The sequence below is a fragment of the Budorcas taxicolor genome, chromosome 11, assembly GCF_023091745.1.
Source record: "Budorcas taxicolor isolate Tak-1 chromosome 11, Takin1.1, whole genome shotgun sequence".
In the NCBI taxonomy this organism is placed as follows: domain Eukaryota; kingdom Metazoa; phylum Chordata; class Mammalia; order Artiodactyla; family Bovidae; genus Budorcas; species Budorcas taxicolor.
This window is the reverse complement of record NC_068920.1, coordinates 39,498,690-39,628,146: the sequence shown is the minus strand read 5'-3', so window position 1 is coordinate 39,628,146 and position 129,457 is coordinate 39,498,690. Positions and strand designations below refer to the sequence as shown.

General features: G+C 44.1%; 1 protein-coding gene and 1 pseudogene across 5 annotated transcripts; both read right to left on the bottom strand.

Moving 5' to 3' along the window:
- Positions 1–12,171: 12,171 nt before the first annotated feature.
- Positions 12,172–125,447, bottom strand: ADGRF5 (adhesion G protein-coupled receptor F5). Of its 5 annotated transcripts, none has more exons than XM_052648734.1 (22): positions 125,327–125,447; positions 68,802–68,927; positions 59,182–59,236; positions 48,693–48,863; positions 46,243–46,419; positions 46,005–46,114; positions 43,429–43,487; positions 42,046–42,191; positions 38,845–39,066; positions 37,616–37,819; positions 33,799–33,969; positions 32,541–32,660; positions 32,180–32,389; positions 29,081–29,293; positions 26,691–26,843; positions 24,578–24,786; positions 23,565–23,744; positions 19,025–20,410; positions 17,595–17,636; positions 16,657–16,716; positions 15,734–15,818; positions 12,172–13,649 (listed from the first exon to the last, which is right to left on the bottom strand). In XM_052648734.1, the coding sequence occupies exons 2-22, from the start codon at positions 68,901–68,903 to the stop codon at positions 13,570–13,572; spliced, it is 4,155 nt and encodes a 1,384-aa protein (XP_052504694.1). In that variant the 5' UTR covers positions 68,904–68,927; positions 125,327–125,447; the 3' UTR covers positions 12,172–13,569. The 5 variants fall into 5 exon arrangements, with proteins under 5 accessions (XP_052504694.1, XP_052504693.1, XP_052504695.1 ...); XM_052648733.1 differs by lacking the exon at positions 125,327–125,447 and adding an exon at positions 85,614–85,833; XM_052648735.1 differs by lacking the exon at positions 125,327–125,447 and adding an exon at positions 85,614–85,833 and having other exon boundaries at positions 46,005–46,111.
- LOC128057111 (uncharacterized) lies at positions 75,335–75,449 on the bottom strand (annotated as a pseudogene).
- Positions 125,448–129,457: the final 4,010 nt, after the last annotated feature.

The following is a 129,457-nucleotide window of genomic DNA, read 5'->3' as shown; positions in this document are numbered from 1 at the left end:
CCTGGGAGCCTGCCTGGCCCGGCACGGGGGATCACTTAACAAAAGCAAATGAATGGACCAATATCTGAATGAATAACTAAGCTATAGAAACTCTCTGCTTTCGACTGCAGGTAAGACATGGACAATGAAATGCACACTTCTTTTTGTACCAGAATCCAATTCTCAAATACCTGTTTTTCCATCAGACACAATAGTGTTATTATTCTTTGAGGATCTTGTGTGTTAAAGAATTTTAAATAAAGGCTTCTCCAAGCAACAGCATTTGCTTTCCTCCTCCGATTTGAGGGGAAAATCTTTAATAAATTCAATAACTATTTCGTCAGTACCTTCAAAATGTCCAGAATTGTATGTGAATTTGTGTGTGTGTGTCCATAATCATTCAAAAGGTCTTCCTCAGTTCTTTTTAAGTTTTAAAATATATTTGATATACTATTCCTATATAAAATTATCTTATTAACAGATTGAAAGAATCAGGTAGAAGAAAGTATTTGTAGACATGCTTTCTTTCCACAGCCTCTAAGGAGACCACACTGCCCGGGGCGAGAAAGCTGCGAGAGAGGTCAAATAAGGAGAGCTGAGGTTCCCAGCCTCAGTGAACACAAGCCCCAGGAAACGCTGGCTCCGAAGTTCCCTAAAAGAAAATATCAGGGCTTAACGGAGCCTGAGTAGTCCAGGCTATCCCTCGTGTGTGCTCAGCTGCTCAGTCGTGTCCAACTCTTTGTGACCCTACGGACTGGAGCCCGCCTGGCTCCTCTGATCGTGGGATTCTCTGGGCAAGAATACTGGAGTGGGTTGCCATTTCCTCCTCCAGGGGATCTTCTCGACCCAGGGATCAAACCTGAGTCTTCTGCGTCTCCTGCGTTGGCAGGTGGATTCTTCACTACTGCACCATACTGCGCCACCTGGGAAGGTGTTACATTATCAGCCTTCTAAGCGTATACTTCATGGCCGTTCTGGAAATAAACATAAGGGGTTAAGAAGAGTCCCTTTCATGCACAGGCGTGAGAAGAGTCTGTAGCAGGTGCAGCTTCTGCACCCAACACCGACTCTCCAGCCAAAGGTGTGTCAGCACCTTTGCTGCATCAGCACCCAGGAGGATTGGTTAAAACACAGATCACAGGCACTGCCCCCAGAATTTCTCATTCAGTAGCTCTGGGATGGAGTCTAAGAATTTGCACATCTAGCAGGTTCCCAGGTGATGCTGATGCGAGAACTGCTGCTTTAGTGGACAGAAAACAGGCCTGAACTTCAGGCTCCCTGGCTACAGGCTTGAGTGGGCCATCTATTAGTAACTTGCTCTGCAACTGTCATAAAATCACTGATACACTTGGTCTTCCTTTACTAATCTGTCGGATGGAAGTAATAGCTGTCTACCTCCTCCCAGCTCACTTTATTTTATTTAAAACCTGTTTATTTATTTGGTTGTACTGGGTCTTCGTTGTAGCATATGGGGTCCTTGTTGCAGCATCTTTAGTTGCGGAATGTGAGATCTACTTCCCTGGCCAGGGATCAAACCCCAGCCTGCTGCATCAGGAGCATAGAATCTTAGCCACTGGACCACCAGCGACGTCTCTAAGCCCACTTTAATATCTACAGGGTTACAGAGTAATAAAATGGGATGATAGACAAGAGCGTAGAGTTAAAATATGTGCAGAGTGCTGTCTAACTTTCAGATTGGAGAGATCTGCTTTCAGCAAAGCTGGCATCCTTTCATGCTCCATCAGAGACTGGAAAAGGAAGTGGTTCCATGTTTGCACAAAACACTAGCATGGGCTGCCCCAAGATGAAATTATAAAGTGGAATTAAGGTTGGAGATGTCTTAACTTCTCCACCCTTTGTGTCATCTGATTCTCTCTCTCTTGTTTCCTGTGTTCATAACACTCCCCACCGTGGGAGTCTGTCTCCATCACAGGAAAGCAACAAGTGAGGTGGCAATGTGCTCATGTTCTAGGTCAGACGCTGCATTCAGTATCATTCTTGAGCTGTGTGACTCTGGGAAAGTGATTAACCTCTCTATGCTTAGTTTATTCATCTGTAAAATGAAGAGAAAAAGAATACTTCCTCCACCCTGTCAGGGGTTGTCGTCAGGCTTAAATTAAATTCTAGGACAGCACCAAATAAATAGCAAGAACTCAATAAATGTTGGTTAACATAGAGAGTTATCAGCTGTTTTCCATGGAGGGTACATTTCCTGTCATATGTTGTGTCCCTCTCCTGGAGGTTGGTCCATGTTAAGCCTCATCTCCCCTTGTGATTTTGTTTGTTAAAAGGATGTCCTGCACAAGAGAGAAGGGCTGAGAGCTATCCTGAGGGCTATGAGTAATTTCCCAGGCATATGACATTCCCCTGCAGTCGGAAGTCATCTGCCTCTCATGCAAAGCCGGGTCAGCTTGTCCCTCTGCCCCAAGGGGCCGGCCCTTTCGGCAGCTGTACTGTTTACTTCTGAATCTTCTTGGATCACATTTGGCTGCAGAGTCAGTGGCCCCCTCTTCACTGTGTGTCCCAGAGACTAGGCTAAAACCTTACCAGCTGGCCGTGGCTGTTGGCTGATGTGTCCCTAGCCCTGAGACAGCTGCAGAATCAACAAAGCCTGAAAACAAAAGCCCAGCCCAGCAGTAGGTTTCTGTGGGTGAATGAAAAAAAAAAGGAATAAGACCATCCTGGTTCACCCTCTAGAAGGTGCATAGAGGGGGAAGTGGGAAGGTCCCTAGGAGCTTGGAAGGCCCTGGTTTTACTTCCTCAAGTTGCCTTCTACACTCCTGTCTGAAATGAGGGGGCCGGGTGATTTCTGGGGCTGCTTTTAGCTTTGCTTTTAGATCCATAAATAAGACTCTGTCCATGAAGGAGGATAAAAGACAGAAGGAGGGAGTGATCCCAGCTAGTACCTCTCAGAAATGCACGCCTGCCTGCAAACCCATCACACCCAATGCAATTGCGTGCCTGTAATCTGACATCGCTTTCTGCATCATTTCTTTTTCTCCTGCGAGGATCATAATATGAAAGTGTTAGGAGGGCATCAAGAGTCATTCTTCGTGCCTGGTTCTGTCATTCCTTTCATACGTCCGTCCCAAGTTACTTGTCCTCTGCCCGCCGCCTTCCAGGCTCTCACCCAGCAGCTAACAGTAGCTGCACACCTTCGAGGTCCTGCCAAGGTGCTCAGAGGAGGCGCTTCCTCTAATAACCAGCAGGTGGCGATCAAGCCTCAGGAGAAGCCGGTGGGCCCCTCTTGCATTGAGTGGGGTGGCGGGTAGGGGTGGACCGTTTGGCAGGATGGAGGACCCAGGATGATACCCATCAAAAGTGGTTCCCAAAAAGGCGGGGTCCTAAGTCAACACAGGGACGTGGGAAGTGGGAGGTGGCAGCCATCTGCTCAGGACTTGCCCACTCAGTTCCTGTTTCTTTTCATGATGAGGAAACAGCCTGGTGTTTTGTTTTTTTTTTCTTGTTGTGTTTTGTTTGCTTTTTTTCTGGACTTCTGAATTTGCTGTTTAGTTTCTAATAGTCATCAGCATACTTCCTTTGGGACTTGGCTCTGCATGAAAAAATAAAAACCTTGGGATGAGAACGGGCTGGAGTAATCTCCGAAGTTGGCCCATTCGTGCAAGGGGGACACTCATGACCTTTCAGTTTGTCCCCTCAAAGTTTTCAGGTGAAAAGGAAAAAAGAGATGTCTAGATAATTATTTTTAAAATAGACAAGATGCTTGTATCTAGATCAAACCCACACCACATGGAAACTAGTATTTGGAGATAAATAATAGCAGTCTGGCACAGGGCTGGCTTCGGTAATTGTGCCCATCTTTCTTCTTTTTTTTCCCTGTCTGTTCCATATTCAGTTAATTGTAGAGTCATGAAAATTGTTTCCTCTCGAGAGCGTATAAGAGGATAAACTTCGACATCTGTCCACCAGGACATCAGGAAAGATGGGGCGGTGAGGTTGGTAAATGGGAACAATCAGGGGCTTCATCCCCACCCCACTTCCTTCAGGACCTGGGATGGGAACAGAGAGACAGGGGGCTGTGTCAGGCCTGGCCCAGGGGGCAATTCTGCTCTCTGCTCTTGGCCACTGCTTGACACTGGCGGAGATAAAGGGTGATTTGCAATGAGCCCCCAGAGGGACAGGTGGCCTGTGAGTGATGTTGCTGCTCCTGGGAGAGAGGACACCTGGGATCCATCTGATGCTGGGGAGGCCATATTCAGAGCAGGCCTCCCCTGGGAACCCACTCATCACGGTTTCATAGGCTTTCCTGCTTCCCCGGGCTTTCATCCCCTGGGACAGGCCCTCTGACCTGAGCTCAAAGGGCCCTGAGGTAGTCACGGCGAGAAGTCAGTCTCTAGGGGTCCCCACCTGCAGGAGGGCTGAAGGCACCTGGGGCTGGTCTGGGCCTCTGATGGCTCTCCCTACACTGGCGGGTGACAGGGGTCTGGTATATGCCCACTGGGCTGTGTGTGCCTGGGGCAGGGTCATGCCTAGGACTCCAGGAAGACAGACTGGACCCTTGTGGGAAGTACAGAAAATCAATGTAAAGGCATGTCTTGGAGCAACATTGCCCAAAGATTGCCAACCTGCCCATGTGCTTCGGGTCCTTGGGAGAAAAGTCATCTTGTCACCTGCAGGACGATTTCCTTGGAGGAAATCTTCAAAGTCAGTCATTTGTCCCGTGTTCCCTCACGCCCCCATGGGCATCTGATGAAGAGTACCCTACCCACCCTGATGACCCCTGTGTCTCTCCTGATGACCCTTGACACCCAGGCTTAGAACTCCCCAGGACTCTCACTAGGGTCACCAGAGCATACTGTCCCCTTCCCAAAGCTCCCCTGTGGTCAGCCTCTCCCTGCCTTTCAAAGTGATACTGGAAATGATCTTTTGCTTTAAACAGGTTATTTTAATTCTATTTATTTTTAGCTGTGCTGGATCTTTGTTGCTTTGCACAGGCTTTCTCTGTTTGTGGCGAGCAGGGGCCCTTCTTCATTGTAGCACGCGGGTTTCTCATTGTGGTGGCTTCTCTTGCTGTGGAGCACAGGCCCGAGGTCACACGGGCTTTAGTCGTTGCAGCTCATGAGCTCTAGGGCACAGGCTCAGTAGTTGTGGCGCACAGGCTTACTTGCCCTGCAGCATGTGGAATCTTCCCAGACCAGGGCTCGAACCTGTGTCCCCTGGATTGGCAGGCGGATTCTTAACCTCTGGGCCACCAAGAAAGTCCTGAAAATGATCTTTTACTTGCATGATACTTGACGCTTCCAAAACATATTCCTATAAACTATGCTTTGGGAGCTTAAAAATAGACTTGAGAGGTAATTAAAATGATTCCCATTTTTCAGATGGGTAAACCAAGGGCCAGAGAGCTTTTGTGAAGGGTCCAGAAGAATGAGGAAAGATGTGTTCTGTTCCAGGAGCCATGTGCTTTCTGCTACATCCCGCCAATGAGACCTCAAGCTTTCCCTTCAACAAAGCAGGCGATGGGGATCTTCGGGCCCTTACCTCTTCCTGGAAAAGACGTGAAGCTGCCATTTGCCGGGGCTGATACCCCATGCTTGTCAGCGATCTCCAAGGACAGGGTATAAGAGTGTGGCTTTCAAGCCAGCTTGGAGGGGCAGGAGTTGTATGGAAGAAAAGTATTGGGGGTGGCCCAAAATTTCATTTGGATTTTTCCATAAGCTGTTACAAATGAACATGAATGAACACGAACACCAACGAACTTCATGGCCACCCCGAATATTATGGATTTCTGGTCCCTCCAGCTCCCATATGTGCAGCATCTCTGCAGAGACCGGCCCGAATGATGTGGCAAGGCCTGTTTTAAATTCATTTTCCTACCCTGGTGTTCCTACAGAGAAAAGAAACAGCACAGCAGAAGCATTCGTGCCTGATTATGCTCTAAGCTGTGCTCCCTGGGGCAGCAGCTTCTAGATACACGTGGGTCCTTAGCACTGGAAATCTGCTGGGCACCTGTGGCGTAAAGCACACACTAGGTTGTGAACACGTGGTGTTAAAACAAAAAGGAATATAAAATAGCTAATTAAGAATTTTACATAAATTACACCCTGAAATGCCAAGATGTGGGGTCTGTTGGGTTAAATCAAATATATTACTGCAATTCATTTTACCTCCTGACGTTTTGTAAAGTGGCTCCAACAAAATTTAAAATACACGTGGGACTTCCCTGGTGGCCCAATGGTTAAAACTCTGTGCTTCCAATGCAGGGGGCTCAGGTTTGATTCCTGGTTGGGGAACTAAGATCCCACATGCTGTGAGGTTCAGCCAATGAAATATATATATATATATATATATATATATACGTGACTCACCTCATAGTCCAACCAGATCACTCTGCCCTCCCCACATTCCTCAATAGTTCAAAATGTGTTCCTTTGCACATAAAGGATTTTAGGAAGCATATTTTTCTTCCTATTTACATGAATAAAGTATAAACTTCATAAAGTCAGGGTTGGGGAGGAAGGCTTCAAAATACAAAACTAAATGTCTTCCTTTCTGAATGATGTATACATTATTTTACAAAGAAAAACGTCAGGACAGGGACTTTCTTCTGGTCCAGTGGTTATGGCTCCAAGCATCCACTGCAGGGGGCACAGGTTCCATCCCTTTTTGGGGAACTAATATCCTACCTGCCATGTAGCACAGCCAAAATATAAAAATAAAAAAATAAAAATATTCACACACACACACAAAGTAAAAAAAGATATCAGGGCAAATGACCAGAAAATTCCAAAGTCCTCTGACCCATGTAGGCATGTGGTAGCAGCTTATCCCACGAGAGATCGATGAATCTTTTTTCAGAATATTTATCTGTTTACTTGCTTGTGCTGGGTCTTAGTTGCAGCATGCAAACTCTGTTGCAACATGTGTGATCCAGTTCCCTGACCAGAGGTGGAACCTGCGACCCCAGCATTGAGAATTCACTCCCTCCGTGAGTCTCTTCTCCAGTACTCTTGCCTGGAAAATTCCATGGATGGGGGAACCTGGTAGGCTACAGTCCATGGGGTTGCAAAGAGTAGGACATGACTGAATGACTTCACTTTCTTTTTTTATGATCCACTTTTATTATTTTTTTAATTTATTTATTTTAATTGGAGGCTAATTATTTTACAATATTGTATCGGTTTTGCCATACATCAACATGAATCCGCCATGGGTGTACATGTGTTCCCCATCCTGAACCCCCCTTCCACCTCCCTCCCTGGACCTCCCCGTACCATCCCTCTGGGTCATCCCAGTGCACCAGCCCCAAGCATCCTGTATCCTGCATTGAACCTGGACTGGCGATTCATTTCATATATGATGTTATACATGTTTCAATGCCATTCTCCCAAATCATCCCTCCCTCTCCCTCTCCCACAGAGTCCAAAAGACTTCTATACATCTGTGTCTCTTTTGCTGTCTTGCATACAGGGTTATCATTACCATCTTTCTAAATTCCATATATATGCATTAGTACACTGTATTGGTGCTTTTCTTTCTGGCTTACTTCATTCTGTATAACAGGCTCCAGTTTCATCCACCTCATTAGAACTGATCCAAATGTATTCTTTTTAATGGCTGAGTAATACTCCATTGTGTGTATGTACCACAGCTTTCTTATCCATTCATCTGTTGATAGACATCTAGGTTGCTTCCATGTCCTGGATATTATAAACAGTGATGCAATGAGCATTGGAGTACACGTGTCTCTTTCAATTCTGGTTTCCTCGGTGTGTATGCCCAGCAGTGGGATTGCTGGGTCATAAGGCAGTTCTATTTGCAGTTTTTTAAGGGGTCTCCACACTGTTCTCCATAGTGGCTGGAGAAGGAAATGGCAACCCACTACAATGTTCTTGCCTGGAGAATCCCATAGACAGAGGGGCCTGGTGGGCTGCGGTCTATGGGGTTGCAAAGAGTCGGACACAACTAAGCAACTATCAGACAGACAGACAGACAGACAGACAGACAGACACACACACACACACACACACACACACACACACACACACACACACACACAGAGTCTCTTAAGGGATGAAAACGTTTGCAGTCCCAAATATGACCTGCAGGTGGCAGTACTTCACTGGTGGTGGAGGACTCGAAGGTGATGTGCCCAGCATGAGAAGCATTTTGGTTTGGTTTTTAAGGAGTGAGAGGTCTGATGAACAAAAGCTTATAGGACAGGCCAGCACCTGTATGCTCAGATCTCTGCCCTGTTGACCTAAACCTCAATGGTATATTAGCTCCTGGGCTTATTCTACCTGCCACACCAGACACACACAGTGTGGGGAAGGTTGTCAGCTGCAGAGCTGTGAGCCTCTTTTCATCTGGACAAATCAAGCTTTCCCACATGACACCCTTTCCCTGAGTTGTCCACACACCTGGAAGCCATGCCTTTGGGAAAGGTGACTTTGGTTGTATTTGCATATTCAGCGGACAGAATAGGATGAACATATTTGCAGCACACCAGCCATATTACTAATACTGTCCAGAGAGACCCTTCTCTGGGTGATTACACCTAAGGATAAAGGAAAGCTTGGAGGTCACCATGTCTACAGCTCAGACCTCATACAGATTCTACAGAGCAGTGTGGGGTCCTTAACTTCTGTTTTAAAAATAATCTGAAGATAAAACTTGTGTCATCTTCTCCCCTGGACTGTGAGCAGGACCTGTGTCTCTGATGAGATATCACTCCCAGGAGTAGATTACATTACAGGGAAAAGATGAAGGGATCTTGCCGGTGTAATTAAGGTCCCTCATCATCTGGCTTTGAGTTCATCTCAAGGGAGATTATCCCAGGTGGACCAGACCTAATCAGGTGAGTCCTTTAAAAGTGTGTCTGGAGATCTGAGACTGAAGAAGTACCAGAGATTCAGAGTGGCCGCAGAAGCTCTTCTGTTGACTTTGAAGAAGCCACCTGCCCTGTTGGGAGAAGACCGTAGGGCAGGGGATGGTAAGACACCTCCAGGAACTAAGGATGACCTCAGTCCTGGAACTGAGGAGTAGAAATCTGGCAAGCAACTGCTGAGCTTGGAGGAGGACCCTAGCTTTCAGATGAGACCACAGCCCTAGCTGACAGCTTGAGTTCAGCCTGGTAAAACTCTGAGCAGAAGGTAGTGTTAACCATGCCCAGAAACTGTGTGCTAACTACCGGATATGGTTTCCAGCCTCTAACTTTGTGGTAATATGTCACACAGCCATATAAAACTAATCTGGGAAATACAGGACCTGTTGCAGAAGTATCTATTGCTCACAGAAGCCACAGGGCTGTGTTTTCAGCTGTCCATGAAAATGCCAACCAAGCCACATGCAAATGTCAGAACAGACATTTTTTTAAATTTGATTCACCCACAGTCCGGTCCTGAAAACTTTACCCCCAGGTCTCCTGTTTAAAGCCTCTTAAGTTTCTGGGCTCCATATGCTGAGTGGGAACGTGAATTGTGTGAGGAAAGATGTTAGCCCTCAGCTTGTGAGCTTCAGACACCCCCCACCCACGTCCCCACGCCTAGAGAAGAGAAGTGACCATTCGCTGGAGAAGGAGTTAAATTCTGGTGGACGTGGAGAAGTCGGAAACAGTGGCAGTAGCCTATTGCAAAAGTGTAGACAATTTATATTAAAAAAAAGCTTCACACCATCTTTTTAGATATTTTATTATTATAAGCAAGGGAAAGATAGAGATATGTGTTGTTGAGTCGCTAAGTCATGTCTGGCTCTTTGCGATCCCATGGACTGCAGAATGCCAGGCTTCCCTGTCCTTCACTATCTCCTAGAGTTCACTCAGATTCATGTCCACTGAGTCAAGAACCCCATGAACAGAGCGTATGCTGGAATGCTATTAAGACATGATTGAAAATCCCAAGTCATAATTTTAGAAACCTATAGCATCTCACTTCAAAGCTGCTGCTACTGCTGCTGCTAAGTCGCTTCAGTCGTGTCCGACTCTGTGCGACCCCATAGACGGCAGCCCACCAGGCTCCCCTGTCCCTGGGATTCTCCAGGCAAGAACACTGGAGTGGGTTGCCATTTCCTTCTCCAATGCATGAAAGTGAAAAGTGAAAGTGAAGTCGCTCAGTCATGCCCGACTCACAGCGACCCCATGGACTGCAGCCTACCAGGCTCCTCCATCCACGGGGTTTTCCAGGCAAGAGTACTGAAGTGGGGTGCCATCGCTTTCTCCGCACTTCAAAGCTAATACCTCTGCAATGATGAGACACTGTTTTCATGGGTGTTCAAAAACTACAAAGCCCCTCCTTTATTTTGGACACTTGGGGAATCAGACTTCTGCCGGCCTGAGTCACTGACTTTCTCTAGGGGACGTGGAGCCCCATTCGACAGCACCTTCACCTGCCACAAACACAGTGCATTCTGCCCACAGGCCGCTTCTATGACCTCACGACTATTTCCTTTGTCTTCTGAAGTGGTTGTGACCTGTGACTCAGGATAATGTCTTCTGCCTCCTCCGTGCTTGCTGGTTGCTATAATCTTTCTCATCCCCGCAAAACTTTTTTGTTTTAGTCTTTCAACCTCTGTGAAGTTCCCTACACAAACCACAAAGGGCTATGTCTTCCCACAGTCTTTCTTAATTTCTGGCCTTAGCAACCTAGATCCTGAAATCCCCCACGGACTTGTATTTACCTCTTTCTCCAAGTAAACAGTATGACTCGGACGGGAGGGTGGCAGATGTATGACTCATCCAGGAGAGGATGTGTGGCACTGGACTCAGAATGTTATTCTGGGCTGAGACTCCCTCTGTAGTTTGTATCCACTGCTCAGTGGTGGATGCCCTGACCTCACAGCCTCTGAAGCAGCAGTATAGACTCCATTGCAAGAAACTGACTTACCAGAAAGTCCCTTAATGCAAGAAGGTTTTGCCCGGTGGAACCGGCTTTATACACTGAGAGATTTTAGGGACGTGGGCAAGTAGTGGACACTTTCCAGCTGAAGTAGGCGCCGCATCTCACTTTGTGCCAACACCAGAGTTCCCATTCTTTCTTCCCTCGGAAATCTGCTGCCCAGAGCCTTGAAATCATTTCTGTTTGAAAACAGGTGACCCCAGGGACAAGCATGGCTCCCGCTGTAATAAACAGATTCATAGACCACTCTTTTTTACAGTGTTGAGTTCTGTGGCTTATTTCAGGGTATTCTTGGCAAAGAGCGGTGACTGAACCATGTCTCTTGCAGTTGAGCAGAGAGCCAGCATGTACTGTACTTCTTCAGGGTTTTGTTTGCACAGCTTTTCTGGAATGTGGATCCAACACTCTGACTTGAAAGGGGGGAGGTATAGGCACACCTTGAACGTGTGTGTGTGTGCACATGTGTGTGTGTGCACATGTGTGTGTATGCCTTGGGGTTGAGGGAACATGCCTCCATTAATGAACGTTGGCAAAGAACCAGATCCCCATGCTGGGGAGCCCCACTGGAGGTTCCTGTCGTTACAAAGTTCAGGACAACAATTCCCAGAGGATCTTTAAGAAGTGGGTGGAAGGTCAGTGTTTCTTATAGTTTTGTGATTTCGAACAGGAGAACCACAGCCTTCTGAATGCAATGCTTTCCCTGGCTGATCACATCAATACTGTCTAACCTTGTCTCAGTTTTCATGGATAGAACCCCAGAAACCAAATCAGTAAAGCCATTCTTTTCCTGATGTCTAAATCGAACTCAGTTGATCATCCAGCCTAACCTCTGGCTCTGTCTTCTCAGTACCAACTTCTGCCCAAAGTTGATCATTCCCTGGAGAATTCTGAGCTTTATAATCATTTCCTTCAGGGACTTTAAATAATGAACTCTTCAGTTGGGATAATGATGTGACAGTTTGCTGGCAAATGTGGGTGTATTTATGTCACTTGTGAGTATGTAGAAAAAGGAAAAAAAAAAAGGAGTTCATTTCCTTGAAACGTGATTGGGATTTCTGTCTGTCCAATCTCTCCCTTCCCATAAAGAAAAGAGAGACAGAGGTAGAATTTAATTAAAAATAAAAGGAATTGATTTTAAACAGTAAAATTATTAAAAGAAAACTCTTTCAAACCTCAGTGAATAAATGGTCATTGGATCTCAGCCTCTTTGGTCCTTTCTTCCTGATGGTTGCACCCGTTAGATCCATCCTCATGAAGACCACATTGCCCGTATTTTCAGAGAACTCCCACATTTTTTATTCTATTTCATTATGGCCCTAGGATCAGACTTTGATTTGGAATATTTGGTTACTGTAGCTACAGCACATGGTAAACTTTGCTATGGATAATATTTTAATAAATATTTATATTTTTATGAAATGCACACACACACAGGTGAAACACACACATGCACATAGTTCCCAAACAATCTGCACCATCTGTTCATCAAGGTAAAGTGTCATTAGGAGCACAGACTAGCCAGCTGTAGAGCTTTTTCCAGAAGATTTCTAAGTAGTTAGAATAAATGCCATTTAGACAGCAGAAAACTCCAAATGTATATTGGTCTGGGAACTTAGGAACTGAAAGAATTAACACAGAGCTATACAGCACATCCAGGGCCTCTCAATCCACAAAAATAATAATATACAACACTGTAAGATCATTAAAATCTTTTCTAGCATGCACAGAAAAGTACCTGGTTAAAGCTGTTAAATATAATTCATGACAGTTGGGAGGGTCTGTTTTCAGTGCAATATATCACATTTGGAAATGAATGGATAGACAAATATATATATATTTGCTTACAAAAAGTGGAACAAACCAAAACCTAAGGCTGTTCTGCTAAACTATTAATAATAAAAATGTAATCAGCAGGTGGTCAGCTGGGATCTAATAATCTAATCACACTTCCTCTGTCCATTAATTCCTCTTAGCTCCAACCTTAACACACAGTAACACATATGTATGTGTTTAGCATCAGAAGAGTCCTGTCTTCTGTGAAATTCTTGTAAATATTGTCATTCATTTAAAAGCATCTTGACGATATAATTTCCTCCCTATTTTTTCATTGCCTGTTTTTTTTCTTTTTTGATCTCTCTTAGCTAAAACAACACCAGGAAAAGATTCAACTTTCTCCATGGCTAATTTTCAGTTTTCATTTTGGAGTCATTTTTAATTTTCAGTGTTGCATTATCTGAGTAGTAAAAGTATTGGGTCATTAACATAGAAATCTTAACACGTGGTCCTTCTGTTATTCTCTATATTTTTTTCCTGGTAGTTTCCTCCATCCCTCTCTTCCATCCTTCCTTCCTAGAATTCACTGAAGAGTTTCCTAAGTCCTGGCCTTTTACTTATTATTTTAATCAAAGCTTCTCTTTGGGCCCAGGGTGTGAAAAGGAAAAATGTCTCTGAAATTCTATTTTACAATATAGACAGAGAAGTTGGCGTCAGTTTCAATTAAATACTATACACATTTGGTATCACACAGGAGACAGGGGTGGGGCAGCAACATAAACGCAACAATTTCCTTTGGTCTGTCTTTACAAAAGAAAGCCTCTTCCTTCATGAAAAAGTCTCTTAAGCATCTGCTCCCAGAGGCCTGTAGAAAAAACATGTTACCCATGGCTTGGAAAGGATCTCTTTTGCAGAGCACATCCACTGTTTCCCAAGAGATCCCATGGGCTGGATTTTCCTGTCCTTAGTTGAGCAATGAATAAGCACTGGACGTGTTTTCCAGGGATGAACTGGTTGTTTCGGGGGTGGAAACATTGTATGTTCCTAAAAAACAGAACAGCGGCTCAGCTGAAGGTCACACTGCTTCGTGATCACTGGGGTGTGAATCTCTGCTGATCGCCCAGGGGGCGCTGTACTGCAGGAGCCAGGTAAGCCATGCCTGGAAACGAACCCGTGCCTGCCCCCCTCCCCAGACCCCAGAAGTCCTGGAGAACAAACCAAGCTGTTCTCAAGCATGCGTGGCAGCCGATAAGTCAAGCACTAACTACTTCACATCACACCAGCAGCCAGATTTCTACAGAGGACAGGGCGATCTTGACACGGGCAGCCCTCTGCATGCTGCCTCATGCAACAGCCTGGGGGACATCCATATGGAGGAACATCCCTGGTCCCCTTGGGTTGGTGTGACTTGGGGAAGCTCTCAGGAGGGGTCTGAGCCAGGGAAAGGGAGGAAAGTAAAGTAAAGAGGAGATTGCAGGGGAAGAAGAGGCAGGACCAGGAAAGCAGCCGGAGTCAGGGGATGGCAACAGAAGTGCTGAGGGTGGGGGCAGCAGGGAGCAACGGCACAGACTGATGCCAGCGTGGGGGCGGGGCACAGAGCAGGGGAACAGTAGGGGCTGTGTGTTGGGCAGGGGAAGTGACATAGTGCCCACCCTACCATCAGATGGGCGGACTGCCACGGCTAACAGGGTTTCCATCATTGCCTGGGGGAGCCCTTGGGGCTGCTGACAACATAAACCAAAGTTACAGTGATTATGGAGCCCTCGAATAGGCCACCGTGGATCAGCATGAATGACCCTGAAAGGCTGAGTGGCAGCTGCCGGGAGTCTCGGGTCCTAGGACCTCGGGATCTGGGCCTCAGCTCTTGATCTGACTGGTTCAGGAGCAGGGAATACACTTCACTGGCCTTACATAGTGTGTAACTCAGATTCTGTGGAATCATTTCATAGAGTTTTCACTGTTCTCACTTTAATGCAAATGCTAAACACCATCCGGGGCTTCCCAGGGGGCGCTGGTGGTAAAGAACCTGCCTACCAAAGCAGGAGACTTAAGAGATGCTGGTTTGATCCCTGGATCAGGAAGATCCCCTGGGGGAGGAAATGGCAACCCACTCCGGTATTCTTGCCTGGAGAATCCCATGGACAGAGGAGCCTGGTGAGCTACAGTCCAGGCAGTCCCAAAAAGTTGGATACAATGAAGCGACTTAGCACCACAGACACGATCCAGGGACAATGCCCGCCAAGGGGAAATGTTCCAACATACCCTGGATCTCGGATGATTTCACAACAGATCCAACCAAAAGCGAAGGTTCTCCAGTTTCATGAGTAAAACATCAAGCTGAAGCCCCAAATGCCAAGTTCTCCTGAGCTTTAATAACTAATAGGCATTCCCCAAATTCACTCTTATCCAGAGAGCCACAGTCTGGAAGGCTTTCGACACATTTCATACACTTCTTCTTTTGAGAGATCTGTTCAGTGTGGAGGAGCTAGAAGGAATTCTAGTGCCTGTTTTCCCTGGCAGGAGGTGAGGAGTCGGGGTGACATGGGACAGGGCTTTCAGCTTGCCAGAACAGCCGAGACCCACTGCCCAAAGTCATTCACATCCTTCATCTTATGTCTAAACGGAGAAAATGTTCATTGCACATGTCCCTAATAGAATAGCTAACTCGGGTGATCCCTCATACGCAAGGTTTTAAAAATGCCCATGTGTAAAACGAGAACACTCCAAAAAAAGAAAAAAATAGAAATGAAACTCACAGCTTGGGATGCTATGGTAGGATCCTCTAATTATTTTCTTCGCTGTACCATAACCCAGAACTAGGACCTACCTATTCTTATATAACATGAATAGAAGTTTGTGTTTGACCAGGATAGCAATTAACATACAGTTCCCATTTTTACGGTGGATATGGTTTTGATGTAGAGTTCTCTGCAGGCTGAAGGCATTTGCCCTCTGTACCAACCTCCTGGTAGTTTGGGAAAATATAAGCAAGTGTTTAAACTCTGCCCCAAATAAGGCCATTGTGGGTCAATGTTATGAAGTGGACAGTTGGACACTAGGGGTGAGCTGTCCCCCCAGGGCAAATACGTGTAGGTCAACCCAGGAGACATCCAGAGGACGCTACGTACCTGTTTTACCAAACAAATTGTTAAATCTTCTTGATATTGGAGAACTCATAGAAAATACAGGTGTAGATGAACCTATGGATGTTGACTAGAGAAGGAAAAAAGAATTACAAAGTAAACATGTTAGTCCAAGGTCCGGTTTGAATCTGTAAGATGATTTGTTTGCTGCCCTCTCGTGTTCACTGGCTGCATCTTTCATCTCACCTAATGAGAGGGCCTGGGTGAACCTGAATTTCTATTTCAGACAAATTAAGCGGGAAAGCCTACTGGTGGCTCAGACCATTAAGAATCTGCCTGCAATGCAGGAGGCCTGGCTTCAATCCTAGGATCAGGAAGATCCCCTGGAGAAAGGAATGGCAACTCCCTCCAGTGTTCTTGCCTGGAGAATTCCATGGACAGAGGGGCTTGGAGGGCTTAAGTTCTTGGGTGTCAAAGAACTGGACGCGACTGAGTGAATACCACTTTCAATTTAAGCAGGAAAGCCACCTTTTGAAACACTGGAATCTCATCATAGGTATTAGGCAATTGACTTCCAAATACATATTTTACTGTTTGATAAGGCTTATTATCTTCTGACATGTGAAAACAAAGTTATTTTCCAAGAAGAACCAGACAAAATTCATCATTATTCTTCAAATTGTGTTCCCAAGGCTCATAAATGGCCTTGAGTTTCCCCAGAAGATTGCTTCTCATTGAAATTTGGTCTTAGCTTCCAGTTGATACTATCTGTGCTATTGGCCCCTATAACCCCTATTTTAAGATGTGGGGACAGCATCTAAATGCTCGTTCATTGCCATGGTTTTGATTAAAAGGCAGAATCAGGTACAAAGCAAACACAGTGGCATAATCTATAATTATTACACTACACTACAATTGGTAGTGGAGAGAGAGGGGTTTTTCAAAGTCTCTGCAAAGAAACTATTTACCTTTGAGTGCTGTGAAGACCATTTTGACCGTGAATACTTATTCAGCAAGGCTTCCTGCACCTGCAGAGTTTAAGAGACGCCGTTGTCAAATGCTGATAAGGGTATGGAGAGAAAGGAAGCCTCCTATACTGTTGGTGGGAATGTAAATTGGTAACAGCCACTATGGGGACCAGTGTGGAGGGCCCTTAAAAAACTAAGAACAGAGCTACCATGTGACCCTGCAATTCCACTCCTGGGCATATACCCAGAGAGCGATATGGTCCAAAAGGATACATGCAAACCAATGTTCATTGTAGCACTGTTTACAATAGCCAAGACATGGAAGCAAGCTAAATGTCCATTGACAGAGGAATGGATAAAGAAGGTGTGGTACATATATACAATGGAATATTACCCAGCCATTAAAAATAATGAAATAATGCCATTTGAAACAACATGAATGGACCTAGACACTGTCATACTGAGTGAAGTAAGTCAGAGAAGGAGAAATATTGTGTGACATCTCTTCTATGTGGAATCTAAAAAGAAATGAAAAAATGAACTTATTCACCAAACAGAAACAGACTCACAGATTTAAAGAATGAACTTACGGTTGTCAGGAGGGGAGAGTGGGGGGAAGGGATAGTTAGGAAGTTTGGGATCAACATGTATACACTGCTGTGTTTAAAATGAATAACGGACAAGGTCCTACTCTAGAGCACAGGGAACTCTGCTCAATGTTATGTAGCAGCCTGGATGGGAGGGGAGTTTGGGGGAGAATGGATACATGCATATGTATGGCTGAGTCCCTTCCCTGTTCACCTGAAACTATCACAACATTGTTAATCAGCTCTATTCCAATATAAAATGAAAAGGTTAAAACAGAAAGAGGCCATTGTCAACCTAACATGTCATGGTTCGTTAGACTTTTCTAGGAGCATCACTGTCACGGTTCTTACCTTCTGATCCCAGAGGCATCCAAAGAGTAAAATGAATAATCCCTGAAAAAAATTAGAAAGAGGTGCACTGTAATCATATTTACTAATCATATTTTTGTCTAGCAAAATAGAAACTCTTGTTCACATAGCATAGGATTTGTAAGCTACTTCTTTCTACAGCTGCATTTATGGTCAAGTAGATGACAATGATGTGGCAGGTCCACACCAAGGGACCTTCAATGTTATAAGGATATTTTCAATTTCCCTGCTTCCATATGAACTGTAAGCTGGAGGTTCTGCTGGTTTTGTTATTAAACATGCCTCTTATGTCTACAGTAGCCCTCATGGTTGTAATGGGAACGTAGGGCATGAGGTAGAAAAATCAGTCCCTCCTAGTCAAGACATCATTAGATGTGAGCCTTGGAGTTTGGAGTAGCAGAATTTGTGTGGTCTTGGCATGAGCATCTAGGGTGATGTCTCAGCGTCACCTCCAGATGCCCTGCCTACTCACCAGTGCATGGGAGCCTAGGGTTACCATTCATCTATTGGTTGAATCACAATCAAGCATCCTCTCCTCATGCTCCAAAGGCTTGTTGTCTGCACCTCTGCTAAAGCCCTCCTAACAATGTGACTTGTATTATAATTAGTTTTGCACTGCTGGAGAGCAAAGGGAATGTCTGTTTCATTTTTGTACCATGAAAGTGAAGTTGCTCAGTCGTGTCCAACTCTTTGCGACCCCATGAACTGTAGCCTGCCAGGCTCCTCTGCCCATGGGATTGTCCCAGCAAGAATACTGGAGTGGGTTGCCATTTCCTTCTTTGGGGGATCTTCCCAACCCAGGGATCAAACCCAGGTCTGCCACACTTCAGGCAGACTACCATCTAAGCCACCAAGGAAGCCCATTCATATGATGAATGGAGCAGAATTCTTTCAGCCTTCAGCAAATGTTACCTGAGAACCTACTATGTGGTACCAAGCATTCACTTCATTTGTCAAGGTTACCCAACTTCTAGCCTGTTTCAAGCTCTTTGCTGGAACTAGGGATGTACTGATAAGAGAGGTGCTTCCACCTCACCAAGGCAAAGCTCATTTAATGCTTGTGGAAATTAACTGGAGAGGCTGTTTGGTTTAATGGTGGTATTTGCATTTAGGATATAATAGATGGCATCAAGATAACACTGGATAAATAGCAGAATCCAGTGTAGTGAAGGGACTTTCCTCCCATGTGCATCATCAAGGCAGTTAGCAGGGGGGCACATATGCAACTAAATTATAATGCAGGTGATAAGAGGTATGAGGTTCCATGGGAGCAGAGGAACGTGCCTTTTCTCTTTCACTGAGTTCTTTAGGGCCAGGGCCTCCTCTGAACTCAAACCCTTCCTCATTCCTCCCCTTATTTGTGTTTCTATCATTGCAGATCCTCGCTGAGAGTGCTGCCCTGCAGAGCATACCTGGAAGGCATTGAGGAGGGTAAACACAATGTGGAACACAGCGTTGCTCCCCTGGAACACGGTGGCCAGACCGAAACCCCAGGTGAGCCCCAGGAGCGGCGTGAGGACCCCAATGCTCTTGGTGACCTGGAACAGGCTGCTCTTCTCCTGCTTGCTCGGCTTGTCCCCGATGGAAGGCCTCAGGATCTTGGTGATGACCACAACCGTGATGGTCATGTTCACCACCACGATGATCAGGGCCGGGATGACGAAGGCCAGCAGGGCCTTGGTGTCCTCCCAGTTGAGCCAGCAGGCATTCTTCCTCATGTAGACCTCCCGGGGCTGGGTGGCCCCCACCGTGATGACTGAGATGACCAGAGGGCAGCCATACCCCAGGGAAAAGGCGATCGTCTTCTGAATGGACTTGCTTGTGTCGTGCAGGATGAAAACCAGGCGGTAGAAGAGCATGAGGCCCAGGGTCAGCATCCAGAAGAAGACGCTGAGGTAGAAGAAGTGGATGAAGAAGGTGGCGGCCACACAGGCCGTCTCGTTGAGCGGGAAGCGATGGTCGTGGATGGCGGCGGCCACGATGAACCAGACGTCGGCCACCAGGAGGGAAGCGGTGATGTTGACGATGCAGGTGTGCCGCATGGAGGAGGTCCGGTTCTTGGTCACCGATTTCCACACCACGGCCTCCACGACGAGGCAGGCCGCTAAGCTCAAGATGGAAAAGCACAGCCCGATGTAGGAAATGATATCCAGCAGGATTTTCAGGAGCGAGTCGGGGTCTGGGGAGTCGGGGGACATGAGGATGGAGAAGGAGGTGAGGTGTTCACAGCTGCAGGACACACTGTCCTCGGTGACTTCTTTCACATAGCACCCACTGCCGTCCCACCCCCCGGTGTGGTTGGCGAGGTTGAAGTTCCAGAAGACACACTGCGGTATCCCGCCCAAAGGGGGGCTGTTTTTGAAAGTCATCAGAATCCTGAATGGTGTGGTTACGCTGCGGCTGACGGTGGTGGTCATCACCAGGCTGTTGGCAAAGTTCTCTCCCGGAACATCCCGGTCGAGGATGGTTTTGAGAGTTGGGAAAGCCACGGTGACGACAAACGAATCTGGCTGCAGGTGCTCCAGCTGGCATCCACTGATGGTCACGTTGCCCCAGAGGTCAGAGTCTAAGAAGACAAAGCTCTGCCTGTACGATTGGGGGTGGCCAGGTTTTATTACCATGCTCTTCATCTGCACGTTAGGTTGGGAGATGATGCTGTCTTCTGCCCTTAAAACTCGGGAAAATCTTTCCACTGAGTCCAATAGCTGCGAGCTATAATTGGTTTTTTGTTGCTGTGACATCTTCCAGGTATTCAAGGCAGACTTGCCAAGGATGATATTGACCGTGGAGAGGACGTGCTGTAATTGACAAGGCATGAGATCAAACCAACTGAATGTTTTCAATCATAAAAGAGAGAGAGAGAGAAAAAAACAGAACATCTCCTTGGAAACGGGTTAAGTGGGTACATGCAGGCGTGCACGCTCATTTGCTAAGTCATGTCAGACTCTTCTGTGACCCCATGGACTGCAGGCCACCAGGCTCCTCTGTCCATGGGACTTCCCAGACAAGAGAACTGGAGTGGATTGCCATTTCCTCCTCCAGAGGATCTTTCTGACCTAGGAATGGAAACCGAGTCTCCAGTGTCTCCTGCATTGGCAGGTGGATTCTTTACCACTGAGCCACCTGGGAAGCTCCAAGTGGGTACAGGGAAGAAGAAAACAGAAGGGGAAAATGCAGCATCACAGGCTGAGGGGACAATGATCCACCTTCTTATGGGGAAAATTAGCAGAGGATGGACCCCCCCAACTTCAAGACTTTGTGAAATGTTTAGCAGTCGTGATCGTGAGAACCACCCATACAACTCACTAAGGTCAACTCAGCAGGCTGGCAGAGATATTTATTAATTGCTTTATGTTTTATTTTTAAATCTCAAGCCGGTAAAGGCTTTTTGGGTGGGTGGTATTTCACCAGCAAGGGTGAGAGAGTCTCAGAAGACCGTCTCAAATGATGAGTGTTGTTAAAGGCACCTTTCTTTTTTGCTTGACATTTTGATTCTCTCTCCCATAAACTTGGAATTGTCATTTGTGGCTTATCTCCATGGAGAGAAGTGGCTTCTCTCTGCCCTTCTTTGCCTGGTACTGTTCTCTGAAATGATGAGCCCTGGAGTTAGTTGAACGGTGGCCTCCAAAATGACTTGTCCTAATTCCCAAACTGTGAATGTGACCTGATTTGGAGAAAGGGTCTTGGTAGATATTATTAAGGATCTTGAGAGAAAAATTATCCTGGATTACCTGGGTAGGCCCTAAATCCAGTGACAAGTATCCTTAAAAGAGACAGAAGAGGAGGAGATAAATGGAGAAAATGAGTCGTGTGAGGACAAAGTCGGAGGTTGGAATGAGGCAGCCACAAGGCACAGAATGCCTGGAGCTACTAGAAGCTGGGAAGCGAACGTGCTAGTCATTCAGTCTTGCCTGACTCTGTATAGCCCCATGGACTGCTGCCCACCCGCTCCTCTGTCCATGGGATTCTCCAGACAAGAATACTGGAGTGTGTAGTCATTCCCTTCTCCAGGGATCTTCCTGACCCAGGGACTGAATCTGGGTCTCCTGCATTGGCAGGCTGATTTTTTACCATCTGAGCCACCAGGAAAACCCACTAGAAGCTAGAAGAGGTGATCAAAGATTCTTCCCTAGAGCCTTCAGAGGAAACATGGTCCCCAGACACCTTGATTCCAGACTTCTAGCCTCAAGGAGTGTGAGAGAGGAAGTTTCTGTCATTATAAGCCACTCAGTTTACGGCAATTTGTTAAACAGCCCTCGGAGATCTGTATAAGCTCCTTGGACTCTTGTAACCCAAGCTGCTTGCCGGTTGCCTCTGGTTGGGTTTGTCCAGTGAGAAACATCAGCAGGAGGTGAGATGATGAGAGAAGAAAGAAGCTGAGATCTGTTTTTCCTGCATCCTCATTTCTACTGTCAGCATATCTTTGGTATAGTTGTGTCCTTCCCATACTATAGCTCCTGCTCAGTGATCCCTCCTCCAAGGTTATGGGTGCATCCCTCCTCTTCCTGTTAATCCTCCAGGTAGTAAAGGTTTCTAAATGTTTCTGGTCTCTGGTTGCCTCACACTTTTTAAAAAATTCCTAGTTTTACCTCTCTAAGTATCCCTTCGCTAAAGTATCTTCATTTGAACTCTGGTGGGTGAATTCTTTCCTCTTAGAACACTAACTGCTGGAAAAAAAGGAACCTTCTTACATTGTTGGTGGGAATGTAGATTGATATAGCCAGAATGGAAAATCGTATGGAGGTTCCTTCAAACACTAAAAATAGAACTATCATATGATCCAGCAATTCCACTCCTGGGCATATACCCAGACAAAACCATCATTCAAAAAGATAAATACACCTCAGTGTTAATTGCAACACTATTTACAATAGCCAAGACATGGAAGCAACCTAAATATCCATCAACAGAGGAACGGGTAAAGATGTAGTACATATATACAATAAAATATTACTCAGCCATAAAAAGAAATGTAATTGTGTCATTTGAAGAGATGTGGATGGGACTCAGAGACTGTCACACAAAGTGAAGTAAGTCAGAAAGAGAAAAACAAATATTGTACATTAATGCATATATGTGGAATACAGAAAAATGGTATAGATAATCTTATTTTCAAAGCAGAAATAGAGACACAGATGTAGAGAACAAACCTATGGATACCAAGTGGTAAAAGGGGAATGGGATGAACTGGGAGATTGAGACTGACATACCTACACTATTACATGTGAAATACATGGTGAATTAGAACCTACTGTACAGCCCAGGGAACTCTACTCAGTCCTCTGTGATAACAGAAGTGGGAAAAGTGAAAGCGGACGTCGCTCAGTCGCGTCTGACTCTTTGTGACCCCATGGACTATACAGCCTATGGAATTCTCCAGGCCAGAATACTGGAGTGGGCAGCCTTTCCCTTCTCCAGGGGATCTTCCCAACCCAGGGACCAAACCCAGGTCTCCCACACTGCAGGTGCCTTCTTTTCCCGCTGAGCCACAAGGGAAGCCCCCAACTGAAGTGGGAAGGAAATCCCCCAAAGAGAGGCTATATGTATATGTATAGCTGATTTTCTCTGTTGTACAGCAGAAATGAACATAACATTGTAAAGCAGCTATACTTCAATTAAAAAAAAAAAACAAACATTGATTGCATCAGAGGTCGTGTTTAGTGAGAGATTGTTGAGAATCCCACCTTGTACATATTCTGAAAACCTTTCATTCCTAGTTTTCTTAGAAAGCAGGTAAGAATTCATTCTCTTTTAATGAAGAAACTATTGAGATTTTTTAAAAAATCATCTTAAGATCCCGAGATATACACGCACATGCTAAAAGCCAGAGCTGGCAAGGCACTGCTTAGGAAAAGAGAGAATTTGCAGTGGAGAGAAATTATGTTTCTTGACCCCAAGTGCTGAGGGATGAAGAGATGAGAAGCCAGACTCCTGTAAGATGAACAAACTCACCGCCATCATTTCTGAATTCACTTGGGTTGGAACTGTTGAGAACAGGTCCAGAATGTTAATAATAGCTCCCAGGGTCCCAGAAAATGAGTCAACTTCAAGTTTCGCTTGCTTTGTGCTAATGGAAAGATTCCCTAGGTAGGACGGGAGCTTCTCATCCTGAGTGGGGCTCTTAACCAAAGCCTAAGAACAAAAAAGCCAACACAATCAGACAAGACGAAAAAAATATATATATGTGCAACTCATTTATTGTAACTCATGGAATTTGAGGACTCTTGCATTCTCAGCAACATAAGCATGAGAGGTGGAAGTATTTATTTTGATGAAATGAAACATATGTCCTCGCCACATGGCACTCACTTCTACTCTAGGTAAGAGAGGTCAGCTAGCCCCTTCTAGGACTATAGATGACTTGTAAGGATAAAGGAAATCTCAGACCTATAAAAGCATAAAGCCCAATATTTTTCTTCCTATTGATGAACCTTACTTTTTAAAAAATTAATTAATTTTTTTTGGCTGTGCTGGGTCTTCGTTGCAGTGTGAAGGCTTAGTTGCCTCGTGGCGTGTGGGATCTTAGTTCCCCTGAACAGGGATTGAACCTGTGTCCCCTGCATTGGAAGGAGGATTCTTAACCACCGAACCACCAGGGAGGTACCTGAATCTTACTTTTTATTTTGGTTTCTTTCTGAAAAGATTAGAACTATTAGCTTGATATAAAAATTCTTCAAAAGAGGGGATGACTTCACCAACATGACTTTTATCATTGAGCTAACGGAAACCAAGGTGAAGGCGCACAGCCGGCCCTAGGGCAGAACACACACTGTGTTGCCTCTCTATTGGTATTTAAGCAAAATATTAAGCATGTCTAGGGTTGCATTTTCTTTGGAATAAACTTTAAGTGTAGCTTTGAGAGCAACACAAAGCAGCTCAAAGTCCATTTTCCTAAGTGCTAAGAAATAGGCTCAGCTAAACACAGCTCTCCACCAAGAGCTCAGAGTCAAGGGTTTAAGGATCACCTTGGCCAGCTGGAGCAGAGCATTTATTGGAGCAGAGATGCAGTCATTTTTCTCGATCTGCCACTGGGAACCCACGCATCTATAAGTTATGATCCCTCCAATAGGACTCTCACGGCTTCTGGTAATGTTCAAGAACTGGCAAAGCTTCTGGATGACTTTCCCAGGCTCCCCAACACCTAGGATAGGATCCTGGCAAGTGATGCTCTCCCCTGCATTGGAAATGTGGACATAAAAGGCACAGTTGAAAAGAGGAGAAAAGATAGTTGAAACAGGACCGGGCTTAGGTGACATTTTGATATTTGAACTCATCTTCTTCACTTTCAGTTTACTTTCAGTTCATTTTCCTAGTTTCCACACAGATCTGGTTCTAATTTGCACTGGCTTTTCCTCTAAGCCTCATTCCCACCTCCAATCTCCAGGAATTTTCTCTTTGCTGCCTGTAAAATCTAAGCCATGAAAATAACAAGAGCTTAATGTGTACTCATCCAGATGAAAGATATGCAGGTGACCTTGAGTGTTAGGCACACATGGGATCTTCATGTATGGGATTCTCAACTCTGATGCCTAAGAATCACCAGAGGAGCCTCGGAAATACCGATGTCCAGGCTCACTCCAGTCCAAGTAGATCAGAACCTCTCAGGCTGAAATTCAAGCTCCAACAGCTTTTAAAGCATCCTTGTGATTCCTGGGTGCAGCCAAGGATAAGAAGCACCATTTTAATCTAAAGCTATAATTAGCCGTAGGAATTGTAGGCATCCATGACTTGAATGTTCTAGACAATATTTATAAGCATTTATTCCTTCTGGTTTCCCTTAAGGATGACTTGACTTTTCCTCTACCTAAGACCAGACTTCATTGGAAAATGGCATTTGTTGAGAATCTCCATCTCCAGGGAACTTGGACTCTCTGATGAGCAGAACCACCTCCCCATCATCTTTTAGCAATTATTGAGTTCTCAGCCACTGTAGAAAAATCTTAAAATACCTAAGTAATTTTCTATTGGGAAAAGGCTGAGGAATCAGACTTTGCAAGAAGAACGAAGAGGAGAACAAAGGTAAGAATAAAACATGATGGCAGCTGGGCTAAGGTGGGAGGACGGAGGAGAAGTGACCTTGGCTGCCCTCTGGAAGAGGTGTGCTTGGTGGGGTCAAGGGATGGTGACTCAGAGACACAGGGAGCTCTTCATTGCTTCCTACTTTGGTGTCTGGGCCTCAGATACCAACACCAATGAGAAGGACCAAAAATCCCTCAATATCATGGGGTCTTTTATAGAGATGATTTCTGAGGCCAGGGGATTGCTTATGATGCAGGCCCAGAAGTATCTTTTTACCTTGAAAAATAGTATATGAGGTGGCATTGGCTCAGCGATGACAAAGGATGGGAAAGACAGTTTCTGATGTTTTATTATTTTTAAGATATTTTGATGTGGAACATTTTTTAAAGTCTTTATTAAATTTGTTATGGTATTGATTCTGTCTCATATTTTGGTTTTTTGACCCTGAGGCATGTGGGATCCTAGCTTCCCAACCAGGGATGGAACCTACAGCCCCTGCATTGGAAGGTGAAGTCTTACCCATTGGACTGCCAGGCAAGTCCCTCTGATTCTTTTTCTGTAGCTCTGGGAAACAGTGCTGATGGGAGCATAAAGTAGACTAGATATCTGAACTTTGCTGAAAGTCTATAACTTTGCTGAAAGTTCAAAGTGGCCTCAGCCCCACACAAACACCATCCACTCTTAACTGGTGAGGGCAGGGCTTCAACTCTCAGAATCAATGGGTATATGGCTTTATCTGCCAAGCTTTCTTAATCAATTTCTTCCCACCTAATCACTACCAGAGTTAATCAGATAGCCTCTTCTAGCCACCCACAACCGTCTCTAGAGCAGAACTTACCACACTATACGTGATAACATTTTAAAATCACAGGTATCTCTCTCCTAGATGTGAGGCCAAGAAACATAGCTTATTTCTTTTCAATCCCCCATGCTTAGCTCAAGTCTTGCCACATGAAAGAGATTACCATACATTTATTGATGGATGAATGAGGAAGTGAATCAATAAATGAATCTCTGCTCATGACTGTAACATTTTAAAATAATTAAAAGTGCTCTCACCAGGAACCAGGTTAAGCTTCATAGATGGGCTCTGGACTGAATTATTAGCGGCATTGGTAAAGTGACAAAACACATCCACATTTTCTGGACAGGAAACTGAGTCTGCCGTGAAATGGTGTTTGTAGCACACTTGCTTTTCATCAACTTCTTTTACTAAAATGAAATCAAAGAATGAAGTCACAACATAAGTATTCAAAGCACGGATTTTGTTAAAATCATCCAACGTGGATAAACTTGTTTCAACTCTTTTCAAGATTATGTGCCACATTCATCTTCCATGTGGTTCTCAAAATGTCACTTGCCTAGAAGTAACTAAGCCTGCACTGGCAGGCGTGCTGGCCAAAACCTTACCTCCACTATTCACGGCTCTATGCCCACCTAGTTTCGGACCATCAGAATGCTTTCTCAGCATCCTTCTATCTGCAAAACCCCATGATGCTCTGCACTTTTATCCTATCCTGCTTTCACTGCATTTGTTTAGAGGTCACCAGAGGAGAAGACCTGGAGAAGGAATCGGCTACCCACTCCAGTATTCTGTCCTGGAAAGTTTCACAGACTGCATAGTCCATGGGGTCACAGTGAGTCGGACAGGACTGAGCGACTTTCACACTTCACTAAAGGAATAGAGGGTGTCAGAGGATGAGATGGCTGGCTGCACAGCGTCACCGATGCAATGAATATGAACTTGGGCAGATTCCAGGAGATGGTGAGGGACAGGGAGGCCTGGCATGCTGCAGCATATATGGTCACAAAGAATTGGCCACAACTGGGTGGCTGAACAACAACTCCTACCAGACCCTAAGGTTTTAGAGACTAGGCACCTGGTCATATTTATCTTTGCATCCCTGGTGCCTAGCTCAGTATTTGGCACACAGAGAACACTGAACGCATGCGTGTTTACCACAGAACGTTGAAATGCTTAAATATTTCAGTACCCAGATTGATTTCATATCCCCCTGCCATGCGTCCCTCTCCACACTGTCTAGTCTTTAGGGGATTCCCCACCTTTCTGAACTTCTATTGTTCTTTTGATCTGTTAATGCTCATTTTGGGGTATCTAATTTCTATATATTGCCTTTTATGACATATGCTCTTCTAGAGATTAATCTACATGCCCCACTTCTTTGATCTCCTTCTCATTTCCTCCTGTATTCACTGTGTTCTGTATTAAGCAGGAGGTCCCCAAGAACCATTCTTGAAAGTATGAGTGAGCTCCTAAATCCCTGGTGATGGTGTCAGTGAGTTGAGATTTGGGGTTGTGAAGTCATATTTGGTTGACCTTTATCTGATTGAATCCTGAGGGATCTGGGTGGAAGGTACATTCTACCAGACAGGGCTTGAATTTTTTTTGGAGGGGGTCAGGTACCACTGAGTGCTACCAGTAGACCCTCTGAAGTTAATTATTCCTCAGCTTGGAGTTCCTGGACCACACTGGTAGTATAAATTCAAGCCCCAAACCTGGGCAAGACAGTCATAATTCTCAGATGAAATTTTTGCCTTTTATCAGCAATGAGGCCAAGCTCTTAACTCTGGCAGATGAATTTTGTTTTTGTTTTTGTTTTTCCCCTAGATTCTTCTTCTTTTACTAAGCACATCATCATCTGAGGGCCCTGACGTTGTGCTTGCTGGTGGGTGGGGTGCCTTAGTTACTGCCTTGGGATCAAGGCCTTCTGTCTCATACATTTCAGAGCTTTCAAATTCAAATTCAAGATTCTGGGTTTCTGATTTTGGCAAATGCCTTCAGGGCATCCCATCATTAGCAAAAACATTTCCTCTAATTCTTTTTGATTGTTTCTGTTACTCTTGGGGCTGCTCAACTGTGCATTTACAGGATTCTTGTGGTACTTTGCTTGCATGCTAACTCCTGCATAGAGGGAGGGATGATCAGAATATCTAGTCTACTATATGGAATATGTAGAAGGCTCGTGACAGTAACTTAATATGGTCTTCAACAGCCATCACTAAAAACAATGGGCTCCACTCTCACTGACTCTCAAGATTTTGTCACAAACCACTTGCTCAGACGGTAAAGAATCTGCCTACAATGCAGGAGACCCAGGTTCGATCCCTGGGTCGGGAAGATCTCTTGGAGAAGGGAATGGGTATCCACTCCAGTATTCTTGTCTGGAGAATTATATGGAGAATTATATGGTGGGCTACAGTCCACGGGATCTCAAAGAGTCAGACATGACTGAGCAATTAACACTTTCACTTTTCAATGAGCCACTGGCCACATAGCAAAATAGAAGGCAGGAAAGCCTCATGGACTCCTCTGTTATATTCTGTCTGATGGAATCCTTACATCTCTTTACCCCTACTTTAACAGTAAATATGTAGACTCCACGTATATGGAATCTTATGTCCTAACAATTCAGCAGTGGGCATCTTACCAGCAGGAAAGGACGAGGAACCCACTTGAAAAATGACCTTGTAGTCTGAATCTTCCTCAACGCAGCATCTGATGTGACGGGAGCTTCGGCATGGAATTGCAGCTTCCACAGGATCAACCATGATGTTGGACTCTAGAGGCAGCGGGTACACGATGACATCTTTGGCCATGACCCTGTACAAATTCTTGTATCGAAATACGCAGTGATAGGTTCCTGAGTGGAAAGAGGCCAAGATGAGATGGAACAAAAGTCATCGCTCCAGAAAGGCATTAGCTGAACCTCAGAAACATCATGCAGAGTGACAGAAGCCAGACGCAAAAGGCCACATATAGTATGATCCCAGTTCTGTGAAACGACTACAGTAGACAAATATACACGAACAGAAAATAGAGTAGTGGTTGCCTAGGGCTGGGGCTTTGGGAGAGAATGACATAACTTGTAAAGCATATGGAATTTCTCTTGGTGGGGGTGGAGAGTGATGGAAATGTTCTCAAGTCGACTATGGTTAAGTTTGCACAACTCCAGTATACTAAAAGCCACTGAACTGTATCCTTTGAATGAATCAATCCTATAGTGCATGAATTTTATTTAATAAAGCCATTGCAAAATCAAAAAACAAAAACAGGAAGGCATTGGCTGAAAAAGTTAGGAAGAGGATTGGGTTTCCTTGTCAAGCTGGGACAAGCGCACAGTGACCCCTCCTGGGCCCTAGATGAGAAAACGCTCCATCGAGTCCCCTCCTGGGCTCTCTATGCATTTGAACCCATCCTCAAGGAAATATTCACTTACTTTTGAACACAATGTAGTGGCTTATCCAGAGTCAAACAGCCTGTTGGAGTGGGATCGAGTTTCAAATCAGGTTCCCAAGACCTCCTCCAAGGCTCTTTCTTTAACCAGGAGGGAAAAAGATGAGAATTTTGGTGTGTGCTGGGCTGGGGAGTTCTTTGAAGAAAGTTGTCTGTGAGATGGAGCTGGAGCCCTGGGGTCTTGTGACACCCGTCTCTAAGGGAGTAGATGCCTCTGGTTCTGGCACATCGTGGCACCGCTAAGGAGAGCAGAGGGAAGGGGGAAGGAGGAGGAAGTGGATGGTAAACTCTTGGGAGAGCTTGTCCTGTAGACTCTGGGATTACATGTCTGACGCTTATCTAGAAAAGTCTGAAGATGAGAATGGGCTGACTCAACTTTGCAGGAGTGAAAAGAGAAAGCTGCAGCAGGAGTTGCCTGCACGCCCAGTGCTTGGTGAAGCAGAGTGGACTGTGGACAGGGCTTGGGTTGACCTTCATGAAAGCCACCTTTCCCACTGGACTTCACACCAGAGCCCATCAGGGAATGAGCCGCTGCTGGGTCAGCTGCTGTGGGGACAGCCGGAAGTTTATAACAGCATCTACAGTTCAGTAGGACCTTTCAATGTTGCTGACATCCCTTCTCTTTGCCCTAAATTTGGGGGAGTCAGAGCAGCTGCTGGGCAGAGAAAAAACAAGTAGAAAAGACCAGAGAGAAAATGCCTTCCAATTCCCATTGTGAGGGAGGGAACTTAACATTGAATAGAAAAGTGCAGTCAATTTTGATGAGAACAGATGATTTTTAGAACCTGAGTGGGACTATTTAACAGTTCAATATTGTCTGATAGTCAGAAAGGGCTATTGGGCAGAGCAAGTATGAGCTCAGCATAGGAGAAATGGGAATATTTCCCATTCCTGATGGTATCCACCAAGTCCAGCCAGACAAGAAGCAGTTATTTCTACAGTGTTGCCTAAGCTTTCCTTATAGGAAAATATCAAGATGAGCTGGAACTCACAGGATCTGGACTGATTAAGCCTATAATTCATGAAAAGCTCTAGAACAAAGTAGTTAATAATTGGCTTCTGCAGACTTGCCTAGTGGTCCAGTGGTTTAAGACACCACACTTAGTTCAATCCCTGGTCCGGGAACTAAGATCCCACAAGTGCAGAACCCCCACCAGAAAAAAAAAAAATCTGGCCTCGAGCCAGTCACCTTTTCCCTTTGGCTCCGCCATTCAGCAGACGCATACATAACCTCAGGCAGTTTCTCACCCTCTCTGGGCCCCAGTGTCCTCATCTGTGACATGGAGATGATAACGACACTCTCCTCTAGGTTTATTGTTTTAAATTAATTCATGTAGTTAAATACTTAGCACAGCGTCTACCACACAGCAGAAGCTCAAGAAATGTCAGTTATTATCGAAGGGATCCTATCAAATTTCGTTTCCTTTCAAAAATTTGCATTTTCTCTCAACTTAAACAGTATCCAGGGATAAGTAGAAAACAAAAATGTTTTTCTTTCCTCTTTTGGAACCAGGCATATAAAACCTTTAGGAAGAATTTTTATACCTCAGTTGGGTGAAACAAGAATCTGGTAAAAATACTTTAAAAAACAATCCTCTTAGCAGTTTGGAATTATGTGCATACCACCAATGCATAAAATAGATGAATAACGAGGACCTATTGTATAGCACAGGGAACTATATGCAATATCTTACAATAACCTATAACGGGGAAGAAGCTAAAAAAGAACACATGTATGTATATATATATAACTGAATCACTTCATATAAAAAACTGACTCACATACATATATAAAAACTGAATTGCTTTATATTTAAAACTGAATCACATATATAGGTGATTTTATGTGATTACATGGGGATTATATATATCACATATACATGATATCTTCATATATGTGTGTGTAAATATATATATATATATATAAAACTGAATCACTTTGAAACTAAACACAACATTGTAAATTACCTATAGTTAAATTAAAACAAAAAATCTTCTTAACAGCAAAGCACGGGCTCTAGAATCAGAGACCAGTTTTAATTCTTTCTCTACAACTTAAGTTGTGGACACTTAGGCACATTTATTATCCTTGCTGAACCTCACTTTCCACATCTGTAAAATGGGAATAGTGACATCTTCCCCCAAAGGGCTGTTGCCTTGAGTGATGACGTATGACATGCAGAGTGGCTGGGACAGGCATGGCTCAGGCCAGGCCCTTCATGGATGGTAATGATTCCAGTGTATTTCTAGGGGTCCCAGAACCAGGGTGCAGGGTATCTGGGCTTTTACTCACCATTCCACTCCCTGGTTGAGGTCTTCACTGTTAGCACTGACTCTGCTCTGTCAGAATATCTCCTCGTGGTATAAAACCTTTTGTATATTTTAGCTCCAGCAGAAGTGTTCCAGTACATCTCATCATAGTTACTCATATCGCTGATGCACTTTATAAAAAAGCTTTGTCCCTCAGAAACAGAAATTAGGTCCGGAGTTATGTTTAGCTTGGCTAAAAGAATGCAAATAAAACAGACAAAAGAAAACCAACAACAAGTATAACGTTTAGTCTTTCTGGTAACGTCCACATAGAGTGAAATTTCACATGGAGACAGAAAGCATGAGCGGTCCTGACTCTACTGGGGTCAACGCGGCATTGGTACCTTGCTGCTCCGGGGCTTTACTTGTTTCTAGGCTGTTCTTGGTGGTGCTCTGAACTGTACTCATTTCCATCACAAGCGTTTGGGATTCGCGCACTTCCCCTTTGTGGCTGGAATTATCTCCTAATGATCAGCAGGGCAAAAGGTTGCAAACTTAAGAGCGTTGACTTAACCCAAACTCCCCTCCAACCTCTTCCAGGTACCTCAAGGGAGACTTAATGGTTCAGTTCCTATGACCGTATCATTTTCTACTCTTTCAAAATAACTTAAAATGCCCTAGTTATTTTCATTTCTCTCTTTTGTATCTCTTCTCCATAAAAACGTGAGGTCCTTAAGAGCAGGACCCTCTCATGTGTGTCCTCGTTCACATCGCCAGCATCAGCACTGGGTCCAGTACCCAGTCGGTGCTTACCAAGCAGATGAGTGGTTTCTGGAATGACTTGCGAAGCAGAGGGATCGCAGCAGTTACACTGCCCAAATAATTATATCTGGACTGAGAAGCAGAGACACCCAAATTGTTCAGAAGTGGGGACTGATGATTTATCTAAGTTGTTTTTGTGTGATGGGCGCAAAAACATGTTTGCCTGCCCAATTTTTGCAGAGAATGCAGCAGAAGGTTTTAAGTGTCTGATATAGGGGTGAAGTTAGAATGCTTTAAGATATAAGCAGTAGAAATGATACTTTTAAGAGTCCTAGAATTAATTGAAACATTAAAAAAATAAAAAACCACTTGTTACAACTGTAAGATTACCAGGAAATACCAGACTCCTAAAGCTTTCTGCTGCATTCTCTATGAAAAAGATAAACGGGAGAGAAAAGGTGGGAATGAAGGATGGTGGGGAGTGAGCCAACCTATTGCAATTCAAGGGAGAGAGAATGGGATTATGGGAGAAAAAGTAGGCGATAAACAGCATTATCCTTGTGAAGTGAGAGTTGCTCAGTCATGTCCGACTCTTAGACCATGGGATTCCTTCCTTATTCAGTGACTAATCGGAGTGTGAAACCTACTTCAGCTTTTTGCCTTCTCAGTACAATGTAGGCGGTTCCTTCCCTGCAACCACTGCTTCTTACTCTTACCCTTCCTTGTAAGGAATTCATGTGAATTTAAACAGCAGAGATGCAAACCTCTTGGGTGATTTACCCCAACCACCCTCTCACAACCAGGGAAGGTCCGGCTTCACTGCTCATGGATGCTCCCAGTTCATTGGCAGCCCCTGGTTTGAGGGGGCAAGCCCCAAAATACTAGTGAAAGAGTCCTTACCTACAGAGATGAATGTCACTTCTATGTCCTTTCTGCCTCTGGCTCCGTGGGCACTGATGAACTCACACGTGTAGACCACTGTCGTTCCAGACGACCCGCTTGGACACTGAGTCTCATTGGCCATGAGGGTGTATCTGCTGCAGCCACTGTCTGTGTCTATTTCAGCATTTCCTGCAACGACATAAGAGGTTCTCTTACTGTCACAGTTATCTGACTCTGATTTGGTAGCAAAGAAGCCAAATTGGGGGCTTCCCTGGTGGCTCAGTGGTAAAGAATCTGCCTGCCAATACAGGAGACATGGGTTTGATCCCTGATCTTGGAAGATCCCTCATGCCGCGAAGCAGCTAAGCCCGTGTACCACAACTATTGAGCCTGTGCTCTAGACCCTGGGAGTCACAACTAGTGAGCCCATATGCCACAAGTAAGGAGACTCAAGGGCCCTAGAGCTTGTGCTCTGAATCAAGAGAAACCACTGCAATGAGAAGCTTTCACATCGCAACTGCTGCTGCTGCTAAGTCACTTCAGTCGTGTCCAACTCTGTGTGACCCCATAGACGGCAGTTCCCCCATCCCTGGGATTCTCCAGGCAAGAACACTGGAGTGGGTTGCCATTTCCTTCTTCAATGCATGAAAATGAAAAGCAAAAATGAAGTTGCTCAGTCGTGCCCGACTCTTAGCGACCCCATGGACTGCAGCCTACCAGGCTCCTCCATCCATGGGATTCTCCAGGCAAGAGTACTGGAGTGGGGTGCCTCAAACACTGACAATCTTCCAAAAATTAAAGAAAAGAAAAAACCCTTCTGATGAACTCTAACATAAATGCATCTTTTTCAGCCTTAGCTGGAGGATCAATGATATTTAAAATATTCTGATTGAAAAGGAACCAGCTTTTCTCCCCAGTCTCCCAAATGGTGATTCAGAACACCAAACTGATTTCCCACCTTGGGTATATTATTGATACCTCCTGGTTCATAGGTACAAATGTCCATTCATCTCCAAGGCTCATACCTCCACTCATTTTTGGAAAACCTACTTCCTCCACTTCCTTCAGGACCTTTCACTCCATCTCTCTCCCTTGGCTGCAGAACAATGGAAGGTACTAACTGCAGCCTGTAAGCTGGCACTCTGTTTTCCAGGGTAGAGGTGGTAGGCAGTTACAAGTTTATTGCTCAAGATTAAATAATATCCAATGAAGAATTCCCAGGACATTGAGGATAAGTGAAGGCATGGTTTTCAAAGCTATCATCATTATCAGACAGCAGTTATTGTGGCAGATTCAATGTATTCAACTCTGTTTTAAATGTTGACATTTATTATCTCTTTTCTCGTCTTTCAAAAGTCTCACAAAATGGGTACCATTGTCTCTATTTAAGAGATGAAAATCTGGGAGCTGCTTAGCGATCTACTGATTAGGATTTGGCACTTTCGCTGTCCCTGGAGAGTTCAGTCTTTAAGATTCCACAAGCCCTGAAATACCCAAAAACCCCAGAAAGCCCAACCTGTTTGAAAAAGACCACCTTCATCTTCTTAAAAGTTAGAAATTCTGACACTATGGATTACTTCCTTTCCATCTTATCCCTTGCCAGAAGTGCTTTGGAAACCCAGTGCAACCATTTCTGAGATGAGGGGATGCGTTCAGTTCCAACACATGGGGTGAATTATTTAGCTGGATTGCTTTCTCCTGATTTAGAAAAATGGCTGCTAAGAGAACTTGTGGAATTTGGAGAAAGATGGCCCCAGCGAGGGGAGGGCAAAGGAGAAGGAAAGAGGACAGGTGTCTAGAGAAAGCAGAGGTTAAATTCATCAGACAATCCCCTGTAAGGGTCCCCGTGAGGCCAGTCCCAGCTGGGTGGCAGGAAATCCATTGTTCTGTTGTTGGTTGAGCCTGCCCAGGGCATTAAGAATGTCTGTAGCAGGGACGGCCACAGAGAGGTCCCTGAGCATCTGTACTGTAGACTTCCTGGTTCCTTTGCCAGAGGGTGAGGCTTTTCACCACTCACAGTTAAAAGCGTCTAAGTCAGTGTCACAGGAACTGTGCAAGGTCTTTCTCCCACCTGGCAGTTCCTTCAGGATGTCTACACCTCCTCTTCCTTAACAATCAAGGAAGTGGCTAAATGGACCATATATCAACTTGTTCAACAGTTACCAGATGCCTTTACCATTCTGCGGAGTACTTTAAGGTGGAAACAAATGTACTTTGCAAACTAGATGTGCTCAGAAAATGTTACATCTCAATTGATCCTTATTTTATTTATGATTTAATATTGTCCGAATAGGAAAGGCTTTATAAATGTTCTACCACACTGATGGATTTCATGGCTAAAGTTACAATTGCTTTAATGATTTTTTTTTAACTTGAAAGATGAGCACATAATACTGTCATTTCTTAAGAGAAGAACTGCCTATGTGAGATTTCTAGGCAGAGAACAGTCTTCTGTTTCACAGTACAATTTCTGCTGGATCAGCTCATGCCAAGGCTGACTCACCAGGCATGTGTGATATAGTTTGGCCAAGACAAAGACTGTGAAGCAAGGTGAATTATTTTCTTTTTCTATTGTGACATGCTTGGATAAGTCATTGAATTTGAACCTCAATTTCCTTATTTGAAAATGGAAGGAAAAAAAAAAGCCTGCTTCAAACTTGTGGTCAAATTTAAATGTAATTACAGTGATAACAATATGTGCATACTTATAACTGGTTCATACTGTACAGCAGAATCCAACACAACATTGTAAAGCAGTTATCGTCCAATTAAATAAAATTTTTTTCAAGTGATAACATGTTTTTAAAAAATTGATCATAATCATTACACAAAAAAGAGCACTATTGCTATTTTAATTTTTTCTACTTATTATTATTTATTAAAGCATCTGCCTCCAATGCCGGAGACCCAGGTTCGATCACTGGGTGGGGAAGATCCCTGGAGAAGGAAATGGTAACCTACTCCAGTTTTCTTGCCTGGAGAATCCCATGGATGGAGAAGCCTGGTAGGCTACAGTCCCTGGGGTCACAAAGAGTCGGACACGACTGAGCGACTTCACTTTCACTTTTCACTTCTTATTATCCATCAGTACAAACTGAAAGGTGGGGAATTTCAAGCATGATCTCAGATAACCAACAGGATCAGAAATTGACATTGAGAGACAAACAGGTTGATAGATAAAGATAAAGAACCAAAGACACAGAGTCAGATAATAAGTGGGAAGGACAGACACCAGAAGGAGAGACTCAGGAATTTGACGCTCCAAGTCAGGCTTCAAAGCAAAACCCATGACCTCATCTTTGTCTCTTGGCTGAAGAGGGAAAGGAAAGTGAAGTGGGGACGAGATTTTCTGCAGGGGAGATGCCATTAACCTATGTCATCCCATCACTCCCTCTTGAATCTTCTCTGCCAGAGTCTTGTTTACAACCCAGGCATGGCACTTATGGATTTCCCCAATGGCTCAGCAGGTAAAGAATCCACTTGCTATTCAAGGAGCCGCAGGAGACTCGGGTTCAATCCCTGGACTGGGAAGATCTGTTAGAGGAGAAAATGGCAACCTACTCCAGTATTCCTGCTGGGCTACAGTGCGTGGGGTCACAAGGAGCTGGCCATGCCTAAGCACAGAGCACACGAGACACTTATATGTACATATTTTGGGAATTTTGTTCTAGCAAGGCTTAGCTGGAGCTGGCCTTAAACCTAGTACTTCTTCCACAGTCTGAGGTCTAGAAAAAACCCAGCTACCTGACATTTGCTGTTTTACCCACCGCATCTCCACTTTTACTTGGCCAAAAGGCAAAAACCCTATTTGCGAAAGGGTTTCTAACAGGCTCACCTGGAATGCTTATACTCCCTTCCTGCTTCCATTCAATTTGACTCCAATTCACATTCACCTCACTGCAGCAGTTCAAAGACACAGGATTATTGTCACACATCACCTCCACAGCTTCACTTGCCAGTATCTGGATGGGTATAACTTCCAATTTTCTTCTGGATGCATATTCAAAAATATCTAATGTCAGTTTGCAAATGTATTCACCTGTAGCGAATACACAAAAAGACATGGATTATTACTATTACACATGTTTAGTTCCCTAGAAGAAGGATGGCCTCATCTCATGTATCATGGTGGTACTTCATGAAACATCATTTTCAAAAGCATATGAGACTTCTTGTAAGCAACCCTAAAGGAATATTCAGGAGGTATTGAAGGTTGAAGGAGATATTTCTGATGCCACACGGTGAGGAGCAGAGAGATGTTCTAAGGAAAAAGCAGAAATCTGAGTCCTTGCTGGTAAGAAAAAAATGTGTGGGGATGCTTCAGAGGTACAAAGGGAAGATGGGAAAACCTTGGAGAATCAGAAGATTGTGGATCATTTTGGCATCCTATTTAACTCTGTGGCAAAGTCAGAGTCAACAAACACCCGATAGAATCCATGTGTCTGCAGTCCAGTTTCTCATTCAGAGAAAATGAGATGTCTCTGTTGACATCTGGATTATAGTGATGCTATTAAATTTTAGAACGTCAGGTGTAAGAGTTATGCTTCCATGGTTGCTGGGGAGGAACAGGTGGGAGGGATTACAACAGAGAAGAAGAAAACTTGGGGAGAGCAATGATGACTATGTTCACTATCTTGATTATGGTGGTAGTTGCACAGGTGTACACACATGCCAAAACTTATTAAACTATATGTGCAAAATTATACATGCAAGTTATAATTGAAATTATAAATGTAAGCATATTAAGTTTACATATGTACAGTTTATTCTATGTCAATTCTACCTCAACAAAGCTCCTCTCATATTTTAAAAAAATGTTAAAAAAAAAAGAAGCCTGCTTTTTTGTCTTAGGTTCCAGCTCATACACTTGGGTGAATGTGGAAAATTATATTTGTCTCCCCAGGCTAAATTTTCTTGGCTCATTCACCATGGGATTAATTTTCAGTTGTGAAAATTTGAGTTTCTTTTTGAAGAGGAAAAGGCTGTCTACACAAACTACCACAATTTGATTCTTTCTTAGCCCTTCATTCCTTTCCTCGCCTCAGTTGCTGGATGGCAACCCACCCATGTAGACCCGAGTGATGTTGTGGATAATAAGGCGTGACACGGAGGTCATGTTGTTGAGCATGGAGGTGTAGATGGAGACTTCAGTGCTGTTCTGGATGTCGAGGCCCGTTTCCACGTGCATCCAGGACACATTGGTGGAAAAAACTTCATTCTCACACATCAGGGTTACTGTATCTCCTTCAAAGATGATTTCTGGTGTGATGGAGAATTTCGTTTCATCTGGAAACCCAAACAAAAGCTATTAGGATCCCAAAGCAAATGAATGGAATTAATGCTACTCCCCAGTGCTACCACCACTGGTGTTCTCAAGATGTCTCCGTGGTGATGAATGATGCAATGTGTTCCTCACACTCTTTCCCTGGACAGCTGGGACCTGAGGGCCCAGGAGTGACCGAGCCAGCTATTAGGAACATGGTTTTTAGCTTGGGATCTTTGCACACTTAAGAGTTGTCAATGATGCTAATGGGGATCCAGAATCTATTTTCAGTATTTCAAATAGTCTGTCACAGATACAAAGAACTTGTATTTTCTTGTGGTTGCCAATGGGAAGGAGAATAGAGGAGGGATGGATTGGGAAGTTGGGATTAGCAGATACAAACTATTATATATACGTTGGATAAACAGCAAGGTTTTATCGTATAGCGCAGGGACCTATAAACCACAGTCAAGAAGAATGTGAAAAAGAACATACAAATATAAATATAGATAATTGAACCACTTTGCTGTACAGCAGAAATTAACACAACATTGTAAATCAACTATACTTCAATAAAATTTATAAAATAAAAACGCAAAAAAAAATTATAATAGTCTGGTAGAAAACTGCACATCTTATGAAAAAGTCACACCAACTAACTTAAACATCAAGTTTCTTTGCCCCTGATTTGAGAAATATCAACTGTTTGTTACTGATAATTGATACCTCACGCTGACGGAAAGCTCTGTCTTGTGCCTTTGATAAATTAAAAGTTGGAAAACCAATTAATTTTTTACAATAAAGTGTGCTTGGGAAATAAGACGTTTTTTAAAGACCTAACACCGATGGGCCTATAAAAGTGGCAGGTTTATAGACACACAGATCTGAATTTGAATTCCGGTTCTGAGCCAGGTATAGCTGTGTGGCACTGGGGAGCTTGCTGAGTATCTCTGAACCTTGGCTTCCTTGTCTGGAAAATAGGAGCAGTGAGAGCTATCTCGTGGGGGGTGACTTGGAGGGACCGTAGCTATTCTTATTGGTTTCACAGTAAACTTCTCGAGAAAAGTGGCATTAAGTCATTTCAGAGACAGAAATAAAAACACAGTACTCGCTATTTGGGGGCTTTTATGGCTTATATAACATGCAGGTTTTCCCTCTAAGCTGAGCTATGTTTTTCATGAATTCCATGTACTGAGAAAATCTAAGGCGCTGAAGAATAAGGTTCTGGGAGGCATCTTCTGGATGGTTCTTTATGCTCAGGCCACACCCTGTTCTTACTGTAAAGTGAAAGTGAAAGTCAGTCAGTCATGTCGGACTGTTTGAGACCCCATGGACTATACAGTCTGTGGAATTCTCCAGGTCAGAATACTGGAGTGGGTAGCCTTTCCCTTCTCCAGGGGATCTTCCCAACCCAGGGATCGAACCCAGGCCTCCCGCATTGCAAGCAGATTCTTAACCAGCTGAGTCACAAGCGAAGCCCGTTCGTACTGTAAACATGGGACTAAAATACCATAGAATTAATTTGGGGTATGATATTCAAAAAAACCAGGTATCTAAATATCTCTTGCCACATTTTTCGGGCTCCTGAATAAAATAAGATTTCAGATTTCAGTCAACTATTCAGAAGCAAGGCCACCTGTGCATATTTCATATAGTGACCTGAGGCATGCAAAATGATGTTACTTACCCTGAGGGTGATTTGCTCTCAGTTTGTCCCACCCTCTCCTTCCCGAATGATAGGATGTCTAAAAATGTTAGCCCTGAATGTAAAGAGATAGAGTATGAATCCATTGTAAGGATGGTCTCACTCCTGAGAAGAGGTGCCTTTCCTTCCAGCTGTACCTGCAACAGTCCCTTCAGTGCCGTCCCCATGGTGGGCTGTGTTGTTCCAAAGAGGAGTCCCCTTCAGTCGTGAACCATGGGCCTGAGTTACGCACAACAGCTGCCAGTCATCGCTTGCTCGTCACATCTCTGCTCAGTTGACTCCCCTTGCTTTCCCCCCGGTAACAGTAGATCCACCCACCTAGTTACACAACAGAGCCCAACTCTATAGCCCATTTGGAAAATGAGGGAGAGCATCTGAAATGCCAGGACTCTTATCACTGCTATATGTGATCCGAAGCAGTGGTTCTCAAATCTCCCCTGCAGCAGAATCACCTGGAGGGCTTGCCAAAATACAGGCTGGCCCAGGTTGGTCTGGGGTGACCCCCAGAATTTGCTTTTCTAACAAGCTCCCAGATGGTGCGGATGCTGCTGGTGGGGCCACACTTTGAGAACTACTGCTCCAAAGTAACAATGCACCCCTGGTCAATATCAGTGTATCTCATAAATACCTCCCCCCTCCACCATTACAATGTTAGTTCTACTTCTGGGGAGGTTTTGGGTCTGTCAACCCTAATATTCATTGGAAGGACTGATGCTAAAGCTGAAGCTCCAATACTTTGGCCACCGGATGCGAAGAGTCAACTCATTGGGGCTTTTCCAACTGGGAAAGATTGAGGGCAGAAGGAGAAGCCGAAGTCAGAGGATGTGATGGTTGGATGGTATCACTGACTCAATGGACATGAGTTTGAGCAAGCTCTGGGAGATAGTGAAGGATGGGAAAGCCTGGTGTGCTATAGTCGATGGGGTCACAAAGAATCAGACATGACTGAGTGACAGAACAGCAACAACCATCACAATGTTAGTTCTCCTTTTTGAATGTTTTGTGTTTGTTAACTAAAAAAAAATCCTTAAACCAAATGGCTCTGTGGCCAGACGGCTCTGTGGCCTTGTAAAATCTCTCCCTGCTGGGACCCTCCATGCCTGCCACCAACCAAAGGACATGCCAAAGTGGCCGATGGTGGGGAGAAGGCACAAAACCTGTATGCCAGCAACTGGAGAGTTTCTCTCCACAGAGGAAGTCGGCATGTGACTTCTCAGGTTTACACATCATGCTAAATACTGTTACCACATCTAAGTAGAATGTACACACAGGAAGAACGCAGCAATAGTCTACTTACTGCTGTAAGTGACCTGAAAGGAATTGCTGTCCACCTTGTAGGTCTGATTGAGGTTCTGTGTGACTTTCTCGTTCGCTTTATGCATTAACGCAGGTGATGTTGTTGTTGTTGTGGTGATTTCGTACGTCACAACCACACTTCCAGGCCTGGATGGAGACCACTCAGTTCAGTAAAAGCAGTAAGTGACCTGGAAGAGTCTAGATCCTTATGGTTTGTTTGCATAAGAAAGCAAAATGGCAGGAAGAGCTTGGGGACCTTTTTCTTTGAGGGTCCACTGAAATCCACTTATTTCTAAGCTCTAGTTGAAAGCCTGAGGCAGGGTTCAAACACTGAAATGTCTGCAGACAGGTAACATAAATGGCCAGAATAGCCAGATGGGGTGGAGTGAATTGAATCCCACAAGTGGTCAAAGGGTATTAACTACAAGGTAGAGACTGTTGGTTCACAGCCATGCTGACCCAGGGTTACCAGCTATGCTGAATATCCAGTGAAGTCAAAATCCTCAGTGCTTCTGGAAACATTCTTAATTTTTCAATTGGCAAGTGACTTTTTGAGACACTGGGCAAACATACTCAGGGCTGTCAGGGCACCTAACTCCACGGGGAGGCATTACACGGTGTTGTGCAATGTGATAGCCATGGCTGGCTAATTTTATAAAATAAAGGCATATTTGGGACTTCCCTGGTGTCCAGTGGCTGAGACTCCATGCTCCCAATTCAGGGGCTTGGGTTTGATCCCTGTTCAGGGAACTAGATCCCACATGCTGCAACTAAAGATTTCTTGTGCTGCAACTAAGACCTGGCACAGCCAAATAAATAAATGTTAAAAAAAAATAAAATAAGGGCATCATTGAATGACATTATTTCATTTTTGTATTTCTGACCTTCTAGATGCCACATCTTTGTTTGCAAAATTTAGGCATGCATAGAATAACACAAATCTTTTTCTCACCTTCCCTCTAGATAGGTATATCTCTAAGGAGTGAGCTAGTGTTCTCATTATTTCCTTCCCCTTTAAGCCCCGGAAATCTGGCATTGTCTTCACCTCTATCAAACTGTTCCCACTGGGCATCCCAGACGGTGCTCCTCTAACAGGCTTTTGCTTTTTCACTGACCTTTTGGTGTCTGCCGTTGGATGCGTGCATGCGCTAAGTCGCTTCAGTTGTGTCCGACTCTTTTTGACTCTATGGATGGTAGCCTGCTAGGCTCCTTTGTCCATGGGATTCTCCAGGTGAGAATACTGGAGTGAGTTGCCAAGACCTCCTCCAGAGGATTTTCCCACCCAGGGATCAAACCCATGTCTCCTGTGGCTCCTGCCTTGCAGGCGGATTCTTTACCACTGAGCCCACCACTGGATAAAATTACCCTATTATAGCATTCTTACCTGAATCCTGTCACCGTCACCAATTTGAAGCCTGGTAAAATACTGTAACCCTTCCAGAACTGGAAAATAAAGCAAGACAAGTACCATTAATCAAGGTCCACTGAAAGATACGGCAAATGATTTGAAACAGAATAAAAAGTGTGTATTTCTTATCGTGTGTGCATGCTCGGTCACTTCTGATGTGTCCAGGCAAGCATACTGGAGTGGGTTGCCATGCCCTCCTTCAGGAGATCTTCCCATCCCAGGGACTGAACACATGTCTCCTGTGTCTAGTGAATTGAAGGTGGATTTTTTACCCGCCGAGCCACCAGGAAGCCCATATTTCTTATCTCCTTCGGTAAAATGCTCTCTGTATATTTTGCTAAGTGGCCGAATAAGCGCTAGCTTTGTCAAATCTTTGGAGAAGTAATTTCTATTTACCTAGGTCATTCTGGGTTCTCCAGGAAGCAAACGCCAGAGTAAATGTGCAAAAATATTGACTTAGGGAGGCTCCCTGGTGGCTCAGTAGTAATCCACCTGCCAATGCGGGAGACATGGATTCAATCCCTGGTCTGGGAAGATCCCACACGCCTCAAGGAAACCAAGCCCGAGACCCACAGCTACTGAGCTCACGTGCTGCAACGACTGAAGCCCACTTGCCCTCGAGTCTCTGCTCTGCAATGAGACGCCACTGCAATTAGAAGCCCCCGCATCACAAGAAGAGCAGCCCCACTCACTAAACTGGAGCAAGCTCATGCAGCAATGAAGACCCAGCCCAACCACAAACAAATTAAAAAAAAAAGACTTCGGGAAATGCCTAGAGGAAAACAATGAGGAGGCATCAGGGAAGGCAGACAGCCAGCAGACCCAAGTGAAACTGAAGCGGAGTGGGGCGGGGTTAGACGAAATCATCTAGACAGCCTAGAAGTGCAGTCTAGCCTTCAACGGAGTCAGGTGCTTGTTAAACAGATCTGCCCTGCTCATTCACTGGTAGTGGGCAGCAATTGGGAGCCACAGTCAAGTTACATTTCCTGAAGTTGGAGATCTACGAGGTGTCTTCTTGTGACCAATACACTGCCCTGTTCCTCACTAAACATATCACAGCTTTGGTTGAGCCAAGGTGGTTTTCACTGATGTTTTTAACTCCACTTTGTTTCCCTGAATTCCAGCTCCGCAGGAGATTCTATTTGAATCAAGTTATATTTACAGGGTAGATTACACCTGCAAAGTGCTGTGTTAGGGAGCTGGATGGGCAGAATCAAACAATTAATATGTTACTGTCTTTTTTCCTCAAAAGTATACTATGTCGTGTCATATGTGTAGTGTGACTTGTGTGCGTGAGGAGGATTCTCATGCTGTGCAGAACTATTACATGCTGATATACAAATCAGATATCCAAGACCTCTCCTGTATCAGCATTGCATCATGGCACCGATAACAAATATTAACCCCTACTTGACTGGGGTAAGCGGAAGGCTGCTCCTGGTTTGAGGCAGGCGGTTGGCTGCCTGGAGAGTTAAGGGGAGTCATTAAATCAGTCTACCTATAGCAATTTGTACCACACCCAGTTGAGAAGCTCTATTCCAAATGAGTTGATTCAACCAAAGTATTTAGGTTTAGATGAATTAATCCAATGTAAAGCACTTAGAATAATGTCTGGCACACATTTTACATTGAGGGAATACTCTTTAACATGAGCAGATGTTCATATGCATACATACTTTTTCATATTCTTTTCTATTATGGTTGATCACAGGATACTGAATATAGTTCCCTATGCTACCAGTGGGACCTTGTTTTTTATCCATTCTATGTATAATAGTTTACATCTGCTGACCCCAAACTTCCAGTCCTTTCCTCCACTCCCCCTTGGGAGCAAGTCTGTGCTCTGGATCTGTGAGTCTGTTTCTGGTACGTGGCATCTGAAGTATGACACAGATAAACCTATCTACATGAGTAAATTTAAATCTGCCGTAAGTGTGAATGCTTAAGGACCTCTAGTATCGAGTGGTGTGGAATCCTCTATGTCAGACTTAACTGATCTGCACAAAAGATGTTAGGGGTTTCATCAGTGTGATGTGTAAAAATGAATAGAAATGCACCATCTGATACTTCTAGACCAAGGCTTTGGAACTTTGAACAGGTTTTAGTGAGTTAATGCCACCGAATTTTATCTGAATCAATTCTATTCTGGGAAGAATTTCCACCTATATGTCAAGATGATGTCAAAGATGGTAGATCAAGATGATGTCAAGGTCAAGATGGTGTCAAAATGGTGAAGATGATGCCAAAAGTCAAGATGAAGCCAAAGAGGTCAAGATGATGTCAGAGGTCAAGATGATGTCAGAGGTCAAGATGATGTCAAAGGTCAAGATAATGTCATGGGTCAAGATGGTATCAGGTCAAGAAGTCAAAACATCCTCTGAACACAGTATGATTTGAGCAGTTCTTAAATCATCATCCCAGAGGTATAGAAATTGTTTCAACATAAGCTTCATGAATTCTGACAGATTCAAGCAAACAACCCACTGTAAATGCAATAGATTCCACTCAGCTCAGAGTTTGTTGGTGAAGAGACTCCTGGGACCACAACCTACCGCTGTTTCCAGGTCAGTCGTGTAGGACTTATACAGGGCAGAGGAAGAGTTCCTCAGATCTTCTTGAAAGCCCACATTGAGTCTGACCGACATTCTCAGGATAACATCTGCTAAGAACACAGGGCCATATTTTAAAAAATCCCATGTTAGCACAGTGCACACAGGACAGAGAAACATTTTCTTGAGTTGAAAGCAAATGGGCACTCAACAAACAAACATTCAATGAGCAGTTACTTACCTCCCTGGAGCTGGCAAAAAGGTCCCTTGGGAGGCAGTCCCTTAAGGCAATGGCAGTGACGCCCTGCAGAGGAACCATCATGTCCCTGACAAGTGAGATTGTGGAGGCAACTTTCCTGAGGCCACTCATAGCCTGTCTCACAGGAGCACCAGATTTCATTTCCATTAGGTCTGCAGACTGTCATCAACCAGAACAGTGAGGAGAAAAACATGTGTAATTTATAGATTACAAGTACTTATGCTTGTAGGAAATCCTAACGCCACTCCATACTGCCCTTCTGGGAAGTTCAGTGGCTCTGCATGAGGTTCATGTAATTCCCATACATATCACCTTTTGTGAGGCATGGCCATCTAAAAGAGGGCAATGCCAACTATCCCAGCCTCTGCCTACAGTGTTAAGGTGGTAAACAGATTCTCAGACTTTGAGTATATGGCAGCCAACCTGTAAGATGGCCCGAGCCATCCTTGTCTCTGGGTACCCACACCCTTTTATAGATTCCTTTTGGCTTAGTGCTAAACAATCCACCTGCCAATGCAGGAGACACAGGTTCAACCCCTGAGTTGGAAAGATCCCCTGGAGAAGGGAATGGCTACCCACTCCAGTATTCTTACCTGAGAAATCCCATGGGCAGAGGAGCCTAGTGGGCTATAGTCCATGGGGTTGCAAAAGAGTTGGACACAACTTAGTGACTAAACAGCAACAATAACTCATATTATGCTAGGATTGTTCTGGGTGACTGATAGTATATAGCAGAAATGGTGCTATATCACTTCTGAAATTGAGTTCTAATAGACAAAGTGGCTTCCCTCTTGGTTACATGTATTCTCTCTCTCTCTCTCTCTCCCTCTGATCACTTGGACTGAGGGAAGCCAGCTGCATTGATGAGGACATGTCACAAAGAGGCCCATGATTAGGAACTGAGGTCTCCAGCCAACAGCTATGGAGGAGCTGAGGATCTACCAGCATCCACACGCGTGAGCGTGGAAGTGGGTTTTCCAGCCCCAGTTGAGCCTTCAGATGACTGCAACTCAGGCTGATGGCTTGACTATAGCCTCACGAGAGACCCTGAGCCAGAGCCATCCAGCTAAGCTCTTCCTGGATTCCTGGCCCTCAGAGACTGTGTAGCATGATAAATGTTTGCTGCTTTTATTTGTTTGTTTGCTTTCGCTGCGCCATGTGGCTTATGGGATCTTAGTTTCCCAACCAGGGATCAAATCCAGGCCCTTGGCAGTGAAAGCACAGAGTCCTAACCACTGGAATGCCAGGGAATCCAGGGTTTGTTGTTTTAAGATGCTAAGTTTCGGGGAAGCAATAGATAACAAATATAGAATATAATTCTAAACTTGTGCCTTTTATATTCAAGCCAGATGTGAACAGCCCAAGCAGACTCTAATCCCATTGAAAACTGACATTGAAAAATGCTCTGAAGACTTTGAGGTTATATCTAAAACTGGACTAACACCATATTCCTGGGAATTCTGCAGGTGGGCATCAAGGCAAAGGCCCACAGGATGACTTTCCAAAGCAAAGTCGTCTAAGAACTGTTGCTGAAATAGGAGTGACACCCAAGTCCCCTGGAATCCTTGGACACTGCTGCTGTCCTATGAGCCAGCAGTAGATGGGGTGAAGCGGAAACAGGGAAGTCGAGGCTGCTAGTGAGTGTGGTGGGCACTGGTAATTCGAAGGAAACCAACGAGACCCTCTTGGTCAAAAATCTCTCTCTTACTGACTGAAATCCCACTGCTAAAGCCTTCTTGGTTGTTTTGTTTTGTTGGTGCTGTTTTCATTTGCTTGTTTTTGAGACTGATGTGGGGGTGGGATTTGAATAACTTTGGACTCCCACGTGAAAAATGAATATGCCTTAAGAGGATGGCGAAAGTGACCATCCCCAGACCACCTACCACATTCCAGGTATTGTTTAGTGTTTGACACACATTGTCCGGACTTCAAAATACTCAGTTTTGTGTACTAGGATTTAAAATGCCTTTCAGATAACTGACAAGAACCTACTGAATAGCACAAGGAACTCTATTCAATACTCTGTCATGATCTATATGGGAGAAGAATCTAAAAATGAATAGATAGATGTGTATATATAACTGACTCACTTTGCTGTACAGTGGGAACTAACACAATATTGCAAATCAACCATACTTCAATAAAACATTAATTAAAAATGCCTTTCTTGAAAGGATTAGAACATAAGCTGTTGGAAGCGTGGAAGGGGGAGACATAGAAAAGGGGGGTGGAGGAAATCTGCGGTGCTAAGATATAAATATTGGGTCAGTAAGCCTCCTCACCCACCCATCCCATCACCTCCTGTCTGAGGTTCCCTCTTCCCAGGCTGCTCCCCTTCACACCCCACATCCCTCTCTAACAGTAAGCAGCCCAGAGTAGTTTCTTCTGATTAACTCAATCCTCCTCTTTCAAGCAATAGGCCTTTTACTCACCTGTTGACACCTCGATGCTCAAAATGTCGGTAGCTAGGTCAGTGTCATTCCCTTGAATTGGAAAACTGAGGTTGTTCAAGTAAGCTTTAATAGGCTCCAGGAAGGAGGCATTTTCAAAACTGATCTCAACATCGACGGTGAACTCTTGAGCTGCAGGGCTGCTTACGGCAACTGGAAAGAAAGCAGACAAAGGCTGTGAGCACTTACCATGTGGGGAGGAGTGAGAACAGATGGACATTTTAGAACTTACAGCCAGTGAAACTTAGGAGTTTAGGATGAACATATACACACTACTATGTATAAAGTAGGTAACCAACAAGGACTACCATATAATACTATATGCATAACTACCATATAGCACGGGGAACTCTACTCAATACCCTGTAATAACATATGGGGGAAAGAGTCTGAAAAAGAATGGATATAGGTATATGTATAACTGAATCACTCTGCTGTACACCTGAAATTAACACAACACTGAAGATCAACTATACGCCAATATAAAATAAAACATTTTTTAAAAGCCAGTGATGGAGACACGTGGATGCCTGACACATCACCCTTTAAGAAGTTCTAACAAACATTTTAATTTTACGTTTGTTTACTGAGAAAGAAAAGTTTGTTTACTGATCACCACCAAGTCCTCCCTTCATGGGCTTCCTCTCTATGACTTTGCTATTTAGAGGAGAAATGAAATAGATCTAACTGGTATCAGCACCGTGGTCTCCAGGCATTTGAGAGCTTCACAGACCAAGATGAGGACTTGCCCATCCTCTCCATTCTCATAACCCCTCTTGATGTCCAAGGCTGTGTGAGAGCAGATGCTAATGAGACAAGAACAGAAGCAGGGAGACCCAGCAGGGGGACTTGGCAACTGTCTAGGCAATCAAAGCCGGGGTCCTGACTCCAGAATGAGTCAGTACCTTCCTGACACCGTGAAGTGGTCATGCACGTGTTTTGAGAGCTCAAGGATGCATGGTCTGAAGACCTCTGGAAAAAGCTATCTAGTTAATTCCCTTTGTTCTTAGCCTGTGCACGCAGTATGGACTCCTTGTTCTCACTCTGTATCTCCTGTGTCCAGAACATGATAGACACTAGACAAAAGTGAAATTGGCAAATTGGAAAGTAAAATAAAACAGACCTTCAGCAATTCATTGTTTTTCCAAATTGTCTCCAAATTGGTTGCCTGGATGGCATTCCAGATGCGTCTGCTTCCCACACCAGGCAAGCCAGACAATAGATCTATCAGAAGGTGCCTGCATAGTTTTCACTATGACATCACATCTGGGCCACTGGCTGTAAGCTTCTTAAGGGCAGAAACTGCTTCTTTCGCTTCTCATGGCCTTACCCACTCCATCTGGCATGGAGCCCAGCACGTAATAAATTCATGTCCAGTAGATTCTTGTTAAAACTGTGATTTCTGAGTTTAGCCTCAGATTCACCTTTATGTCATAGATAAAATCTTTGGTTCAACTCTTGGCTGAAATACATAACTGGAGCTGAAGCCATGGGCTTAGTTAGTAGCTAATGCAGAGCCTTTGGCAAATAGGAGAATCTTTTTATACAGATGCTTTGAGAAGGCAAGTTGTGGCTTATTTTATTTCGCTGGTCAAGTAAGGAAAAGATTAATGAATACTTGTAAAATTTTTCCTTTCAAAATATAAGTAAAATCTGCAAAAATATAAAATCTGGAAGTATAATATGTCATATATATGACTATATATATTTAAAATGATAATATATATGATATATAAAATATATAATATATAAATATACATGATATGTTATATATAAATCTGAAACCTTAACATTAAAATTTATATCTGTTTTCTAAAAGGGCAAAGAATTTCTCTCATAATATTGTAAGATTTGTTTTAAATATTCCAAGAATTATTTATGTGCAAACTTAAAATGAAATACATTTACTATGGGAAACTCCAACTGATAAATGTTTACTGCAGAAAATGGTAGTATTTGTCCATTTAGAGGTGTAAACTCTTTTTTTCTAGGAGTTTGGTTTTATTTATCAAACTTGTTGAGAACTATTTCATTTTGGCATTCATCAACTTGCTGTAATTAACTCAAACCTTTAAAGATGTCTGTGCACATTTTCTTAAAATTACGAATGCCTCTTAAGCTATGTTTCCTCCATATAAACATGTATTTACAAGTAGAACACAGTGACTTTTAAAACCTAGAATGGAATCTCAGTCTGTCATGATACTGCGGCATATCTTGAGGTTTCCTGTTTTCTTTCTGATTTGCAAATGATTCTATGATGAAAAGCAAGCTTCCTGGAAGGACTGCTAATCTTCTCCTGAGCTGTCCTAACCTGTATGTTGTCTTCTAGGAACGTTTGCAATGTTGGCTGCATGATATTTACAAGGTCTGTTTGAGAGTACATTCTTTTTCCTGAAAGGTAATGCAGCAATGTTTATACTTTCCAGAGGATTCAGAAGCTCCAGGATCCTCTTTGGTGTGGTCAGTCTACTCCCCTCCCATGAATGAATGTAAACAGGATTTCCTGGACACTAGCTGCTTCTGTGATAAGTGAGGTCAGTAACAACCCCACATCACCCACTTTATCACCTGCATCTTTGCCTCCTAGGGTCTGATCCCAGCATGATTTCCGTGCCTGCCTGAAGGCAGTGTAAGCCATCCCTGAGCCCACCTTTCTCTACATGCTCGGAGAACAAGCATGTACTTGAAAAGCACATGGTAATTCCTGGATGTCATTCCCCACTGAAACCAAGGTGGTAGTTCTGCTGAGACCCTACAAGGAGCTGAGCCAAAAGCCTAAAATAATACTAAGAGGGGACTTTCCTGATGGTCAAGTGGTTAAGAATCTGCCTTGCAATGCAGGGGATGTGGGTTCGATTCCTGGTCTGGGAACTAAGATCCCACATGACCCAGAGTAACCAAGCCTGTGCCACAGTTAGAGAGTCTCTGTGCCACCAAGAAAGATCCTACGTGACTCAAGAAGATCCCATGTGCCACAGAGTAACCAAGCCTGTGCCACAGTTAGAGAGTCTCTGTGCCACCAAGAAAGATCCTACATGACTCAAGAAGATCCCATGTGCCACAGCTAAGACTCGACACAGCCAAATAAATGAATATTTAAATACATAAATATGAAAATAAAGGAATAATAAAATAGCTCTGTGAAAGTGTATTCCAATGAGGACTGTTCCTGTGACTTTAGTGAGTTCTAGCCTATGGCATTTGTGTCAGTTTTCTTTTTTGCCTTGCTGAGCAGCACGTAGGATCTTGGTTCCCTGAGCAGGGATTGAACTCGTGCCCCCTGCAGTGGGAACACGATGTTTTAACAACTGGGCTGCCAGGGAAGTCCCTGTGCAAGTAATCACTAAAGCACGAGCCTCTGAGACCCTCTTCTCCTCATCCATATTTTATGTTCTTGACAACTTCTAAGGGAGTTTCAGAATAACCCTCAGCCTGAGCAGCGATTCTCCAGAGACTGATAAGAATGGGGAAATTTTAATAGAGAAATATCTTCTTGAAAATGGTCAGTTCTTCAAACAGGCTCAAGAACTCAGGCGTAGTAACTCAGAAAGCTGTGTACAGGCTGGTCCTTGAGAATCATCTATTCCAGTGGTCCCCACCCATGGCTGATGATCACCACAGGTAGGGAATTCTACACACAAATACTTTGGAGCCTCAACTCAGGTGAGTCAAGGCAGAATCTTTATCAGTTAGGTCCAGAAATCTGTAGCCTGGGCTGAAGAAGATGCCCTTCCTAATTTGGGTCATTTCTCCCTGTCTGGAGTATCATTGTGCTATGGGCAAAAAGAACATGGAAACACCACCAGGCCTCCAGTCCCTGTAATGCCCTAGGGAGAGTACCTGAATTTAAGCGAGGAAGCCCAGATGCTCAGTATCAGCATGACTGCAGAGGGTGCGGTCAGGGGGCGTGATTTGGGGTCAAAAGACCACTCTCTGTCCTCTGCCTCCTCCAAACCTAAGGACTTCCGAGCTTGGGACAGCGAAGCTGGTGGTCCTGCTGAGGCTACAAGGGACCCAGGAGGAACACGACCGACCGTGCCTCCGCTCTGTAAGTGTACATTTTAGATGCCCTTCTGTGCTCCTCACCTGCCTCTGGGCCACCTGATTCCAGACAGTTCAGTGTGCTTTGTCTCGAGCTCCTTCACCCTGGTATTATTTGTCTGAGTTCTCACAGACTCACCGATGCCCCAGTGGAAGGCAGATCATCAATGTCACAGATGCAGGCCTCTCGTCGGCCCTGGGAGGCACAAACCAGGCAGGATTTCCCCTCTCCTTTCCCATAAATCACTGCCTGCCGCACAGCACTTATCTTAAAGAGACATTTCTGGAAAGTTGGCCACAAACTGTGACACACAGTTCTGGGTCTTAATCACAGCTGTTTAAGCCAACGATGCGATTTTTGCCTGACCACTTCACTGGGAAATATGGCTCTTTCAGAAGTGAGAGACGACGTCAATGCATAAATCAACCTCCCACCTGCAAGAGAACGAGCCTGCTGACTTCGCCAGGAAAAATGGGTTCGCTCTGGTTTTCTCTTGACCAGCAGGGACCACGCCTCTTTATTATGGAAGATTTGGCTCTCTGGTTTCTCCCCCTTAGTCCTGTAGCAGGTAAATATTAAAAGCTACCTGTTCCGCTTGTTTCCTGACATGTTCTAGTAGGTAGCAGTCTGGCACCATCGTCTGGCTCTACTATACCATTGTCAGTGGAGAATCAAAGATCCCGGTTCTCCCTTTAGCCTTTAGAAAGGTTTGTTCACGCAGCGGAAAACTGCCAGAACCCCAGGGGCAGATGCGGATGGGGTGGGGTGGGGAGGGTGAACAGCACTATGGCTTAAAACATTGGGCTGTGAAGTCTGAAGAAAAGAGTCAATTCTAGTCGCTTGTTATACACCCAAATAATCAAAGTCAGCACCATATAAAGTGGTGATAGTTCCCCTTACTCAATAAAGCTGCTCTGAGACTCACAGCTACATAACCTTCCCCTAAATATGCTAGCGAGATCTCAGTTTCCTCCTGCAATATATGCACAAGGAAAAGCCCCAGACCACCATCAGTCTCCTGGAATTCCCTCTGCCTGGAGCTCCCTCCTCCCTCCCTTCTTCTGTCCCGTATCTCTGCTCCTTCTTCCAGGCCTCAACCTGGTCACTCTTTGAGCCCACGGGTGCTCACTGACCTGAGGACTCACAGAATCAAGGCATTGTGAAGTTGTTTGAGTATTTTAAAGATCATCTTGGGTAACCCTCTATAAACACTTCTGTCAAGTACTTATTAGATTGGCTTGAATACTTCACATGACATCAAACTCGCCTCCATGTAAGTGGTGCAACCCATCATTAGTCAGTTCTGTTAGTAACTTACATCAAGTTCAGACCTATTTCTCTGTAGCTGCTACTACTTCCTTGGCGGTAGCTTTGCCTTTTGCAGACTCCCAGTGTGTGATGACTCTGCTTTCCGTATTACAAACTTTGAATTTAACTTTGGTCAGTGTATACCCTATCCTCATGACCAGATTAAAAGTTGACAGCAGGCAGTCAGTGAGTTTTATGTTCTTGGTGCCCAAAAGGCATTCAATAAATACATACTAAATACATGTTGGAGACAATTTTTTGCTAAAAAACAAAACAAACCATAACATGGAATCTCATAGGCAAGAGCCAGAAATATATGTTGAAAACTATGACTTGTAACTATGAACTTGGACTTGGAGCCAGAGCTGAGGTAAATGTCCTCTTACCTGGGAGGCTACTGAACTCTGTGAGCCAAGTTTTGGTTGTTTGTAAATTAGAAGCACTATTTTCTTTGCTTAATTGTTGCTAAGGAGTTGAGGTATGAAGACCCCTAACAAAGTGGCATATAGTAGCCACTTTGAAACAGAGTGTAGAAATAGTAATAATGATCATAATAAGGATTATCATTTATGCACATGTCTGCTGGCAGGTCAACAAAACCTCTGATTCTATTCTAATCAGGTCTCCCTTTTGAGCTAGGGAAGCAAACAAACAGGCAGAGAACACCAGCACTGCTTTCTCCTTACTTTGCCACCACCACTGCCGGCTCAGAGCCAGAAATGCCACAAGTTATCATGCGGAAGATGAATGCCAGGAAAACCTGCAAATCTCTTCCCCAGCCTGGAGAAGGCACTGCATTTCCTAAATCCAGATCAAAAAGAGCCAGCACACCTAGACTGCAGATCTGCAGAAAGTTCAGGATTTCCAGGCTGGCAGCTGGCAACCCAACCTGGTAGGAACCTCGCTCTCCCTGAACAGGCACGAAGACAGAAGCACCTCCAGCTCGGGGTCAGGACATCCTGGGGCTCCCTTTCTCCCAGTGTCTTCTTCCACCAGCCGTTTCTTCTGAAGCCAAAGAAGAGTCAGTGTGGACTCTTCAGTCCAGGACCCGAGACGCATTCCCAGTTAACCTCAAAAAGCTGGCTTGGGGAACTTGACAGCTGATGTTGAGGATACATTTGTATTATTTCCAACCAACAAGAAACTTTTTTTTAGAAAATACTTTTAAGTCAGTCCATCCAGGCACTTTGGTTATTCGTTTGTTTTTCGCTGCATGTGCAATCTTAGTTCCCAGCCAGGGATGGAACCCACGCTCCCTGCAGTGGAAGCACGAAGCCCTAACCACTAGTCCCCCAGGGAAGTCCCAAGAAACTTCTGCTTTCAATCCCCTGGAAAGAGTGCCATAAAGACTAAGTTTCCAGCTGACTGGCATGTTTCCAAAATACGATTTTCATTCCAGCTCCGGCTTCTGCTTATAGCCTCCACCTTCCCAGTTACCCAGGCCTGTGTATTCCCTGCTGCCCCTATACCAAACCTGCCCCCAGGTCCTTTTGACTCATTTCTCAAAATGTCTTTCACAAGTGTTCCCTCTGTCCCTTTCGTAGGTCATTCCGGAGACCTGGCCCATGATGGTCAGCACTGCTGAGCATCCTCGCTGGTCTCCCAGCGCTGACTTCACCTAATTCCTTCAGCCATAACCACCGGGCAAATTTTCACTTCCGATGGCTTCCGCCAGTTCTCTCTCTGCGAGCCTCTCAGCTGGAATGGAATCCAGGTCCTGGTGGAACTGAGGCAGAATTCTGAATACTCTGACCAGTGCTTTTTTTCCTCTGCTCTCCAAGAACCACTCTGCTCTAACAGGAAGTATTACGCTATTCTTGTCTCTGGCCTCTGGGTTTTTGTGCAGGCTCTTCCTTAACAGAGTTTCGAAAGAGTTTTCCTAAAATGCTAATGTCACGACATCCTTCCTTCTGCCTTCAGGAGTTATATGAAATCTTCTCTGCACCAAGTGTATAGTTTGGGCTCTTTCAGACACAACATTTTTTATTAAAAATCAAGTAAATTTGTTTTAATTAAAAAAACATTAAAACAAACAAAACAAGTACCCTCTAGATGATGCTATTAATATTGAACAATATGTACTAAATATTATTTAATTCTCTCAACGCCTGTATAGTAATAATATATTTGGAGATTTGTATGTGGGTTTCCAAGGTGGCGCAGTTGGTAAAGAACCTGCCTGATGATTCAAGAGACACAAGAGATGCAGTTTCATTCCCTGGGTCAGGAAGATCCCCTGGAGTAGGAAAAGTAACCTGCTCCAGTAATCCTGCCTGGGAAACTCCATGGACAGAGGAGCCTGGTGAGCTACAGTCCATGGGATCGCAAAGAGTTGGACACGATTGAGTGACAAAGCATGCATATATTTGTGTGTATGTATCTATATGTCGGTTTGGGTATGTGTGATAGATTTTTGATACATAACAGGTGATAGAGGAAGAAGTCTATAGCTCAGAAAAAATGCGAGTATTGATCCTCTCTTGAAAGGTGATTTCTATTTCAAAACCTAAAGCTCTAAATATTTGGTCCAGTGCCTCAAAAGAAAATTTCTTTTAAGAATTTTTTCTCCTGAAACCTCTGTTTGCCTCTGTTTGGTATTAAGGCTCCAGAACACAGACATTCCTGTGTGGCCCTTGTTGGATTTAACATTCCTGTTGCTTTCCTAGTTTTCCTGGGGTGTGATGCTCTTAACTGCAGCTTACATCCTGAGTGTCCGTGACCTAGTGCCTGGGGCTTTCCATGATCAGTTCTTGCTTCAGTGATTTGTAAAAGTACCAAAGCCAAACCATCTGTTGCAGGTGATGAGCTGAGTCATTAACACTTCCAAAATGACTCCAGAGGCCCAAGAGCACACAGGACCACATATTTTAAAAAACAGAAAACATCTCATGGTGATTTATCATTGCCATGATCGTTTTTAATGAAAGCGTGTCTGGAAAAACTATGGAATGTCAAATTCCTAGACGTGGAAGTGGTTTCCTCCCTGACGGCTGACCTCGCAGGCTGTCACCAAGGGTCACAAATAGTTGGAAAGTGCAGGAAGATGTTACTTTTCCAGCTGTGGGGGTCACCAACCATCCCTGAGGAAGCTGGGACTCAACACAGGTGGTGTGATTTTAGGAAGAGAAGTCTTTCAAAATATGTGACTGGGGACCTCGTTGGCCCTGTTGCTGTCATGGGGACGGGAGGGTTCAAGGGGTTGTCGGGGATGGAGTAGAGATGATGATACTTGTTTTAAAGCACAGGAAGTACAGTCTGCTCTGTAGACCAGTGGTCCCCACCCTATTTGGCACCAGGGATCGGCTTCTTGAAAGACAATTTTTCCATGGACTGGGGTTGGGGGGGCTGGTTTTGGAATGATTCAAGCACATTACATTTATTGTGCACTTGACCTCCCTGATGGCTCAGATGGTAAAGAATCTGTCTGCAAAGCAGGAGACCTGGCTTCACTCCCTGGGTTGGGAAGATCCTCTGGAGAAGGGAATGGCACCCCACTCCAATCTTCTTGCCTGGAGAATCCCATGGACAGAGGAGCTTGGGTGTTTACAGTCCCTGGGGTCACAAAGAGTTGGACACGACTGAACAACTAACACTTTCACTTTTTTTCTTGATTTTTATTATTGTTACATCAGCTCCACCTCATATCATCAGGCATTATATCCTGGAGGCTGGAGACCCCTGCTGTGGATCACTTCAGGGAAAGCAAGGAGGAGGGTAAGTGAGAATCCCACAGGGATATAAAACCAGGCTAAAGCAGAAAAGAAAGGGAAGGAAGGGAAGGGAAGGCGAGAAGAACAAACAGTATAAAGTTTTGGTGAGCTTTTTGATAGTTTATTAACAATGTGGTCGAATTCTCCTTTCAGGCACTGGGTAACAGTCAGACCCGGTTATAGCCGATGGAGGGTCTACCAGATACCTCTGTCCTGCGCTCTGAACAAGCTTGCTCGCTCTGGCAGTCCAATGTCTCTTTCCTACCACAAGATTGAACAGATCAAGTCACGATTTCACCACCACGCTACAAGTGAAGAAGTTTCTAGATGGTTGGTCTAGCCACAAAGCCAGCAGACTCCTAGCGAAAAGGGACACAGCCTCTGAATTCACACAAGTGGCTATGACAGAGACACGCCTTCTCTTTATTTGTTCACTGGTTTGTTGAGACATTGGGCTACTGGCCAAGCTACAGAGAGGAAGAGGGTTCAAGGGGGCTCATGTCTCCTGGGAGTGGCAAACAGGAAGCTAAAGAATTGCAATGCATTGGGATAGATGTTGGGCCATGAGGATGTGTCATGGATAATGAGAACCCAGGAAAACAGCCCTCCTTGTCTGGGGAAATTGATGGAAGAGCTTCCAAGACATGAATCCATATGAATTGATTCCCCAGACAAGCAAAGAGGGCGTGGTGGGCGGGATGCTGACTCTGTGACTCTCGCAGATACAGAGATATGTGAGAGGATGATCGGATTTATGCAGGGAAATGACAGCATCCGGTTGATGCTATCACAAGATTGTTGTGATGGAAGGAGGATCTGGTCCTTGGAAAATGCAGCCTCCAGACAGAACCACCTGCCCCAGGTCTCCCATGGGGGACGGGACACTGAGGCTCATCATGCAGGTGTTCACAGCTCTCACCTGCCCCCAACCCTCCAAAAGGCAGAGCCCTGTGTTTCTCAGACCTCTTCTTTGGAATTTAGTGAGGAAATTGGAATGGGAAACAGAGGAGGACTTGGGTCTAGTGGTTAAATTGATCCATGAGATTAAGTGAGGAGTGAGAGGAGCCAAGATTAAAAGAAAAAGGAAAAAGAAAAGAAGCAAGGCTACTGGGTTGAGAGAAGAGAAGCAGGCTTTTTGGTGGTGCTACAGGGCTGCTGGGGGAAGGGCCATGGGGTAATCTTTGGGATCTGAGGAGCGGTGATGGGACAGGACACTTGGATAGAAGGTGTTTAAGATCCCTTTAATGTCACTTGACAGAGAATGGAGTGCCTTCACAGTTACTTCTAGAAATTGAACCCTGGGGTGCTTGGAGACCAAATCATGTAGATCCCAGTGTTTCAAAAAGTTACAACACATGCTGTTTGATGGGACTTACTAGAAAAGATGGTCAAGGAAATGTTTACATACCAGCTCGCTTTGGTCTTACTTGGTCCTCCTCCATTAGCTCATGTTCATGGAGAAGCTGAAAGAACATTTTAGAAAATAGTCAGTGAGTGTTAGCAATGTCTTTTCATGATGGTTTTCTGCTCACAGGCCCAGGAATGTTCAAGCTGAGCATAGGGCTGCGGCTCTAGGTCAATACCTCGTGCCCTGTGAATGGTGGGCCACCAGCAATGGGAGGGTAGGGATGCAATGGATTGGCCTCTGGGATATGACCTTGGCATTAACTTTTTAAAGACCAGTCACTAGATCCAGAAGCGGAAGAAATCAGCCTATCTGAGTCTCTCAGGGTTCCTGCAGCTTGAGGCCTGTCAAGAAATATAAATTATGCTGCTCTCCGTTGCACTGGGGCTTGAATCCTGAGTCATTCAGGCGGCACTTCAGACGAGTCTCACAACCTCTCTTCTGAACTCCCTCAGCCTGTCCCCACCCCAGTATTTCTGCAGCCTTGGGACTATTTAGGTGATGCATGCTTAGAAATTATTTTCTCCTTCTCAAGCCCTTTTACTCCTAGATGGTTTTATGGTTGCTTTTTGGGTCAAGGGCTTTGAGACCCAGCTCTAGAGCCAGACTGCTAGGCTAAAGAGCCGTGCCCCTTACTCGCCTGCGACCTTGAAGAAGTTATTTAGTCTCTTTGAGCCTCAGTTTTCGTTTCTGTAAAACGGAATAATAGTGCCGACCTCATAGAATTGTTATGAGAATTAAGCCAACTGCAGTGTGGAATATACTAAGCTCTTAAAAACATTAGTTATATCATATAGTATGTTCGTCTCCAAGGCAAACCATTCACTATCACAGTTATCCAAGTCTATGCCCCAACCAGTAACGCTGAAGAAGCTGAAGTTGAACGGTTTTATGAAGACCTACAAGACCTTTTAGAACTAACACCCAAAAAAGATGTTCTTTTCATTCTAGGGGACTGGAATGCAAAAGTAGGAAGTCAAGAAACACTAGGAGTAACAGGCAAATTTGGCCTTGGAATGCAGAATGAAGCAGGGCAAAGACTAATAGAGTTTTGCCAAGAAAATGCACTGGTCATATCAAACACCCTCTTCCAACAACACAAGAGAAGACTCTACACATACACATCACCAGATGGTCAACACTGAAATCAGATTGATTATATTCTTTGCAGCCAAAGATGGAGAAGCTCTATACAGTCAACAAAAACAAGACCAGGAGCTGACTGTGGCTTATTGCCAAATTCAGACTGAAATTGAAGAAAGTAGGGTAAACCGCTGGACCATTCAGGTATGACCTAAATCAAATCCCTTATGATTATACAGTGGAAGTGACAAATAGATTTAAGGGCCTAGATCTGATAGATAGAGTGCCTGATGAACTATGGAATGAGGTTCGTGACATTGTACAGGAGACAGGGATCAAGACCATCCCCATGGAAAAGAAATGCAAAAAAGCAAAATGGCTGTCTGGGGAGGCCTTACAAATAGCTGTGAAAAGAAGAGAGGCAAAAAGCAAAGGAGAAAAGGAAAGATATAAGCATCTGAATGCAGAGTTCCAAAGAATAGCAAGGAGAGATAAGAAAGCCTTCCTCAGCGATCAATGCAAAGAAATAGAGGAAAACAAGAGAATGGTAAAGACTAGAGATCTCTTCAAGAAAATTAGAGATACCAAGGGAACATTTCATGCAAAGATGGGTTCGATAAAGGACAGGAATGGTCTGGACCTAACAGAAGCAGAAGATATTAAGAAGAGGTGGCAAGAATACACAGGAGAACTGTACAAAAAAGATCTTCATGACCCAGATAATCATGATGATGTGATCACTCATCTAGAGCCAGACATCTTGGAATGTGAAGTCAAGTGGGCCTTAGAAAGCATCACTACGAACAAAGCTAGTGGAGGTGATAGAATTCCAGTTGAGCTATTTCAAATCCTGAAAGATGATGCTGCGAGAGTGCTGCACTGAATATGTCAGCAAATTTGGAAAACTCAGCAGTGGCCACAGGACTGGAAAAGGTCAGTTTTCATTCCAATTCCAAAGAAAGGCAATGCCAAAGAATGCTCAAACTACCGCACAGTTGCATTCATCTCACATGCTAGTAAAGTAATGCTCAAAATTCTCCAAGCCAGGCTTCAGCAATACGTGAACCGTGAACTCCCTGATGTTCAAGCTGGTTTTAGAAAAGGCAGAGGAACCAGAGATCAAATTGCCAACATCCGCTGGATCAAGGAAAAAGCAAGAGAGTTCCAGAAAAACATCTATTTCTGTTTTATTGACTATGCCAAAGCCTTTGACTGTGTGGATCACAATAAACTGTGGAAAATTCTGAAAGAGATGGGAATACCAGACCACCTGACCTGCCTCTTGAGAAATCTGTATAGAGGTCAGGAAGCAACAGTTAGAACTGGACATGGAACAACAGACTGGTTCCAAATAGGAAAAGGAGTACTTCAAGGCTATATATTGTCACCCTGCTTATTTAACTTCTATGCAGAGTACATCATGAGAAACGCTGGACTGGAAGAAACACAAGCTGGAATCAAGGTTGCCGGGAGAAATATCAATAACCTCAGATATGCAGATGACACCACCCTTATGGCAGAAAGTGAAGAGGAGCTAAAAAGCCTCTTGATGAAAGTGAAAGAGGAGAGCGAAAAAGTTGGCTTAAAGCTCAACATTCAGAAAACGAAGATCATGGCATCCAGTCCCATCACTTCATGGGAAATAGATGGGGAAACAGTAGAAACAGTGTCAGACTTCATTTTTTGGGGCTCCAAAATCACTGCAGATGGTGACTGCAGCCATGAAATTAAAAGACGCTTACTCCTTGGAAGAAAAGTTATGACCAACCTAGATAGCATATTCAAAAGCAGAGACATTACTTTGCCAACTAAGGTCCGTCTAGTCAAGGCTATGGTTTTTCCTGTGGTCATGTATGGATGTGAGAGTTGGACTGTGAAGAAGGCTGAGTGCCGAAGAATTGATGCTTTTGAACTGTGGTGTTGGAGAAGACTCTTGAGAGTCCCTTGGACTGCAAGGAGATCCAACCAGTCCATTCTGAAGGAGATCAACCCTGGGATTTCTTTGGAAGGAATGATGCTAAAGCTGAAACTCCAGTACTTTGTCCACCTCATGCGAAGAGTTGACTCATTGGAAAAGACTCTGATGCTGGGAGGGATTGGGGGCAGGAAGAGAAGGGGACGACCCAAGATGAGATGGCTGGATGGCATCACTGACTTGATGGATGTGAGTCTGAGTGAACTCGGGGAGTTGGTGATAGACAGGGAGGCCTGGTGTGCTGCGATTCATGGGATCACAGAGAGTTGGAGACGACTGAGCGACTGAACTGAACTGATAGTATGATAGTTAAGAGTTAAGTACTCTGCAGACATTGCTTCAAATCCTAGCTCTTCCATAAAATGGCTGTGTGACCTTGAGCAAGTTACTTAACCTTTCTGTTCCTCAGTCCTCACCTGTAGTATACAGATACAAATAGTTTGCCTCATGAGGCTGGTGTGAGGAGCAAATGATTAATCAATGTAGAACACTAGAATAGCTTTAGTGACATAGTAAGTGCTGTTCTGGGACACGGCATCACACTGTCTGGGGGCACCATTCACACAGACCACCCCCTGCCCCCCAACTGCATAAACCACTTGCTTCATCTCCATAAAGCTCATCTACTGTCAACATGGGCTTCTTTAAGAACTGACATTGACTGGCTTTGCTGCTGGGCTCACTGCCAGCTCTGTAGCTTATAACGTCACCTTGACCTGATACGGGGCTCCTAGCTCATCCCTGCCTCCAAGTGAGTTTTCCTGCGATGAGTTTCCCAACCCAAACTTCCTTTAAGTCTCAGTAGAGGAGCCTGATAACCCCCGCCTCCAGGGTGTGTAGTTTACCTTGAACTCCCATCACCCCCCACCACCGCTGTCCCCTTACCAGAGAGCACCACCTGAGACAGAGCTTGTTTTGCCCTCCGTGGTCTCTGCCATTTTTTCCTAGTTATCTCCCATCTTAATGATATCAAGAAGAATAATTCCTAAGACATCTTCAACACCCGGTGCCAGGCACTGTTAAGTGCTTGGTGTGTGCTTGTTTATTCTATCCTCATGACAATCTAAGGTGTAGATACTGTTATCATCTGCATTTCACAGATGAGAAAACACAGGCGCGGAGAGGTCAAATAACTTGCCTAAGGTCACACGGCCTTGAAATGGCAGAATCAGGACTCAAACCCAGCTAACCTTCCTCCTAAGTCTGCACTTATCCACACAGGCACAGCATCATCTTACCAGGCGATATCCTGGGAAAGCATGGGGAAACTATTCCTCTCGGTGACCCCGTCTCTCTTAACTAGTACTTCGTCTCTTTCTCTATTGCCTCTTCCACCCCTGCCTTCTTTTCAGCGACTAGTATTAATGTCCACAGGAAATGTGAAGGGACCTGAGAGTCCACAAATGTTCTTGAAGACGTGAACAGAGGAATGATGACTGATGTTTGGGATGTGCAAGCTCAGGCGCTGCCTCCTTTGTTGTGAGGTTATCTCAGCTCTACCGAGATGCGAACGGACCAAGAAATAACAAAGTCAATGTATAAGGCTGGTTCCTGCCCGACTTCCCCGGGAGCCTGCTCTGGCGCTGAGCCTGGGCAGAAGGAAAGGTTCTTTGGCTGTCTTCCTGCCTCCATCCTCCCTGGGATTCGGGGGAGGTAGGGGGAGCCACCAGGAAGCTTTCTCTGTTCACTCTTTGTGGGCTTGCTGCAGGGGGACTCAGCCCAGGAGAAGGTGACTACCGGAGGTCACCTTTGGGAAGCAGGCCAAGGTTTCATTTCCTCCATTTTCCAGGGGTCGCTAGAGAATTAATGACTTGCCACTGGCAACAGTGGATTAAAATCAAGGTACATTTCAGTCCTCTCTTGTAAAGCACTTCTAATCTTCATGAGCATGAGACTCCTCTCCCTTCCCTCCCCCAATCAAATTTAGCAGGTCTCAGATAGGGTAAAGAAAACTGCTTTTTTTAAGCAGCACATCCCTGGACAGGAGGCCAGTTTTTGAGAACCTCTGCTCTTTAACTACTTCTTGAATCTTCATGGTGATTATCTGAAACTTTCACGGAATACCTCTAATTAAGTGCTACTTCCACATAGCTGTCACTTACTGGCTCCGTTGTTCAGTGAGGATTCACAGCTTTTTATGAGAATAACTGACTTTTGATTTTAAACCCTGTAATCACTGAGTTGCTTGCTTTTTTGGAAGGAAAGCTATGACAAACCTAGATGGTGTATTAAAAAGCAAAGATATCACTTGGCTGACAAAGGTCCATACAGTTAAAGCTACGGTCTTTCCAGTAGTCACATATAAATGTGAGAGTTGAACCGTAAAGAAGGCTGAGTGCCAAAAAATCGATGCTTTCGAATTAGGTACTGGAGAAGACTCTTGAGAGTCCGTTGGACAGCAATGAGATCACACCAGTCAATCCTAAAGGAAATCAATCTTGGATATTCATTGGAAGGACTGATGCTGAAGCTGAAACTCCAATACTTTGGCCGCCTGCTGGCCAAAGAACCAACTCACTGGAAAAGACCCTGATGCTGGGAAAGTATGAAGGCGAAAGAAGAGGGCGGCAGAGGATGAGACGGTTGGATAGCATCATCGATTCAATGGCCAAACTCCAGGAGACAGCGGGGGACAGGGAGGCCTGACGTGCTGCAGTCCATGGGCTTGCAAAAAGTCAGACATGACTTAGTGGCTGAACAACAATCACTGGGAAAAGACGGAGGGAAAACATACTAAAAGCACTGAAGCCTCTGGGTTGTTCACTGGTGATGCTGGTGGGGGCAAAGATCCTCGGCCACCCGGATTTGACTAAGCACCGAGAGTCAGGTCATGGGGCCTGGATTTCAAGAAGGCAGGTGCTGGAGTCACACCAAGAACTGATCCCTCTGCCTTTTCTTCTCTCTAACTGGAAAAGTCATTCATTCATTCCAAGCCTCACATTTTGAAAAACAAGGAGCATGAGAAGCGTGATGCGTCTCTGGCAGTGCTGACAGCCCACGTGCCCATCTGGCCTGGGCTCATAGGGGGACAGTCTTGCCTGCCTGAGTCTCACGTCGCCCCAGTTCGGGGAACTATGAGGCTGCACACAGATCCTGCCAGGGTCTCCCAGTGCTGAGTACGATTCCAGACAAAACCCAGAGCCTCTGCCTGTCCATGGAAAGGTACCCACATGGGTATCGGAGGACAATGACCAGCTCTGCCCAGAAGGGATTTCCTGTTTGCCAAGCTTCAGTCAGAAGATACAAGGTCACCGATTCCAGGAAATGCCCCACTTGTTGAACTTTACAAGTAATGGGAGGGTGGGGAGTGGCCTGAAAAGGGAGCAGACAGACAGTCAGGAATGAGAGATGGCATTTTTAGAAGTGAAAAAAAAAAACAGGGAGCCAGATGTCAAACAAATAAATAGTCACAGATCTCACCCAGTTTTGCATCTTTGCCTCACTTGTCTCAGCAAGGATTCCATTAAAATATCTTCTTCCTGGGCATGCAAACCCAGGTTTATTTGTACCAGAATAGTAAAAATAACCACCAAATCTTATGCATTTGCTGTGTGCCAATCATGATGCTAAGCCATGTAGATCTGAGAACATGTAATCCTGAAGAAGCTGAAGAATGAGACACTATTTATTTCTCATAGTATGTGAGAAAACAGGTTCAGGGAGATGAAAAAAATGAGATGGAATTTCCAAAGTTAGTGAGCATTAGAGCTGGGCTTTGGCCTCAGGGTTGATCCCAGCGTTGAGAATCTGCAGCCCTGCTGCTCCCAGTGTGATCACTGGGATGGGAACAAGAGTAACTAGTCAGAAGGCAACACCCAGAGACCCACCCTCCGGCTTCCTGAGCTGAAATCTGCACTTTAAGAAGGTTCCCAGCTGGATTCATGCACACATTGAAGTTTAAGAAGCTACATCATCAATCACACTTCAAAAGGCTGTCTAGCTATATTTGCACCCCCCTGTTCAGAGCAGCATTGTTCACAGCAGCCAGGAGGTGAGAGGAACCCAAATGTGCATTAATGGATAAACAGATTAACAAAACGTAGGATATACATACAATGGATCCTTATTCAGACTTAAGAAAGGAAGGAAATTCTGATGCATACTATTAATACAACAGACACATTTTTACGACTTTACGCTAAGTGAATAAGCAAGTCACAAAAAGACAAATACTGTATGATTCCACTTGTATGAGGTACTCAAGAGTCATCAAAATCATGGAGTGGGAAAGTAGAACAGTGAGCTCTAGGAGCTGGGGTCCTGTGGGGGGCTGAGGGGGTTTTGTTTAATGGATACAGAGTTTCAGTTTTGCAAGATGGTTTTGCAGATTGATTGTGTGACAATGTGAATATATTTAACGCTACTGAAATACACACTTAAAAATGGTGACAATGGTCATTTTTTTTTTAACAGGTCATCACTGTATGTTATACTGCGTGTACTGTTACAATAGTAGCTGAGTGGCAACCTAGGGCCATATAAGCTGATAAGGCAGTTTCAAGGGCATCTCTCCAATGGAGGTCTTCAGTCTCTGAACTGGATGAAAATATTATATCTTGAAGGCAGATCTAAAGGGGGAAAGGGGGGCTCTTTAGGATGGTGGTGGGAATATCCAGGAAGATATCCTGGTCCACCAGGCTGATGGAGGAGCTCTGTTATGGATGTTCACGAAGGTAGAGCTGGCACAGTGGAAGGGCATTGCTGTAGCCAGGAATGCTGGGAATCTCTGGAACAGAGGCAAGGCTGACCCCATTGCTAAGATCAGGTCAGTCTCTGGCTTTCTCCCCATATGCATGGGGTAAGTAGACTTCTGTACTGACCATGCACATCCTCGGGAAAAGTAATGTTTCCACCTTCTATTTATAAGAGCAAGCTGCTGCATAGAATTGCAAGGGTTGTATCCTGCATATTGCAATTTGGAAGAAGACAGACAAAGTATACTTCCCAAAGTATGAGAGAAATAAATAAAAAGACAAGACCTAGGTCAAACAAAGAAAGATACAAAAACGAAAAAGAGGAAAGAAATGCATAAACCCATAAAAAAATCCTGAAAGTAAGAGCAAGAATTTTAAATGACATCAAATGTAAAAAAATTATACTCCCCAGTCACAGTCAGATTCAAAGAAAGAAAGAAAGTGAAGTCGCTCAGTTGTGTTCGACTCTTTGCGACCCCATGGACTGTAGCCTACCAGGTTCCTCCGTCCATGGGATTTTCCAGGCAAGAGTACTGGCGTGGGTTGCTATTTCCTTCTCCACAGGTTAAAAGAAAAGAATCTCAAACATGCATTGTTTATAAAAGAACCAGTAAAGCAAAGGGATATACTAAAAGCTACACAAAAAATAAAGAATAAACATCAACAAACACAAAACCAGAACCAACAACTGGAATAGAGGACAGAGAATTAAAGTTGAGAATCTCCAACCAGGAAAAGAGAAGACATTTTCTGATGCTAACATCTATCAGTGAAAAACTCTAACAGTCGTGACAGACTGAACGAAGTAACACTGAAATATCTTTTTCAAAAAGTCAGTAGAAAAAAATACAAGAAGGGAAATGATAATAGCAAACAGTGATAAGGCCTTTTTACATGTGTCAGGCACTAGTCTAAAGCATTTTGTAAATATTAACTAATTTAATTCTCATCAGTTCAGTTCAGTTCAGTTCAGTCGCTCAGTCGCGTCCGACTCTTTGCGACCCCATGAATTGCAGCACGCCAGGCCTCCCCATCCATCACTGACTCCCGGACTGGACTCAAACTCTTGTCCATCAAGTCGGTGATGCCATCCAGCCATCTCATCCTCTGTCGTCCCCTTCTCCTCCTGCCCCCGATCCCTCCCAGCATCAGAGTATTTTCCAATGAGTCATAGCAATCAGCAAATCAATACTATTATTTTCATTATTTTATAGATGAAAAAGCTGAGACGCAGAGAGAATCACATCTGTCCCATGAGATTTCATAATCAGTAATAAGCCCCGCTTTGGTGCATGGAGTAGCCTAAGGAAAGAAGATCCCGGTGATTCCCACAAGGAATAAGGGGGTGAGCTAAACTCCCATTAACTTCCCAAGGACAAAATGACCTGGCTAATTTGTTTTACAAAATCCTGGGTGATCACCCATGGCCCTTTCAACTATATCGATCTGTGATTATAACACAACACAAATTAACACCTCTTGAAATGTGTTTTAGTCTGATGCTCCTGGTTTAAAAAAAAAAAAAATTCCTTTGAGGACACACGTCCTGCTCTGTCCTCAAAATCTGCTTTTATCAATGGCGCTGTCAGTTTCATAGGGTGGAGCTCCAAGCCTGGAAGTGGTAAATTCATTAGGGAGGGAAGCCAGGGAAATGTTCCCTTGACACCGCCACTGATTCCAGAGTATGACGTGCTGCACCAGGGTGTTATTGTCGGATGAATACCACTTATGGTCCACCACTCACCCCTACCATTTGTGACATGTTCTCAAAGTTCCTGAACATTTGTATAAAGCAGTTTCTGTTTATTTTTTTCCCAGGAAATCAGAAAAAAAATGTGACAGGGAAATATAGCAGACATGGATTTACTCACCGAATGATAAACAATAGACTCTAAATTCAAACTCAGTGTAGCTTGGGAAGAATAAATCGCAATAATCACAAAGCACAAAGTGGTTCTCCTTGGGGACTTCATGTCTTCAAGTTTGAGTTGCCTTGCCTGCAATGAAAATAAAGATGGCTTAGAGAAAGAGTTGTTTATTTATCAAACTTACAAAAAGACTAGGAAATGCTGACTCCAGGGTCACACTGCAAACGGGCATTTTCAGTGGAGGGGAGAAGGGAAAGAGCTTAAAGGCATCAACTGTAGAAAACAGTGTCCGCTCCAGACCCTGGGGTGATGAAAGGATAATATCAGGAAAGATGGTGGCTGGGGAAGACCAGGGATGGTACCTGCGAATGGAACAAAGATAGCAGATCTTTAGGTAGGTTTCCTAGAGACAGAGAGAAGGAGAGAGAAGAGGAAAGAGAAAGGAGAAAGAGGAAAGACTACTCAGTATGAAATACTTTTAACCTTATGGTTCAGTACATATGAACCAAAGGATTCAGAGAACAGTGCTTTCCTTGCCTGCATGCATCACACTCTGATGTTTTCAATTCTGTTCTATTCTCTTACCCTATGTCTTCTTTTAAGCCTGGCAACAGTCTATTAAATTGACTTTTGTGTGTGCATTTCATTGCTAAGTCCTGTCTGACTCTTCTGCAACTCCATGGACTAAAGCCCGCCAAGCTTCTCTGCCCATGGGATTTCCCAGGCAAGAACACTAGAATGGGTTGCCATTCCCTTCTCCAGGGGATATTCTTGACCCAGGGATTGAACTCACATGTCCTGTATTGCCCGTGGATTCTTTACTACTGAGTCACCAGGGAGGCCCCTAAATTGACTTTAAGACCCATGTTAATGGGCTCTGCCCTATTAGTATGAAAAATCCTAGAACTGGTCACAAAAATACAAGATATATTTTAGAGATTTTTAGAGTATATAACATAGAATATTAATAGAGACTATATCATATATTGATTCTTGATTGCTATCTCTTTACAACGCTGGTGATGATAACAAGGTTTTTTTGATGACCAGATTAATCACGGTTGCATCTGAAAAGTAGAGAATCACATGGAATAATCCCAGATCCTATGGGTCTAGGGGCCAGGACAAACTACTTTTCTTTCCTTAGTGACTTTTTAAAATCCATATTTTTGTGAAAAGAATACTTGACAAAGGGGCAGGAGGTAGGAACCAAACTAATTGCATCTGGGGCTTCCCTGGTGGCTCAGTGGTGAAGAATCCGCCTGCCAAATGCAGGAGACGCGGGTTTGATCCCTGGTCCAGGAAGATCGCACATGGCACGGAGCAGCTAAGCCCGTGGGCCACAACTGTTGAGCTGGTGCTCTAGAGCCTGGGAGCCACAACTACTGAGCCCACGTGCCGCAACTACTGAAGCCCGGGCTCCGCAACAAGAGAAGCCACACAATGGGAAGCCTGTAAGCTGCAACTAAAGAGCAGCCCCACTCGCCGCACTAGAGGAAAGCCTGACCCGCAGTGAAGACCCAACAGAGCCTTAAATAAGTAAACAAAATTACAGGGGAAAAAAACTAATCTAATTGTATCCTTGAATAAGTCATTTGTCTTCTCTGAATCCAGTTTGTCTATCTATGACATGGGAATACTCAGACCTCCTCTAATTCTCTCGTTGACTTTTCTGGGGCTCAAATGTAATTAAAAGCCATGCAGAGCTTCAGTGATGCCAGCTGCAGTGGAACCACCCTGACAGCAGAATCCAGAGGGCAGCCATCAGGAAGGGCAGGCATTGGTCCAGGCATTGCCATGAGCATCAGCGGACTTGGCCAGGCTGGCACACGGAGAGACAGCCAAGACTTACACGCCAGCAAGGGTCATGTTTCAATCACCAGTTGCTGGCTGCCTCCTTTTCCTCTTCCCCAGTGGGAGAGAAGGAAGCATAAGGCCCTGGAAAACTGACCCAATTTGCAGATCTGGCAATGAAATGCATTTTTTAAATTCTGCAACTCAATGGCTTTTGGAAAATGCTTCGCAATTTAGGTTACAGGAATAATTTAAGGCCAGATGCATCTACCATAGGGAAAGCACAGCAACTCATTCCTTGCTGAAAAGCAGTAGCCTTTGGTGGGTATGGAGCAGGCGATTTAGCCTGGGGGTAACAACTGTCTGGGGGATGAATCAGGTATTTCAGAGGCAATTTAATCTTTTTAGGCATCCACTTTCTGCCTGTACTAACTGGTTCCATTTTGAAGCAGTTAATCAAGGAAAGAAAAGTTAGTAGCTTCAATTAATGAGTCTCCCTTAATACTTGAGAGCCAGGAAGGGACTCAGGTATTAAAGGGATTGGAGTTGACTGCACATCTTTTCATCACTTGGTAATATTGGCCTTTGTCAGCTAGCAAGGATTACCTTGGTCATGATAATGACCAAATGGTCACACCCTGCCCCCCAAAAGGTCATGTCTGGTCCCTTTGAATAATAGCCACTGGCCAATGCTTTCTGCTGTCCCCAACTTCCCCCACCTTCCTTGGACATAGTTCTTGATTAAATTGACATCTTTTTCTCTGTTGACCTATTTTGTAGCCACAGAATCACAATTCAACAGAAATACAATTATAGAAAGGACCACACTGTGGGGAAGTGGGTGTTCTCCGGATGCAGAAAAAAGATAACAGCTATGTAGAATCAATTCAGTTCAGTTCAGTCGCTCAGTCGTGTCCAACTCTTTGCGACCCCATGAATCGCAGCACACCAGGCCTCCCTGTCCATCACCAACTCCCGGAGTTCACCCAAACTTATGTCCATAAAGTCGGTGTTGCCATCCAGCCATCTCATCCTCTGTCGTCCCCTTCTCCTCTTGCCCCCAATCCCTCCCAGCATCAGAGTCTTTTCCAATGAGTCAGCTCTTCGCATGAGATGGCCAAAGTATTGGAGTTTCAGCTTTAGCATCATTCCTTCCAAAGAAATCCCGGGGTTGATCTCCTTCAGAATGGACTGGTTGGATCTCCTTGCAGTCCAAAGGACTCTCAAGAGTCTTCTCCAACACCACAGTTCAAAAGCATCAATTCTTCAGCGCTCAGCTTTCTTTACAGTCCAACTCTCACATCCATACATGACCACAGGAAAAACCATAGCCTTGACTAGATGGACCTTTGTTGGCAAAGTAATGTCTCTGCTTTTGAATATGCTATCTAGGTTGGTCATAACTTTTCTTCCAAGGAGTAAGCGTCTTTTAATTTCATGGCTGCAGTCACCATCTGCAGTGATTTTGGAGCCCCCAAAAATAAGTCATCAGTTACATAATAAGGGTAAAGGGAAGGTCCTCCACTTAAAGGAGGAAGGCCATTGTTTTGAGAGAGAGGTAATATTAAAAATATTTGACAACCAGTATGGCATGAGCCTGACCCATATGAACAAGTATACCAGCTGAAGCTCAGTCCTGCTTTCAGGGTTCCTACTATGTTTGGGAGGAGTTCTGAAGATGAACTTTTCTCACCTACATCAATAATGTCTCAGTAACCCTCCAGCTGTTTTTATCAGTGAGGAAGCTAGTGGAGGCTGTTTAACTTGGCTAACGGGAAAAAATTCCCAATCCATCTAACGAAAAGCTCAGAGTAGAATTCCACCATCAAGGTGATATATCTTGAGTAGGGCCCCCCTTTTTTGTAAATCCCCAAGACGTTCCTATTTATTCCAAATTCCTGGAATAAATGTGCTCAGTTGCTCAGTCATGTCACACTCTTTGCGACACCATGGACTGAAGCCCACCAGGTTCCTCTGTCCATGGGATTTTCCAGGCAAGAATACTGGAGTGGGTTGGCGTTTCCTTCTTCAGCATAAATGGCAGACAACAACTAAAAGACTCAGTGACAAGCAGAGACAGAAAAAGAGAATTATCTTATGTCATTCTCAATTTCTTTATCCTTTGAAATTATAAATTCTGGACACTGTCTACTAAATCTCACCAACCTATATGAGCCTGCTGTGTCTTAGAAAAAGCTGAGAGGTATGACCTCATGCTCAGCAGTAACCTTGTGATGGATGAGCAACTTCCTGGTTCCTCAGACTCCATTTTCCTGTCTGTGAAGTCAGAAGATGGGGGAGGGGAACCAAGCACCCTGACATCATATGCCGGGAAGAAGTGGCAGTGATTCTCAGCACTACTGCTCTTGGAGGACAAAGGTCTAGATTACTTGAAGGGTCTTAAACCACATTCTCTCTCAGAGGGATTATGCACCAGGAACATTCATTGTGAAACTGACCTGAAACACATCAGGGAACTGTTCTCCTAAATCTTCTGAACAACCAGGGCTTCAAATGAACTGGTCTCTATCCCTTCACCAGCTCTGAGCAGCCCAATTTTGATTGAAGGGGTGGGAGGAGAAGTCAAGGGGTTGTACGCCTTGCAAGTTACGAAGACTGTTCATGAAATGGCCTCATCTGTGAGGTCTGATGACCCAATGTCATCATCAAGATGTGAGTCCAAGCTTAGTATATAGAGGGTAATAGTGAGGCTTGTTCTGGAAAGGATTTCCTAAGCTCTACACAGCTCTGCCCTGCTGTGCTCTCAGGTGTCCTCAGCCCCTCTTCCCTGGGGACCCCAGCCTTAATACTCTCCTTGGCTCCTCCTGGGGAGAAAGAATGCAGAAGGTAAAAGAAAGCCCACATTTGATTACCCTCTGCCCAGGTGCCTCCTCCTTCCTCCAGTTCAGGTCTCTGCTTCTGGCTTGGGTCCAAGCACAACTTTCCCCTTAATATCACCCTGGGTAGCACCACCCTAGAAGGAAGCTCGCTGGAATATTTGAGCATCATCTGCTTAAATGGTTCTTATCCTTGGCTGCGCATCAGAATAAGCTCCAGGGGAATTTCTTTGCTTCCTCTCTTCATTTGTTGCTTTAACATCATGTCAGATCAACTGAATTAGCATTTCTGGTGGGGGCAGGAGTGAGGGGATGGCTGTATCCGCCCCAGCTGTTTCTGATGCAGACAGAGGTTTGAGGTCTGCAGGTCCCTGCTTTCAGCATCCCATTGCCCTAGCCACACTCCTGGCTATCACAAGCCTATAGTCCTCTCTCCACTAAAGATATTACATAGAAACAGAATCTTAGGGGGGGATGCATTTAGGAGGCAATCAATCAATGGTGGATGAATGAATGGATTCATGGGAGTATACACTCAGAGGTCATCTACCCAATAGTTGATGCAATTCAGCAGCCAAGGCTGTTACTTGAGGTTGTGTCATATATTTCACGTAGTATCAAATGTGGTGCACAGTTACAACACGACAGAGAACATTCCATAGGCCTAAAATCGTGCTAAGTCAAGCATGCATGAAATGAAATAAGTTATGTTCCTTGTCTCGAAAAAGCTCTCAATCATATCAGGAAGGCATGAAACAGACTGAAAGAAAAATGTGAGCTTAAAAGATGCTATTTACTGAATGTCTACTAGGTACCAAACACTGCCCTAGATGTAATTATTAGTATGTTCGTTCACTTAATTTGCCTCACAATAAGACTTGGAGGTAGGTGTTTCCTCCTAATTCATGGATGAGAAAATGAAGGCTTTCAGAGAGGTTACTAGACTTATTCAGGTTGCCCAGCTAGTAAATAACAGTAAGAATTGCCCCCGTTTGGGCCTGTCTCTGGGGCTTCTCTGGTGGCTCAATCAAAGAAGAAACCACCTGCAATTCAGGAGCCCTGGCTTCAATCCCTGGATCAGGAAGATCCCCTGGGCAAGGGAACGACAACCCACTCTAGTATTCTTGCCTGGAGAATTCCACGGACAGATGAGCCTGGTGGGGAAAGTGAGCTGCAGTGTGAAGTAATAAGATGACTAGAAAAAGTTGGCCTGGGGGAGTTGGTTGGATTTTGGAGTGACCACGGTCACTGACCAGACCCTGAAGGATTGGCAATGCTTAAACATGTGATGGGGGAAAGAAAAGAGAATTTCAGGCAAAGGAGAAGACCATAAGTGGAGAGGCTTATCCCTGTTTAAAGGGAACAAAACATCCCAAAGGGTGATGTTTAGCTGTCCTTTGAGCGCTTAGTGGACGTTACCAAGGGTAGCTTGTCCAACCACTGTGATGAAGGCTCGGCCACCATCCCTGAGAGCACATTGTTCTCCTGAACAGTCACCATCAACAAGGGAAGGCAGAGCTATTTTATGCTCTGCCTTGGAAAAAAAAATGAATGTAATGGCTTTAGGGCCCCAGTAATTCCCTCTTTCCTGTAATAGACTATAGTGGAAAGAACACCAGCTTTGATGCAAAACAGGCCTGTGTTCTGATTCCAGTTTCACCACTTATTAATTGTGGGTGAGACATTAACCCCACAGAGGCTCAGTTTCCTGATATGAGTAATGGGGATCACAGTACTGGCCTTGCAGCATTGTTGTGGAGATTAGAGACTTGTGCCCATGAAGCTTGAAAAAGCCTGGTCATGGTTGAATTTGTTAAGGTCTGATTTGTGCCCTCCAAAATTAATATGTTGAATTCCAGCCCCCAGCAGCTCAGAATGTGACCTTATTTGGAGATCAGGTCTTTAATGAGGTCATTAAGTTAAAACGAGGTCATATGGGTGGGGCCCTGATCCAATATGACCAGTGACCTTATAAGAACAGATACTATACTTGATCTTAGCCCAAAGGCTGAGAGATGATGAACAGTCATCTTATATAAGAGGAGGAGATTAAGACACAGACCTACACAGAGGGAGAACCACGTGAAGACACAGGAGGAAGACAGCATCTCCAAGCCAAGGAGAGAGGCCTCTGAAAAAACCGACTCTGCTGACACCTTGATTTCTGACCTCCAAGCTCCAGAATTGTGAGAAAATAAATTTCTGTTGTTTTAGTCACCCAGTCTGCAGATCTTTATTATGGTATTCTGAGAAAACTAATACAAAATTCAATAAAAATGATACTTCTTTTTATTTTTTATCACCCAAGAAGTGTGAGTCTGACCCTTTGGTCTGCTACCCAATATTTATCATTTATACTGTGACTGTTTTTATGAAAATCAAAAAATGGGTTATCTGACTATAGCACAAAACATACACAGTTAAAAATGAAAGACAGATTAGAATTAATCTTTATGCAGAGGTAGAGAACAGACTTGTGGGCACAGTGTGGGAAGGAAGTGGTGGGATGAATTGAGACGGTAGCATTGACATATATTCACGACCATGTGTAAAACAGATAGCCAGTGGGACATGCTGTGTAACACAGGGAGCTCAGCCTGGTGCTCTGTGATGACCTAGAGGGGTGGGATGGGGTGTTGGTAGAGGGGGGCTCAAGAAGGAGGGGATCTATGTATACAAATAGCTGATTGACATTGCTGTATGGCAGAAACCAACACAACACTATAAAGTAATTATCCTCCAATTAAAAATAAATTTAAAGCAAATGATTTGCTAAGGAAAAAAGAAAAAGAATTTGCCTTTCATTTAAATACTACCCCCAGCCCTCTACACACACACACACACATACACACACACACACACGTCCAATTTTTTTAGATGACAAAACTAAGACCTGGCAATGGCTGTGTGTCTCAAAGGCAGCTGGGAGCTGAATTAGTCAGGGCTAAAGAGATTAATTAAGGATTTCAAAAAATCTAGATAATAATATGGTCCTATAGCAGACAATGTATGACAACTATATTGTCCTATAGTCGGACAAGTCATTTGTCATATAATGATGGAGAATAATTATCAGCAAAGATGATGATGGTGATGGTGATGACGGTGATGGTGGTGGTTACGGATCACGGGTTTTAGATCAGTTTCAGGCCTAGAGCTATTTCAGTATTCCTAGTGCTATTACATCTGTCTCAGGCCTAATGCTGTAAGAGGCACTTCAAGAATTATGTCATTTAACCCTCTCAATTAATCCTATAATATCACTAAATTATCCTTAATTATTCCATATGCAAATATGGAATGGAAGGTTAGAAGGATGAGTAACTCACCAAGGTCAAAGAGCTGATACGTAGTAGTGACAAAATTATAAACTTGGCCATCTATTCCTTTGGGAAAAAGGTACCATTTGGGCTAGAGATCTTCTTGGGGGATTATCAACAAGTGCAAAGCTTTCTCTATGTGAACCCTAGTCCAGGCAACTGAGTTCCAGCCTCACCTTGCTACTGATTCATTCATGATCTGGGGCAAGTCACTTCACCCCTCTGCATCTCAATTTTCTTTTTGGCAAAGCCATGGAGTTGATGGCCCTTGGTGATTTCAAAATTGAGGTGAAAGACATGGACTCTGATGGTCCCATTGCTGTTCAAAGAGTCTAAAGTTTCTCACAGTTATTTCAAATCCATTGTAACTTCACTTACGTTTCCAAGCCTAATCATAACTCTCTCTTGCATTTGTCTACTCCACCTCTGACTGACTCTGCTAGCTAAGCCTTCACTGCCCCACACAGGCACCACTGCGATGGCTTCCCTTCTTTTCCTCTCTACCCTACCATCTTCATAGATGCAAGATTGACCTTCTGCAAGCACTCTTCACACCTGTTACCTCTGTTCAGCTCTTCACTGCTTCCAGAACAAAGACAATGGTGTTTGCTGATGCTGGAGGCCCTCCATGACCTGGATCTTATTTTTCGGATCTGGCATCTATCACATTTTCACGACTAAAGCTGGTAACTTTTTCATCATTTAAAATAGGGCAAGACAGATCTTGAGCTAGGAGTAGTTTTTCTTTTAAAACTAAGACTATGGTCTAGGACTTCCCTGGCAATCCAGTGGTTAAGACTCTGAGCTCCCAAAGCAGGGTACAGGGGTTCGATAACTGGCTGGGGAACTAGATTTCACAAGCCACATAGCATGTCCTAAAGATAAATAAGTAAATAAAAATAAAACAATAACAACAAAAAGACTATGAAAAAAAGGGAGGGGGACAGAAAATGCAAGCAGATACTTAAATAAACATTGAAAGAAAAACACTGTAGTCAAACCTTCACAGCTGATGTTTTATTCACTGACTCCACCAGCCCCATAGGCAATAGTGAATAGAGAAGCAGGGACTTTGCCTTCAGATATGAACCTGAATTGAAAGTTTCTTTTTTAGCCTTTCTGAAACTTGGCTTACTTGTTTGCAAAATGGATTGTTGATAATTAAATAATAAGTAAAATGAATAAATAAAATAGTGCAAGAGATCTTTCCATTGTCCATTCAAAGGTAAAAATATGAAAATTAATCTTTGAGATGTAAGAGTAATTATTTGCTCAAACTATTTTTCACTGTTTGGCAAAACCAAAGTAATCCTGTGATTTACCTGATTTCTGAATCTCCATTTTTTTTCCTGCCCTTTTGCCTCAACATTATTGCTGCATATTCAGTTCTACCCACCCTTCAGTGCTCAAGAAAATGACTACATCCTGGTTGGAGATTCTCTGCTTTGTTCAACTATAAACGGGAGGTCAGGTACATAGAACACAAGAAATCTTGTTAAAAAGTAGAAGAGAAAGAGTGGCAATTCTTCCCATAGGTAAACTTCCTGGTTTCAGATCATGCACAGAAGGTGATGCTATATACGCGGCTTTCTTTTTAACAAAAGAAGAATTGCATTGTATGCTAGGACACTAACAAGGCAAGCATGCATCTTGGCCTATGTCTGACTAACTGAACAGGTTATTGTATTCTTTGAAAGAAGCCAAAGATATATCTTCTTATGTTTTGTTCTATATATACACACATATATATATGCCTGAGTCATGTACTTTTGATCAAAATAGAGACTAGATGAGAGACTAAAAATAAATATGCATATATATTATTCTACTATTAGAGAATAATTCAAAGCAGAGTTCCTCAATGCAGATGATGGACGGTAGTAGCAAATTTCAGGACTTTCTTTGAAAATTTGACTGAGATTATTATTCTTTGTGGGCTTCCCAGGTGGTGCTAGTGATAAAAAAACATGCCTGCCAATGCAGGATACACAAGACAGTTGGGTTTAATCCCTGGGTTGGAAAGACCCTGGAGGAGGCATGGCAATCCATTCCAGCATTCTTGCCTATAGAATCCCAGGGACACAGGAGCCTGGTAGACTACAGTCCATGGGGTTGCCAAGAGTCAGACATGACTGAAGCAACTTAGCACGCACACGTGGGCTTCCCAGGTGGCTCAGTTGGTAAAGAATCCACCCGCAGATGTAGGAGATGCAGGAGACACGAGTTTTATCCCTGGGTCAGGAAGATCCCCTGGAGAAGAAAATGGCAACCCACTCCAATGTTCTTGGCTGGAAAATCCCACAGAGGAGCATGGTGAGTCACAGTCCATGGGGTCACAAAGAGTCAGACATGACTAGTGACTGAGCAAAGAGCATATTATTCTTTGCTCAAGACTACAATAAAGACAGGATGGCATCAATAACCTCCCTCCTGGAGTGCAGAAGTACAGATTAAAAGCCCTCAAGGACTCCTCTAACAGCCTGCCTTCACAAATCTGTGTTTTCAACAGCAAGAGGTGATGACTTGCCTTTGCTGACCTTATCTAATGAGATGAATCTCCCTTGCACATGCAGAACTATAAACTAAATATTTATTTAACACAAACACGAAACACAATACCAATAAAAGAACTGCCTTGAAAAATTTTTTTTTCCTGTTTCATTTTCCTTTGCCTTAAAATAAGGTTCAGGAGAAGCATTGTGTCAGGGTAACTCAGTCCTATCAGATTAGAGAGGAACATTTGTTTGTACACAATGGGGTCAAGTTTTCCAAAACACACGCACATGTGTGTGGCGTTGATAACCTTTCATCCTTCTTGTTGTAAATCACTGGAGGATTTTACAACAGGAGATTGCCATCTCCCTGAAACCTCTGAGCAGGAGATTGCCATCTCCATGAAACCAGTAAGTTCCTAACTCTGTTCTTGTCTCAACCATCTTGGTACTTTCATTTACCACGTGGAAGGGTTTTCCTAAGCCCTGGCAAGACAATGCCTGAGGTGTTTTTCAGCTGCCATGGAGGGTGGCCCTGGGGTTGGCTGTGAGACTCCAAGGGCTTGGGCATGGGTCCAAGCCTTACAGTTTTGTGGTCCTACTCTTTATGAGGTAAGATCTGAAATAATACTGAGTCTTCCAATAGCAACAATAATGGGCCAATCAGAGCAATCTCTGGTCACTGCAAGAACAGAGGCCCTGGGCCCAAGGGCCCTAGGCAAGCGACTGAGTGATGGGGGCAGAGACTGGAGGCGACACTCCAGACCCTCCAGGGGCCCCAGGGTAGCACTTATGTCTTTACCACGTGGTTTAAACTATTCCAACATTTTAGTAATTGGCAGGACCCTCTTAGATCTTTGTATTCCCTCCCTTCCCACCTCCCAGTTCCTCCATCTCCCTGACATCAGGCATGGGCTCCTTGGCCAATGACTTCACTTCTCTTAAATTTCTATTTTCCTCCCTAGGCATTTTGGTAGAATTTAAGAATACTGGATGACAGGGAACTATATTCAATAATTTGTAATAACTTATAATGGGGAAGAATATATATATGTCTAACTGAATCATTTTGCTGTACAACAAAAACTAACACAACATTGTAAGCCAACTATACTTCAATAGAAATAATTATCTGCCTATTTTGAAGAAAAGATGTGTGGTTGCTACTTAAAATGAGAAAAAACTACAGATTAAATCTTACAGATTAAATATTGCATATTAATTAAATATTACAGATTAAAATTCCCTCCTCCCAAATATAGCACACTGGGAAGTCATGGCCATTCCAAGATTTTCTTAATCTGGATAGTCTGACTTTTGTCCTCATCTCATCATGAAAAGCATCTTCTAAAGTGTGATATTCACTAATCCTCGTCCTTCCTGGTTTCCTGTTGGTTTCTGACAACACTTAGCTGCTCCTCCTTCATGCCTTCCCCTTTTTCTCCTTCACTTCACTTTGGGGTCTCTCTTCACTTCAGCCTTTTCTCCTTTCCCTCTTCCTATGATTCCGTCCTCCTCATCCTACACCATCTGAGTGTAGGCTTGCAAACCTCCCCTGGGTCCTTGGCTGATCTCTCTTGACGCTCTTAGGGTACAGCTTTAACTATCCATTTATATGAGAATCCCTCAAACTTTATTTCCACCTTAGTCACTTTTCTAACATCTTCCCAAATGCACTATTTCCACCTGGGTCTAAATTCAGCTCATCCATAACTAATGCGTCTCTTCTCTCCTAACCCATCTCTTCCCAGATTTACAAACTGCTGGCTTCTTTCTCCAGGTTCCCAGGCTCACAACCCCACAGGTGTTCTGGGTCACAAGCCTTGAGGGTAGGAATGGGAGGAGCAATTCAGCCATTCGCTCAGTCTTGTGAATACCTCCAGCGCCCGCATTTTCTTTCCCTCGGCCGCCATATTGGCGCGGATGGTATCATCTCCTCAGAACCATTATCACCAGAAGGACTGCAGCAGTCTCCTGAACCTTCCTCTTTCCCTCCCTGTCCACTATCCAATACCATCTGCCAATTCATTTGCCTAGAACACTATTTGTCATATATTGCTACTATGCCATACTCTATACGTAGCATATATTGCTATTATGTCAGATACTCTAAACATTCTCAAATGCTCAGAGGAAATCTGGGCTAATTCACCTGGCAAGCATGGTCACCACAACTGAATGTAACCCAGCTCTGACACAATTTTCTTCTGTAACACTTGGAGACAGAACTGGCTGGCTGACCTACTCACAAGCGTTTATTGTACCTTTTTTTTTTTGCAAAATGTGTCATAAATATTAACACTAAGTATTGGCTGAAGAGATTGCTACCTCTTAACTTCTTCTCACACTATTCTTGGCAACCTGAAATGCCCCATTTCTCCCTTCTGAGATTTACTCATTATTTCAAGTCTTTTGTACTCCCTTAGTAGCAACAAGAATTGCTATCATTTATCAAGCTTTAGCTATATGCCAGGCTTCCCTCAGCTGGTAAAGAATCTGCCTACAATGCAGGAGACCTGGGTTCAATTCCTGGATCAGGAAGATCCCTTGGAGAAGGAAATGGCAATCCACTCCAGTATTCTTGCCTGGAGAATCCCATGGACGGGGAGCCTGGCAGGCTACAGTCCTTGGGTTCCAAGAGTCGGACGTGGCTTGGCGACTAAACCAGCACCACCAGCTATATGCTGGTCATTAGACTAAACGGTGTACTTGATATGCCAGGCTCATTTTAATCCTTAAACTCTATATTGTTAGAACTATCAGTTATCTCCATTTTGCCAGCAAAGGAACTGAAACTTGGGTAAATTAAATCACACACCCCAAGTCACACAATAATAGCCAATTCTGTTGCTAAATCTGAAGTCTTACCCTTCCTTTGGAATACACCGCATCTCCCTCCCTGGCTACTTCTCTGGCCCTGGCATGCGGGTTTTTCTGTAGCTCTATTGTGGTTTTTGTAGCACAGCATAGTTATTAGGCATATGGACTGATCAGACTGCCTACTTGCCAGCTTTCTGTGCCTTGGGCAACTTAGTTAAAATTGTGTGTCCTTTTTTCTATAAATTAGGCATTATAATAGAAACTGAGGCATGGGATTATTGAAATGACTACATGACTTAACCACCTCTGTAAAGTACTGAACACAGTGCCTAGCACAAAATAAGTACTCAGTAAACATTACCTGTTGTTATTAAAATCCCCAGGACCAGTGCTTTGCCTCCTGTTATGAGTATAAACTGATTAAAGGAAAGGATTCTCTGTCTTTGTAATTCCACAGCTCTTTGCACATCTATCAGCATAGATGCTTCTACTAAGCTGTGACTTTAAAGGTTTCACTTTTGTGATTATCTTTGAGAAAACAGGCAAGACTCCAGTTATTTTAACCATCATCACCACAATCAGGCAATGTGAGTTGAAATGCTGAGCCGTGTGAATTCATAGCGTCCCCACAGTGAACACAGATACTTAACTCAACAAGCCTTCCTAAAGCAGCTACTCTGGGTTGAAAGTCCCTGACATGGGGGAACCTGAGCCTATGAGGGCCCCCACTTAGAGACAAAGATTACAGCAATGAGCGATACTAATTTGGACTCTGTGAGGAATGTTGGCAGGGAAGCTTTCTAGGGGCACATTTTCTGATTAAAAAAAAAAAAAGAGCTCTGAAAAACAACAACAACAAAAACCCAACTCTGATTTATTTTCTACCCATCTATATAGATCAATCCAGAAAGTGGCAGATCAGGCAAAAGATAACTAGTATTTCTTTTTCTGGGAATTGAGACACATGTTAAAGTGACATTGAATAAAAGGATGACCCCCTCCCACCCATAGTCATTTGGCAGCAGAAGAACACATCCTGTTTACCTGGAACATTTCATCAGATTCTGTAAACTCTGCAAGTGACAGGGAGCCAGTGACTCTGCATGGAAGCCAGGGGGTGGTTTTAGTTGAAACTCGAAAGATAGGGCCATGTCTGGGGAGCTGGGGTTGCCTCCTCATTCTCACCTGCTGATGTGTGTGAGGGGGGCAGCGTTCCACTCATTAACAGCTGCAGCCAGATCCTAAAACAAGATGCTCACCCCTGCTGGCATGTCTGACCCCAACTTCTGAGTGACCTGAAGCAGTATTACTTCTGCTTCACTATTTAGACTTTGTCTCTTACGGTTTGGACTCAATTCTCAACCTTCGCTGTGTAAAAGAATCACTTTGGAGATTTACAGACAAAACCAACCAAGCAAAACAGCATGAGATTTCCCTAGAGATTCTCACTCAGTTGTTCCAGGGAAGTGTCTGGGCACCATTTTCTTTGGCTAAGTTGCTGAGGATGATGCCAATAAACGGCAGGTGTTAGAATGTGCTCAAATCTGGACCAGGCAATAGCTGAATCTACCTACAGACTTCCAGCACAACTGGAAACCCATGTTGCTCCAAAACTGATAGAATCCAGCCAATCACATTCATTCTCTACTCTGTATGATTTTCACTCTCATGATGTTATCAGCCTCTTGGTTGGAAAGGCAGAGATCTGGGCTTCTTCTCATTCCAGTGCCCCTGGAATTCTGAGCCTCTCAGTTTCGTATTTCATAAAATGGGAACAAGCTACCTGCTTTACCTGTGATGAGTGAGTTGAAAGAGAAGGAGGGCTCTGTCAGGGGCTAGCACTGTGCAGCAGGGTGAAATGTTCATCAAAATACCCAGAGAAAGAATCAACATGGGCAAATTTAACAAGATGATCAAGAAAGCACCAGAGAATGTCCAAAATCAGGGCCAACTGGCCCTCTAGTTTGGAGAAGAGAAACCTTGGGAAGGGTAAGAAAATGCCTAATAGCAGTTGAAAAGTAATTTGTGATTATTCTTAGACTTGACATTGCTCATGTAACTTCATTGCAAATCCTCTCTCCATGACCTATACTCATTTGTTCACAGTATTTTATTTATAATTCACTTGTCTCATAATAATGAATAGAAGGAAAAAATTAAAGGTCACCTTTTTACAGAAAGCTAAAAGAAATAGAAAGTGAACCCACATGTTAAATACATCTATTATCCACTAAGTAAGGGAATCTCTCCCATTGTCCCCCCATTTCCCTAGAGCCAACTACTTAATCTAGCTGGCTAGCTGTCATTTATGTATCTATAAATCCATCCATCTATTCAGTTAATCTTCTTTTATTTTCCAGAACAAAATACCTTTGATGGACTTCAAGAGAGAATCCCAAACTACTAGTTGAAAAATCTAGAATTTAATCCGTGGGAGGTTGTTACAAATACTATGCATTGTCCAAGCCAAAACCAATATATAAATAACAATGGTAAAAATGAAAAAAAAAAAAACTATTTCAAGCTTTTCTAAATATTAAAACAACTGCTCACATTCCCCATGTATTATTTTTTGCATTGCAGTGAGGGGAAGGGATTGTTAAAGACCAATACATGGATCTGACAAAAAGAATATTTGTATTCCTAAGTGCCCTGGCTTGCCCTAAGAGCTGGGAAGACAGAAAAATCAGTCACTTAACTGGTAAGATAGATGGCAAACAATTGACTGGATAACATTGGGGAGGGAAGGAAACTAATGCATACGGGGCATGTGGGGTCTGAAAAACTGTGAGACATATTCTGTTATAGTAAGAATATAACCATGCATTACGTGCATCATTCAGAAATGAAAGTCCAGAAACATTAGCTCTTTATGAAGGGAAAAACTGAGCTGCAGTGAAGGGGTATGAGCCGGCTTTCTGCAAAGTATGAGAAAACACAGTTGAAGCAAACCACACACCATAGGGCAACTCCTCCTTTCCAGAACACTTGAGGCAAGCCTGCCTGCTCTTGATCCCAGTGCTTTATCTGACCTCCTTCCCAGAGCTGACTTGCAAACCCCGTTCCATTCAGTAGTTGGGGGAGGAAGTGGGTAGCTTGCATTTTACGTTTCCAGACTGCCTAGGACGTGAGAATACCTGCACACCTCCTGCTACACGCAGGGTAGCCTCCCTGGCTGCCTGGTGTGGAGATCCACAGTCAGCAATTCACGAACCTTCTGGTCTCTATGGTAGTTTCTGGCTCAGGGATGGGAAAACTCATTAAAAAGATAGAAAACGGAAAGCTTTTTTCATTATAGAGGAAATCCTAAAAGCACCCCAGCTCACTGCCTGACACTCCATCTTCCTAAACACAGTCTCACCGACTTGACCAACAGCCGCACGCCCAGTGCCCCTGGCCAGCCATGCTTTGTGCTTGCAACATGCAAGTCACAGCTACAGAAAAGAGGACTGTAACTGAAAAGTGCCTTAAAAGGAGCCTCAGAGAGACCTAGGTGCCCCTGAGGTCTTGCTACCAAAAGAGACAAACTGCAGTAGGAGAAATGCCTGTTACCTGCCCAGCACTGTCGTCCCCAGGCCAGCTCCGGCTCTGATCAGACGTCTAACAAAGTTCCAGCTCTCTGCTACGAGGCCACTCGCCCCGCAGCCTCATGCTCGATGAAGGGCGAGCAAAGCTGGGCTCATGAGGAGGGCTCAGACAGGACTGGGAGCTCCGAGCCAAGCTCAGCCTCCTCTTTGACCGGTGCCTCCCTGCTGTGGTCCTCCCAGCCTCACACAGCCATCCCCGACGGCTGGCCGCTGTTTGAAAACAAGAAGTGATTTCCTGGTCCTCTTCCCCAGATGGTGTGTGCTATTTCCCTCCCGCCCATGGGAAGTCCTTCAGATCCTTCTTATCTGGAAACCTATTCACTGAGTAGCCAGACTTGTTTGGCCAAAGCCCCTAATTCTTGCTTTCCTTTCTTCAGAGAAAAAACTTCAGAAAACGAAACCAGAGAGTCCGCAAATGGGGTTGAGGTTATGGCCAGTGTAGGATGCCTGGTTTAAATCTTTGAAAGATGCCCACTAAATGAGACTGTATTTTCAGAGTGGAAGGAAAATTAAAATTATCCATCAGCGTCATTTCTAGCAGCACCAAGAAATCAGAGATTTTAAAAGTCCTGAACATGGGAAGACCTGATGAAATCATTAGGTCCTAGCCCTGGGTTTTAGGGAGGGTTGCCCTTCAAATACACCACATTCAGAGGTATGTAGTTTTTCCAGATTTTCCAGGGGAACTCTGTGAATATTTGTGCATCAAATTACAAATTCTGTAATTTAACCTATTGTCTTAGTTGCACTAATGTTTAAAGATAAGGAGATACATGGAAAAAAGGCAGGCTGTAGCTGATTTATTTAGTTTAAAGATGAATTAGATGAAGCAATTATACTGCAGTAAAAAATGAAGATGAATTAGAATTAGAGTTCTTGAGATGAAAGTGACCTATCCATCCTCATTTTACAAACAAGGAAACCAAGATCCAGGGAGAAACAGTGACTTGCCCAAGGTCAGAACACAGATGGGAAGTGACAAATGGTCACCTCATTGTTCTTAAACATCTCTCTGTGTGGAATACTCTTCAACTTCCTACTCTGAAGCCCTGCCCACAGAAAGCCTAATGAATGGACCCTGGCCTAGGGCCCAGGAATCTGCATTGTAAGTGCCCCAGTTAAAAGGGCATCCCCAGACTGCATTGAGAGATACCCTCCCAATGTCAGGACAGTGTCAGTGCACAGGACCCCAGAGTCAGACTGCAGGGATTCAAACCACAGGGCCATTGATTCCTATTTATGTGGCCTTGGAGATGTTATGAGACCTCACTGAGACTCAGTTTTATAATGTGTGAAAGTGGAATAATAATACTGCTGAGGCCATGAAGGCTCTGAAGGCTCTGATAAAAGCCTGGCATGGAGGATGAACTCCAGAACTGGATACCTGGGCTCGAATCCTCCAAGCTATTGGATCTTCCCTGTCCCACATCATGTCCCTTCCTCCTGGCCAGCCTTCCCTTCCAGCCAGAGCTCCCATCCTGTAGGCATGTCAGCAACTACTTGTCATATTCAGGCTGGGGACAAGGGTGAAGTGTTTGGCAAAAGGAGGATGAACCTTCAAAATATTGGATTGGCAAACATTTTGTTCGAGTTTTTCTGTAACCTCTTATGGAAGAACCCAAATGAATTTTTGGCCAAGTCAACATTATTATTCTGCTTCTTGGTACTGATTCTCAATTGTATTCTCCAGCCCATTCCACACCAGCATGGGAGATGGTGGTGGTTGCCCCCACCAGCTGACCATTCACCTCTTCTCTGCTGCCAGCCTGGGCCTGGTTATGCACTCAGGGGTACACTGTGATAGGTTTAAAGTGCAGGGACGTCATTCTCCTTGCTGGACCCTGGGATATGCTTAGACATGTGGCCAGATGTGGATGTATGTCACCTCTGGGTTTACTATCAATGGCACAATGTGTGTGCATGCTCATGTAAATCTCTTTTGTGACCCCATGGACTGTAGCCCACCAGGCTCCTCTACCCACGGAATTTCCCAGGCAAGAATATTAGAGTAGGTTTTCATTTTCTCCTCCAGGGGATCTTCCCAACACAGGGATCACTGACAGGTGGATTCTTTACCCTTGAGCCACCTGGCACAATAAAGGGCCTTATTGTTTAATCCAGTACTAATTGCCTTAGCTGTAGTAAAGTGGTGAATCATCATGAAAAATAAATCTTTTCTTTCTATAGAAAACACTCATGACACAGTAAGTCAAATATACTTCAATTAAAAAATATTTCTATCAAATAAAAATAAATAAATATAATAGTAAGACACATAGACACAGAATCAAAAAGCTTAAATCATATTTTAGAATACAGTTGATCTTTGGACAACATGTGTGGGTCTACTTGCATGCCGATTTTTTTTCAGTTCAGTTCAGTTCAGTTCAGTTCAGTCGTTCAGTCGTGTCCGACTCTTTGTGACCCCATGAATCGCAGCACGCCAGGCCTCCCTGTCCATCACCAACTCCCGGAGTTCACTCAGACTCACGTCCATCAAGTCAGTGATGCCATCCAGCCATCTCATCCTCTGTCGTCCCCTTATCCTCCTGCCCCCAATCCCTCCCAGCATCAGAGTCTTTTCCAATGAGTCAACTCTTCGCATGAGGTGGCCAAAGTATTGGAGTTTCAGCTTTAGTATTATTCCTTCCAAAGAAATCCCAGGGTTGATATCCTTCAGAATGGACTGGTTGGATCTCCTTGCAGTCCAAGGGACTCTCAAGAGTCTTCTCCAACACCACAGTTCAAAAGCATCAATTCTTCGGCACTCAGCCTTCCTCACAGTCCAACTCTCACATCCATACATGACCACAGGAAAAACCATAGCCTTCACTAGACGGACCTTAGTTGGCAAAGTAATGTTTCTGCTTTTGAATATGCTATCTAGGTTGGTCATAACTTTTCTTCCAAGGAGTAAGCATCTTTTAATTTCATGGCTGCAGTCACCATCTGCAGTGATTCTGGAGCCCCAAAAAATGAAGTCTGACACTGTTTCTACTGTTTCCCCATCTATTTCCCATGAAGTGATGGGACCGGATGCCATGATTTTCGTTTTCTGAACGTTGAGCTTTAAGCCAACTTTTTCACTCTCCTCTTTCACTTTCATCAAGAGGCTTTTTAATTCCTCTTCACTTTCTGCCATAAGGGTGGTGTCATCTGCATATCTGAGGTTATTGATATTTCTCCCGGCAATCTTCATTTCAGCTTGTGTTTCTTCCAGTCCAGCGTTTCTCATGATGTACTCTGCATAGAAGTTAAATAAGCAGGGTGACAATATACAGCCTTGACATACTCCTTTTCCTATTTGGAACCAGTCTGTTGTTCCATGTCCAGTTCTAACTGTTGCTTCCTGACCTGCATACAGATTTCTCAAGAGGCAGGTCAGGTGGTCTGGTATTCCCATCTTTCAGAATTTTCCACAGTTTATTGTGATCCACACAGTCAAAGGCTTTGGCATAGTCAGTAAAGCAGAAATAGATGTTTTTCTGGAACCCTCTTGCTTTTTCCATGATCCAGCGGATGTTGGCAATTTGATCTCTGGTTCCTCTGCCTTTTCTAAAACCAGCTTGAACATCAGGGAGTTCATGGTTCACGTATTGCTGAAGCCTGGCTTGGAGAATTTTGAGCATTACTTTCCTAGCATGTGAGATGAGTGTAACTGTGCGGTAGTTTGAGCATTCTTTGGCATTGTCTTTCTTTGGAATTGGAATGAAAACTGACCTTTTCCAGTCCTGTGGCCACTGCTGAGTTTTCCAAATTTGCTGGCATATTCAGTGCAGCACTTTCACAGCATCATCTTTCAGGATTTGAAACAGCTCAACTGGAATTCCATCACCTCCACTAGCTTTGTTTGTAGTGAGGCTCTCTAAGGCCCACCTGACTTCACATTCCAAGATGTCTGGCTCTAGATGAGTGATCACATCATCATGATTATCTGGGTCATGAAGATATTTTTTGTACAGTTCTTCCGTGTATCCTTGCCACCTCTTCTTAATATCTTCTACTTCTGTTAGGTCCATACCATTTCTGTCCTTTATCGAACCCATCTTTGCATGAAATGTTCCCTTGGTATCTCTAATTTTCTTGAAGAGATCTCTAGTCTTTACCATTCTCTTGTTTTCCTCTATTTCTTTGCATTGATCGCTGAAGAAGGCTTTCTTATCTCTTCTTGCTATTCTTTGGAACTCTGCATTCAGATGCTTATATCTTTCCTTTTCTCCTTTGCTTTTTGCCTCTCTTCTTTTCACAGCTATTTGTAAGGCCTCCCCAGACAGCCATTTTGCTTTTTTGCATTTCTTTTCCTTGGGGATGGTCTTGATCCCTGTCTCCTGTACAATGTCACGAACCTCATTCCATAGTTCATCAGGCACTCTATCTATCAGATCTAGGCCCTTAAATCTATTTGTCACTTCCACTGTATAATCATAAGGGATTTGATTTAGGTCATACCTGAATGGTCTAGCGGTTTTCCCTACTTTCTCCAATTTGAGTCTGAATTTGGCAATAAGGAGTTCATGATCTGAGCCACAGTCAGCTCCTGGTCTTGTTTTTGTTGACTGTATAGAGCTTCTCCATCTTTGGCTGCAAAGAATATAATCAATCTGATTTTGGTGTTGACCATCTGGTGATGTCCATGTCTAGAGTCTTCTCTTGTGTTGTTGGAAGAGGGTGTTTGCTATGACCAGTGCATTTTCTTGGCAAAACTCTATTAGTCTTTGCCCTGCTTCATTCCGTATTCCAAGGCCAAATTTGCCTGTTACTCCAGGTGTTTCTTGACTTCCTACTTTTGCATTCCAGTCCCCTATAATGAAAAGGACATCTTTTTTGGGTGTTAGTTCTAAAAGGTCTTGTAAGTCTTCATAAAACCGTTCAACTTCAGTGTCTTCAGCATTACTGGTTGGGGCATAGACTTGGATAACTGTGATATTCAGTGGTTTGCCTTGGAGACGAACAGAGATCATTCTGTCGTTTTTGAGATTGCATCCAAGTACTGCATTTCAGACTCTTTTGTTGACCATGATAGCTACTCCATTTCTTCTGAGGGATTCCTGCCCGCAGTAGTAGATATAATGGTCATCTGAGTTAAATTCACCCATTCCAGTCCATTTTAGTTCACCGATTCCTGGAATGTCGACATTCACCCTTGCCATATCTTGTTTGACCACTTCCGATTTGCCTTGATTCATGGACCTGACATTCCAGATTCCTATGCAATATTGCTCTTTACAGCATTGGACCTTGCTTCTATCACCAGTCACATCCACAGCTGGGTATTGTTTTTGCTTTGGCTCCATCCCTTCATTCTTTCTGGAGTTATTTCTCCACTGATCTCCAGTAGCATATTGGGCACCCAATGACCTGGGGAGTTCCTCTTTTGGTATCCTATCATTTTGCCTTTTCATACTGTTCATGGGGTTCTCAAGTCACTGTGTGACATGATCCACAGTTGCTTGGTTGACTCCTTGTATGTGGGACCAGGATACAGAGTAACAATTGTAAAGTTATGTGCAGATTTTCAGCTGTGAAGAAGTGATTACCCTTAAACCTATGTTGTTCAAAGGTCTACTGTATTTCAAATTTCTTGTGCTAAATATTTGCAGTATTGACTTTTCCTATACAAAATGGACAAAGATATTCCAGATTCATTTTTACACTAAAAACCTATAATATTAAACATAGGTAGTAGAAAACACCTGGGTCTTGAAAACCCAGAGTACCTTGGGGTGAATCGTGTGGACACCAGATCTGCCCACTCATAGCTCCTGAGAAACTTACTTGTTTATTTCATCTTTCTGTGCCTCAGTTTTCTCATCTGCAAAATCAGAGCAATAATAAGAACTACCTCAGGGTTTTAGGGAAGACTGAATGAGTTCCACACCTGTAAATATGCTTATGAAAGTGCCTGGCACTTAGTAAGCATGTGTTAAGTGTTGGCTATTGCTATTGTTATTATAGCATCATCAATTCCATGGACATGAATTTGAGCAAGCTCTGGAAGATAGTGGAGGACAGAGGAGCCTACAGTCCGTGGGGTCACAAATAGTCGAACATGACTTAGTAACTGAACAACAACAAAAATGTTATTTCTGCAGGAAAGAGATTTTTGTTGTAATGACATGGAGGGATTTGGTACTGCCTTTGCTCTTGCTTTCGGCTAGCTTTGCCTCTGGTTCCACACAGACTGGCACTTTGAAGATGCCTCCAAAATATATCTTCTTGTCTCTGTCATGAGATTTGGTTCCTTTGGGGGTAGCTTGAATGGGTTAGTATAAGTGTAGATGAATGACACCAGCTGTACTGGAAGGAATGGAGAAAACATAGGAGGAAAGCCAGTTGTATAGCATGGGGAGCTCAGCTCAGTGCTCTGTAATGACCTAGATGGATGGAATTGGGGGTGGTGGTGAAAGGGAGGGTCAAGAAAAAGGGGATGTATGTACACATATAGCTGATCCACTTAGTTGTTCAGCAGAAACTAACACAACATTGTAAAGCAATTATACTCCAAAAAAAAGGCAGGGGGGGGGGGTCACTAAAAGAATGTTGCAGGCTGAGAGCTTTGGAAAGTAATTGCAAGGGAGGATTGAATGTCTGATAGCGGAGTTTGCCCAGTCCAGGAGAGGAAAGCTCGAAGACCTTCAGAAAAGAGGGTCATTCGTAGAGATGTGGGTGGACCTAGAGTCTGTCATACAGAATGAAGTAAATCAGAAAGAGAGAAATAGTTTATGTTAGCACGTGTATGTGGAATCTAAAATATAAAAATGATAGAGACAAGCTTATTTGCAGGGCGGGAATTGAGACTCAGAGTAATGGACGTGTGGACACAGGGTGGGAAAGGGAGAGTGTGATGAATTGGGAGATTAGAAATGACATATATACACTGCTGCCTAGTCGCTTCAGTCGGGTCAGACTCTGCGCGACCGTATGGACTCCAGCCCGCCAGGCTGCTCTGTCCATGGGGATTCTCCAGGCAACAATACTGGAGTGGGTTGCCGTGCCCTCCTCCAGGGATCAAACCCAGGTCTCCTGCATTGCAGGCGGGTTCTTTACCATCTGAGCCACCAGGGAAGCCCAAGGATACTGGAGGGGGTAGGCTGTCCGTTGTCTAGGGGATCTTCCCGAGCCAGGAATTGAACAGGGGTCTCCTGCATTGCAGGAGGATTCTTTACCTACTGAGCTATCAGGGAAGCCTCATATGTACAAGTGTAAAACAGATAGTAGGGGGAAGCTGTTATACAAAACAGGGAGCTCAACTCAGTGCTCTGTGATGACCTAGAGGGGTGATGGGGAGGGGGGCGAAGGTGGGAGGGAGGTCCAAGAGGGAGGGCATATATATATCTATATAACTGATTCTCTTTGCTGTACAGCAGACACTAACACGGCATGTAAAGAAATTGTCCTTCAATAAAGAAAGAGTAACAATGTGGGGGACCTTGACTTGGATACCTCTTGCCTTAAAAAGCACCCTGCTGTCAGAGTCAGATCCTGGGTTCACACTTTGAAAATACTGTCTTTTTCCTGTTTGCCTCGGGTTGTGGGGCGCCGTCAACTCTGACATCAGACTGGGCGTTGTCAAGGTGGCTGTCCGTTTGCCTCCCTGAGGAGCAATTCCTCTCTCACCCGCTGTCCTGTTTGTTGCTAGGAACACTCCGTGCTTGTGGCACTCTCTTCACAATGAAAACAAAGACCAATAAAAGATGGAACCACCATATGGTCTCGGCTGCAACCCAGAGGCCAGTGCTGATGGGAAGACTTTGCCCTTTCGCAGCTACAGCTGCTGTTCACTGGGAAAGAGCCCTTGTCTGAGTTCTAAGATGCTGGAGTTGGTGGCAAGTTGAAACCAGACTTCTGCCTGACCGCAATGGTTTAGCCTGAGTAACTAATTCAACTAGTTGTGTTATCAACATTTGGGTTAGTATGAGGCATCACTTAGGACTTGAGGGGTTAGCCTCACTGGAGACAGAGCTATTTGCTCAGGCAGAAATGTAAGCACCAAGTAAATGTGTCTTTCCGGAACATTCCAGGCTGTGTCATGCTTCCCCCTTCTTCATCTGGCTAATTTTTAGTCTTCAGTTAAGCAGTAGATGTTATTTCTTCCAAAGATCTTCCCACTCCTCCCAGGCTGAGTCAAGTATTTTTTCTCACTGACCTCAAATGAGGAGGTGTGTCTTTCTGCAGGTACCACACTATACTCAAATGATCATTTTAATGCATTGACTCTAAGTACCTTGAGGGCTGAGCCTTATCTTATGTATTGTATGCCCAGATCCTTGTTCCGTGTTGGCACGTTCTAGGTAATTCAGAAAAGAAAACAAAAGGACTACCCCGTGATCTAGCAATCCCTTCTGGATATACATCCAAAGAAAACCATAATTTGAAAAGATAATGCACCCCACTGTTCTTAGCAGCACTATTTACAAGTAGCCAAGACAGGGAACCAACCTAAATGTCCATCAACAGATGAATGGATAAAGAAGATATAGTACCTATATACAGTATAATACAACTCAGCCATAAAAAACAATGAAATAATGCCACCTGCAGCAATTTGGACGGACCTATAGATTATCATAGTAAGTGAAGTAAGCCAAAGAAAAGCAAATACATGATATCATTCATGTGTGGAGCCTAATTTTAAGAATGATATAAATTAACTTATTTACAGAACAGAAACAAACTCTCATATTTCGAAAACCAAAAATTTGGTTGCCAAAGGGGAAATGTGGGGGGAGGGATAAATTAGGAGTCATTAATACACACACACTGCTATATATAAAATAGATAACCAGCAAGCATGTACTGCATAGCACAGGGACCTCTACTCAATAGTCTATTATAACCTATTTGAGAAAAAAGTCTGAAAAAGAATGACTATGTGTATGCATGTGTGTGCTCAGTCTCTCGGTTGTGTCTGACTCTTTGTGACCCTTTGGACTGCAGCCCACCAGGCTCTTCAGTCTGTGGGATTCTCCAGGCAAGAATACTGAAGTGGGTCACCATGTCCTTCCTCTGGGGGATCTTCCTGATCCAGGGACTGAACCCGCATCTCCTGTGTCTCCTGCATTGCAGGTGAATTCTTTACCTGCTGAGCCATCAGGGAAGCCCCGAACATGTGTATCAGTTCAGTTCAGTGGCTCAGTCGTGTCCGACTCTGTGACCCCATGAATCGCAGCACGCCAGGCCTCCCTGTCCATCACCAACTCCCAGAGTTCACTCAAACTCACGCCCATCGACTCAGTGATGCCATCCACCCATCTCATCCTCTGTTGTCCCCTTCTCCTCCTGCCCCCAATCACTCCCAGCATCAGAGTCTTTTCCAATAAGTCAACTCTTCGCGTGAGGTGGCCAAAGGACTGGAGTTTCATCTTCAGCATTATTCCCTCCAAAGAAATCCCAGGGTTGATCTCCTTCAAAATGGACTCGTTGGATCTCCTTGCAGTCCAAGGGACTCTAAAGAGTCTTCTCCAACACCACAGTTCAAAAGCATCAATTCTTCGGGCTTAGCCTTCTTCACAGTCCAACTCTCACATCCATACATGACCACAGGAAAAACCATAGTCTTGACTAGATGAACCTTTGTTGTCAAAGCAATGTCTCTGCTTTTGAATATGCTATCTAGGTTGGTCATAACTTTTTTTCCAAGGAGTAAGCATCTTTTAATTTCATGCCTGCAATCACCATCTGCAGTGATTTTGGAGCCCAAAAAAATAAAGTCTGACACTGTTTCTACTGTTTCCCCATCTACTTCCCATGAAGTGATGGGACCGGATGCCATGATCTTAGTTATCTGAATGTTGAGCTTTAAGCCAACCTTTTCACTCTCCTCTTTCACTTTCATCAAGAGGCACTTTAGCTCCTCTTCACTCTCTGCCATAAGGTTAGTGTCATCTGCATATCTGAGATTACTGATATTTCTCCTGGCAATCTTGATTCTAGCTTGCGCTTCTTCCAGCCCAGTGTTTCTCATGATGTACTCTGCATTTAAGTTAAATAAGCAGGGTGACAATATACAGCCTTGATGTACTCCTTTTCCTATTTCGAACCAGTCTGTTGCTCCATGTCCAGTTCTAACTGTTGTTTCCTGACCTGCATATAGGTTTCTCAAGAGGCAGGTCAGGTGGTCTGGTATTCCCATCTCTTTCAGAATTTTCCAGTTTATTGTGATCCACACAGTCAAAGGCTTTGGCATAGTCAATAAAACAGAAATAGATGTTTTTCTGGAACTCTCTTGCTTTTTGATGATCCAGTGGATGTTGGCAATTTGATCTCTGGTTCCTCTGCCTTTTCTAAAACCAGCTTGAACATCTAGAAGTTCACAGTTAATGGACTGCTGAAGCCTAGAGAATTTTGAGCATTACTTTACTAGCATGTGAGATGAATGCAATTGTGCGGTAGTTTGAGCATTCTTTGGCATTGCCTTTCTTGGGGATTGGAATGAAAACTGACCTTTTCCAGTCCTGTGGCCACTACTAAGTTTTCCAAATTTGCTGTCATATTGAGTGCAGCACTTTCACAACATCATTTTTCAGGATTTGAAATAGCTCCACTGGAATTCCATCACCTCCACTAGCTTTGTTTGTAGTGATGCTTTCTAAGGCCCACTTGACTTCACATTCCAGGGTGTCTGGCTCTAGGTCAGTGATCACACCATCATGATTATCTTGGAAGTGAAGATCTTTTTTGTACAGTTCTCCTGTGTATTCTTGCCACCTCTTCTTAATATCTTCTACTTCTGTTAGGTCCCTACCATTTCTGTCCTTTATTGAGCCCATCTTTGCATGAAATGTTCCCTTGGTATCTCTAATTTTCTTGAAGAGATCTCTAGTCTTTACCATTCTCTTGTTTTCCTCTATTTCTTTGCATTGATCACTGAGGAAGGCTTTCTTATCTCTCCTTGCTATTCTTTGGAACTCTGCATTCAGATGCTTATATCTTTCCTTTGCTTTTTGCTTCTCTTCTTTTCACAGCTAGCTATTTGCAAGGCCTCCTCAGGCAGCCATTTTTATTTTTTTGCATTTCTTTTCCATGGGGGTGGTCTTGATCCCTGTCTCCTGTACAATGTCATGAACCTCCATCCATAGTTCCTCAGGCACTCAGATCTAGGCCCTTAAATCTATTTGTCACTTCCACTGTATAATCATAAGGGATTTGATTTAGGTCATACCTGAATGGTCTAGCGGTTTTCCTTACTTTCTTCAATTTAAGTTTGAATTTGACAATAAGAATTTCATGAACTGAGCCACAGTCAGCTCCTGGTCTTGTTTTTGTTGACTGTATAGAGCTTCTCCATCTTTGGCTGCAAAGAATATAATCAATCTGATTTCGGTGTTGACCATCTGCTGATGTCCATGTGTAGAGTCTTCTCTTGTGTGGTTAGAAAAGGGTGTTTGCTATGACCAGTGCGTTCTCTTGGCAAAACTCTATTATTCTTTGCCCTGCTTCATTCCATATTCCAAGGCCAAATTTGCCTGTTACTCCTAGTGTTTCTTGACTTCCTACTTTTGCATTCCAGTCCTCTATAATGAAAAGGACATATTTTTGGGGTATAGTTCTAAAAGGTCTTGTAGGTCTTCATAGAACCGTTCAAATTCAGCTTCTTCAGCATTACTGGTTGGGGCATAGGCTTGGATTACCGTGATATTGAATGGTTTGCCTTGGAAACGAACAGATTATACCTCACTTAGTTCCTCTTCTTCTTTCCATGTTGCTCCAGCTGTGCTGGCCTCCCTGTGAGCCACCATGTTCCATCCCAGAGTCTTGGCACTGGCTGTTCCCTCTGCTTGGATGCTCTTAGCGCAGATATCCTCCTGTCTCACTCCCTCACCTCATTCCTACCTTGCTCCAAACACTGTTTCCTTAGTGAGGGCTTCTCTGACCACCATATGTCACATTTCAGCCCTTCGAACCCCCTTCTGTGATGAATTTTTTCCATCTCATATATCACTTCTAATACCCTGTGCACGTGTGCCAAGTCACATCAGTCATGTCCCACTCTTCTCTACCCCATGGACTGTATCCCACCAGGCTCCTCTGTCCATGGGGATTCTCCAGGCTAGAATACTACGGTGGTTTTCTATGCCCTCCTCCAGGGGCTCTTCCCAATCCAGGGATCAAACCCAGGGCTCTTATGTCTTCTGCATTTGCAGGTGGGTTCTTTACCACTAGCATCACCTGGAAAGCCGTCCAATACACTTTAATGTACTTGAAAGTGAAAGTGAAGTCACTCAGTCCTGTCCGACTCTTTGTGACCCCGTGGACTGTAGCCTACCAGGCTCCTCCCTCAATATACTTATTTATTAATATTTTACTGGTTGTCTCCACCTTCCAATCCTCTCCTACTGCGTGAGCTCCCTGAGGGCAGAGATGTTTATTTGGTTCATCAAAGAAGTGTATTTGAAAGTTTAACATGCAAGCAAAGTTAAGAAAGCCACAATATTAGTATATACCCAGCAGAAGGGTATACAAAAGTCCATGAAGCCTCCACTTGCAAAACATACTTTCACATTTGGATGGAGTAGCCTTTTTTTTCCCTTTTAATTCACAACCAGATGTTGGTAACCCTCTTGACCCAATGTGGCCCAGGGTCCACTCTCTTTTGGTATTTACTATAGTGAGGCCAGGAAAATTCCCTTCCACTGACTTGTCCTTACACAAGGAAGGAACCGACAAATAATTGGGCAGTTTTATAGTATACAAATGGGCTCATTCTTATCTTTTGTGTGTATACCTTGGCAGAGTCTCTGCTAATTGGACTTGTTCATATTTATGCTCAGCTGTGGCCTTTTAGGTTTTATTTGCACTTGCTGTTACTGGACGCGTTCCACCAATGGGCAGATTTATTACACATTCTTGGTGTGCATATCTTTCAGAGACTTATTTTGCTGTAGTAGCTTTCCTGTAGAAGCTTTGCTGTAAAGCTTTCCATCTTTTGGACCAGTTGGATACAGTTGACAGCCATATTCTACCCACCTTATGTCTCCAGTGATGGCATCAACTTTGGCTAGAAATCCAAAGTACCCTCCAAGCGAAGCCCTGTTTTGGATCACTGCCAAGACTACCTTTCCTGCCTTTTCTTGAAAGAGGTAGAGACAGCATAGAGGGGAAATGGAGGCAGATTCAGGAGACAGCTCCATAGAGGTGCCATCAACAGCCTTCTCTTGCATTTTGTTGATCTTGTCTCTCGACCTTTTCTTATGGAGGGTTTACCAGCAATGGCCTGGAACCATGTCTAGCCCTCAGATTCCACCTTTAGCTCTTAGAGGTGACATACCACATAGCAAAAAGAGCTCACTGATGCCCATGACGTGACATATATCACCCACATGCTCCAGTCGTGATGCAGATGATGTCAGACTTAACGGACTGACCACACTTGTCGCTGACTCCTCCTCCCCCTGCCATGTGAGTATCATGGAGAAAAGCTGAGTACTGGGGGACATGGGTATGCCCTTTTGTCTTGGTCTGGGAAGGAAGCTATTTTGAAGGAAGTTGCATTTGGTCTCAAGTGTGCAAATTCCTTTGCTCATGAACACTGGGCGGTCACTCCTCTTATAACTTCTGCTTTTCTATTGTGTGTCCTGGGTGCAGAAACCTGTGTCAGCAGGTTTCACATAGCTCCAGCAGCAGTGAGGGAACCTGCTAACATCCAGCAGACCATAGTCTGGGGCTGCAAGTCTCCGTTCCCCTAAGGTGCCTCCCTGGTGCAGACACCAGGGCTCTTTACTGTTTTGGGGGACTGGCACTTCCTCTGACACCAAAACAGAGATTCCCCTGTTTTTGCCTTTGACTGGAGAAATAACTAACTCCAAATTTATCAAGTTGATGAGTGAATAGCCATGATGCCAAAACCACCAGACAAATAGGAGCTGAAGAGTCATCCATGATAGGAGAAAAATCAGAATCAAAGGATTTTAGAGCCAAGGTGGCCTAGGGATCATTCTTCCCAGGGACCATGCTAGAGGAATTGAGAGGCTTCACAAAGTTCATAGAACCCATTAGTGTCAGAGACAGATTTAGAATCGAGATCTTCCATCTTCCCAGGCGGGACTCTTAACATTGTGCCCTGGAGCCTGCCCCAATCCTCTCCAGATACTCAGATACATTTTTGTCTCACCTAAATCGTGGCAATTCTCCAGGTACAGGTAAGGGATTGATCCCTAAGCCTAATGCCCAAAATAGAGTGATGATTCCTGAGTAGACAGAGACAGTGTTAACCTTGTGTTAATCTTTTTTCTTTATGATGATTGGTCCACAATTTAACTAGTACCAGAAATGACGCTGCAAATAAATCATCCCAATTTTTTCAGTGCTTATATTCTTTCAAGAAAGAATGTTAAATGGTTCTTGCTATCATATTAGGATATAGCTGAATCGGAAGTGTAGTGAAGGGCACCATGGTGGTCTGAAAAAATAGGGTGCCAGGTGACATTAGCATTATAGACTATCACCTCTGTGGGAGGATTTGAGAAGCAACAGAAAAAACCTATGTCCTCCTGCCCCTAATTCCTAAACTTATACTTTCAGAGACAAATTGCTTTAAGCAAAAGGACAACCTCTGCTCTGACTCAAATGCCTTTGAAAGGTGGACATATTGTCCATTTCCAATGAGATGCATATAAGCTTGAATTAGTTTAAGTCATCAATGAGGCTTTAATATGGAAATGACCTAGTGTCTCAACTGGTAAAGAATCCGCCTGCAATGTGGAAGAAACTAGGTTTGATCCCTGGGTTGGGAAGATCCCCTGGAGAAGGGAAAGGTTACCCACTCCAGTATTCCGGCCTGGAGAATTCCTTGGACTGTATAGTCCATGGGTCACCAAGAGTTGGACTCAACTGAGCGACTTTCATTCACAGAGATAGCAAGAGGGCAATGGGGGATAAGGGAGGACAGATGAACTAGGAGACCGGCATTGACATATGCATACTATTATATATTAAATAGATAACTAATAGGAACCTACTGCACAGCACAGGGAACTTTATACAATACTCCATAATAACCTCCATGGAAAAAGAGTCTTAAAGAGTGGATATACCTACAACTGATTCCCTTTGCGGTATACCTGAAACAAGCCCAACACTGTAAATCAACTATACCTTAATAAAAAAAAAAAATTTAAAGAAGGTAGTGGGGTTAGAGAGAAGTGGAGAACCATGGAAAGAGGGGAATATTTCAGAGAGCAGAACTGTGCCTGATGGCTGACAAACAGCTTATTCATTAAAATCATCCCTCTGTCTGGTGTAAGAGGATGACTCAGCCCTGCTCTTCCCTGCCTCTTTCTTCTCTTGGCTCTGAGGCCCATTTCCTCTTTCATGCTCAGCACTGATCAGTCCCAGAAGCACACAAACATGCTCCAGAATCTCTCTTGAAAAGCATTGCTTTGACATCTTTCCTCACTGACTGCAATATCTTTCTGCTCCTTTCACAGCAACTCTTGACCGAAGAGTTGAAAACACCGACACTTCTCTCCACTTCCTTGTGTCTCTTCTCTGACCTCTGCGTCAGTCCAGTCCACCTTCCTTCCCTGGCGCTGCGCTAGTGGCCCCCACGACAGTCACCCTCATTTCCACGTCTTCACGGTCACTGGTGCATTTGCTGTTTTTATCGTCCTTGACCCAGCATGTCACAGAGTTGGCTGTTCCCTCCTCCTTGAAACCCCATTTTGTTCAGGCTTCTGTGGCATCCAGTCTTCAGATCTTCTTCCTACCCAAGGGTCTCTCCTCCTTCCTCTCCATCCCCTTGGTGGCCTTTCTTCCTCTATTTACCCTCTAAATTTAGCCTGGCCCCTGGTCCCAGCATTCTTTTCCACCTATGTTTTCTTACAGGGTAGCCTCACTTGGCTCTACACTTGAAAAAACCTTCATTGGTGAGGGCAAAATAAAGATATTTCTTAGGTGGTCCAGTGGTTAAGACTTGCCCTTCCAATGCAAGGGGTGCAGGTTCAATCCTTGGTCAGGGAGCTTAGGTCCCACATGCCTCATGGCAAAAAAACAAAAATATGAAACAGAAGCAATATTGTAACAAGTTCACTAACTACTTTTTAAATGGTCCATGTCAAAAGAAAAAAAAAAATCTTAAGAAAAATATATCTCTAGACATAGACTAAAAGAGCTTGTATCTCCCTGGCCCTAGCTGAAAGGACTATTAAAATAAGATTTGAAATCAGAATTTGTGCCCCAGACCCTCTTGGCTATCTGGTGAAGTTTATGATTCTTTCTCAGAATAATGCTTTTAAATGCATAAAACAAATAAATAGAATTACAAGGCAAAATAATAATACTGAAATATGGTTGTCAAAATATTAAAATAATGTGATTCAGTAACATATTTGCTTCTTTCTTAATCTATTCAATTAAAACTTTTGATGAGACAGGTTTAATAACTATCACACACTTTATGAAGAGATGGGAATAAACTAGATTTTTGAGGGTCTGCAACATAGTAATGACATTTCTTGGTGACAAAGTCATATGTACTGTTAATGTGGCTGTGGCTTGTCACTTAGCTTCCTAATTAAAGGAAATCCTATATAGCAATTAGGTGTTAATAAAAAATAAAGACTTTTTTCCCTTTCAATTTTGTGGACACCACCCCTGAATTTCATTCAAGTGATATCCATGAAACTTAATGTATTTAAGAAAAAAAATTGAATTCTTGAGAACTGATCCTTTAAAATCTACTTTTTAGCTATTAGTTTTCACAAAAAATTATTAGTTAAAAATGACTAATTTGAAGGTAAGCTTATAAAAGAAAATATCTACCAAAATAATAAGTAACTGTGACAAGGAAGATGGTATGTATTCAATGAATATTTTTCTGATCGTTAAATGAATCAAGGGGAGATTTTATTTTATGGGTTCATCCCTTTCCAAGGACTAGGATTATACACTGTCAGGAGAATCCAGTATTTTCAAGGGCGTAGACACGGAGTGGTTTTGACTGCTTACACACCATGCCCACCAGGATCCCCCACTCATTTATAAGGCTGCAGAAACCCCCTATGCGGACTGGGATGGGCAGGGAGCAGGGAGGCAGTTGGTGGTGGTCAGGGGATACTCCACCATCTTAGCCAAAGAGAAAAAACAACTTTTAAGGCAGAGTTAGAAATCCTCAGCCCATAGGAGACACTCAATAAATTTCCCAAGACCTACAATACAAGGGTAACATTACTTGGGCAGCATCACCTTCTGGTCAACCAATGAAGGCCATCCCTATGGTAAACTGGCTGCCCCCGAGGGACACCTCTTGTCTTCCATCTGAATCCCTGCTCCAAGGCTGCTTCACATCTAACAGTCGGGTCTCTCCACCTCCACTTCCCTCAGTTCTTCGGAGCCATGATATATTCTTTTTAAAATGCTCTTTCAAGAATACATATTATGTCAGGCACAGTGACAACATTTGTTTCTGAAAGAAATCGGAAAAGGTTGGGCTGATGCCTGTGTCTGTGAAAAACAATGGCTCTCAAATCCAGCTCCAAGAAGGGGCCTAAAATAAGCTCCAGGGGGAGAAGCATAAAATGGGGGGAAGAGTGATGAAGATGGAAAATGAAGCACAAATGGTAATCCATCAACATTTCTGAAGTTCAGCTCCTTGGGGAGCAGGAAGAATGTGCTTTTAAAAGCCCAGAGATGTGGAGTGCAGATGGCTCATGACTGAGCCTTGGGGGAACAAGCTAGTGCATCATTAGCGCAATTAGTCCATCATTAGACCGCAAACACCACTTGTTATTTTACCGGAAGTGAATCGCTTTTGAAGAAAATGGAAGGGCACATACCAGATATTACGCATATTACTCAATAAACTAGCTACTGTTCAAAGCAACTTATCTGTTTTAATATTGGGAAAAGCATTCGTTTTTCGAGTGCCCTACCCAGAGGTTGAGGGAATTCTCTGTCTCCTGAAATCTAAGTCATGCATAAGCTATCTCTTTGGAAACTCCTCTGTTCCATTTCATGCCATGATGGCAAACTCTGAGAGTCTGTCTGACCTGCCAGTGTGCTTGGTGATCAGGTTGGCAAACCCAAAGTTTAGTTGTCCTGGGTTCTAGCTTGTACTGAGTGTTTCAGGGACAGATGGAGTTAAGAGATGAAGGGAAAGGTGTTCACAGTGGCTGCTATGCCCGTAGGCCACGACCCAGCATGGAGCAAGGGCTTGCTGCACTGCATGGAGGTTGCCCAGCCCCCTCCAACTCCACAACCTAGGCCAGAACAATGAGTCCAAGTTTCCAAGTTCAAGACCTTTCCTAACTACATCACCCTCCATAATTCAAAGCCAGCCTCTTGGGACCACTGAACTATTTTTAGAGTTGATGCATAGTACACAAAACACAGCTACCTTTTAACAATATGATTACTCCAGGACCCACCCCTTCCGTTTGCCTTGTCTGACCTGGAACATTAACTGGGGGAAAACCACATATATTTTTAGTGTTTTCTTGAATTCCTCAAGTGTTGTTCCCTTTTCCATCTTATTTATGGCCAGAAGTATCTGGTCTTTGTGCTTTATCCAGTGGGATGTTCACATACATAACTTCTTTATTTGAACCTTCTAGACCCTCACTAAGGGCTTCCCTGGTAGCTCAGCTGTTCTGTCTGCCATGCAGGAGACCCTGGTTTGATTCCTGAGTCAGGAAGATCCCCAGGAGATGGGATAGGCTACCCACTCCAGTATTCTTGCCTGGAGAATCCCCATGGACAGAGAAGCCTGGCAGGCTACATATAGTCCATGGGGTTGCAAAGAGTTGGCCAGGAGATGGGATAGGCTACCCACTCCAGTATTCTTGCCTGGAGAATCCCCATGGACAGAGAAGCCTGGCAGGCTACATACCAGTCCATGGGATTGCAAAGAGTTGGACATGACTGAGTGACTAAGCACACAGACCCTCACTAAGTAAGGGAACTCTTATCAGTGACCTCCGGCCCTTGGGTCAGTGACCTCCATCAGTAATTCTCCCATATTGTCCCTTCCTAAGTGCCAGGATCACCTTATATATCAAATGCCTGTCTAGGGATATTTATGTGTACTAAGAGCAATATTTAAGTATCCTTTTATGATTGACATCATAAACTTTCCCAAGAATTATGTAATGACAAAGAAAATACATGTGTGTATTCCCTAAGCCCTTGAATGCACACATACACACAGGTACAGACCTGCATATGTACACCTTTATCACACACACATACACACACTCCTCTGCACTGTAAATTCAGATTGAATAAGGCAGCAACCAGCACTCATAATCCTGGACCATGGAAGCCTCTAGTATATTTGACATCTGGAACAGATCTTTTATTAACTTTCCCCTCTTGTATATGAGAACATTATTTTCAGTAATAACCCTTATTTTCTTGGTTAATTCTTTAGATTTAGAACAACTAAAGAAAAAAAAAATTCACGGAAACATTAATTCTCAGTAAAACATTTTGGTGTGAGCTAACACCTTTATTTGTCAAACAAAATGAGTACACTGTGCAAGTAGTACTCTCCTTTGCTGTTTTAAATCCTAAACACAAGTAAAAATTCTGTGAAGTCCCACAAAATGACAGAATTGAAGCAACTGTTGTCCAGTTTATTTGTGTATACAATTACCATGCTAATTTGGCTTATGTTTAGCCTGCTGTTCAAATGTAGGGGCAGACCGTGCATAGCAGTATACAGGGCAGCGTACTGTACAAATGCAAGGGGATAGAGACACTTGCCGGGGGGCTTCCCTGGTGGCTCAGATGATAAAGAATCTGCCTGCAATGCAGGAGATGCAAAGGTCCTCTGGAGAAGGAAATGGCAACCCACTCCAGTATTCTTGCCTGGGAAATCCCATGGACAGGGGAGCCTGGTGGTCTACCATCCACGGGGTAGCAAGGAGTCGGACATCACTGAGTGACTAACACACACGCAGACACACTTGGAGCAACCTCAGACAGTTCCAAACCATCAGGAACTTATTCTTGGAACCAGCATATTTAGCAAAGTCCCTGTGTGCCAGGGGCCAGTATATGACAGAGTTTTCTGAATTAACTTCTATGCAGAACACAATCTTCATCAAAAGATAAGTAATACAAATATGGTAACTAGGAGCTTAGATTCTATTACGGAAACTTGCCTGTGATAATAGTAATTATATAGAACTTAAACCAACAAACGATTTTTTTAGGAAGAGCATTTTGTCAGACATTGTTTGGAATTGCCACTTCACAGTGATCATTTTTGTTTTTTAAAGACTTTTAGTTTGTTTCATTATTGATCTTAAATTCTCCCCAGACATGTACCACCTTATTGCCTGCAACCCAGAGGAACCTCTCCTCACCACCCACCTTTGTGCGCTGGATTCCAGAGTGTCTTGTAAACTTATCTCACAACTACAGGAGACTGGTATTAGAGGGTCACCTATCCTGTCTTTATTAGCCTCTTCTGTTTTAGCTTGGCGTGGTGCTATTAGAAATACAGACCCAAAGGGCTGGAGGAAGGATTTGGCACCAGCAAACAGAAGTGGAGGAGACCCTCTGGCAAAGGAAGTCCACTTGAGTCCCCAGACTCTAAGGTAATGCCCATCTTCTCCAAGGGAAGCTCATCTTCCAGGAGTCCCTTACCTGCTTCTCGTCTCGGCTCCATCTGGAAACATCTCCCTGACCCTGAGGAAGGAAGATTGGCACAGTCTCTTTCTCAGTACTCTTCTAAGCATCCCCAGGCCACCTGGAGAAAAAAAAGTGTGCCTGTGGCACTGACCCGGAAGTCAGAAGGGAAACCAGTTTCGCTCCACTTAACTCTGAAGGAAGGAAGCAGGAAGCCCTGCATGGGGATGGGGCGGAGCCTCCTCTGGGACAAGCTGTCCTGTTCTTCTCCCTGACCCTCTGCCTGATCAAGGATCCAGCATGGAAAACAGAGCCTCTGCCGCAGGCCCCATGCCTCTCTCAGGAGCAGAGACATGAAATAATCCTTACAGCTACTGCTAAGTGTTTACACCATGCCAGACGGTGGGTCAGCACCCAGCCAAGCTTCATGTTTCTGGGAGGGATGAATGATTTTCATCCCCATTTTACTGCCAGTCTGGAATGCTTGGTCTCAGAGCCTCTGACTCCATGAGAATGGAAGAACCAGAGCAGCCCATGTCCAAAAGCCTTTCTGTCCTGTCTGGGGGCAGTTAGCTGGGGGGTGAGCCCCTCCTGTGCTCCTAGCATCTGTAGACACTGGAGCGTGAACCTGTGGTCGTGCTGCTGGATGTACAGGATGGGGACCCACGGGGTACTGTGAATCACGTCTGTCTTCTCACAGAGCAAGACTTAGAAGTGGGCCAAGTGGGCTTCTGGATAACTTACTAGTATAATATGTGTATAATCAGATGCCAGGCCTCTTCTTCCAAGCCATGCATCATTCATTCCTTCACCAGATGTTGTTAAAAACCTGCACACCAGACACTAACGGAGACCCTAGAGATAAGCGGTAGTGAACACAACTGTCCCCGAGGAGCTTCATTCCAGCTGAAAGAGCTTGCTGGCTGGACTCCCGGTCCATCCCCACCCTTCTCTGCCTGGCTTCATGCACTGAGGGATCCACTCCACACCCTGTAGCACCTTGTCATCTGGGAGAGCAGGAGACCCCAGCAGGAGATGGGAGGATGGGAGGAAAGCGGCGCCGGGGATCTGCTGCCCTCCCTCCTCGCTGGGCTACAGTTTGACAGTGGCTGCATTGCTCCATCCTCAGCCACAGATTCTGGGGAACCCCCTCTTCCACAGCCACAGGTCTTGCCAGGCTTCTCTGACACCCCACCCCAACCTCTGACCCTTTCCTGCCCTACAGGAGGTGATCAAGGGCTTCCTGGTGCTGCAAGTCTCCTGTTAACTAAAAGCCTACACCTTTTCAATGAACCTTTGAGAGTGTGGTTTCTTTCCTGGTGTGGCCTTGACAGATACAGTAATATTGACAATAAACAAACACCTAAGTTATCTATCAGATGGGCAAACATGCTATGTAGAAACATAAAAGTAATAAAGAGTGTGTTTGTGTCCATGTGTGTTGATGAGGCGGCATCACACTACTCTTTCTAACATGTTTCCCAAAATCCCCTTTCCAACCCTTGTGCCATCCCTCCCCAACCTCACTGGTTCAAACCTCTTATTACTGGGTTTTCCACTAGATCCTCAATTTTTCTTATCTGTATTAATCAAAGCAGGTCAACCTATCACCCTCCACCCTTTAAATGTGTATCTCAACTTTCCAAGCGAAATGCACTCCTCCAGTTACCATCCTAGTTCCAAGGTGATCCTCCATTACCAACAACCAGACATGTTTTCTACATCATGTAGTTTGTGAGTCAACATGATTTATAATTAAATTTTGTGTGTTTGGGAAACCCAGGCACTTCTTTCCCTGCAAAACTAACTCCAATGCTTGTTTTTGAAACTTCTTACTAGAAAGACAATACTCAGGATGTCTTCAAAGCATCTTCCTCTCTTGCCCTGCTTTCTGCTGGCCTTAGACCCTACCACCTGTTGACTGGCGCTTGTATATTTTTGTAACTTCTGTTCTGTCAGGCATCTAGGTGGCCAGTGATAATGAGCCACTTTGGAGGCTGCCATCAAAAAGGGAAGTGGTGGGATGAGGCCATGGGAGGTGGGTTGCTCTCTGATGGAGTTCAGGACACTGTCCCCCCAAATATGACATCTTGGGATTTGGAGTGTGAGAGTGTGGGAAAATGGCAGAAGCAGGAAAGTCTCCCTGATCTTCCCTTGCCCTTCTACTCTGAAGCAGATCATAGGACCTTCATGTGAGAGGTGCCCTCTCTCTGCCCCAGGGATGCTGAGAAGAATCTGAGCAAAGAGGACTTGCTAAGCTTGCTAAGCTTTTGCCAGTTCCCTACACTTCCTCCCACTCTGTCCTTCCTTAGCCTTCCTCCACTCACCACTCTTCACCAGCCCTACCACAGAAGAAACACTCAGGTTTAACTGTCTCTTTAGGTCTTCATTTCTTCATAAAGGAGTCATCGTCATGGGGAACGTATTAAATAAATGTGTATGCTTTCCTCCTGCTCATGGGGAACGTATTAAATAAATGTGTATGCTTTCCTCCTGCTCACCTGCCTTTGTCAGTCCAAGTTTCAGACGGAGCCAGTGACTCTAACAGGTCGAGGGAAGCTTTCTCCTCTCCTTCACCTCAAAGCCAGTGGTGAGACCTTGGGGCCCACTGCTCTTCATACCATAAGAGGGAACCTCCTGGTGGGTACCGATCAGCACCTGGACTGGATGATCCTCATGGGGAGAATGCTTAATAAGCTCATGAGGTTCAATGATGGGGACTCTCAAGCCTTCTCACCAGAATTTCAGGGTGGAGTCCAGAATCATTAACAAATTCTCTAGGTGACTTTTGTGCAAATTACACTCTGAGAAGCGCCGTCCTAGAGACCACCTACCATGTTCCACCACAAAGGTCTTCACAAGGGCCCTTATCTTCCCGCCTGTGATTCACCTTTTTTTTTCAGACATCATCAAAGCAAAAGAGACTCACTGTTTCCTCCTTTAACTAGTGATTCTTTCCTAAGAGTAGGAATCATGAGTAAACAGGGTCAGCTATATGGGCAAGCTCAAGGCATCTGGATTGAACACAAGCAGGGATGAATTAAATTAAAAGATGCTTATTCTTGGAACAAAACTTGTGACCAACCTAGACAGCATATTAAAAAGCAGAGACATTACTTTGCCAACAAAGTCCATCCAATCAAAGCTATGGTTTTTCCGGTAGTCATGTATGGATGTGAGGGTTAGACTATAAAGCTGAGCACTGAAGAATTGATGCTTTTGAACCATGGTGTTGGAGAAGACTCTTGAGAGTCTCTTGAACAGCAAGGAGATCCCACCAGTCCATCCTAAAGGAAATCGGTCCTGAATATTCACTGGGAGGACTGATGCTGAAGCTGAAACTCCAATACTTTGGCCTCCTGATGTGAAGAATTAACTAATTTGAAAAGACCCTGATGCTGGGAAAGATTGAAGCCAGGAGGAGAAGGGGATGACAGAGAATGAGATGATTGGATGGCATCACCAGTGGACATGAGTTTGAGTAAAGTCCGGGAGTCGGTGATGGACAGGGAGGCCTGGTGTGCTGCAGTACATGGGGTCACAAAGAGTCGGACATGACTGAGCAACTGAACTGAACTGAACTGAGGGCTGAGCTGGGACTGGAACCCAGGTGGGTTCAAAAGTGCTGGGGGGGAACATCAGGAAATGTGAAGGCACCCCACTGCCTGTGAGCTCGCAGAGCCACAAAGTAACTAGGCAACCAAACTGGTGTGCCTGGAGGTTTCCACTAAAATCTGTATGTGCAAATTAAACAAATGGAGGGGAAAGAGCGAGTCAGTATAAGTTTATTGTTTCTCAGACTCAATGAAAGTAGTTTTCTGTTGATTTCCTTTTCATACAATCATAGTTCACTTCAGTTATTTTTAGTAGCTTCCCTTTGAACTCATTGTTTTAAAATTCATAAGTAACTTACATCAGAGGTTGAATATATTGTGAGGATAAGAAATGGGTGCTGTGCTTAGTAGCTCCGTCGTGTCTGACTCTTTGTGATCCCATGGACTGTAGCCTGCCATGCTCCTCTATCCATGGGGATTCTCCATGCAAGAATACTGGAGTGGGTTGCCATGCCCCCCTCCAGAGGATCTTCCTAACCCTGGGGTCAAACCCAGGTCTCATGCATTGCAGGTGGATTCTTTACCATCTGAGCCACCAAAGAAGCCCAAGAATACTGGAGTGGGTAGCCTGTCCCTTCTCCAGGGGGTCTTCTGGACCCAGGAATCAAACCAGGGTCTCCTGCATTGCAGGCAGATTCTTTACCAGCTGAGCTACAAGGGAAGCCCCCAAGGAATGGGGGAACTCCATTAATTCACTTTCCTAGTAAACAAAGGTCAAAAATTGGAAAATTGCAGTATTGGAAAACCTTAAAGCATACAGTTAGTCCATTTGTTCTTTATGAAATAGAGATAGTTAATGGAACTGAATCCTCTTTGGATGAATGAAGATTTCCAGATGCTTCCAGATACTGAGAAAAGTGTTTGCATTTCAATACTCCAGAGAGAGGAACGTAAGACACCAGATTGGTAATAAAACCCTCACCGCAACTTGCTTTTTTATGATTTGTAATTATTTCTGTTCCTGGGAGCCTCATTTTGATTCATTACTCACTGGTATTAAAGATTTTTAATTTGGCCACTAGCTATTTGGCCACGAATATTTTTCTTCAAATCTTTGGTGTGAGAAATTTAGTTTGTGGCCATGACATTTAAAAAAGGTAGTTTGAGTAGGATTTGGTTTTTAAAAGTAAAGTGTTACTCGCTAAGTCATGTCCGACTCTTTGTGACTCCATAGACCATAGCCCGCCAGGCTCTTCTGTCCATGGAATTCTCCAGACAAGAATACTGGAGTAGGTTGCCATTCCCTTCTCCGGGGGATCTTCCTGACCCAGGGATCAAACCTGAGTCTCCTGAGTCTTATTAGCAGGCAGATTGTTTACCATCTGAGTCACCAGGGAAGCCCTCACTTTTCTTGTTCTCATTGCCTTTGGGTTTCCCAGCCTCTTCCTGCCTTAGCTGGTTGACCACACACAAAGACACCCATCTCACATTTCTACATTCACAGCCCTTTCCATGGAGACTCAGATTCAAGCTGTTCTAAAAATGGAGAGAAACTTGCTCAAAAGTCGCACGTCTAAAGCCTCGGAGCGGGCATGCCCTCCACCTGAGTGTTTGCTCTGTGCAGCAAGTGACTTCCTGCTTTGCAAACAAACTTCCTGCTTGGCAAACAAACGTTTCAAATTTTGGATTTTTAAAATTCCGAAGAACCCTCCAAGTCACCATATTTTGACCACTTACAGAGCATAAACGAGGGCTTCTTAGGTGGCTCAGTAGTAAAGAATCTGCCTGCAATGCAGGAGACACAGGTTTGATCCCTGGAGAGGAAAGATCTCCTGAAGAAGGGAACAGCAACCCACTCCAGTATTCTTGCCTGGAGAATCCAATGGACAGAGGAGCCTGGTGGCCTACGGTCCATGGAGTCGCAGAGTCAGGCACAGCTGAGCACAGCACAGCAGCATAGGGCAAAATGACCCAGAATATCAGGAATATTTGGCTTTGATTTTCTTACACTATGGCAACATTTAAAAGTTAAAGAAGCATTAGAGCAAAGAAGACAAGAGATTTAAGTGATTCCTCCTCCCAGGAATTTTCAAATCAGCAGCTTAAGAATCACCTAAGTACTGTTGCCTAAGTTCCTGGCTTCACACCCCGAGATTCTCCTCTGTAAAGTGCTGAAGATTGGCAGCTTTAACACTCCCTAGGTACTTGCTTGAAATGCAAACGCTTTTTTGTGCAGAGTCCCAACCACTGGACTGCCAGGGAACTTCCTAAAAATGCAAATTTTTGATCCCACTCCAGACCTGCAGAATCTAAAACTCTGGGAGTAGACCCAGATATCGGTGCTTTAAAAATGTGCAGGGGGTGATTCTGAGGCACAAGAAAGCTTCATAATCACTGAGATATAAAATGATTCTTTTACCATAGTGCCTCTCAGTTTGCGAAAGTATTGGAGTCTGGTCTCCAGGTCCAGGCCAGTAGAATCAGCTGTGCCTAAATTTAGAGAAACGCTGGCAGAGAGACAGCTGCTGGGTTAGTTGACGGAAAGTCTCTCCTCTCTCTAAAGTGACATACAATTTGCTGTTGCTGTTTAGTTGCTTCAGTCGTGTTCGACTCTTTTGTGACCCCATGGACAGTAGCCTATCAGGTTCCTCTGTCCATGAGATCTCCCAGGTGAGAATACTGGAGTGTGTCGTCATTTCCTTCTCCAGGGATCTTCCCAACCCAGGATTGACCGGCATCTCCTGCATTGGCAGGCAGATTCTTTACCACTGAGCCACCTGGGAAGCTTGACATACAACTGTCTTCAGCTAAAACCCTGAATCATTAGGGCTTCTGCCTACCCTCCCAGCTTCACTTTTCTCCATCACTTTCTTCTCTTCTTACTCTCCCCTCTCTGACCCTCTTCTGTGCCCTGCCAGCAGCGTGTTCTCCAGCCTCTGCCTAGAACTGCCTTCTTCCCCTATTTTCACTGGTCTAATGCCCATTCTCTTTCAAGGCCCAAGTCAACGTCATTCCAGGAAAGAAGCTGCTTTAACTCCTAGTTGTGTGTACACCTCTGCCTCTCACTTGCCTCCATCAAGGCATTTCCTGAACTGCATTAAAAATCTGTGAGCTCTTTTTCTATCCTTTGATTTTCCTAGCCCCACACTCATGTCCAAGGAAGGGCCTTGTTTGTCTACTGCTATATCCTGGCACATAACACACTATAGTCTGGTGCTCATTTCCTGTTTGTTAATAATGACTCCCCAGGTTGCACATTATTAGGATTGCTATAAAATATTGAGGACATGGGCTGTGGCACCTGGCTACCTTGGTTTACGTCCTTGTTCTACCACTTACTGGCTAAGTAAGTTTGGATAAATTACTTAATCTCTTTTCCTGAGTGGTTGGTGTTGATGAAACTTTTGTTGTTATTTTTTTACTGAAATATAGTTGATTTATAAGGTTCTGTTAATTTCTGTTGTACAGCAAAGTGATTCAGTTATACATATATTTACATATATACATAGACATTCTTTTTAAAATATGCCTTTCTGTTATAGTTTATCATAGAATATTGAATACAGTCTTCTGTGCTATGCAGTGGGAGCTTGTTCATTTGTTGTTATTTTCAATTGCTCTCTCTTGCTGAGAATCCACTCTGTCACAGGGTCTGTGCTGAGTGCCTTTAAAAAAACTGTGTGCATGATGTTTAATTTTCACAATAAGCTAGGAGCCGGTTAGCTATTCCCGCTTGAGAAAGGGAAGCTTGGAAAGGTTAATCAAGTTGTCAAGTCTCATTTAAAAATGACATAGATTGGCGATCAAAGAAATGGAAGAATCTGGGGTAGATCCAAATCCTAAATCCAGCTCTTGCTTCTATAATATATCATGCTGAGACAAGCTGACAAGACATAAACACACAAATTGTTAAAAATGACAGTGTGAAGGATGCTACAGAACGGTACAGGATTCTCTTCCAAACCTGGAGCCCACGAAAGGACCACACATTCATCAGGAAGCATACTGCATCAAAGATGAGCCCCGATGGCAAAACCATTAAGCTCCCCAGTGGGGTGCACAGAAGGTCGGGGTGCCCAGTGTGCACATGCATGTGTGCTCTCAGACGTGTCTGACTCTTTCCGACCCCGTGAACTGTAGCCTTTCAGACTTCTCTGTCCCTGGGATTTTCCAGGCAAGAATACTAGGATGGGTTGCCATGCCCTCCTCCAGGCGACCTTCCTGACCCAAGGATGCAACCAGCATCTCTTGCATCTCCTGAAGTGGCAGGCAGATTCTTTACCATTGCACGACCTGCCCAGTGTAAACACTTTTCTAAACACAGGTTGCCAGGTGTTTCCTATATATTGTTATTGTTGCATAATAAAATGTCCATCAGACTTCAGAGGAACCATCTAAAGTGCTGGTTAGAAAAATGTGGATTCCCCAGCTCAACTCTACTTCCTGCTTCCTGCTCCACATTCCTCCTTGATTTCATAGATCTAGGTAGAGCCTGGCAATCTGCATATTGACCAGTGCTCCAGCCATCTCTCAACCATACTTGGACAAACCATGCTACCTATGGCTCATATTTTACCTGCCATTTCCTGCTCTTTTGTACTAATATTTTACATGCATTATTACAAAAACCTAATGTAGAGATTTAAAGGAATGACATTTTTCAACATAAATAGCAGTTCCTATGTTTCCTCTTCATAGCCCCAGAGAGGAGGTAGAATACTATCACCACCCAGAGTTGGATGAGCCTCTGGCCCCACCTTCTGAGACCCACCCGTGCATTTGAGCTCCTGGGAGACAGGACCTTGAGTAGATTTGGTACTGACTCAATGATAAGGCTGATTCTCCTGGGCTGCCCCTGGTTCTCCTTCAAACAATTCAGCAAATCCATCTCCGTGGCTTCAAAAGACCTGCAGGTGCAGCTGGGGAAATTTTACGTAATGCCAGCTGCATAGTGAAGTGGCAAAACCTTGGCAAAATATTAGCCCTGCTCCACCATGGCAACCCCACTTCAGGTGCATGAAAATTCAGCGTCATTCATGACACATTCAGACATTCTCTCTGAGGGTAATTTAATCTGACATGAAATCCAAATTGTAATTCCTTTCTGCTTTTAAACAGAGGCTGAACACTCAAATAGGAGGTGCTCAGGATTCTAATTTCCATCTTGAAGAAAAGTGAAATATTGTTAGTAGTCTAAATGTGAGTTGTTTAACTTTAAAAATTACATTCAAATATAATTTTTGCACTTTTAAATTTTAAATATATATCTAAATAAAAATTTACTAATACCATTTATCCCCAAAGAGTAAAGCCATTTACATTTACTGTTATTTAACTTAGGGACAAGTTCACTAAAGTGTCTGTTAAATGACCCTTTGACATTCTCCACTGTTTATAATTTAGTGAAAAACCCAATGTGCCAGGAGCTGTGCTGGGGATGAGGAATACAAAGATGAATGAGGAAGCATCTCTATGTTCTAGGAAATAAGTGTATGGGAACAATTACTGAGAATACAAATATGAGAGGCACTATAAGGAAGGGTTGCGAGGATGCCTGGAGGACAAGTCAGCTCATGGATGGAGAGACGTAAAAAGGAAGTAATCTGGTGGCATTTCAGGCAGACTTGGATGATCAATGAGGGCTTCCCAGGTGGCGCTAGTGGTACAGAATCTGCCTGCCAAGGCAGGAAATGCAAGGGACGCAGCTTCGATTCCTGGGTCGGGAAGACCACCTGGAGTAGGAAACGGGAACCCACTCCAGTATTCTTGCCTACAGAATTCCATGGACTGAGAAGCCTGGCGGGCTACAGCCCATGGGGTCACAAAGAGTCGAACATGGACTGAGTGCCTGAGCCCTTGGATGATCAATAGTTTACTTAACAGAGAAGGGAGAAAAGAGAACTCTGGACAGAGAGGTGAATTTCAGCAGGGGGGTGATGGAGATGGAGAAGGGAAGGTGGTCCAGATCGTGGCCATTGGGAAGTGGCAGGAACAGTAGGTGAGAGGAACCTGCAAAGAAAACTGAGTAGTTAGAAACTCGGAGACTCTGGAACCCCAGAAGGCAGGAGGAGAGCACGGAGGGTGTAGTCCACAAGGTCACATGCTGTAGACAAGGCAGTGAGGTGGGCTTGGAGGCACGAAGGTCTCAGAGAGTCTTAGAAGTCATGGAGATGAGGAGACAGAACAGAGTTGTTTGCTGGTTGAGTAGTTAATTATGACACAGGACGTGAAGGTCAACAGTTCTTTCTTGCATTTCATGGTGAGGAGGAAGGGAAGATGAAGAGTAGCTGCGTGGTCAGTAAAGGTTCTGCCACGAGATGGTCCTACCCAGGTTTGAATGACAGTGGGAGGAGCCAATCAGAGGAGAGTGTAGTGAGGCAGTGATGCCATTGGGAGGGTGAGTGTGTGTGTGTGTTCTCAGTCATGTCTGACTCTTTGTGACCCCATGGACTATAGCTCACCAGGCTCCTCTGGCCATGGGATTCTTCAGGCAAGAATACTAGAGTGGGTTGCCATTTCCTTCTCCAGGGGATCGTCTCGATCCAGGGATCAAACCCTTATCTCCTGTGTTTCCTGCCTTCGCGGGCAGATTCTTTACCACTGTGCCATCTGAAAAGCCTATTGGGAGATAAGATGGGGTTAAAGCCAAGCTCTGGATGCAGCAAAGGCCTGTCTCTTCCTTGGAGGCAGGAAAAGAATGAGAAGAGATGGATGTGGAAGAAGGAACTTTTGTGAAGCTGGGGTTGAGAGGCAATTTCCTCTGAGATGGCAGAGCTGTCTCCTGAGAGTGAATTGTGTGTCCCCCTGTGTGTGTATGTGTGTCTGTACGTGTGTACTTTGCTGTGTTGGTGCTTGGAGAGCTGAGGACACTGGAGTCACCAGAAAAATGTGTCTGGGTATCATAATAGCATCTCTGGCTACACAAGGGCTTGGGTTCCTCTTCTGATCTTCCTGGACTTGGATCACACAGTTCCCTGACTGCTTTGTACTCTCACTACAAGGCATGCGTGTATGTGTCACAGACAGGTATAAATATATCCGACGGGCTTGAACTTTCTCACAGGCAGAACTTCTGCTTTCCCTTGGTCCCTAGTGGAGTTCAGGCAGGTGGCCTATGCTCCAAAAAGAACTTGGCTCATGAAAGATCTTTCCACTCATTTTACCGACTCCAAAGGGGAATAACAGCCATTATCCTAGGAGGGGCCTGCTCTGGGGACATGGAGCTAAAATTGGGTGAGCATTTTTACTATGAAAGTATGTTTTGGTAAATAAAGTAGAAATTTTGTCTGGTCTGAACGACTGGGTGTATGTAGTAATACTGAAAGAGAATTTTAAAAAAGAAGCAAGTTTTATTATGGTTGGAGGGGGGAGGTTGGGAGAAGAGGTAATTAGGGAGTTTGGGATGGACAAGTACACAGTGCTATATTTAAAATGGATAACCAACAAGGACTTACTGTGCAGCGCAGGAAACTCTCCTCAGTGTTGTGTGGCAGCCTGGATGGGCAGGGGGTTTGTGGGAGAATAGATACACATATATGATGGCTGAGTCCCTTTGCTGTCCCCCTGACACTATCACAACACTGTTAATCAGCTATACTCCAATAAAAAAGAAAAAGTTTTTAAAAAAGAAGTAAGTTTTATGCTTTATTGTCTATCTCCTCTCGACTAAGACACACACACACACGTATATACAATACATATGCATACACACATATACATACATATATACAAACACACACACATATACAAACATATACATGTATATACACAAACATATACATATACACGTACATACACATATACACACATATACACATTCACACACACATATATACAAACATATATACACACATATATACACATAAATACATATACATATATACACACACATATATACAAGCCTGTCTGCATATGCACCTGTGGGTGTCCCCACACAACCCAAGTCTGCAATTTTTCTACTTCTTCAAAAGCTGACAAATGGATTTGTCTGTGATGGGGCAGGCGGACAGAAGAAAGGGTTAAGTAAGGCTCTCGAGCAATGCTTCCACTTGTCCTTTGAGGAGTAACAAAGAGAGGAAGCACAGCCTTGGTGGAAGGAAATTCCCAGGCCCTACTTCGGACATTCGCGACCTGCCCTGTGAACCCCTGAGGAGTGTCTGATAATAAACACTTGCAAACAAAACAATCCATAAAGGCATTTTTTACTAACATTTGCACATTTTTCACCGAAGGACTAGAACACCTTTTCCTGCATCTGTGGGCCCAGAGGTGGCCTGGTGGTCCACCTGCCTGAAAAGCCCAGCCATCTCATCCGGGCTCAGGGCTGGCGTTTCTCTGTGCAGGTCCCCCGGGGTTTCTGATCATGCCGGACCCCATCCTCACAGGCGGCTGCTGGGATGCAGACAGTAGACCCCACAGGGCAGGTATGGACCCCTGCTTGCAAATCTGAGACCCACTCTTCCTCTTCCCTGGTAATCCCCGACACAGCCCTGAGCTTGGCAGCCTTAACCTTCCCCGGGGTGGAGAGTGACTGACCAAGGCCTGAAAACTCTCCAAACATAGTGTGTCCATTTAGTAACAAATGAGGACTCTTCTTCTGCAAGGGCAAAAAGCCAAACCAAAACAAAACAAAAGCAAAACACACAGACCCTCCAAACAACAAAAACCCCTGGAGACTTGATGGCAAATATTCTTACAAGAGGGCTACCCAGGTGGCTCAGTGGTAAAGAATCTGCTTGCCAATGCAGGAGATGTGTATTCCATCGCTGGGTAGGGAAGATCCCCTGGAGGAGCAAATGGGAACCCGCCTCAGTATTCTTTGCCTGGAGAACTCCATGCACAGAGGAGCCTGGTGGGCTACAGTCCATGGGGTGGCAAAAGAGTTGGACATGACTTAGCAACTAAACACAACAAATTGTATGTCACTTTAGAGAGAAGACTTTCCACCGACTAACCCAGCACTAACCGAGATTCTTACAATAGTTTCTTAGAGTCAACTTAAAGTATATTAGGGCCAAAATACAAAACTTTAAGTGGAAGTCTAGTTTGGGTCGGTTTATTTGTAATGCTGCATGTTATTTCTCCTCAAACTTATAGGATGTGAGATTTGTTGCATCCATTTTGCAGATAAATCAAGAATCAGAAACTAATCTAGGATAATATGAAAGATCTAGGTGGTTCAGGTGTCAGATTTCTTTTCGTGTGTGTGTGTGTGTGTGTGTGTGTGTGTGTGTGTGTGTTGGGGCTGTGTGTATAGGCATCTATGATTTAAAAAAAATATATATATATATATAATATGCTTTAAAACCACTTTATTAATTGTAATCTAACCCAGAGTTAGCCCCATTTCTGGGCTAGACCAGAGTCCACTTCACGACAAGGGTGAGGATTGAGGAGATCCACAGCCAAAAATAGAAAGCTGAACCTTTGTTTCTGAAACGCCATCAGTGGTCTCTGAGATATTTTTAGATGAAATAAGCATACACATCTACTCATTTGAATGTGCCCAGAGCTGCCGGGGCGACCTGCACAGTGACCCCGGCCCTGAGGACCATGTAAACTTAAGGAATGACAGGTTCCAGATTTCACGGTGGGCGGGGTCACCCGGAGCCCTGCACTCAGGCCCCGCACGGCCCTTTGTACTGTAACAATGCGCGGAAGCGCAGGCTTGTTAGAGGAAATTCCCAGGGCCTTAGTTTGGACGTTAGACAGTTGCTTTGCTATGCTGTGCTGCTTGCTGATGTTCATCTAAAAATAAACATGCTGCTGTGCATGGATTTCTCTGATTTTTGTCCTGCATAGTTGATTATATTTCAAAAGGACTTTTTAAAATTGTTTTCAAGAAACCTAGGTAAACCTGGAAAATAAAATATACTGTAGTTTTGTTTTGATTTGACAAAACACATCATCCGCTGATGTCCTCTTCTGTTGAAAGAACATCAGTTTCTTTTCCCTGAGATTTCAAAACAAAGACTGCGAAAACGAAAAGCATGCCAAGATGCTGCCCAAGTGACTGCGGAAAGATGTGAGGGATAAAAATGACAAGATCAGAACGTTCTTCTGAGTCCTAGAAGGATGAAGTATGAGCAAAACATCCTAGGGAGCAGTGGATGCTGAGTACAGGTCCCTCTCTGCCCAAGCTAAATTCTCCTTTTCATAAAAGTCTCCAGGTCCTTAGCTGGCAGAAAGTTGTTATTATGTGGCTCACTTAGCAGAAAAGGAAAGGTGGGTGGAAAATAATGGTTGGTGAACTTAGAGCAGGCAGCCAGCTACAGCCAGTTCTCCTCTTCCCCCCCAAAGGGAAATACTTCACTTACAATCCCTGCAGTTTAGAAGATGGCATTACTTTACTTTGCACTTCTTAAAATTAGATTTCTGGCATAGAGAATGGACTTGTGGACCCAGCAGGGGGAAAGAGAGGGTGGGATGAATTGAGAGAATAGCTCTCCCATGTGTAAAATAGATAGCTAGTGGGAAGTTGCTATGTAGTGCATACAGCTCAGCCAGTGCTCCAGGATGACTTAGAGGGGTGGGAGGGAGGCTCAAACGGGAGGGGATACAGTAATAGCCATACTTCCAGTGGATTCACCTTGTTGTATGGCAGAAACCAACACAATGTTGTAAAGCAACTATCCTCCAATTAAAAATAAAAATTAAAAAAAGAATTAGATTTCTGGATGACAAAGAATACATAGTTATATTGCTGTGCTTTTGTTTTATAGATAGAACAGAAATCAAGGACAAAGATTTGAGTCTTGCTATTACTTGCCTGACCCCAGTGCAGTTGAAAATATCCTAAAATGTGGCAATTTCCATCAAATAGAAACCTGTTTGTAACACAAGGAGTAACCCACAATCTAGTTGAAGAGTAACCCTAGAAGAGTGGTTTGAAGTGAACTTTTCCCATCTCATTGTTCTCCTTTCTTTTTTTCTTTTTCCTGGAAGTCGAACCTTTTGATTGTTGCTGCAAAGAACCTATTTAAAAAGCATCACAGACGATGGGTAGGGCTAGCTAGTCAAAAGGCAGCCTCAGGCACTCTGTAGCCTGATAATTTTTTTTTTGGTATACCTTTATTTGGTGGCTTGGACTTGAACCCTGATATCACAAGGCTCTTAGTAGATCTGAGCGGGAAAGACCTTGAGGTCATCACCCACACTCCACCCAGTGCAGGCATCCCTTTGGGAACATCCCAGCCATGCTTCCAGGGTCCTGGAATACTGCCCAGAACAGGGCGTTCACCCTGCCACAAGGCAGCTTACCCAGCTTAGACAATTCTGATGGTGGGTAAATCGTTCTGTACATTGAGCTAAGACTTTTTACCTTATAATTTCCACTCATGTTGACCACTTTTCCCACACACAACCACCTTTAAATATTTGAAGGCAGCATTCATGGGCCTCGGCGCTTCCCCAGTGACTCAGATGGTAAAGAATCTGCCTGCAATGCAGGAGACCTGGGTTCGATCCCTGGGTTAAGAAAATCCCTTGGAGAAGGGAATGGCAACCCACTCCAGTGTTCTTGCCTGGAGAATTCCATGGACAGAGGAGCCTGGTGGGCTACAGTCAGTGAGGTCGCAAAAAGATGGACACAACTAAGTGGCTAACACTTTAACTTTCGTGGACTACAAGAGTTACTTCTTACTCCAAATATCCCCTGGTTCCTTCAACTATTCTGCACATGACTTTTTTTTTTTTTAATCATTTTCACCATCTTGGTTAGCTTCCTCTTTTGAGATCTGATCTATTTTTTGAGGCAACATATTCGGTACTTTATAAATGACTAATCTTTACTACCGTGCTTGGTAAATATTATCTGCATTTTCAGAAAGAAATCTAAGACTCAATATATAACCACTTATTAAAGGAAGTGGCAGATGGAGGACTCAGAAGTGGGTCTGCCTCTTTCTAAGCCCACTCTATGCCTTTGATGAAAAAAAAAAAATTGTTCATCCGGTACAGGCAAGCTTGATCTCAGACACATCCCGAGACCCACAACAGACCCATGACACCTCACGCAGGCGAACCTCTTTTTTCTGTTGCTACAAGGTGTAATGTTAACTTGAGAGGCTAGGAAATGACCGGCAGAAAGTACTTTGCCTGCTAGGTGGCAAGGTGGTTGTGCAGGAAATGTTGAGGCAAAGAGATGCTCAAGGAATAGGAATCAAGAAGGAACTCAGGATGTCTGGAAGGCATTTCATTTGGAGGCTTCACACAATGATGGAGCAGGAAGCGAAGGCTCAGACAGGGGAAGGGTGGTCCCTTGCAAAAGCCTAAAGAGTCTGCTGCAGCCTAAGCCTAGTGGTTGTGTCTGGAGAACAAATAGAAAGTATTTGTTTCCTCCCAGCTGTGTATGCACTCCACGCAGGTACAAAGCTTGGGGACAAAGGAAACCAAGGCTGGCTCCCAACCTCTGATTCTGGGTGAAATGAACACAAACTAGAAAAAACCCAACGCAATCAGGACGGAAGTCCTCGCAGCCGTGCCGCACACAGCTGGGGTCCGGGATGTCTTCTTTGTTCCGTGTCTCATAGGTTGCTGGATTTTTCACGCACTACTTGGTGGAGCTACTTCCTTCCCTTCTCCTGGCTGCTTTCCAAAAGCAGAGATTGCCTGAGGATGACACTACCTCCCTCCTCAGCTGCCCTACTTCAAACCAGCTCTCCACCCAGCAGCGAATGCCAAGCGGACTCCTCAAAGCTGCAGGGCGCTGCTCCCTGGAAGCCACTGCCTCGTTGTGTTCCGTGGAAGGTGACAAGGACAATGTAATGGCTAAGCCCTGGGCATATGAAATGACTCCCTGAAGATCTCCTCTTTGCCAGTCTGACCCAGGGAACAACCGAGCCCTGCTTTTCAAGTCCTCTGGTGACATGACAGACCTGAGTGCATAAGGTCCCTGGATAGTATCTTCTCTGTTTGCTCATGAAGACAGGGGCTTTTTTTCTTTATCGCTCTCTGTCTTGTTCACCAGTTGAGAAAATACAGGTCCACAAGATGAATGTGGCCCCACCCAAGGTCACTTGGCAAGGGAGTTGCACGTAATGGACTAAATCAGATGCTGAAACACAGCCCAACTTTCTTTCTACTAAATCACTCTGCCTTCGAACTCCTGCTGTCTTTACTTGGATGTGCCAGCTTTGGTTAGAGATGAGGCTTCCAGTTTCCTTTCAGGCTTTTTGAGAAGCAGCAAGATCAAGGAAAATAAAAAAACACACCCTCTCTGTGGGCAACTACATGGAGGCAGGACTCACATCTCTGTCTTCGGGCATCATATTCCTTGAGAGTAACACTGGAACTGGTGTGGGAAAGGTGTTCGATACATATTTGCTGAAAAATGAGTAAGTCTCCGTCTTGGAGAGTCGGAGAATGGAGTGGTGGAGAATGGGGGCATTGATAGAGAAACACCTCCCAGGAGAAGCTATTCATGGTGAAATTTAAAAAAAAAAAGATTCAAAAAGGTATAGCACATGGGAGGTACTCAAAATATGTGGTGAAGAAAAGAATCCAGAAAATTTCATAAAGGAGAGTGTGGGAAAATGTTATAGAGATTGGCAATCTCCTTGGAAAACTCCAAACTCAAGATCTCAGTCTGAAGATATGGGGTTCTTGGGACAATGTATCCATTCATGGGTCCATCCATCCATTCATTCATGAATTCAAAAACACTGAGTACAAGCTATGTATCTGGCATTGGTTCAAGGATTATGCATTCAGAAATCAATGACCAGTAACTCCTCAAGGATGAAAATAAACCTAGCAACCATCATTTAATGTACTAAGGGCTATGGCAGAAGCATTTTGCTAAGTGCCATAAAATCACAGACTTGAGGTGCACTTAGTATAAGGTGGACTGGATGAGGCGGGTGGAGAATCAGCCTGCAATGAGCAGTTGGGTGGAAAAGATGAATGAAGTTATTGGGGACAGAGAGAACTGCACACCTAGACACTGGCAGGCAGCAGAGCTCTCACGTATTTATAAGGTACTGGATACAGCTGGAAAGTCAGGAGTGAGAGGTGAGGCTGGCAGAATGATAATGATCAGAGTTTAAGCTGGGGCTTCACAAACTTTAGTGCATGTGAACTACACAGGGACCTGGTTAAAATGCAGATTCTGTCAATCTGGGAGGGGATGGAAAACTAGCATCTCTAACAAGCTGCCCTTGCAGCTTGTCCTGAGGCAGCCAGTCCCTGGACAACCTTATAGGAAGCAAGGCTAAAAGCAGTGGGGTGCAATGGAAGTATTTCACTGAAAAGTGACATTATCAGAATTGCATTTTCCCAAGAACCCTATAGCAGAGTATGGAGAACAGAATGGAAGGAGACTGTGGCTGGGGTGAAATGCAAAAGTGGCAAGAAATTTTCAGCATCTGAAAGAAATAAAGTTCAGGAAAGAAAAGAGCTGTAAAGGAAAGAACTGTCAACGTTCAAATAAACAGGTGTAAGTTGACTGATATTTTATGGACTTACTATAAAATATTTCTCCTAGAGAAAGAGTTGCTTATGAGGACAAAAATGAAACAATAAAAACATAAGAGGCAAAAAAAAAAAAAATCATAGAAACATGCTGTGTGTAGTGTTATTTGAATAAACCTTGACCAACCGCCCCCCACCTCAACCCCCGCTTTGGGTCTCAGTGGACACATCATCTCAAGCCCCAGTAAGGACTGAAAAAGCAACCAGCTAAAGGGAGCAAGGCTTCCCAGGTGGCTCACTGGTAAAGAATCTGCGTGCCAATGCAAGAGACAGGAGTTCAATCCCTGGGTCGGGAAGATCCTCTAGAGAGGGAAATGGCAACCCACTCCAGTATTCTTTCCTGGGAAATCCCATGGACAGAGGAGCCTGGCAGGCTACCCTCCATGGGGTGGCAAAGAGTTGGACATGACTTAGTGACTAAACAACAACAAGGGAAACAGGATCCTGTAGACGATAATCACAAGAGAGCAAATAAAATTAGCTTTCTCAGCCATCACTTGAGAGGCACTTGCATCTAGCTTCAGGAAGCTTCAGGAAGAACAATTGATTCACAGCAAGTTCTGGAAAACAACACGGCAGTCCACCAGATCCTGAACACAGTGCTTGTTTATTTCTTATAACTCAGTAGCACCCCAAATTAGAAACATCTATTTATATTTGTGTCAGAAAATCCCCTAGGACATCTTTAACTGAAAGGAACAAAACTCAGAAAGGACTAAAAAAAGAAAAATCTAAGGAGGGGCTTATATTGCTGTAAAGGAAAGGCAGGTGGTAAACTTTTTAACTTTATATTGAAGCCTCCAAATGCAACTTCTCATGAGATTTGTCTCCAAAGGGAAGAAGACTCAGCTCTGTGTTCTAGGTACTCTGCGGGGCAGCATTCTTTATCCAAAGATGCACAAATTCAAAATCCCCAAAGGTCTTCTCCCCTCTCACTCTTTTCTTTCCACATTCCTATAAATGAATAAGCCTCAACCAGATACACAGGTTGAAAACACACAGCCTACGAGAAAAGCCATGTGGACACGCAATTCAGAACAGCCTGGTTCACAGTCAACAAGACAAAAAAATCCTTACAGGAACCCACCTTTCTCTTCTGTGCTTTGCAGGCTTCTGAAATTTAATCCTGTATTGGAAAGCCCCCAAAGAACCACTTTGGGAAGGTGGCACTGAAGCGCCTCTGGTTCAATATCAGCCGTGGGAGGGTGGGGTTTTCCCGAGACCAGACTCCAGCTCCTCGGACTCACAGGGACCTCAGGGAGCAGAGGTGAACTGCCGTCTAGTCTCTGTTGCAGGAAGAAGCCGACAGACTCAGTGTGGCTGGAGGTGGGGGCGGAGGCTGGGGGAAGGGAAGTTATACAGGAGCCTGTGTTAAATCTCTTCACGATTTCCTGTATTAGGTGCTGGTTGCTTCTCTCCAGGCTCCCTGGAGGAAATAAGACATTTAAACGTGTCCTTTGGCCACTGGCAAGAAGAGAATAAACATGCTAAGAATCGTGGAAATGAAAATTTGCAGGACTGGTGGGCCAGCTAGCTTAACCTTGCACCAAGTGCTTTCTTCCTGAAGTTTCTCCAAGTGTTTAACTCTGCAAAAGTCAAGAACGTCCTCATCCTCTTGTAGAGAGCTGAAGAATTTTCTGGCCGCATTCCATTTCTGGCCGTGATGTGGAGCCATTGGTCAGAGGCAGACGGGAACGGGCCTGGGAAGGGTTGGCTTGCCAGTGAGGGACAGACCCCCCTTTAGCTCTGACCCTGGAAACGCTGATGACAGTCTGTGTCTAATTCTGGAACACTTCCTCAAACTCTCTGGCCATGTTCCCCTAGGGTTTAAAGAGTTCTCTGAGGGCTAATAACTATAGATTGCTAGCAACAGGACTCCTCTCTACATAGCTGGTAGGGTTCAGTGCAAAATGAAAATGTGAGGCCCTTCAAAAATTAGAGATTTTGAAATGGGGAAACTTCCCTAGTGGTCCAGTGGGTAAAACTCTGCTTTCACTGCAGGGTGTATGGATTCAATCTGGTAGGGAAACTAAGATATTATGTGGCAGGTCCGAAATAATAAAAAATTGAGAAAAAAAAGAATTTTGAGAAGGTAACAGCAGATCTTTAAACCAAGTGGGAGACCCTTCCGAGGAGGGGAGTCGTTTGTGGCTTGTGTAGCTAGTATCTCCATGAGGCCCATCTACCTTAGAGTCACCAACCACAAGTTCATGTGCTTGAAACACACTAAGGCCAACCAAACTGAAACATCAGTCTTCAGAGCAGAGAAAGGTTTAATTTCAGGGCCATGGCGGGGAACAAGGGGCACAACCCCCCCCAAATCCTACATTCCACAAAAGGTTTCAGCAAAGCATTTCTAAAGGCCGGATGAGGAGTGAGGTTGAAGAATGTGTGATAACTGGAGAACAGTTCTCTGATTGTCTGGTGATGAGGTAGCAGGACAGGGTCACAGGGGTTAACATTAAGCTTAGGTGCCGGAAGGTCCCAGGGCTAGTGCTCATGATCAAAATGTAGTTAATTTCCTCTGTTTGGTGGTGGTTTTTAACATCTGAAAAACTCAGGAAATATGCATGAAATACAATTATCTGGGCACTCTGGAGAGGAACTAAAGCAGAGGATGTAGGGGAGGGGTTCTCCTCAGAAAGATCCCGTAGTGTCCAGCTGGAAGGTTGGAACCGTGGGCATGCTGGGTCTAATAAGTTCTGTCATCAAGAGGCTGGACTCTGGCTATTTCGTTCTGAGGAGGACAGCCAGACTTTGAAGGACAGGGCACTCAGAAGCTGGTGCAAAGCGGCAGAGGCTGGGTTGTGGGTGTGAGCAGGCACAGACCACAGACACATCCCTGAGCTAAAATCCCCAGTGGTTTCCTGGACATTCTTTGGTCCACCGCTTTGCCCTCATCCATTCTTTTCCCTGAAGTCAGTGCGTGCATGTTAAGTTGCTTCAGGGGAAGCCCTCCTGAAGTCAGAGCAACCTCTCAGTTGCTGTCTTCGTGAAATGATCTGAAGCTTAAAATCTTTCAGCAGCCTAACGAGAAAGCCCAGATGTTTGAACAGGGCTCACAATGCCTTCAGGACCAGCACTGGCTGTCCTCTCCCACCTGACTCGGAGCACTAATCCTCTTCTCTCTCCTCACACTCTTCTCCTTCCCTCCCTCTCCACCCCTCTCCTCTCCTAGAAATCTTCTTATGAAGGATGCCCTCTACACACCCCTAAACCTTCGAATCTCAAGTCCTCTAGAAAGTCCTTTACGGATTGCTGGACCCCTTCGGTGTTCATCCTTAGGTGACCATGCTTCTCTCTCTCCGAACACTCACAGCTTAAGGCACTGAAGGTCTGTCACTTGTCCCATCTCCCTCTTGTAATCTTGATAAAATCATGAAGGTGTCTGTTTCAGCATCTATCCTAAGCCTAGGACTTGGAAAGGCATGATTTGTGTAAGATGAGATTTAGCAGGAGGAGCATTATTCATTACAGAGCTCCACTTTTTGAAAAGGGGAAAACATATGACTCAGAGGAAAACATAAGATTGTTGTTATGGTTTTACCGTTTAAATTCGGGCAGACAGAGTGGAGTGGTTTCACGGGCAATATGGCAGGGCTATTGCTGAACAGTTACTGAAACGCCACAGTTTGCCATGGGCTGTCCATCCCCATTCCCACAGGGACTGTGTTAGGAGTAGGAAATGATCCCTATTCAGAAAATGAAGCTTTGGACATGCCAAGAGGAGGGGGACTGAAGTTAGTAAGAAAGGGTGAAGGAAAATGGGAAGAGGTTGGAGGTGATGCCAAATGGGAGAGGAAAGGGAAGGAAAGAGGGAAGAAGCAGGCGGATGGTGGAAGGAAGGGAGGAAGACAGGTAAAGATGGAGAGGCAGGAAGAAACAGGAGAGTCCAGTGAAGGCTTGAAAACAATGGGGGTGGAGGGATGGGGGATGGGGGAGGGGTGACTATCCAGGTCGTCTTCTCCTCTAGAAGTATCTAGAACTCCTTGCTCCCTACATGACTCCCCAGTGCCTTTCCTATGCTCACAAATAAGTCAAACCCATGTTTCCTAAAACCCAAAGGGCAGAAGAGAGTCCGGGATGTGCCACAGAGTAGCTGTTAGGACACAGAAATTAGCTTCTGTCTTTTGCCTGGGTCTGGGAACTTTTTGAAAGTCGCAGAATTATTTTTCTTTTCATGATTGTGAATACTTCGTGACAATGTTCCTGCTAGAATTTCTGAGCCTGTATTCGTGTATTCTGGTTACTTCTCATGGTTTCTCTGAACCAAAAGGTCACTTCGTGTAAATATAAGGGCTGTGTTTAACTGAAAAGCCTCAGCTGAGGTTGTTGGATTGGAAAACAAAGCTGTAGTAGCAGAGATGTATAACATAATACTTATAAAGATAAGGTAAAGGTGTATTATTCTGAAGATCTAGTTTTGTGCAGTTAACTGTAATTTAGTATATGTAGAGACCTATAAGGGGCTTCCCAGGTGGCTCAGCGGTAAAGAACCCACCTGCCAATGCAGGAGACACATGAGTCACGGGTTTTATCCCTGGGTTGGGAAGATCCCCTGGAGGAGGAAACAGCAACCCATTCCAGTATTCTTGCCTGAAAAATCCCATGGACAGAGGAGTCCGGCATGCTACAGTCCATGGGGTCACAAAATATTCAGACATGACTTAGCAACTAAACAAAAGCAACAGAGATCTATAATAAAGCAAAGATATTCCTTAAACCAACAGTTTGAATTTTCTTCATGGATTCTCAATTTTCTTTCTAATTAATGGGTGTTACTTTCACTGAAAGTGGAATAGTCGAGAAACATAGTGAAAGATGTGAAAAGGTGAAAAGATGACTGAGTGTCCTGTCAACAGAACACAAAGTGTTGTTGCAGACCCTATGTGAGGTCTTGAATCTATAGGGGGTCTATACCTTTGATTATTTTGGCTGTTTTATAATTCTGAAAGGTGCAGAAACTGATAGTAACATAGATGATTCTTGTCCATAGAAATACAAATGTTCTATAGGATATGAGTCAATTTTGCGTCTATGAGCCAATTCAGTTTAGTATTCCTGATTTGCCTGCACTAATAGACCTACTCTTGAGATTTGTTTTTGAAAGAGCTTTAAGGACTTACCATCCCTTCATTAATAGATGAGCTAAATAAAACCTTTGTCACGTGCTTTATGTTTGTATGAGACTGATGATGTCACCTTTTGAAAATGATCT

Excerpts from the sequence above, each read along its gene's own strand:
- ADGRF5 (XM_052648734.1), bottom strand. The coding sequence starts at position 68,903 with ATGAAGTCCCCAAGGAGAACCACTTTGTGCTTTGTGATTATTGCGATT. Across the intron at positions 46,420-48,692 it reads GAGCATCGAGGTGTCAACAG|TCTGCAGACCTAATGGAAAT; the intron begins GTGAGTAAAAGG and ends GGTTGATGACAG. Across the intron at positions 46,115-46,242 it reads TTTTTGCCAGCTCCAGGGAG|CAGATGTTATCCTGAGAATG; the intron begins GTAAGTAACTGC and ends CTGTGTTCTTAG.